At 42.6% G+C, this 144,179-nt stretch overlaps 2 protein-coding genes across 7 annotated transcripts; both read left to right on the top strand.

Moving 5' to 3' along the window:
• Window positions 1-38,440: 38,440 nt before the first annotated feature.
• On the top strand, window positions 38,441-72,679 carry LOC110531884 (uncharacterized protein KIAA0232). 3 transcript variants are annotated; one of them, XR_005053222.1, is made up of 9 exons: window positions 38,441-38,659; window positions 43,735-44,286; window positions 55,014-55,154; window positions 64,950-65,019; window positions 65,113-65,194; window positions 65,350-68,728; window positions 68,841-68,949; window positions 69,440-69,633; window positions 72,515-72,679. XR_005053222.1 is itself a non-coding variant. In XM_036987788.1 (8 exons), exons 2-8 carry the CDS (start codon window positions 44,068-44,070, stop codon window positions 69,454-69,456), a joined length of 4,017 nt encoding a protein of 1,338 aa, XP_036843683.1. In that variant the 5' UTR covers window positions 38,441-38,659; window positions 43,735-44,067; the 3' UTR covers window positions 69,457-72,679. The 3 variants fall into 3 exon arrangements, 2 of the variants coding, with proteins under 2 accessions (XP_036843683.1, XP_036843684.1); XM_036987788.1 differs by having other exon boundaries at window positions 69,440-72,679; XM_036987789.1 differs by lacking the exon at window positions 38,441-38,659 and having other exon boundaries at window positions 44,098-44,286; window positions 54,967-55,154; window positions 69,440-72,679.
• Window positions 72,680-73,305: 626 nt separating this feature from the next.
• Window positions 73,306-142,982, top strand: LOC110531883 (TBC1 domain family member 14). Of its 4 annotated transcripts, none has more exons than XM_036987787.1 (14): window positions 73,306-73,367; window positions 73,842-73,995; window positions 79,013-79,805; window positions 103,398-103,521; window positions 126,193-126,320; window positions 130,261-130,343; window positions 132,961-133,185; window positions 134,329-134,412; window positions 134,707-134,801; window positions 136,285-136,356; window positions 138,730-138,858; window positions 139,127-139,236; window positions 139,995-140,253; window positions 140,631-142,982. In XM_036987787.1, exons 2-14 carry the CDS (start codon window positions 73,953-73,955, stop codon window positions 140,676-140,678), a joined length of 2,193 nt encoding a protein of 730 aa, XP_036843682.1. In that variant the 5' UTR covers window positions 73,306-73,367; window positions 73,842-73,952; the 3' UTR covers window positions 140,679-142,982. The 4 variants fall into 4 exon arrangements, with proteins under 4 accessions (XP_036843682.1, XP_021471034.2, XP_021471035.2 ...); XM_021615359.2 differs by having other exon boundaries at window positions 73,355-73,407; XM_021615360.2 differs by lacking the exon at window positions 73,306-73,367 and having other exon boundaries at window positions 73,417-73,999.
• The last annotated feature ends 1,197 nt before the right edge of the window (window positions 142,983-144,179 follow it).

Genomic DNA, 144,179 nt, shown 5'->3' with positions numbered 1-144,179 from the left:
CTGTGATAGACTACATCCAGTTTGCTGAGTAGAGTAGAGAGTAGCCGAAGTCAAGGATCGGTAGGATAGTCAGTTTTATGAGGGTATGTTTGGTCAGAACTGTCCAGAGTTCTAGTTGGGCGGGAGGGTGCGGGCAGCAATCGGTTGAAGAGCATGCACTTAGCTTTACTATCATTTAAAAGCATTTGGAGGCTATGGAAAGAGTGTTGTATGGCGTTGAAGCTTGTTTGGAGGTTTGTTAGCACAGTGTCCAAAGAAGGGCCAGAAGTAAACAGAATGGTGTCGTCTGCGTAGAGGTGGATCAGAGAATCACCAGCAGCAAGAGCGACATCATTGATATATACAGAGAAAAGAGTCGGTCCGAGAATTGAACCCTGTGACACCCCCATAGACTGCCAGAGGTCCGGACAACAGGCCCTCTGATTTGACACACTGATCTCTATCTGAGAAGTAGTTGGTGAACCAGGCGAGGCAGTCATTTGAGAAGCCTAGGCTATTGAGTCTGCCGATAAGAATGAGGGGATTGACAGAGTCGAAAGCCTTGGCCAAGTTGATGATGACGCCTGCACAATACTGTCCTTTATCGATTTATTAAGAGACTGCCCCTTTTTTCAAGGATATGCATATTCTTGATACCATTTGAAAGGAAACACTTTGAAGTTTCTGGAAATATTAAATGAATGCAGGATAATATTATACACATGGTAAAAACATGCGTTTTGTTGTATTTTGTTTTGTACCATCTTTTAAACGCAAGAGAAAGGCTGTAATGTATTATGCCGGGCCAGGTGCAATGTAGATTTTGGCCGCTAGATGGCAGCAGTGTATGTGCACAGTTTTAGGCTGATAGGAGTCTGGTCTGGTCACAACATTTTAAACAGAAACGCTATGGTTCGTTGCAGGCTTATATGCCCTGTGGTTATATGGATGTATACAATATACTGATTTTGTGGGTATTTTGTTAGCAATGAGCCTTGTGGATGCATTACACATTCAAGTTCATGCAGCTGTGTGAGGATGATGGGGCTGCTCAGTGGTGCTGTACAGTTGCACTCCTCTGATCATTCATTAGTGAAGTCACAGCCACGTTGCTAGGTTGTATTGCCCTGTGCAGCAGAACCAATTGTAGCCATATTATTTACACCTCATGTCATTGGTCATTGTAGTAAGCCTATACATGCTGTTTACTATTTCATTTCATTTCCTCCTTTTCAGAACCACACAAACTCTTAGTTAACACAATTGTCAAGCCACACACTGTGCTGTGCCATTACTGCTCAGCGTCATTAAACAACCTCAACTGGAATCCTGCCGGTCTGTCATCTGTGCTCTTGCAAGCACCTGCGAGAGAACACATAGTGCTAAGAAAAACCTAACCCCGAAGAACATACAGTCCACCAAGTCCTCGACCACATCCAGGTAGGTACTGTTAATGTGTATGGCTCCAGTGGTCATGACACCACTGTTTCTCTCACAACTCTTCTCTCTATCTTTTCCAGGGACCATCCCTTACCTCACTTTTCAACCACACCGACATAAACAATTAGACATGTATCCTTTATTTTCTGTCTGCTATTAACATTATTGCATGTCTAATCAAACGTTTAAATGAAATCATTCGATAACTGTATTTTTACATACCTGATAATCCTTTAACCTGTGTGTATGCTTGTTTACGTCTGTCTCCTATCCGGTTCCCTTTTCTCTACTCCTGTTCTCCAGGACCTAGGGGGTTCTGCCCAACACCCAGACATGGATCCACCTGATGTCCATTACCAACTACCTTCCAAATTTTCATTACATCAGCTACTGTTGTTGTCATGTTGTCATTATCTGCTAAGAAAGAGCAAGAAAACTATCATACTGGGCACATAATGTGAGATGCACAGAATAACTTCTACACCTCTCTCCCCACCTCCTCTTTCTTCCTCTTTAAAAAAATAAATAATGCACTCCATATGTGCATTGAAGTACAGATTGAACTTGTATTTCTAATAAAATATTACATGTGTAATATTTATAATGCATGTATTATGCATTTATGACATCTGGATAATGAACTTCTTTCAATAAAGCGTTTCACATTCTCCACTGGTTGAAATGAAGTATCTAATTGAAATACTATACCTACTGTATCCTGTGTCCTCAGATGAATGCAGATGAAGGGAGTTAAATATGCATAGGAAGTGTAATGTACTGTTTTTTGTCTGTGTATATGAATTACAAATCAGCCTTTACTTAAATCATGTTTCTTGTCTATTGCATAGTTACAATGTGTAATCATTAATGTCCCAGGAGCAGGAGTGGTAAACACTGTTGAAGAGTATAATTGTAATACATACATGCAGATACAGCATCATTCAAAGAACGGAGTTTGATACACCTGGTATTGGATATGACTGAAAAATAAATTCTCACAGATTCATACCTGAACCGCACCTTTATTTGCCAAGGAAGAGTACATGATCAGTGAATATATTCAATGTACATGCTTCAATGTGGGGGGGGGGGGGGGGGGGGGGGGGGGGGTCTCATGTGTGGTAATAACTACATGTATATAGGACTTGCATCCTTGGCACAATAAAGTTATTATATTCTACTATCCATAGGCTTCAATAATGCCATTCAGACTTGAAGTCGATAACAGCAACTATGATAGCTAAGGTTCATAGATACAGTTGAAGTCGGAAGTTTACATACACTTAGCTTGGAGTCATTAAAACTCATTTTTCAACCACTCCACAAATTTCCTGATAACAAACAATAGTTTTGGAAAGTCGGTTAGGACATCTACTTTGTGCATGACACAAGTAATTTTTCCAACAATTGTTTACAGACCGATTATTTCACTGTATCACAATTCCAGTGGGTTAGAAGTTTACATACGCTAAGTTGACTGTGCCATTAAACAGCTTGGAAAATGTCAGAAAATGATATCATGGCTTTAGAAGCTTCTGATAGGCTAATTGACATCATATGAGTCAATTGGGGGTGTACAAGTGAATGTATCTCAAGGCCCACCTTCAAACTCAGTGCCTCTTTGCTTGACATCATTGAAAAATCAAAAGAAATCAGCCAAGACCTCAGAAAAAGAATTGTAGACCTCCACAAGACTGGTTCATACTTGGGAGCAATTTCAAAATGCCTGAAGGTACCACATTCATCTGTACGAACAATAGTATGCAAGTATAAACACCACGGGACCACGCAGCCATAATACCACTCAGGAAGGAGACGCGTTCTGTCTCCTAGAGATGAACTTACTTTGGTGCGAAAAGTGCAAATCAATCCCAGAACAACAGCAAACGACCTTGTGAAGATGCTGGAGGAAACAGGTACAAAAGTATCTATATCCACAGTAAAACAAGTCCGATATCGACATAACCTGAAAGGCCGCTCAGCAAGGAAAAAACCACTGCTCAAAAACCGCCATAAAAATACTACGGTTTTCAACTGCACATGGGGACAAAGATCGTACCTTTTGGAGAAATGTCCTCTGGTCTGATGAAACGAAAATAGAACTGTTTGGCCATAATGACCATCATTATGTTTGGAGGAAAAAGGGGGAGGCTTACAAGCCGAAGAACACCATCCCAACATTGAAGCACAGGGGTGGCAGCATCATGTTGTGGGGGTGCTTTGCTGCAGGAGGGACTGGTGCATTTCACAAAATAGATGGCATCATGAGGTAGGAAAATTACGTGGATATATTGAAGAAACATCTCAAGACATCAGTCAGGAAGTTAAAGCTTGGTTGGAAATGGGTCTTCCAAATGGACAATGACCCCAAGCAAACTTCCAAAATTGTGGCAAACTGGCTTAAGGACACCGAAGTCAAGGTATTGGAGTGGCCATCACAAAGTCCTGACCTCAATCCTATTGAAAATAGGATATGGTCAGAATGGAAAAATTGTGTGCGGGCAAGGGGGCCTACAAACCTGACTCAGTTACACAAGCTCTGTCAGGAGGAATGGGCCAAAATTCACCCAATTTATTGTGGAAAATTTCTGTAAGGCTACCCAAAACATTTGAACCAAGTTAAACCATTTAAAGGCAATGCTACCAAATATGAATTGAGTGTATGTAAACTTCTGACCCACTGGGAATGTGATGAAATAAATAAATGCTGAAATAAATAATTCTCTACTATTATTTTGACATTTCACATTCTTCAAATAAAGTGGTGATCCTAACTGACCTAAGACAGGGAATTTTACAAGGATTAAATGTTGGGAATTGTGAAAAACTGACTTTAAATCTATTTGGCTAAAGTGTATGTAAACTTTTTACTTCAGCTGTAGTTATTTTTGGCCACCTGTGAGAGTAAATGTCATTCCTGTTAATCTTTTCTGTTGTATTGTTATCACATGGTACAGTTGAACAATTTTCGGTTGAACACTGACAATTGTGTAGCTTTTTAATGACGTGTGTTTAAGTATGTTTAAATTCCCTAAGAGCCCATGCTGAGATAGTAACCACTGTTGCAATATGTAAATAATAATAATGTTAGGCATATATTATATTACGTCATGAAAAAAATCCAGTGTGTATTCACCCAGTGTTGCTTTACCAAATAACCCAAATTGGTTTGTTTTTAACCCATCATTTTTTAGAGCAGTGGTCACCAACCTTTTTTGAGTCAAGATCACTTTGAGTCAAAATGTAAGCCGAGATATACTGCTCAGATTATTTTTTAAACATGACTTGTAAGTATATACAACATGAACCTTTCACTGCATTGGGCTAAATCAGGGTCAAGCAGTAGAACATTTGAGGTGCCAGTACTCCGCTCTGGTGAGCTCCTGCCCAAGTCAAGCACTGCTAATAATAAAAAAACACAGGCCTATCAATGCACTTGACTGCTCATTCATAGCTACAGTGCTGGTTGTAGCGTGAGTGGAAGTTGGGAGAAGCGTGTTTTATGTTTTGTAAAAGTGTTGAATAAAAACAATGTTGACAGTGCTGAATAAATACTCATAAAAACAGCAGCTCTTTGTTGTATTCTTTGACAGTCTCTCTCTCGTCATGTTTTTAAAGGTTATGAAATCTCACGTAGGCCAGTTTCAAACTTTGCAGTGGGGTAGTGGAAGCTGTTGGCAAGGTGATTTGAGCTATCCGATTGGCCAGCAGCAGTAGGCACACTTGATTTAGCTCTCCGGTTTGCCCCTTCAGTTGAAATGGTTTTGCCAAACCCAGCGCACTCGGCAGCTGAATCAAGTGCACCTACTGCCAACGGCGCAAGAGCAAGGCGAATATATATATTTTTTGCTCCAGGCTTTATTGTTGGCTTTGCTACACAAATGTTTGGCGAAAGACTAGGAATGCCTTGAAGATCGACCAGTCGATTGCAGTCGACTGGTTGGTGACCACGGTTTTACAGTAACAAGGATTTCTAGAAGAAATGCCATAGCATCAGTCATTACATACTGGAATCGAATACAAATTAATTCTAAATATACATACAGAAAATATATTGACACAGAACATTTGATAGAAAAATGTACTCAAACAACAAAAAATGAACAGAACAGGTCCGTATCCCCTGCCTTGGTTTGGCATAGCCAAGTAGTCAAGTGATTCATACACCTGGACTTGACACTGAGAGATTGAGGGTGGGAGAGAGAAAGAGAGGGAGAATCAGCAATACACATAGAATACCATAGACTTCAGAAACTCTCATCTCTAATGTGAGATCACCATACCTATGGCCTGAAGAACTTCACCAAATCAAGACAGGATTATTCACCTGTGAGTACGGTGGACTCTTAGAAAAAAGGGTTTCAAAAGGGTTCTTTGGCTGTATCCAAACAAAAAGGGTTCCCCTATGGGGACAGCCAAAGGAACCTTTTAGATCCTACATAGCAACTATTTTCTAAGAGTGTGTGGGTGTATCGTAGCAGTAGGTGGTGTGGTGTATACTGAGTATGAGACTCGCCCATTGGGTGAAACCTCTGGAGGAGATGAAGCTCTGGTCGGCTGTCTCTCGGAGCTCCTCCATCTTCTGCTCCTCCATCTTCAGCTCCTCATCCTCATGGTGGGGGTCCGTGTAGATCACCCTGGCTGGTCCCTCTGAGGCACCACCAGTATACACAGAAAAACAACCAAATAACAGGATGTGAACTCACCGTCTTCCATGATAACAGGGTAAAACACCCCAGAATATACTGTATCTCTGATCTGTTGCGAAATGGGCTCAAAACGAATGTGGTTAACAAAACTACTGACTGTTGCAAGTTAACTTTTAAATCGCTTCTAAGAGAAGAGGTTGCCTAATGGGTGCTCTCTGGAAATTAAAATGTACTCTATGTCCTCAGATGGAAGTTCTATTCTTATGAATGTACACATTTTTAAAGGCTATTTGACAAAATACAAATTCTTTCACAACCACGAGTGTACTATGTCTTATATATATGTAAAGATGTAAAATAAGTATAATATCGGAATGGGTGTCTGACCTTGGTGTCTTTTCCGCACCCTGTTCAGGCCGATGAGGGGGATGTGGAACAGTAGAGGAAGAAGAGGAACAATGGTAGACAGCGGCGGAGGCAGCTCTGACGATGAGACTTTTGTATCGGTACAGAGAGACATTGTTAAAAAAAACAATTGCAGTATGTTAAGTCCCCTATATGGGCGGTTCTGGGCCGGTTCCACTTACATGTTGGTGTATAAAGCGCTCTGTGAACGTTGCAGAGTCCCGTGCCTAATAGCCAGAAAGCACCATCTGTCTGCTCTCCGCTTCCACTCTCTGTGTCAGGTTTCAAACCCCAAATTTCCATAGCCTATCCAGAAAATGAATCGATTTGCTCTTCCTTCCAATGACGGAGTATGTGGACACCCCTTCAAATTAGTGGATTCACCTATTTCTACCACACCCGTTACTAACAGGTGCATACAATCGAGCACGCAGCCATGCAGTCTCCATAGACAAACGTTTGCAGTAGAATGGACTTACTGAAGAGCTCAGTGACTTTCAACATGGCACCGTCATAGCACGCCACCTTTCCAACAAGTAATTTCATCAAATTTCTGCCTTGCTTGAGCTGCCCCGGTCAACTGTAAGTGTTGTTATTGTGAAGTGGAAGTGTCTAGGAGCAACAATGTCTCAGCTGCAAAATGGTAGGCCACACAAGCTCACAGAACGGGACTGCCGAGTGCTGAACGTGGGTGGAGCGTAAAAATTGCCTGTCCTCAGTTGCAACACTCACTACCAGTTCCAAACTGCCTCTGGAAGCCAACGTCAGCACAATAACTATTCGTCGGGAGCTTCACGAAATGGCTTTCCATGGCTGAGCAGCTGCACACAAACCTAAGATCACCATGTGCAATGCCAAGCGTCAACTGGAGTGGTGTAAAGCTCCCCGCCATTGGACTCTGGACCAGTGGAAACGTCTTCTCTGGAGTAGTGTTGACAATGCCCCCGTGCACAAAGCGAGGTCCATACAGTAATGGTTTGTCAAATTCAGTGTGGGAGAACTTGACTGGCCTGCACAGAACCCTGACCTCAACCCCATCGAACACCTTTAGGATGAATTGGAATGCCAATTGCAAGCCAGGCCTAAATGCCCAACATCAGTGCACAAACCCACTAATGCTTTTGTTGCTGAATGGAAGCAAGTCCCAGCAGCAATGTTCCAACTTTTAGTGGAGAGCCTTCCCAGAAGAGTGGAGGGACCAACTCCATATTAATGACCATGATTTTGGAATGAGATGTTCGACGAGCAGGTGTCCACGTAGTGTAATTTCAGGGAATTTAAACGAGACCACTTTCTCTCGGTCACAGATGGATGAAATCCCTTCATGCTTAAAACTGAAGTTGTGACTCTGCACACCTTCGAATGGTGTCCTTGGTCGCTTAGTGGACATTTAGAAGAAAATGATATGTCGTCAGTTATATGAAATAGTGCCAATATTGTCACTAGGTATGATCATATTTCTCGAAGTATGACCACCTGGACAAAAGGAATACTTTTACGGAAAAAAAGATAATGTAACAATGCTGTTCATTGACTATACCTCAAAATTCAACACCATAGACCCCTCCAGTTCATCACCAAGCTCAAGATCCTCGGACTGAACAACTCCCTCTGCAATTGGATCCTGGACTTCCTGATGGGCCACCCCCAGGCGGTGAGGGTAGGAAACAACACATCCGCCACTCTGACCACCAACACAGGGGCCTCTCAGGGGTGTGTGCTTAGTCCCTTCCTGTACTCCCTGTTCACCCACAACTCTGTGGTCGTGCACGACTTCAACACTATCATCAAGTTTGCGACAATGATGAAGTAAACTATAGGGAGGAGGTCAGGGACTTGACGGTGTGGTGCCAGGACAACAACCTCTCCCTCAATGTCAGCAAGATAAAGGAGCTGATCGTGGACGACAGGAAACAAAAGGGCAAGCACGGCTCCATCCACATCGATGGGGCTATAGTGGAGCGGGTCGAAAGCTTTGTTCCTCAGTGTCCACAACACTAAGGAATTAACATGGTCCACACACACCCACACAGTTGTGAAGAGGGCACAGTGCCTCTTCCCCCTCAGAAGGTTGAAAAGATGTGTCATGGGCCCTCAAATCCTCAAAAGTTCTACAGCTGCACCATTGAGAGCATATTGACTGGCTGCATCACCCCTTAGTACGCTAACTGCAAGGCACCCGATCACAATGCGCTGCAGAGAGGGGTGAGTACGGCCCAATACATCACTTAGATCGACATCCCTGCCATCCAGGACCTCTATACCAGGTGATGTCAGAGGAAGGCTTCCCCCCCCCAAAATAAGTACATTTTAAAGTTGTTTACAGTGTAGGAATTGTAAGTGTCTCAAATTGGTACTCACCATTGCTTGTGTCATTTTTGGATGTCACTGTCAGATGGGTCCCATTCCCAACTGACTGAAAAAGCTGTGGTATCTCTATCGTTACTTTAAAAATGCATGTGCCTGAATCCTTTCTAGTGATGTTTGAGATGATCGTATTTGAGCAATTGCAAGCTGCAGTCTGTTTCGATATCCCAATCAAGCATGGGCTGTTATGGACTATTATACCATTATAGCTGGAATCTTCTTCTATTTGTGTGCTCTCTTTCAGCCAATTAACTTTCCCTTTCGTCATGTTTAGATTCCAGCAGCATTGGATGTGAACCGTGTCCCCCTCAGTGACTGTCACACTAGGAGGAGACTGGGTCACCACTGACGTGCCACTTATACCTGTGGAGAGAAATAGAAATGCACATATTACTGAACTATCAAATGAAAAGGCTCAACAGTATGATTTGCAGACAAGTGGAATGTCTCTGTATCCTATACCCAAATCGCAGTCAGCACTACAACTGCGACAGGCTTTCAGGCCCCCTTTAGGGAATAATGAAAAGGGGATGGGCATGGTCATTTGAATATCCGAACGGACTTTGCTATTCTATTACTTCAACTGGCCAGCATCCCGGAGTCGCCTCTTCACTGTTGGCGTTGAGACTGGTGTTTTGCGGGTACTATTTAATGAAGCTGCCAGTTGAGAACGTGTACACACAAAATCCATTATCATTTTCCACTAACCCGATCGACCACCCCTCCCCTAATTGGTGTAAACTTATGAACAACACGTAGGCTTCTACTTCCAGCTGATACATAATATATACATTTTACGGACACAATCTAGTTTTCAATAGTTACCCTCAACCTCTCCCAACTATATCTGTCACGCCCTGACCTTAGACAGCCTTTTTTATGCTCTATTTGGTTAGGTCAGGGTGTGACTTGGGTGGGCAGATCTATGTTTCTATTTCTTTGTTGACCTAGTATGGTTCCCAATCAGAGGCCGCTGTCTCTGATTGGGGATCATACTTAGGCAGCCCTTTTTCCCACCTTAGATTGTGGGATCTTGTTTTTGCATAGTTGCTGTCTAGCCCTGCAGAACTTTACGTTCGGTTTTGTATTTTGTTGTTTTGTCGGAGTTCAGTATGAATAATCATGAACACTTTCCACGCTGCGCCTTGGTCTACTCATTCCAACAACAAACGTAACGATATCTGATGTCCATCCAGTTTGATTTCTATTTGCCATCTATTTTTAACTGTGCTGTTTCACAAAAGTTCTGAATCTATTTACAGACACAGTATATTTTACATTATTTTGTTGTTATTAGTCCCACCCTTCAGCTCCATTCAACCCCTCCCATCTATCTCTTAACACCATCCATATTGGATTTCTGTTTGACATATATTTTTCAACTGTGCTGTGATGTCTCACAAACGTTTTGAACCTTTCTATTTTCATAGTTTCTACATATTGTAAATTAAATTAAATAAAAATCTTAAACGTTCTATTATTGATCGATTGACAATGACTTTTCAAATCCCCCAGTAATGCTATCTGCAGTGTTAGCTCCAGGTAAATGTTGCAATTCTTCAGCCATTCCTGGACCTGTGACCAAAAACAAGCTACATATGGACAGTACCAAAAAAATGATCTAATGACTTGTTCTCGTCGCGGCAAAATCTGCAGAGCTGGGAAGTTTGTGTCCCCCATATATAACATTCTATTGGTTGCAAGAATTTTGTATAATAATATAAATTGAAAAATTTTAAGTTTTGAATCCGGTGTTTTGCGTATCAGTTCATAAACCATTTGCCATGGAATTGATACATCGAAAATCTCTTCCCAGCAATTCTGCAATCTATATGGCACAGATGTACATTTTATGGCCCTTAAATGAAACTGGTATACTTTTTTAAATCACAATTTTAGTCTTTAATACAGGGCCAACAGAGAAGTTCCTTACTTTTTCCCCCTTCCACTTGCCTCTTCCATTTTTGCGGTAATGCTGAAATTAGCAGACGGCCTAGTATGGTTCTCAATCAGAGGCAGGTGTCATTAGTTGTCTCTGATCGAGAATCATACTTAGGTAGCCTGGGTTTCACTGTTTGTTTGTGGGTGATTGTCTCTGTTAGTTGCTTGTGTCAGCACAGTTCTCGTTATAGCTTCACGGTCGTTATTCGCTTATTGTTTTTGTATAGTTTGTATTCAGTGTTCAGTGCTTTCTTTCATTTTAAAAATCATCATGAACACATACCACGCTGCATTTTGGTCCGCTTCATATGACGAGCGTGACACCTAGTTATATAAAAGGTTAAATAAAATACATGTGTATTTACAACTTGGATCCCATTTCAGTAATAACGAAGTCAGGCATTCTTGGTGAGTGTCTGATAATCTACCATTTATATAGGAGTGGTTAAAACATACTAATAACGGTCCTCTGAGTATATCAACAAAAGTTTGGTATACCATCCAGTCCTGGAGTTTTCCCAGACTTAAAGGCTTTAATTGCATCAAGAAGCTCCTCCTCTGTAATTTGGTCTTCACATGAGTCTTCCTGCTCTACCTTCTTAACAACAAGGAATGTCCTACAGGCCCTATTTTTGCTGCACCTGGACTACTGTTCAGTCGTGTGGTCAGGTGCCACAAAGACTGAGTTAGGAAAATGACAATTGGCTCCGAACAGGGCAGCACGGCAGGACCTTAAAAGTACACAGGGAGCTAACAGTAATGATATGCATGTCAATCTCTCATGGCTGAAAGTGAAGGAGAGATTGACTTCGTCACGTTGTTTTTGTAAGAAGTGTTGACAAGCTGAATGCACCGAGCTGCCGTTTAAACTACTAGCACACAGCTCAGACACCCATGCAAGACATGCCATCACAGGTCTCTTCACAATCCCCAAGTCCAGAACAGACTATGGGAGGCGCACAGTACTACATAGAGGCATGACTACATGGAACTCTATTCCACATCAGGTAATTGATGCAAGCAGTAGAAAGTGACTTAAAAAAAAACAGATAAAAATATACACCTTATGGAACAGACACACAAAAGGTACAGACACACATACGCGCTAGCACACACACGTACATTGGCGGCAGCTAATCGGGATCCCTAATAAATACAAATACAAACTGTGGGAAGCATTGGAGTCAATATGGGTCAGCATGCCTGTGGAATGCTTTCAACACCTTGTACAGTCCATGCCCCAATTAATTTAGGCTGTTCTGAAGGCAAAAGGGGGTGCAACTCAATATTAGGAAAGTGTTCTTAATGTTGTTTTACACTCAGTGTATATCACATTGCAAATAGTATCCCCATGCATACTGCTGTTTAGGAGTTTGACTGTAAGGGTGGGGTGGGGGTGGGGGTGGGGGGTTCTTATATCTATTCAGCTTACACTGCCTGTGGGGAGAAGCTGAAACTCTGGGTGAAGTACATGGGAGGGGTCTGACATTTTCTTGGCCTGTCTCATGATTGTTTGTTCAAAGACATTCTGCAGTGACGGGTGCTACCTCACCCCCATCACCTTCATGTCTGTCTGGACCAGTCGATTGATTTGAGATTTTAAATGTCAGGAATTGTGAAAAACTGAGTTTAAATGTATTTGGGTGAGGTACAACAGGTCCTTACAGTGAAATGCTTACTTACAGGCTCTAACCAATAGTGCGGAGAAAAATGTGTGTGTGTAGGTAAGTAAAGAAATAAAACAACAGTAAAAAGACATTTGAAAATAAGAGTAGCAAGGCTATATACAGACACCTGTTAGTCAGGCTTATTGAGGTAGTATGTACATGTGGGTATGGTTAAAGTGACTATGCGTATATGATGAACAGAGAGGTAGCAGTAGCGTAAAAGAGGGGTTGGGGGGGCACACAATGCAGATAGTCCGGGTAACCATTTGGTTACCTGTTCAGGAGTCTTATGGCTTGGGGGTAAAAACTGTTGAAGCCTTTTTGTCCTAGACTTGGCACTCCGGTACCACTTGCCATGCGATAGTAGAGAGAACAGACTATGACTGGGGTGGGCTGGGGTCTTTGACAATTTTCAGGGCCTTCCTCTGACACCGCCTGGTGTAGAGTTCCTGGATGGCAGGCAGCTTTGCCCCAGTGATATACTGGGCCGTAAGCACTACCCTCTGAAGTGTCTTGCGGTCGGAGGCCGAGCAATTGCAATACCGGTCAGGATGCTCTCGATGTTGCAGATGTAGAACCTTTTGAGGAGAAGAGGGCCCATGCCAAATCTTTTTAGTTTCCTGAGGGGGAATAGGCTTTGTCGTGCCCTCTTCACGACTGTCTTGGTGTGTTTGGACCATTCTAGTTTGTTGTTGATGTGGACACCAAGGAATTTGAAGATATCCACTCTATGCTAATATACCAGATGCTTAGTCTACATAGTTGAACAGTATTTAGTTGTATTTGATTGTTACTCTAAATATAAAAATTGAGAATCTAAAGAAGACTTGTTTGTCCTGTCTTACATGCCATTATCATAAACAATGGCCGTGTTCGAGAGGATAAAAAAAAACTGCAATGTATCATGGGTAAATTGTGACTGACTGACTGATCTACAAATAATAATAAGTAATTATTTATCATGAGGGTGATTTGTACATCAGTCAGTCGTCAGTCGTCTGCAGTCATTTTCAGGCTCTCGAACACAGCCAGCGACTATTAAAGGCTCAATACCAAATCGACCCCTAGCTCTTTATGCATTTGTGGAGATCTGGGAGTATACTCTTTGAAAGTGATGCAGCATTTTCCAGGAAAAAGCCTTGTCGTTTATGGAACTTTTTGAATGGTCTTCAATGGGCAAAAACATAGCACAATCGTCTTCAGCTCAACAACCTCATAAAAGGCCATTGGCAGAAGTAAATATTATTTTATACACAGTACTGGTACTGTATATCTTAATGTCTGCTTTTCCCCCAAATTTGATGATATAATCTTCAAGCCCATTTCACATCGTATTGTATGTGTAGCAATTGTATAGTGAACAATCTATCACTGGGAAGATGGATCTATTTCAATATTCCATATCGTACCCATTGATCATTATACTTATTGGCAAACAGGTGACATACTTCTAGACCAGTGTTTCCCAAACCTATCTCGAGAACCCCCAGCCAGTCCACTTCTTCGATGTAGTCCAGAACTAGCACATCTAATACAAAAGGTCACCTAATCATCAACCTTAGTTGAATCCGCAGTGCTACTTCTGAATACATCAAATAAGTGGGATGGCTGGTTACTCAAGGAGAGGTTTCTGGAACACTAGACAGTTGTGCAAAGAATTCACACACAGACCATGCAAGTGCTTCCCTGTTATGGTCACACTGCCCTCTTGTGTTCACACTGTGCTAGGCATGCACAATGTAGAACGTCTTTCAACTAAAATTGAATTGGCACATACTAATGCAAAGTAATTGTAATTGAGAATCAAATTCTCTTCGCAAATAATGCCTCACTAGATTCATGATTGAGAGGGCAAGATAAGCAAACTCCTCCCATTCATTTAAGGGGTTACCTGGTGGACAATGGGGGAGGGTCATGCTTTTCCAATTTCAGTCCAGGGGAAGCTTTAGTATTTTTAAAATCTAGTCCAGGGGAGGAGCAAAGTCATATTTCTAAGATGGCTGCTGGCATGGTCTAAATATAACTAGGCTGCATTAGACATTGCAATGGGTATTCCAACCCTGAGCCCCAGCCTGCTCTGCTCTTGCTGATCAAAAACCTTTGTGCTGTGTAGGCCTATGATGGCAGTTCAGGTAAGGCCTAGTCCAAAAAAATGCTTGTGGGATGACTAGCCTGTAGCCTATGTTCAGTTTGAGAAGAAGAGCACAAAGACGAGAAAGAGGACCAGAGGTCAACTTTGATAGTGTGCTACTACTATGATTGATTTTATGAAAAACAATATGTTTCTTGCCCATGATGTATTTATCAAAGTTATTGACAGGGTTGGGGAGTAATGGATTACATGTAATCCGTTACATGTAAAGGATTACAAAAAACGGTAACTGTAATCCGTTACGTTACCAGCAAAAGACTACAGCTACTTTTGAAAAACGAGATGATTACTTCGATGATTACTTCTAACTTAAGAAAGGATGTTTGCGATAAAAAAATATGACCCTTCTTTGTTTTCACAATGACATTCAAATCAACATTGAAAAAAAGGTGCAACATTTTTTTTTTTAAGTATTCACCCCCTTTGATAAGGCAAGCCTAATTTAAGTCAGAGACCACTATGATGACACATCAAATGTATTTGATGGATCGCGGGAAAAGAGCAGGAATAGGCTTTTGTTGGCTACAGTCCAAGCTGTCTTCCATTGGTGCGAACACTGTTGGCATCCAAAGATTATCCGTCTTGAATAAACTCTTGGAGGTAAGGACGACAGCAGTGGTGTTGTCTACAGCGATACGGATATCACATTAAGATCTACATAGCGCATTGATGTGAATCACACTGCTGCTCTCTCATTTAGCTATTTGCGCCTTGTGAATTGTGGTTGTTGTGGATGGCTGTTCACAAATCTAAATGTGTAATTGTACCTAACAATGGTTGTATTCAATAAGTTTAAGCTGCCTATCGATCAATGTTTTTGAAACCAGTGGACAGCCAATGAAAAATGCGCTCTTGCAACAGCTGCATAGTGGGGATCCCAGCCTAGGGAATAAAAGTGGGGCTTTTATTGCTCAATCTAATTCATGCTGATATATAAAAAAAAAAAATCCATAGGCTTAATGGACACATGCTCAAACTCACATACTTTTGATAGACTTAAAATGGCCAATCTGTAGTTGCTATATCCATTTTTGGACTTATAAATTAACAGTTGAACTAAACTCATGAGGCATTGAGTTATATTCTTCAAGAGTCAATGGATATATGCATATCCATATATATATATATATATATCCATTGACTCTTGAAGAATATCATTTATCAATGCCTCATGAGTTTAGTTCAACTGTCACACTCCATCAGAACCCAAAGATAAGCTTGTTTTACTCCAATGTTTGTAAACATTGTAAATGTAAACAAACACTGTATAGCCTCATAACATGGTTACAACAATCATATTGCATCAACACTACTGTCTATTAATCTGAGAGTGGTTACATTTCCCCGGGTCCATCCCTCAGCTTTTTACCAAAACAGAGGCGGGGCGGCCGTTTGGTTATTGTTTCATCTGTGGATTTGCCCTTTAGACAGCTGCATATTATCAAGATACCAAAGTGTCACCAACAGTGACAATAGGCCAATAGCAAATGCAGCATATGGCATTAATTTTTCACATGTAAATAGCACTTTTCAGTAGTACTCAAAGCATGCCATTCCAATAGCGCAGAATTTATTTTTCAACTCGAATCAATGAGCCCAATCAGTCCTCCATGACAACAAAATCATAAACAACAGAGTAGGGCTGGCTCATCAATCCTTCGTTTTTGGGTCTATACTTCCATATTTCCAAGTCCTATTCTTGAAGATCAAGGGGTATAACATTTATTGGCATGACTGAAATTCTGATAGACTGTGGTTTTTAATGTAAATATATAACTTATAACTTAATTGTATTAGTATATGTAGTAGAAGGCGATGGGTTAGAAGAAGCCTACAAAACCAACCCATAAAGTAAAATTGAACATCCATGTATGGTCAGCTATGTAAACTTTAACATTGATTTATCCTGCAATAGATGTCGTTCAATTGGTAACATACATTTTTGTCTTCTTCTAATGCCTCTTAAAGGGAAAGTAATTTAAAAGTAACTGAACGTAATCAGATTACGTTACTGAGTTTGGGTAATCCAAATTTGGGCAGGTAATTAGTAAGTGTAAAATTAGTAAGTGTAACGGATTACATTTAGAAAGTAACCTACCCAACCCTGGATATTGTGGTGCTGAAACTTGAAGCAGCAGCTGCAGCACAATCAATCGGAAATGGACAGCTCATGGTGCTAAAAGCAGGCAAATTCAAGTAGGCATAATTCATTTAAACCATATTCGTTTTGATTAGACTTTACTAACAGCAAGAGGGCTTTGTGTTGGAGCCTATTTCTTATTTTTGAAGAAATAAGAGGTACCTGTTTGACAGAGGAAATGAGTCTATAAGCTGCTATGTCCATAGATTTGTCCGTTAATTCCTCCACCCACCATGCACTCTTTAAATAGCCTACCTCTGTGTCAGTGAAGGGTTGTTACGTTAAAACCAAGTCTCAAATTGAGGGGGATCTATTGAAAAAAAGTGACAATCGCACAGGCTTACCCCTTGTTAGCTTGATTCGCAATGCTTTATGCTACAAACAAACTGTAAAATACCCGGGAAATATGTGATTCCGATGCATATGGGAATATCATTGTTTAATACCTTTGACATTCAAAGGCTGAGCTACAACCTTCTATAGCCGAGGAGAGAAATGTTGATTTTTCTTGAGAAGTAATCTAATTCTGTCACTACCAATTGATTAAGCTATTCACTTTCTGTTTCGTTGCAAACAAGACACACTGATTTGGCACTGGAGAAATATGATAGACTGAACACATAGAACTATCTCTCTGTCCATTCTTAGCCTGTCATTTTGGTAATGTGTGGGGTATTAAAATAGATTCTGCTAATATGTAAAATGATGTAGAATTGCATGGAATGTTTATAAAAGGCTATTATTTCTCAGACCTGCAGCACTTGGAGCTATCAAAAATACAGCGTTCCCATGTGATGCTTAGTTAGGGCAAACGGTTGACATGTTCTCCTCTATCCACTTTGTTTTAATTATTATTTTGGGTAAAGGGGAGGGTCACTTATTTTTTTTCATAAAGTCTGATTTTCTCCATGTAACTCTTATTATAAAGAACGTTCACTCTCTAACTTCTCTGGGACTGGCCTGGACCTTGAATGACTGTTTTGAAACATGCTGAGACTGTAATCGGATTGTAAGGTTCTTAAGCGTGCTCTCTCTCTCTCCCCATCTCTCTCTTCATCTCTCTCTCTCTCTCTCTCTCTCTCTCTCTCTCTCTCACTCTCTCACTCTCTCTCTCTCTCCAGCGGGCATTAGGAGCTTATCTCTGGATTAGGGTCCAGAGGGGAGGAGGAGATAGTTTGGGAGTCAGGAGACACAGGTGGTGGGGGGAGGGAGAGATGGGTAGAGGGAGAGTTGAGAGCAGAGGGAGAGGGGGAGAGAGAGCAGAGAAGGGAGGAAGGGAATGGGGGATAGAGGGAGGAAGAGGGGTGAGGGGTAGAGGGAGAGAAGAGAGGAGGAAAGAATGGAGGGGGGAATTACGGGGAGAGGGAGAAGGGAGCCTTTCCACCACATTATACTGTTCTGTCCCCACTGTATGAGTATACATTTAGATTTTCCTCATTATCATCACGAAATGATAAGGTTCACTGTATTAAATTCATGGTACGAGGTTCATTTGATCAAATGCATAGTGGGTCAAGGTTCCCAAGCCTCATCTTCATCCTCGGTCTACATTCGGCAGAGGGAGAAGTCCATTCATGAAAACCTCTCGTGTGGAGCCACACCACAATTACCTCCTATCATGGGAGCTCTCCTACTGCGTTGACTGGAACATCCCTTGGCCTTGCTCATAAAATGAAATACAAAGTGAACATTAACGTGTATACACATACACATGCAACCATGCGGGCACTCATGCACGTAGGCACAAATGGGCACACACACACACACACACACACACACGGCCCTCCTCTGTCTGCGTCCCCTTGTCTGCCTCTGAGTATGCTTCAGAAGACGTCACAATGCGTCTGCATAGCGAAACCTCTGCGTACTAGCCAGGCCAATGACGGTTTAAACATTCCAATGGGTGTTATTGAGGAGGCAGGTAGCCAAGTGGTTCGAGTGTTGGACTGGTCACCGAAAGGTTGCAAGAGCTAATCCCGGTGCTGACAGGGTAAAAATCTGTCATTCTGTCCTTGAACAGCAGTTAACCCATTGTTCCTAGGCTGTAATTGCAAATAAGAATTTGTTCTTAATGAGGATCGGCGTTCCGAGTCATGCAGCGCCTTATGTCAAGATCGCAGATTTTAGAGAAACAACAAATGTTGGTACATGTAAGTACATGTATGTGTCTGATATTGGCTTAAATTCTTGTTAATATAACTGCACTGTCCAATTTACAGGAGCTATTACTGCGAAAAAATCCTATTGCTATTGCCATGCTATTGTTTGAGGAGAGCTCCTAACAACAAAATACTTTTTTTCATCGCGATAGGTTTGATAAATTCACCTCTGAAGGTGAGATGTGTACTTACATTCTGAAATCCTGCTCTGATTTATCATCCAAAGGGTCCCAGAGATAACATGAAATGTCATTTTGTTAGATAAAATCCTTCTTCATATCCTAAAAAGGTCCATATAACATGCACGATCGATTTTGTACTTCCACTCATTCAATTTGCAAAGGAAGGAATCTGTGAAAATCTCACCCTAACCGTTGTTTCAACGAGTCAAATCACATTCGTATGTATTCCTCAGAGATCCTAGAAGGTAACAAAACTTCACTATAACATTAGGGGTGTAGTATATCCCATAGGACACCATATTTGTTCAGAGAGCGACGCCTTCATGGCACGCCATTGACTCAGGCGGTCATCACTTGAACGACTGTATCTTTATCAAATAAGCACCCATCTGGGTCAAACAAAGCTAGCTAGATAGCCAATGAGCTGGGCTTTACGGGAGTATCCGGAAACCATGTGTATGTTGTAAAATGTAGCTACTAACCTTGTACGACAGCATGCCTTTTCATTTTGGACAAAAATTATAAGGATATTCAGAGTTATGAAGTTATGAAAACTGGTTGTTTTGCAAATGTTGAACTTATAATATGGCTACTAATACTTGGAAAGCTAAATTAAAGTCCAAGTATACTGATTTGACGATATTCTTGCAGAAAAATGTAATATGAATGCAAACGTCTCCTTCACGATTTGCCAAAATGTACTTGGGGACTTCACACTAAAAGTCTCAAAGTTCACTCATACTTCAAGTTATTCATCTGAGACTTTGAACATACACTGTTGCTGTCATGTGGACACCATTGGAATTACAACCAGAGTGATGGCTAGAACTATGACTTTTCTCTTGCATTTCAAAGATTGTGGGAGAAGAAAAACATTTGTTTTTTTTCTTTGTATTTTCTTCCACCAGATCTATTGTGTTATTTTCTCCTGCATTCAATTCACATTTCCACAAACTTCAAAGTGTTTCCTTTCAAATGGTACCAAGAATATACATATTCTTCCTTCAGGGTCTGAGCTACAGGCAGTTAGATTTGGGTATGTCATTTAGGTGAACATTTAAAAAAAGGGGGCTATCCCTGAATTAACTGACTTGCCGACTATTGCACTATTGCCGACTAGTATGACTATTGCAGGCCACAAGGGGAAGACAATAAAAAGTAGCATACAGGTACATACAGGTGCATTAACTAAACAAAAGATATAATCAAATAGGCTAGCCATTTATTAGTGGATGCTCAAAGGCTTTATCTCTTTACCTTGCCTCCCAGGACTGACCAGTTTGTGCATCTCCGTAGTGGAGTTGTAGTAGTACTACAGTAGCAGCAGTAGTACATTTTTACAGCACTCAGAACCATGCTTAGATTTTTGTTTTATGATAATAGGACAAAAAAAGGTACAGTACCCTGTAAATATCTGTACTGCAATGTGGCTTTGATTGAATTGAGTCTTACTACTGGAGTGGAATGTATGGCAGCGGTGTGGTGGCTATTGCCTGTTACAGTGTCTGTAGCCCTCTCCCTCTTCACTTCAGACTACACAACTTGTAACAGGCAATAGCCACCACACCCCTGCCATACATTCCATTACATACTGTCTCACACTGTCCTCTATTTTGCGTCACTGACTGTTTCGGGTGAGGCTTTGCATCAAGATATCAGCTATATTCTGTGTTTGGACTGATAGTGGCAGACCGTTCTGAAAGTACACACACAAACACACACACACATCTCTGGTCAGATAACCACAGAGGAAAACAAACAAAAGAGAAGCCCTTTCATTCATCCCAGCCTTCCAGCTGCTCACCATTATCTATCTTGAACTTTGACCTGCACAATGTAAACATGCTCGTCAACAACACTGGTTTGCATGCGTGAGGTGGGGTGAGACAAAGAGGATCGAAACATTCTGTGTCTTTCTGAACCAAACAGAAGAACAGCACAGTTCAACACCAACAGAGCCTATAGATCGCTTTCTGACTGAGTAGGGGTGTGCACGTTGTCAACCAATTAATCAAATAATCTATCGCTTTGATCTTCTAGCAGAGAGAAAACAACACAGTAGTTGTCACACAGACCAGAAGAGTAGCTATTTTTATTGTTCGTGCATTCATTCCCGTGACTTGTTGACGACAGTCTGTCTGGTGACACAGTGAAGGGACTGTGAGCAGAGTGATGTAATCCAACTCCCTTCCTTGATCTTACTGTTCTGTGATGTGACGTAATCAACAGTGCCACTGTCTGCAACCGCATGAAGAGAAATAACACGGGACACAACTGAACAGCTTTGGCCTCCTTTATCACCACTAGCCAGTCCTCAGACGGCCATTTACGGCCAGACTACATTTACATGTCCAAGATAACACAACCATCATGACATCATTAATACATCTGGGTTCTATTTTTAAAAAGCGGGAGGTGTAACCTAGATGCGAAAAGCCCTCCATTCCAAACCAAGGAATACCATAATCATTGGGGAATGTAAAATACTTTTAGCGTGTGGCGGCGAACAGCTTGTCGAAACAGTCTTGCTTCATAATGACGTCGATAGTTGATGGCTGTGACAGGCCAAAGAGGTTGTATATAATGACTGAGTAAGAGGTTTCGTTATTTGGGACATGGCTGCGGTATGCTAGAGTCTCAGGGGTGAGGGGTGCAGGTTCACACAGTTATCCGAGGACATGGCTGTCTTTCCATCAGATGGCCATCCTCGAAAGGACATAAATGTTGTGCAAATGCATATAATTTGTGCTTAGTTTAGGTTTAAATTTAAGGTTAAAGGTTAGCGTTAGGGTTAGTATGTTTGAAATCGCATGTGTTTAGAAAGTGCCACATTGCCCGAGGCAAGGGAGATAACAGTACTGTGTGAAGAGGAGAGGGTATACCATGAACAATCAGCTGAAACATTAGAATGTGCGAGCAGCATTGATTATCTATCTGTTCTAGATAGAACTATCTGTTCTAGACATCCAAATGGCGACTCGTGGGGATGGACGGATCGCTGTGGATCATTCTTATAAGAGGGGCACATGATGAGGGACGATGGATGGAGCGCAGTGGTACCCCTTCCAGCACACAGTGGGATTGCCTACTTTTCTACTTTTTCATTGAGGACATGTAAAGACAAATAGAGCAATGAATTCCTTTCAAGGCAGGGCCGAATTACCGAACGGGAACGCAAGACACGTGCCCAGGGGCCACGGCCTGATTTTTGGGCCCCCCAGACAGCATACAGTTGAAGTCGGACGTTTACATACACCTTAGCCAAATACAGTTAACCTCAGTTATTCACAATTCCTGACACTTAATCCTAGTAAACATTCCATGTTTTAGGACAGTTAGGATTACCACTTTATTTTAAGAATGTGAAATATCAGAATAATAGTCAAATGATTTATTTCAGCTTTTATTTCTTTCATCACATTCTTAGTGGGTCAGAAGTTTACAAACACTCGATTAGTATTTGGTAGCATTGCCTTTAAATTGTTTAACTTGGGGCAAACTTTTCGGGTAGCCGACGTGCCAAAACTATAGTTTGTTAACAAGAAATGTGTGGAATGGTTGAAACGAGTTTTAATGACTCCAACCTAAGCGTATGTAACATTCTGACTTCAGCTGTATGATAGCAACATTTGTAAAATTACAGGAAATTAGATTTAAAACTGCAAATTGTTCTTTCAGTGTAATTCGTCTGTGTGTAGCTGGTGAGATGAGTCAGGCGCAGGACAGCAGATATGATGAATGAAAGCAATTTTTCTCAATAATATAACAATACACGTCGTATAAATACAAGGCCACAAATACGGACCGCAATACAAATAAACAATTACTCACAAACAAACATGGGGGAACAGAATGTTAAATAATGAACAAGTAATTGGGGAATTGAAACCAGGTGTGTAAGACAAAGACAAAACAAATGGAAAATGAAAAGTGGATCGGCGATGGCTAGAAGGCCGGTGACGTCCGAACAAGGAGAGGGACCGACTTCGGCGGAAGTCGTGACATTCAGCCTCTTAGTAAAATGTGAACAAAAGCACAAGATGAGCTATAAAACAGCAAAAATAATTCCCTGCCCATGGCAAAAAGTGTAGAATTGCATGAAATTAGCTTTAGAACTGCAACATATTCTCTCAGCCACATGGCAAAATGTGTTGAAATGCAGGAAGTTAGCTGATTTCCCAAAAGATACAATAATTCCTAAACAAATATATACTAAAATACTACCCCAAATGGCGGTAGTCTGGCCCTTTATCAAAGAGGTCAGATGAAGTACAACTACTCTAGCGAGGGGCTTGGGACTGTTGTGAATGCATACACTAAACGGGTGCATGCATGGAGATATCAAGCAAATGTATTTGAATTGGGCCTGGTGAACTGCATTGTACTGAAACAGAGTTTGCACTCAACTGATTTGCGCTCATCAGGTGCCCACTGGATTTATAAATGCAGTGCAGTTGTAACAACTGTTACATTTCATGTTGCGTAATTACACAAAATCTGAATAGTTCCATGCCTGATATTTCTGTACATTCCTTTAGTTGTCAACAGTACCCTTTTTAATGCTGCACACTTCCTTCTCCTCCTGTATTCCCCTTCATAAACATCCCCTGCCCCTCTTACTTCTTCCCTGTCTACTGTCTGTGGAAGAGGGATGTTACTGTAAAATTGTCCCATGAAAATCATAATCATTCCTATGTGTAAAATCACAGATATTTAGTTTATATAGTAACTTAGTACATTATGTCAGAATGGTCTCCCACTAATATATTGTGATATTTATGCATTTCAGTAATTCATGCAGTGGTGGAGGAAGTACACAATTGTCATACTTGAGTAACAGTAAAGATACCTCAATAGAAAATGACTCAAGTGAAAGTCACCCAGTAAAATACTACTTGAGAAAAAGTCTAAAACTCTTTGGGTTTAAATAGACTTAAGTATCAAAAATAAATGTAATAGCTAAAATATAGTCGAAAGTAAAAGTGTAAATAATGTAAAATTCCTTATATTAAGAAAACCAGACGGCACAGTTTTTTATTTTTTATTTACGGATAGCCATGGGCACACTCCAACTCTCAGACATCATTTAGAAACAAAGCATGTGTGTTTAAAGAGTCCGCCAGATCCGAGGCAGTCAGGATGACCAGGGAAAAGTGTGTGAATTGGACCATTTTCCTTTCCTGCTAAGCATTCAAAATGTAACATGTGCTTTTGAGTGTCAGGGAAAATGTAGGGAGCAAAAAGTCAGTTATTTTCTTCAGGAATGTAGTGAAGTTAAAGTAGTCAAGATACCTCAAAACACTACTTAAGTAGTACTTTACAGAATTTTTACTTAAGTACTTTACACCACTGCATTTATGAAAATCTGTGGATTTTTTTATACTGTACATGCTAGCTAGCTAGTTACTGTACATGTTGTCATTGGGCTAGAATTGTTATTAATGTCCCCTTTTGTTGTTAATTTGTACTTTATAGATGGGTTGGTGTATAAGGGCAGCGCAACATTTAATTAATGGATGTTGTTCATTTCTTTATCAGAAAATAAAACATCATCAGACCAACCTTGATCCTCTGGTCATCTGTTCACCAATCAAAACACAACACAGAGGCAATCTACATCTGTCACACACTTGGGTTTTCTACCCTCCTGTGTGTTATGTATCCTTTCAAATCAAATCAAATTTGATTTGTCACGTGCCAAATACAACAGACCTTACCGTGAAATGCTAAACCAACAATGCAGTTAAGCAAGTATTTATTAAATAAACTAAAATAATAATAAGAAACAATAAAATAACACCAAGGAGGCTATATACAGGAGGTACCAGTACAGAGTGAATGTGCGGGGGTACAGGTTAAATCGAGGTAATTGAGGTAATATGTACAGTACATTTAGGTAGGGGTAGCCCCCCTCCTGTCTCAGCCTCCAGTATTTATGCTGTAGTAGTTTATGTGTCGGGGGGCTAGGGTCAGTCTGTTATATCTTGAGTATGTCTTCTGTCTTATCCGGTGTCCTGTGTGAATTTAAGTATGCTCTCTCTAATTCTCTCTTTCTTTCTCTCTCTCGGAGGACCTGAGCCCTACGACCATGCCTCAGGACTACCTGGCATGATAACTCCTTGTTGTCCCCAGTCCACCTGGCCGTGCTGCTGTTCCAGTATGGAACCCCGACTTGTTCACCGGACGTGCTACCTGTCCCAGACCTGCTGTTTTCAACTCTCTAGAGACAGCAGGAGCGGTAGAGATACTCTTAATGATCGGCTATGAAAAGCCAACTGACATTTACTCCTGGGGTGTTGACTTGCTGCACCCTCGACAACTACTGTGATATTTATTATTTGAACATGCTGGTCATTTATGAACATTTGAAAATCTTGGCCATGTTCTGTTATAATCTCCACCCGGCACAGCCAGGAGAGGACTGGCCACTCCTCATAGCCTGGTTCCTCTCTAGGTTTCTTCCTAGGTTTTGGCCTTTCTAGGGAGTTTTTCCTAGCCACTGTGCTTCTACACCTGCATTTCTTGCTGTTTGGGATTTTAGGCTGGGTTTCTGTACAGCACTTTGAGATATCAGCTGATGTAAGAAGAGCTATATAAATACATTTGACTTGATTTGATGATTTGATTTAAAGTGACTATGAATACATAATAAACCGCGAGTAGCAGTAGCAGTAGCGTAAAACAAAATGGGTGGATGTCATTGCAAATAGTCTGTGTAGCCATTTGATTAGTTGTTCAGCAGTCTTATGGCTTGGGGGTAGAAGCTGTAAAGAATCCTCCAGTACCGCTTGCCGTGTGGTAGCAGAGAGAACAATCCATGACTAGGGTGGCAATTTTTATGGCCTTCCTCTGACACCGCCTGGTATAGAGGTCCTGGATGTCAGGAAGCTTGGCCCAGTGATGTATTGGGCCGTACCGCACTAACCTCTGTAGTGCCGTGAGGTCGGAGGCTAAGCAGTTGCCATACCAGGCGGTGATGCAACAAGTCAGGATACTCTCTGGTGCAGCTGTATCATTTTTTGAGGAGAAGAGGACCCATCGCCAAATCTTTTCAGTCTCCTGAGGGGGAATAGGCATTGTTGTGTCCTTTTCACGAGTGTCTTGTTGTGTTTGGACCAAGATAGTTTGTTGGTGAAGTGGACACCAAGAAATTTGAAGCTCTCAACCTGCCCCACTACAGCCCCGTCGATGAGAATGGGGGCGTGCACGGCCCTCCTTTTCCCGTAGTCCACGATCATCTCCTTTGTCTTGATCACATTGAGGGAGAGGTTGTCAGGTTGTTGTCTCATCACTGTCAGGGATCAGGCGTACCACCTGTGTCGTCGGAAAACGTAATGATATCGTCAAGTAATTGAAAATACCTCAGCAAGATGTAACTTGCATACATTTTGTTTTTGCAGAAGGTAAAATACATGCAATTACTACATTCAAAACAATCTTTTCTGTGTTTGCATTTTTCATAATGCCCTGAGGAAAAGTTTTAAAATACAGGCTGTGTGCCAGGTAAGTGATGTGTTACGCAAGTCCATGTGCAACAATAACATATGAAGTGTATAGGACTAGTTATATACATCACTGGTTAGGCTATATCAGTGTTATACTGCATGGTTTGTGGACACCTACTCGAACATCTCATTACAAAATCATGGACATTAATATGGAGTTGGTCCTGCCTTTGCTGCTATTACAGCCTCCACTCTTCTGAGAAGGCTTTCAACTAGATGTTGGAACATTGCTGCAGGGACTTGCTTCTATTCAGCCTCAAGAGCATTAGTGAGGTTGGGCAAAGATGTTGGGCGATTAGGCCTGGTTCGCAGTCGAAGTTCCAACTCATCCCAAAGGTGTTTGATGGGGTTGAGGTCAGGGCTCTGTACAGGCCAGTCAAGTTCTTCCACACCGATCTCGACAAACCATTGCTGTATGGACCTCGCTTTGCGCAAGGGGCATTGTTATGCTAAATCAGGAAAGGGCCTTCCCAAAACTGTTGCCACAAAGTTGGAATCACAGAATCATCAAGAATGTCATTGTATGCTGTAGAGTTAAGATTTCCCTTTACTGGAAATAAGGGGCCTAGCCCGAACCATGAAAAACAGCCCCAGGCCATTTTTCATCCTCCACCAAACTTTACAGTAAGGATTTGGGCAGGTAGCGTTCTCCTGGCATCCACCAAACTCAGATTCGTCCGTCGGACTGCCAGATGGTGAAGCGTGATTCATCACTCCAGAGAACATTTCCACTGCTCCACAGTTCAAAAAGCGGAGAGTTTTACACCACTCCAGCCGACACTTCGCATTGTACATGGTGATCTCAGGCTTGTTTGCTGCTGCTCGGCCATGGAAACCCATTTCATGAAGCTCCCGACGAACAGTTATTGTGCTGACGTTGCTTCCAGGGGCAGTTTGAAACTCGGTCTTGAGTGTTGCAACCGAGGACAGATTATTTTTTTACGCTACGCACTTCAGCACTCAGCAGTCCCGTTCTGTGAGTTTTTGGCTGAGCAGTTGTTGCTCCTAGACGTATTCACTTTACAATAACATCACTTACAGTTGGCCGTGGCAGCTCTAGCAGCGCAGAAATTTGACGAGATGACTTATTGAAAAGGTGGCATCCTATGATGGTGCCACGTTGAATGTCACTGAGCTCTTCAGTACAGGCCATTCTACTGCCAATGTTTGTCTATGGAGATTGTATGGCTGTGTGCTCGATTTTATACACCTGTCAGAAACAAATTCACTAATTTGAAGGCGTGTCCACATACTTTTGTAGTATATGTTGAAATGTTCTGGTTTGAACAAAATCATGCCATTGGGTGAGGTACTAAATAGGGAGTTATCACATAATCTAACTCTACACTTAAATAATAGTTAATTACATAATAATGCCTATGTCACGGCTGGCTGAAGGACTGAACCAAGGTGCAGCATGGTAAGCCTACATTTTCTTTTTATTAAAAATGACGCCGACAACACAAAGAACAAAACCAAACAGTGAAGCTTTGGGCTATGTGCCCTGAACAAAGTCAAAGTTAACTTCCCAGGTGGGGGAAAAGGGTACCTAAGTATGGTTCTCAATAGTCAGCTGTCCCTGATTGAGGCCCATACCAGGCCAAGACATAGAAATACAAAACATAGAAAAAAGGACATAGAATGCCCACCCTAGTCACACCCTGGCCTATCCAAAATAGAGAATAAAAAGCCTCTCTATGGCCAGGGCGTGACAGTACCCCCCCCCCCCCCCCTCCCCCAAAGGTGCGGACTCTGGCCGCAAAACCTGACTCTAAAGGGAGGGTCCGGGTGGGCCTTCTTACGGCGGCGGCTCGGGTGCGGGACGTGGACCCTGCTCCACTTCAGTCTTGGCCCACTTAGGTGGCACCTCTGGAGTGGGGACCCTCGCAGCGGGCCCCGGACTGAAGACCCTCGTAGAGCGCGCCACTGGACTGAGGGGCGCCTCTGGACTGAGGGGCTGCAGCTCCGGACAGGAGGGAGACTCCGGCAGCTCCGGACAGGAGGGAGACTCCGGCAGCTCCGGACAGGAGGGAGACTCCGGCAGCTCCGGACAGGAGGGAGACTCCGGCAGCTCCGGATAGGAGGGAGACTCCGGCAGCTCCGGACAGGAGGGCGGCTCCGGCAGCTCCGGACAGGAGGGCGGCTCCGGCAGCTCCGGACAGGAGGGCGGCTCTGGCAGCTCCGGACAGGAGGGCGCACTGGGGACCAGATGCGCTGAGCCGGCTTCATGGCACCTGGCTTGATGCCCACCAATGTACCGCACCGGGCTATGCACGCGCACCGGGGACACCGTGCACTCCACCGCATAACACTGTACCTGCCCGGTCCCTCTCGCTCTCCGGTAAGCACAGGAAGTTGGCACAGGTCTCCTACCTGACTTCGCCACACTCCCTGTGTGCCTCCCCGAATACATTTTTGGGGCTGCCTCTCGGGCTTCCAACCGTGCCGCCATGCTGCCTCCTCATTCCACCACCTCTCGGCTTTCGCTGCCTCCAGCTCAGCCTTGGGGCGGCGATATTCCCCAGCCTGTGCCCAGGGTCCCTTGCCTTCCAAAATCTCCTCCCATGTCCAGGAGTCTTGCGATTCCGGCCGCTTGCTGCTGCCCGTTACCACGCTGCTTGGTCCTTTCTTGGTTGGTGGTTCTGTAACGGCTGCCGTGGGAAGAAGGTGAGGACCAAAGCGCAGCGTGGTAAGTGTTCATCTTATTTAATGAAAAAACTGAACACTGAATAACAAACAACAAAGAAACAACCGAAACAGTTCTGTCTGGTGCAGACACACTAAGACTGAAAATAACCACCCACAAAACACAATGGAAAACAGGCTACCTAAATATGGTTCATAATCAGGGACAACGATTGACAGCTGCCTCTGATTGAGAACCATACCAAGGCCAAACACAGAAATAGAAAATCATAGACAAACTAACATAGACAACCCACCCAACTCACACCCTGACCATACTAAAACAAAAGACAAAACAAAGGAACTAAGGTCAGAACATGACAGCCTACATAGAATTTTATTTATTGTTAATAAAGGCTGGGGTACTAAAGGAGAGACAGGAGACAATACAACAGCGAGAAATGTCAACATGTTAACAGCAAAAGATGACAGAGAGCAAGGAACAGGGGGGGATAAGTAATACAGGAGGTGAAAATGGTCACACACAGAGACAGAGACACACACACACATACACACAAAAACTGGTAAACAAACAGAACCACTACACCCACAGCAGTCAGGACAGCAGCACAACATATGGATGTGTTGGGAGGCAGGATCTTTTCTCCAGAGACCCTTCAAGGGGACGCTGGAATTGGTCGACTGTAGACATCAGGACGAGAAGCTCGGGTCTACCATTGGTCACTTAAGAGCGGCAGTCATTTTGAGTACTGTGGAAGAATTAGTGTCACTTAAGTGTGTCACACAAACAAGTGCATGGATACAAGCTACCTGCAGCTTGCCTGCCGGTGCCAACGCTTACTGTAAGTAGGCTAAGACATATGATGTCAGATATAAACACAGCTATGGTGACATAATGGCAACGATGGCGCTATATTGAGGGTGACACGTTTGATTAATGGCCTTCACAGAACATTAATTAAAATCCCCTACATAATAAAGTGAGTGTTGTAGAAATCAGAGTCATTGCCACAGACATTACAATATATTAGGAACAATACCATGACCGTTCAGAGTGTGGTAATAAATCCAATCAAATTTGATTTGTCACATACACATGGTTAGCAGATGTTAATGCAAGCGTAGCGAAATGCTTGTGCTTCTAGTTCCGACTATGCAGTAATATCTAACAAGTAATCGAACCTAACAATTTCACAACAACTACCTTATACACACACACAAGTGTAAAGGAATTAATAATTAATAATAAAAATATATGAATGAGCGATGGCTGAATGGCATAGGCAAGATGCAGTAGATGGTATAGAGCACAGTAGAAACATATGAGATGAGTAATGTAGGGTATGTAAACATTATATAAAGTGACATTGTTTAAAGTGGCTAGAGATGAGTCAGTATGTTGGCAGCAGCCACTCACTGTTAGTGATGGCTGTTTAACAGTCTGATGGCCTTGAGATAGAAGCTGTTATTCAGTCTCTCGGTCCCCACTTTGATGCACCTGTACTGACATCGCCTTCTGGATGATAGCGGGATGAACAGGAAGTGGCTCGGGTGATTGTTGTCCTTGATGATCTTTTTGTCCTTCCTGTGACATCGGGTGGTGTAGGTGTCCTGGAGGGCAGGTAGTTTGCCCCCGGTGATGCGTTGTGCAGATCTCACCACCCTCTGGAGAGCCTTACTCTTGTGGGCGGAGCAGTTGCAATAGCAGGCGGTGATACAGCCCGACAGGATGCTCTCGATTGTGCATCTGTAAAAGTTTGTGAGTGTTTTTGGTGAAAAGCAAAATTTCTTCAGCCTCCTGAGGTTGAAGAGGCGCTGCTGCGCCTTCTTCACGATGCTGTCTGTGTGGGTGGACCATTTCAGTTTGTCCGTGATGTATAAGCCAAGGATCTTAAAACTTTCCACCTTCTCCGCTACTGTCCCGTCTATGTGGATAGGGGGCTGCTCCCTCTGCTGTTTCCTGAAGTCCACTATCATCTCCTTTGTTTTGTTGACATTGAGTGTGAGGTTATTTTCCTGACACCACACTCCGAGGGCCCTCACCTACTCCCTGTAGGCCGTCTCATCGTTGTTGGTAATCCAGTCTCGACCCCGCCCTGTCGAGACCCAGGGTCTCGAGCTTAATGACGAGTTTGGAGGGCACTATGGTGTTAAATGCTGAGCTGTAGTCGATGAACAGCATTCTTACATAGGTATTCCTCTTGTCCAGATGGGTTAGGGCAGTGTGCAGTGTGCTTGCGATTTTGTCATCTGTGGACCTATTGGGGCCGTAAGCAAATTGGAGTGGGTCTAGGGTGTCAGGTAGGGTGAAGGTGATAGGTTCCTTTACTAGTCTCTCAAAGCACTTCATGATGACGGAAGTGAGTGCTACGGGGCAATAGTCATTTAGCACAGATACCTTAGCTTTCTTGGGAACAGGAACAATGGTGGCCCTCTTGAAGCATGTGGGAACCCGCAGACTGGGATAAGGATTGATTGAATATGTCCGTAAACACACCACCAGCATGCTGGACACGGCTGGGGATGCCATCTGGGCCGGCAGCCTTGCGAGGGTTAACATGTTTAAATGTTTTACTCACGTTGGCTGCAGTGAAGGAGAGCACTCAGATTTTGGTAGTGGGCCGTGTCAGTGGCACTGTGTTTTCCTCAAAGCGAGCAAAGAAGTTGTTTAGTTTGTCTGGGAGCAAGACATCGTGGTCCGCGATGGGTTTGGTTTTCCTTTTGTAGTCCGTGATTGACTGTAGACCCTGCCACATACCTCTCGTGTCTGAGCCATTGAATTGCGACTCTACTTTGTTTCTATACTGACGCTTAGCTTGTTTGATTGCCTTGCGGAGGGAATATTCGGTCATGTTTCCGGTCACCTTGCCCTGATTAAAAGCAGTGGTTCGCGCTTTCAGTTTTGTGCGAATGCTGCCATCAATCCACGGTTTCTGGTTGGGGAATGTTTTAATAGACGCTGTGGGTACAACATCACCGATGCACTTGCTAATAAACTTGCTCACTGAATCAGCGTATTCATCAATGTTATTGTCTGACGCTATGAGGAACAATTCCCAATCCACATGATCGAAGCAATCTTGAAGCGGGGTATCCGATTGGTCAGACCAGCGTTGAACGGACCTGAGCACGGGCGCTTCCTGTTGTAGTTTCTGTCTATAGGCTGGGAGCAACAAAATTGAGTCTTGGTCAGATTTTCCAAAAGGCGGGGGAGGGCTTAATATGCGTAGCGGAAGTTAGAATAACAATGATCCAGGGTTTTACCAGCCCGGGACGCGCATTCGATATGCTGATAAAATTTAGGGAGCCTTGTTTTTAGATTATCCTTGTTAAAATCCCCAGCTACAATAAATGCAGCCTCAGGATATGTAGTTTCCAATTTACATAGAGTCAAATTAAGTTATTTCAGGGCCGTCGATGTGTCTGCTTGGGGGTGGGGGATATACACAGCTGTGATTATAATCTAAGAGAATTATCTTGGTAGATGATGCGGTCAGCATTTGATTTTAATTTTAAGGAATTCTAGGTCAGGTGAACAAAAGGACTTGAGTTCCTGTATGTTGTTATGATCACACCACGATTTGTTAATCATAAGGCATACACCCCCGCCCTTCTTCTTACCAGAGAGATGTTTGTTTCTGTCAGCGCGATGCGTGAAGAAACCAGGTGGCTGTACCAAGTCTGACGTATCCCGAGTGAGCCATGTTTCCGTGAAACAAAGAACGTTACAATCTCTGATGTCTCTCTGGAAGGCAACCCTTGCTCAGATTTCGTCTATCTTGTTGTCAAGAGACTGGACATTGCCGAGTAGTATGCTCGGTAGCGGTGGGCGATGTGCCCATCTACAGAGCCTGACCAGAAGACCGCTACGTCTGCCCCTTCTGCGGCGCCGTTGTTTTGGGTCGCCGGCTGGCATCCGAGCCATTGTCCTGGATGGTGGACCAAACAGGGGATCCGCTTCGGGAAAGTTGTTTTCCTGGTCGTAATGTTGGTGAGTTGACGTTGCTCTTATATCCAATAGTTCCTCCCGACTGTATGTAATAAAACCTAATATTTCCTGGGGTAACAATGTAAGAAATAACACATAAAAAACTAAATACTGCATAGTTTCCTAGGAACGCGAAGCGAGGAAGTTAAGATGTTTTTCTATCCTAATTGAATTGACTAACTAACAAATAATGCTAAGGAATGACCTTCCAGGTGTTGTTACACGTGGTCTGCAACTGCGAGGACGATCAGCTGTCCGTCCTGTCTCCCTGTAGCGCTGTCTTAGGCGTCTCACAGATACGGACATTGCAATTTATTGCCACATCTGCAGTCCTCATGCCTCCTTGCAGCATGCCTAAGTCACTTTCACGCAGATGAGTAGGGACCCTGGGCATCTTTCTTTTGGTGTTTTTCAGAGTCAGTAGAAAGGCCTCTTTAGTGTCCTACGTTTTCATAACTGTGACCTGCCGTCTGTAAGATTGTCTACCGTCTGTAAGCTGTTAGTGTCTTAAGGACCGTTCCACAGGTGCATGTTCATTAATTGTTTATAATTCATTGAACAAGCATGGGAAACAGTGTTAAACCCTTTACAATTATGATCTGTGAAGTTATTTGGATTTTTATGAATTATCTTTGAAAGACAGGGCCCTGAAAAAGGGAGGTTTCTTTTTTTGCTTTGTTTATGTCTAGGAAAGAGACAATAAATACAACACTATTGCTTAACTGCAGGGCCAGCAGAGCGAGAGAGAATAATTTGCTCATCCATGCAGAAAAGCCACAACTTCCTTGTCGATTACCCTCAGTGACCCCTGGTAGAGTCAATATCTACTGGGTTGTGTTGCTGGAGCTACACCATCCTTGTAAGGCTGGTAGTAATTCAGTATTTCATTGGTTTTGAATGGGTTTCCTCTTGATGTGTTTCAGACCCTGAGTCTGACAATGACAACAACACCCTCACACTTAAGACCCTTGGTATCTCTAAGATAATGAAGCAGATGAAGTGTGCCACAGAATGGATGCAACATCCCAAGCATGAAACAATGATCAGCAAAGAGAGGGGAGGTGTGTGTTCGGGGAAGGGGTTACATATCTTACACCTGCCAGCTGCCTAATCCTCCATTTCCTTAGGCATTAATCATGCAAACACATGGATTTTTTATCGTGACACAGCATCAGTGAAATTCAAACCAAGAATATTCTGTTATCTATCCATGGAATTAGTCAGTCCACTGCACCGCGAGGATGCCATGTGTTTTTATGAATACAAAGTTGTTCATTTTTGTTTATTCAGACATCATTTCACAGGAAACAAGCAGTCATTAAGATCACACATTCAACAAGATTGAGGATAGATGGAGTTTTTTGATGTTGAGAACGGAATGTACAGTATATGCTTTTAAATAACATTATTAGAACGTTCTCTAAATGTTACTAAAGTTATCTTGTGGTTTTTATGGGAAGTTTTCTTAACCTTCTTGAAACAATTTGAGCTTATGACTTTAAATAGAATCACGAGGAAACCTGTAGGAAATATTATGCTGAAGTAACGAAATTCCAAAAGAGTAATGTTGAGAAATCCCGCTATGCCCTCAGACGACCCATCCAACAGGCAAAGCGTCAATACAGGACTAAGAATGAATCCTACTACACCGGCTCTGATGCTCGTCGAATGTGGCAGGGCTTGAAAACTATTACAGACTACAAAGGGAAACCCAGCTGCAAGCTGCCCAGGGACATGAGCCTACCAGATGAGCTAAATGCCTGTTATGCTCGCTTCGAGGCAAGCAACACTGAAGCATGCATGAGAGCACCAGCTGTTCCAGACGACTGTGTGATCACACTCTCCATAGCCGATGTGAGCAAGACCTTTAATTAAACAAGTCAACATTCCCAAGACGGATTAACAGGACTTGTGCTCAGAGCATGGCCGGCCCAACTAGCAAGTGTCTTCACTGACATTTTCAACCTCTCCCTGACCGAGTATGTAATACCTACATGTTTCAAGCAGACCACCATAGTCCCTGTGCCCAAGAAAGCGAAGGTAATCTACCTAAATGACTACCGCCCCGTAGCACTCATGTCGATAGCCATGAAGTCCTTTGAAAGGCTGGTCATGGCTCACATCAACACCATCATCCCAGAAACCCTAGACCCACTCCAATTCGCATACCGCCCAACAGATCCACAGATCCGCAATCTCAATCACACTCCACACTGCCCTTTCCCATTTGGACAAAAATAACACCTATGTGAGAATGCTGTTCATTGACTACAGCTCAGCGTTCAACACCATAGTGCCTTCAAATATCACCACTAAGCTAAGGACCCTGGGACTAAACACCTCCCTCTGCAACGGGATCCTGGACTTCCTGACAGGCCACCCCCAGGTGGTAAGAGTATGCAACAACACATCTGCCACGCTGATCCTCAACACTGAGGCCCCTTGGGTGCGTGCTTAGTCTCCTCCTGTACTCCCTGTTAACCCATGACTGCATGGCCAAGCACGACTCCAACACCATCATTAAGTTAGCTGATGACACAACAGTGTCACCAACAACGATGAGACAGCCTATAGGGAGGCGGTCAGAGACCTGGCAGCGTGGTTTCAGGACAACAACCTCTCCCTCAATGTGAGCAAGACCAAGGAGCTGATCGTGGACTATAGGAAAAGGAAGGCCAAACAGGCCCCCATTAATATCGAAGGGGCTGAAGTGGAGCGGGTTGAGAGTTTCAAGTTCCTTGGTGTCCACATCACTAACAAACGATCATGGTCCAAACACACCAAGACAGTCGTGAAGAGGGCACAACAACACTGTTTCACCCTCAGTAGACTGTAAAGATTTGGCATTGGTCCCCAGATCATCAAAAAGTTATATAGCTGCACAATCAAGAGCATCCTGATCGGTTGCATCACCACCTGGTATGGCAACTGCTCGGCATCCGACCATAAGGCGCTAAAGAGGGTAGTGCATATGGCCCAGTACATCACTGGGGCCATTCTTCCTGCCATCCAGGACCTATATACTAGGCGTATCAGAAGAAGTCCCAAAGAATTGTCAAAGACTCTAATCACCCAAGTCATAGACGGTTCTCTCTGCTACCGTTCCTTAACAGCCTCTACCCCCAAGTCATAAGACTGCTGAACAATTAATCAAATGGCCACCCGGACTATTTACATTGACCCCCCCCGCCCCCCACACACACACACACACACACACTTTGTTTTTACACTGCTGATACTCACTGTTTATTATCTATGCATAGTCACTTTACCCCTACCGACATATACAAATATTACCTCATCTAACCTGTACCCCCTCACATTGACTCAGTACCGGTACCCCCTGTATATTGTATATTACTGTTATTTTATTGTGTTACTTTTTTTTGTTTATTTAGTTAAATATTTTCTTAACTGTTGGTTGTCAGCATTTCATGGTAAGGTTGTATTCGGAGTGTAACCGATGTGAAATGGCTAGCTAGTTAGCGGTGTGCTCGCTAATAGCATTTCAATTGGTGACTTCACTCACACTGAGACCTTGAAGTAGTTGTTCCCCTTGCTCTGCAAGGGCCGTGGCTTTTGTGGAGCGATGGGTAACGATGCTTTGAGGGTTGCTGTTGTCGATGTGTGCAGAGAGTCCCTGGTTCGAGCCCAGGTAGGGGAAGCTATACTGTTACAGGAGTATGTGACAAATAGATTTGATTTGTTTCAGAGTACTTCTAATCTGTTTTAAAACACTTTCTGTGTATCATAACACTTACATTGGGGTTTCCATTCAAACATCATCCAAACACCAGATCTCAGCTTTTGGTGCACTACTTTTCATGGTTTCACTACACAGTCATGGTGTTTTGAGTCTTTATATTTGTACAGTGAAGCCATGATTGGCTGAGATAATGGATGGGCTGGACATGCCTAGAGATGAGTTTGGATTGGTCTGCCATGTACTGTAGAACGCTTCTGTCTATAACATGAGCTGCTCAGTATGTGTAGATAATCCATTTCACGGTAAGGTCTACTACACCTGTTTGTATTCGGCACATGTGACAATAAAATTGGATTGTTTCTGAAGACAAATTTGAGAACATAAATGTAAATGGAACCATGAGGAAACCTGTAGGAAACATTATGCTGAAGTACTGAAATTCCCACAGATGAATGTTGTTTCTTAACATTCTCTGAACTATTTGAGATTGTTGGAGAACATTCCTAGAACATTGCCAAAATGTAATTGAAATGTAACCCTGTTCTAACTTTTAGGAAATGTTCTGTTAAAGTAATAACGTTTTTTTTGTAAAGTTCCTTAAATGTGCTGAGAAGGTTCCAAAGCCTAGCAACTATCCTGCACCATTCCCTGAAAATTGTGGGGAAGTTATACGCAAAATAAATAACCATAGGACAACCCCTCTCTCACAAAGTTCTAAGAAACATTGGGTTCTCAGAACGTTATGTGCTGGCAGGGTAGAGTGAACAGTATACTATGGCTTGGGTGGCTGAAGTCTTTGAAAAAATGTATCTTCCCAGTGGTGGAAAAATTACCCAATTGTCGTACTTGAGTAAAAGTAAAGATACCTTAATAGAAAATGACTCAAGTAAATGTGAAAGTCACCCAGTAAAATACTACTTGGGTAAAAATCTAAAAGTATTGATTTTAAATATAAGATGTTTCAAAGGTAAAAGTATAAACCATTTAAACATTCTCATAGTAAGCAAAACAGACTGCACTATTTTTAAAAAAAAGTTGGATAGCCAGGGAGCACACTCCAACACACAACAAAGCATTTGTGTCTAGTGAGTCCGCCACATCATGACCGGGGATGTTCTCTTGATACATGCGTGAATTGGACCATTTTCCTGTCAAAATGTAACGAGTACTTTTGGGTGTCAGGGAGAATGTATGGAGTAAATAGAACATTATTTGCTTTAGGAATGTAGTGAAGTAAAAGTAAAGTTGTAAAAAATATAAATAGTAAAGTACAGATATCCCCCAAAACTACTTAAATAGTACATCAAAATGTTTTTACTTAAGCACTTTACACCACTGCTTATAAAACTCACATTTTGAGAGACGTACTATTTGCCATTCTGATGCAATCGTGAGTGGATGAATAAATCCTACTGGTTGTAGTAGAGGTTCGCCTTGTTGCCTGGAGACTGATGGGGCGGAAGCTTTCGGTATGAAACTGTCCCTATATGCACGACATGTTGGATCAAAAGGAGCCATTGCTCAGAGGGGGAGGGCCTTCGCGTCAGAGCCGTAATGTCGTCAGATTCATGTAATGTCGAAATATCGGCATTGAAAACAGCGCTGTCGCGGTTGCCGTTTGGCGTCCATGATAAGTGATGCTACTGCAGAGGATTCCGGAGCGCGAGCTCGGAACGCAGCGGGAGAGAAGTAACCACTCCCCCTCTTCTCCTCTTTACTTCAAGTAACGGCAGGTAAGGAAACAATATCTTAATAATAATGTTTACTAAAAAGCGCAATATATTTCAAGTTACGTTACATAGTGAGAATTCGTGGCGCATGTATTTTTTTTTTTTAAACGTCTCAGGTCCGGGTTAGGTCAGTCAGCCGCTCCTCCTCTGTCGTTTCACAACAGTTTTTTTTTTTTTTTTGTCGGAATGTTGTACTGTTACTTTGCAGTGTTTTGATGGGACTACTCAGTTCCAATGTTGGCCCCTTCCCCACACTAAATTCCCGAAATGGTATGGATTACTAATGTTGTCATATCGTTTAACTTTAGGGAAGTGACTTGAGCCAGTGTGTACAATGGCGTTAAATGGGAAACCGCGTTCTGTAATTCCACCATCATAGCAGCAGTCAACGGTCATCTGCCCACACGCCTACTGTTAGCGAGAACTGCGTCAAGTTTACAGTGACATTCAAATACAATTCTAAATACTACCGTTACCCCAATGAATTCCCTAAGCAGTAGATCAATCATCTATAGGCGTTTATTACTGGATGTGGAAAGCTAACTAGCTACCTTCGCTAACGTTACTGTAGCTAAGTATCCTAGGTTAGTTCCGTTAACTAGCTAGCTAGCGGTCGCCATTTGAGCGAATGGACGGCCACTGGCTGTCAAACATTGGATAAGTTAACATTTGCTCCTTTCAAGGAAACGTGTTACCGTAATTTTCTGCTAGCTACAAACTTTGTGGCTATCTAATGCTAGGGGAATTTTGAACGTTTGCTATAGCCCTGGTTAGTCGAATGTGTATGGTGCGTCTAGCTAGGGTTGGCTAGCTTTGATAGTGTCTAATGAAATGGCTACCTCGTAAGAAAAGTCCTATATCGCTAGCTAGTTTTATGCTTATCAGCTGACTTACTATCCCCCATTGGTTAATGTGAACATTGGCTAACTAAGCTAGCTAGCTATCATGCAGAATAATCCATGGCTACCGTTAGTTAGCTAGCCAGGCACCTTTAGTGTCAAGGAAGTTTGCTGAAGCCAGCCAGCCAGACACTAATGTGTCTCCTGTCATTTGTTCGCTAGCGAACAATCAACAAACCATAGGATAACAGTGACGTAGAATCTATAATGCATGCCCAACGTTAGATCGGCTGTGCTGTTCAGAGCAAGATGTTTTATTTTTTTCATTTTATTATTATGAACAAAACAAATACAAAAACAGAAATATACAAACAAGAGTACATAAACCTAACAGACATTACATATCTGGGGTATTACATATCAAGATGCATTTTAAATGTCAGTTTTATGGTGCGTATTGCTTTTTTTGTTTTTACATTTACTGATAATTTCAAAGTAGAATTTTAAAATGTATCTTAATTAATGTGAAGAAGGGTTTGTTCTCCTCCCACTTCGTTTTATGGAAAATCCTCAACATTTTCACTTGGAGTATTGTTATATTATCCTAAAAGAAGAATATCACCTTTAGGGGCAGCTCTACGATTTGAAACTCATCAGGAGTGAATGTAACATTGTGTGTTCTCATGAATTCTGGATAATCATATACTTGTCCATCATTATTCAATTTTTTAAAATATTTTTAATATTTTTTTTACCTTTATTTAACTAGGCAAGAACAAATTCTTATTTTCAATGACTGCCTAGGAACAGTCTGTTCAGGGGCAGAACAACATATTTGTACCTTATCAGTTTGGGGTTTTGAACTTGCAACCTTCTGGTTACTAGTCCAACTCTCTAACCGCTAGGCTACCCTGCCACCCCTTTAACCCAGATAATGCTGTTGTCAAACCAGTTCTGGGAAAACAAAGACTTGTTTTTGTATTTTATGTTTTTATTTTTCCAGATAGTATATCAATGTGGCGGAAAATTATGGTTTGTACATGAGGTTTCAAGTTAGAAGTACTTGTTTATGAAAGTTAGCAAGCTTAATAGGGATCTTACCCACAACAAAGTTGCATTTGAGTGAGAATTCTAGACCACCAATTTGTTGGAATATTAAATTAGGGATTATATTCCAAATGTAAAACTTATTTCTTAAATAGTTTTGTATCCATTTGATCTGAAAGATTATATTAAGACGTTTTAAAATCCAGAGCATTCAACCCTCTCTCATTTTGGGTACTACATATTACCGCTTTTCTTAAATAATTTGTTTTTTTTCCTCCATATGAAGTTAAATAATTTAGTTTCAACCATTTTAGTTACTGACAGAGGAACATCCAAGGCAAGGGAGGTATAAACTAATCTGGACTGACCTTCAGATTTTGACAGAAGTACATGTCCAGATTAAGAAATATCTCTTAATAACGAGGAGTTCAATTTCTTTCCAATTGTCTCTACAATAGGAGAGAAATTTCAGTTGGCCCTTTTCTATCTGATATTTGTTAACTTTAATACCAAAAAATGTGTTAATCTTTTACAGGGATATTACATACTGAGTTTAAGTTACATCTTTTCAACGCAAATAATTCACGTCCTAATATTCAGAGATAAATCAGGTACATGTGAGAAGGCATTAATACACTCAATAACTTTATGATCTTTTAAAAAAAATGGTGTCGTCAGCCAATTGTGAACATTTTATCTTGTATCTGAATACCCCTAAAACTATCCTTATTGATATGAAGTGTCATAACTTGTGTGAGCAATAAGAAAGGAGAAATTGGGCGTCCTTGTTTAATTCCGCGTCTAATGTCAAATCTCTGAAGTTCCATGGGATAATTTAACAGCGCTGTTACAATTCTTGTAAAGTGTCTTAATTACAATTTGAAAATATTGACTAAAAACAAAAAAAAATTGAGGTTTCAAAAAGAAAATGTTAAACTGTATCAAAAGCCTTGTAAGTCTACAAATAAAATAAAGCTATCTTCCATAATGTGCTCATTGTCATCTATTAAGTCCAATACTAGTCAAATATTATTACATATACAGTGCTGTGAAAAAGTATTTGCCCCCTTTGTGATTTCATTTTTTTTGCAAATTTTTCACACAATGTTTCAGATCAAACACGTTTTAATATTACACCAAGATAAACTGCATTTTGTGTTTACTTGGGTTAAGTGATAGCTTTTTCCCCTTAATAAATAAAATTATCCGAACCTTCCATGGCCCTATGTGACAAAGTAATTGCCCCCCTTGTTAAGGGGGGCAATAAATTGTGAATTTACTGTGGTTAATCACATTTTTTGGAAAGCTGAGTTGAATTTCACTAGCCACGCCCAGGCCTGATTACTGCCAGACCTGTTGAATCAAGACATCACTTTTATTTAACCAGGTAAGCTAGTTGAGAACAACTGCGACCTGGCCAGGATAAAGCAAAGCAGTGCGACACAAACAATCACATTTATTTGTCACATACACATAATTAGCAGATGTTAATGCAAGTGTAGCGAAATGCTTGTGCTTCTAGTTCTGACCATGCAGTAATATAACCTAACAATTTCACAACTACCTTATACACACAAGTGTAAAGGAATGAATATGTACATAAAAATATATGAATGAGTGATGCCCGAACGGCATAGGCAAGATGCAGTAGATGGTATAGAGTACAGTATATACAGTGGGAAGAACAAGTATTTGATACACTGCCGATTTTGCAGGTTTTCATACTTACAAAGCATGTAGAGGTCTGTAATTTTTTTATCATAGGTACACTTCAACTGTGAGAGACGGAATCTAAAACAAAATCCAGAAAATCACATTGTATGATTAAGTATTTAAATTAGCATTTTATTGCATGACATAAGTATTTGATCACCTACCAACCAGTAAGAATTCCGGCTCTCACAGACCTGTTAGTTTTTCTTTAATAAGCCCCCTGTTCTCCACTCATTACCTGTATTAACTGCACCTGTTTGAACTCGTTACCTGTATAAAAGACACCTATCTTAATTTTGACTCTGTTAATGTTGTCATTACAAAAATATGACAAATCTTCTCCAACATGGCGTTTGTTAAATATTTACTTAATACCTTGAATAATAATGAAGTGCCTTGATAATAACGAAGTGTAATGGCTTGTTTCAAATAGGTTTTTATTAAGAATCATATCCATGTAAACAAGTGTACAAACAGAATTGTGATCTCCCTTTTTATGACCCCCGTGTACATTGGCCTGGCCAATTACCGTAACCTCAAATTTTGTGTAACCGGTTGTTCAGCCGGAAGCTGGCGCTAGTGTAACACATTGTAAAGGGTGTCTGAACTTCTTGATTGGGACTTGTTTTATATTTGGTTCATTTAATAAATGCTAGCTGCCATGACTGAATTCAAACGCAAGTTGATTTATTTGTGTGTTTGTGTGTGTTCGCAGCTGGGAAGACTTTAACCAATTAGTGGGGCAAGATGGGGGCTGTCAAAATGTTGCAGACTTTTATTTTTTTTATTTTTTAGGCCACTCATTACGTGCTTTCACAATTTTTTTTAATATGCATTTCTAAAATGTTATAGTTGGTTTGAAGTTAAGCCACTGAAATTTGGAGCTATTGGAGTTAACATATTGTCCCATGTACATTGTGTAATTTACTGATGGTCTCTATCTAGCCCCATAGGGCATTATGATCAGGTTGAGTGCAGTTGCACAAATGAATGATTTCTTGTGTGCTGTTGTCATGTGGGCAGGATTGAAACCAAACCCACCCTTCATTTACGTTGTGATGACGTCACGACCATAAGTCTCACAACTCAGTTAAGGACAAGACTGACTTTATGACCAAAATGATCCGTTTTACACTGTAGTCAATTTTGACAGTATAACAAATGTTGCAGACTCGTATTGATGCCACAGACTATTTTCTAAATGACAAGTTTGTTTTTAGGAGCAGTTGCTCTTTTAAAAACCATCTGTGGGGACAGACTGCTTGTAAATATGCACTTGGGCAGGGTGGGAGATGAGGCCTGTAGTAACCAATAATTGGTCAACAAGCCATTTTATTTTGAAGTATGTTGTGAGCAACTGCTTTGTGTTTTTTGTAAGTCTTCTAAGTCTAGGGCCTATATCATAGTTTAACAGAACACACCTTGTGAAACATTTAAATGCAACCCAGAGAAGTGACGCAAGTCTGTTTCCTCTTTCAGGTTGTGCCGGTGGAGTAAGCCGCAGCCCAACATGATCCCCTCCGATTGATGCGCAAACACGTCAAGTGTTTTGCCAAGCAGCTGATCGCTTTCATCAGTTAAAGCCATGCCTGACGAGTAAATATCCCTACTTGCTCAAGGCAATAAAAAATAAAAAAACAGCCCCCTACATGTCTCTGCAAGTAGACTCCCTCTTGTTCGTCCTGCTGGAGTAAATCCCCCCTTCCAGATAGGCTCCACTGCCCTCTCTCCGCACCGCCCCACTACTGCCTCTCCACATCCACCTGTCACAATGCCGCTCCACCTCAGAATGGTCAACACCTAAAGATTCCCATGCGTCCAGTGAGCGACGGTCCTGCTCCTGTAAGCTTCTCACGCCCCCACCCCCCAGTTGGCCCCCTGCCCACCTCTGAGATGTCCCTGCTCCACTCGCTGGGCCCAGTGCAGAGCTGGCTGGGCCAGGAGCTGGAGAAGTGCGGGATTGATGCCATGATCTACACCCGCTACGTCCTCAGCCTGCTCCTGCACGACAGTTACGACCTGCAGGATCAGGTGGGTTTCCAGCAGTAACAATGTCTTGTTAAACATGATGGTCTCTAGTTCCCCCACTTGGTTAAAGCAATTTAAGTTCTCGTGATCATAACATTTGGAAAATAAGGGAAAAGGGATACCTAGTCAGTTGCACAACTGAATCCATTCAACCAAAATGTCTTCCACATTTAACCCAACCCCTCTGAATCAGAGATGATAACAACATTTTTGTTACAGCCTGAATTCAAAATGGATTAAATATAATTATTTATTTTGCCCAACTACACACGGTACACCATAATGACAAAGTGAAATCATGTTTTTAGAAATGTATTAAATTAAATAGATACACCTACAGTGCCTTGCGAAAGTATTCGGCCCCCTTGAACTTTGCAACCTTTTGCCACATTTTAGGCTTCAAACATAAAGATATAAAACTGTATTTTTTTGTGAAGAATCAACAACAAGTGGGACACAATCATGAAGTGGAATGACATTTATTGGATATTTCAAACTTTTTTAACAAATCAAAAACTGAAAAATTGGGCGTGCAAAATTATTCAGCCCCCTTAAGTTAATACTTTGTAGCGCCACCTTTTGCTGCGATTACAGCTGTAAGTCGCTTGGGGTATGTATCTATCAGTTTTGCACATCGAGAGACTGACATTTTTTCCCATTCCTCCTTGCAAAACAGCTCGAGCTCAGTGAGGTTGGATGGAGAGCATTTGAACAGCAGTTTTCAGTTCTTTTCACAGATTCTCGATTGGATTCAGGTCTGGACTTTGACTTGGCCATTCTAACACCTGGATATGTTTATTTTTGAACCATTCCATTGTAGATTTTGCTTTATGTTTTGGATCATTGTCTTGTTGGAAGACAAATCTCTGTCCCAGTCTCAGGTCTTTTGCAGACTCCATCAGGTTTTCTTCCAGAATGGTCCTGTATTTGGCTCCATCCATCTTCCCATCAATTTTAACCATCTTCCCTGTCCCTGTTGAACAAAAGCAGGCCCAAACCATGATGCTGCCACCACCATGTTTGACAGTGGGGATGGTGTGTTCAGCTGTGTTGCTTTTACGCCAAACATGACGTTTTGCATTGTTGCCAAAAAGTTCAATTTTGGTTTCATCTGACCAGAGCACCTTCTTCCACATGTTTGGTGTGTCTCCCAGGTGGCTTGTGGCAAACTTTAAACAACACTTTTTATGGATATCTTTAAGAAATGGCTTTCTTCTTGCCACTCTTCCATAAAGGCCAGATTTGTGCAATATACGACTGATTGTTGTCCTATGGACAGAGTCTCCCACCTCAGCTGTAGATCTCTGCAGTTCATCCAGAGTGATCATGGGCCTCTTGGCTGCATCTCTGATCAGTCTTCTCCTTGTATGAGCTGAAATTTTAGAGGGACGGCCAGGTCTTGGTAGATTTGCAGTGGTCTGATACTCCTTCCATTTCAATATTATCGCTTGCACAGTGCTCCTTGGGATGTTTAAAGCTTGGGAAATCTTTTTGTATCCAAATCCGGCTTTAAACTTCTTCACAACAGTATCTCGGACCTGCCTGGTGTGTTCCTTGTTCTTCGTGATGCTCTTTGCGCTTTTAACGGACCTCTGAGACTATCACAGTGCAGGTGCATTTATACGGAGACTTGATTACACACAGGTGGATTGTATTTATCATCATTAGTCATTTAGGTCAACATTGGATCATTCAGAGATCCTCACTGAACTTCTGGAGAGAGTTTGCTGCACTGAAAGTAAAGGGGCTGAATAATTTTGCACGCCCAATTTTTCCGTTTTTGATTTGTTAAAAAAGTTTGGATATTTCAATAAATGTCGTTCCACTTCATGATTGTGTCCCACTAGTTGTTGATTCTTCACAAAAAAATACAGTTTTATATCTTTATGTTTGAAGCCTGAAATGTGGCAAAAGGTTGCAAAGTTCAAGGGGGCCGAATACTTTCGCAAGGCACTGTATATATATATATATATATAAAATATATATACAAACGTTTGGAGACCCTTTCAAATGAGTGGATTTGGCTATTTCCGCCATACCCGTTTCTGACAGGTGTATAAATTAAGCACACAGCCATTGCAATCTCCATAGACAAACATTGGCAGTAGAATGGCCTTTACTGAAGAGCTCAGTGACTTTCAACGTGGCACTATAATAGGATGCCAATTTCCAACAAGTAAGGTCAAACTTCTGCCCTGCTAGAGCTACCCCTGTCAACTGTAAGTGCTGTTATTGTGAAGTGGAAACGTCTAGGAGCAACAATGGCTCAGCCGCAAAGTGGTATGCCACACAAGCTGCGAATGGGACCGCCGAGTGCTGAAGTGTTTGTCCTCGGATGCAACACTGCCTCTGGAAGCAACGTCAGCACAACAACTGTTTGTCGGGAGCTCAATGAAATGGCTTTCCATGGCTGAATAGCTGCACACAAGCCTAAGATCACCTTACCCAATGCCAAGCGTCGGCTGGAGTGGTGTAAAGCTCGCTGCCATTGGACTCTGGAGCAGTGGAAACGCATTCTCTGGAGTGATTAATCACGCATCATCATCTGGCAGTCTGATGGACGAATCTGGGTTTGGTAGATGCCAGGAGAGCGCTACCTACCCGAATGCATGGTGCCAACTGTAAAGATTGGTGGAGGAGGAATAATGGTCTGGGGCTGTTTCTCATGGCCCTTTAGTTCCAGTGATGGGAAATCTTAACACTACAGCATCAATGACATTCTAGACGGTTCTGTGCTTGCAACAGTTTGGGGAAGGCCTTTTCCTGTTTCAGCATGAAAATTCCCCCGTGCACAAAGCAAGGTCCATACAGAAATGGTTTGTCAAGATCTGTGTGGAAGAACGAATGACCTGCACAGAGCTGTGACTTCAACCCCATCGAACACCTTTGGGATGAATTGGAATGCCAACTGCGAGCCAGGCCTAATCTCAAACAGTTGGTAATGTTGTGTATCTAATTTATACCCCTGGGTCAATACTCTGTAGAAGCACCTTTTGACAGCGATTACAGCTATGAGTCTTTCTGGATAATTCCTATAAGCGCTTTGCACATTTGGATTGTACAACATAAGCACTTTATTTTATTCTTCAAGCTCTGTCAAGTTGTTTGTTGATCATTGCTAGACAGCCCATTCAAACCTTGACGTAGATTTTCAAGCCGATTTCAGAAAAAACTGTAACTAGACCACTCCGGAACATTAACTATTTTGGTAAGAAACTCCAGTGTAGATTTGGCCATGTTTTAGGTTATTGTCCTGCTGAAAGGTTAATTTGCTCCCAGTGTCTGTTTAGAAAGCAGACTGAACCATGTTTTTCCTCTAGGATTTGTGCAAAACTCCCTAGTCCTTGCCGATGACAAGCATACCCATAAAATGATGCAGCCACCATCATGCTTGAAAATATGAAGTGGTACTCAGTGTTGTTTGATTTGCCCCAAACAATAAACTTTTGATTTAGGACATAAAGTAAATTTCTTTGCCACATTTTTTGCAATTTTACTTTGGTGCCTTATTGCAAACGGTGCATATTCTGTACAGGCTTCCTTAGTTTTACTTTGTCATTTAGGCTTATTGTGAAGTAACTACAATGTTTATCCATCCTCAGTTCTCATATCACAGCCATTAAACTCTTAACTGTTTTAAAATCACTATTGGCCTCATAGTGAAATCCCAGATCGGTTTCCTTCCTCTCCGGAAACTAGACAATTTCAATTACTTTCACTGGTAAAGAGGACAAACTGAGAAGTGAACTCTCATTATTAGATCTTCAATATTCAAATATGATGGAAGGATTGGCGTTTGAATTTGGTCAAGTTTGTGTGTAAAAACTATTGTTATCCATCAACAATAATAAGCCACCAGGTATAGACAACCTAGATAGGTAGGTTGGCAACCTATTGAGAATGGTAGCAGACTGTATTGCCACCCCTATTTGCCGTGTCTTTAACAAAAGCCTAAAGGACTGTGTGTATCCACAGGCATGGAAGGAAGCTATAGTAATTCCACTACCTAAAAATAGTAAAACACTCGTTGCTGGCTCTAACAGCCGCCCAATCTGTTTGCTGCCTGTTCTCAGTAAACTGATGGAGAATTTTTTTTGAACAAATACAATGCTATTTTTCTAATAAGTTAACTACTGACTTTCAACTTGTACTGCAGTGACTCCGATGACTGATTGGCCAAAAGCTGTATTTTTAGATTTCAGTGCAGCCTTTGATATTATTGATCATAATTTTTTTTTGAAAAAAACTCACTTGATATGGCTTTACATCACCTGCCATCACATGGTTGGAGATTTAATTATCCAGTAGAACTGAGTATTCTTCAATGGGAGCTTCTCTAACATCGGATACAGTGCATTTGGAAAGTATTCAGACCCCTTCCCTTTTTCTACGTTATGTTACAGCCTTATTCTAAGATTGATGAGGGGGAAAAACTATTTGATCAATCTACACACAATACCCCATATTGATCTAGGGAAGGGTACCAAAAAATGTCTGCAGCATTGAAGGTCCCCAAGAACAGTGGCCTCCATCATTCTTAAATGGAAGACATTTGTAACCACTAAGACTCTTTCTAGAGCTGGCTGCCCGGCCAAACTGAGCAATCGGGGGAGAAGAGCCTTGGTCAGGGAGGTGACCAAGAACCCTATGGTCATTCTGACAGAGTTCGTCTGTGAGATGGCAGAACCTTCCAAAAAGACAACCATCTCTGCAGCACTCCACCAATCAGGCCTTTTTATAGTAGAGTGGCCAGGCGGAAGCCACTCCTCAGTAAAAGACACATGACAGCCCGCTTGGAGTTTGCCAAAAGGCACCTAAAGGACTCTCAGACCATGAGACAAGATTCTCTGGTCTGATGAAACCAAGATTGAACTCTTTGGCCTAAATGCCAAGCATCACGTCTGGAGGAAACCTGGTACCATCCATATGGTGAAGCGTGGTTACAGCATCATGCTGTGGGGATGTTTTTCAGCGGCAGGGACTGGATAACAACCCTAAGCACACAGCCAAGAACACACAGGAGTGACTTCGGGACAAGTCTCTGAATGTCCTTGAGTGGTCCAGCCAGAGCCTGGACTTGAACCCGATCTAACAACTTTGGAGAGACTTGAAAATAGCTGTGCAGCAACGCTCCCCATCCAACCTGACACAGCTTGAGAGGATCTGCAGAGAAGAATGGGAGAAACTCACAAATACAGGTGTGCCAAGCTTGTGGTGTCAGACCCTAGGAGACTCGAGGCTGTAATTGCTGCCGAAGGTACTTCAACAAAGTCCTGAGTAAAGGGTCTGAATACTTATTTCAATTGGATAATTCCATTTTATAAATTTGTAATAAATTGTCAATGTCAACCTGGTTTTGCTTTGTCATTATGTGGTATTGTGTGTAGATTGAGGGTGGAAAATACTATTTAATCCATTTTAGAATAAGGCTAACTTAACAAAATGTGGAAAAAGTCAAGTTAATCTTCTCTGTTTTTACAAATGATTTGTCACTTGTCTTAGAAGAAGCTAAAATGACTATGTGTAGTGTGCAATCATCAGCATACATCAGCACCTACAGCCAGTGAGCGCACAGACTCTTGGCAAGGAGTTAGTGTAAACTGTTCTGAAATACAAAAACAATTGTATTTGGTTCAAAGCATTCTCTTAACCCTAAACCGTTGAAGAAGTTGAACTCCTAGCATTGGATAGTCAGTTATCATGGTCAAGTCATATTGACAAATTTGTTGTGAAGATTGGGAGAGGTAGCCTGTCTTATTTTTTTGTATGCGGTTTTGACACAGATCAACTGTACCATATTGACGTCTGGTAATAATTAAACTGTTAAGAACAAATTTATTTACAATGACTCCCTACCAAGAGGCAATAGGATGCCTGAGGGGAGGGGGGCTGGGATTAAGAATGCAGGACAAAACACACATCATGACAAGAGACACCACAACACTACATAAAGAGAGACCAAAGACACACAGCACAGTAGCATCACATGACAACAACACGGTAGCGACACATGGTAGCTGCACAAACATGGCACAAATATTGTTAGGCACAGACAATGGCACAAACGGCAAAAAAATATAGACAACAATGCATCACGCGAAACAGCCACAACTGTCAGTGTCCATGTTTGAGTCTTTGAATGAAGATAACGGTCCAGTTTGAGTTATCTTCATTCAAAGACTCAAACATGGACGTTTTTTTTTTTCTTTTTGCAGCTCGTTCTACTCGCTAGCTGCAGTGAACTGAAAAGAGGAGTGACTCCGTGATGGGTGTGCTTTGGGGACCTTTAACACAATGTGACTGGCAGAACGGGTGTTGGATGGGGGTTGCAATAGATATCTCAGATAGGGGGGAGTGAGGCATAAGAGGGTTTTTATAAATGAGCATCAACCAGTGGGTCTTGTGACAACCAGTTTACAGAGTAGTATAGAGTGCAGTGATGTGTCCTATAAGGAGCATTGGTGGCAAATCTGATGGCCGAATGTTAAAGAACATCTAGCCCCTTGAGAGCACCCTTACCTGCCGATATATAAATTACGTCTCTGTAGTCTAGCATGGGTAGATTGGTCATCTGAATCAGGGTTAGTTTGGCAGCTGGGGTGAAAGAGTGATTTACTACAGAGGAGACCAAGTCTATATTTAACTTTTAGCCTGCAGCTTTGATATGCGCTGAGAGAAGGACAGGGTACTGTCTAGCCATATTTATTTATATAGGAGGTTAATAAGTGTGTGGCAAAGCTGGGACTTTGGGAGTTTTGAAAAGTTATCCTCTGTGACCACTGATGAGTGCCCAAACTTGACAGGAAAAAACGTTGGCCTTTTGAAAAGGACACAAGATCAAGTAGCTGAGCTGAACCCAGATCAGAAAATTATTTTCCTGCATTGCATTATTCATCAGGTGCTCTGTAAATGTGTCCTGAAAATGAGCCATGTTGTGGATACAGCCAATAAAATGGTAAACCTCATAAGAGCGAAATCTTTAAACCACAGACAGTTTGTCTCACTGTTGGAAGAGACAGTCATGCAGATCTCCCCTACCACACAAACGTGAGATGGCTGAGTTTGGGGAAGGTGCTTAAAAGGGTGTGGGACCTGAAGTCGGAGATTGATGAGTTTTTGCAAATGAAAGTAAAATGTGGATTTCTCTCAACTGCAAGAAAGAATGGTTGGATGATTTTGCCTTCACCGTGGACATCATGGCCCTCCATGAATGAACTGAATTCCAAACTACAAGGGAAGGGCCTTTTGCACATCAGATGTACAGCCTTGTCAAAGCCTTTAAGGGAAAATTACTCCCCCTGACCCGCCAAGTAGAAGCCAACAATCTCACCCACCTTCCACAACTAGGCTGTTCCCTATCAGATGACCAGTGGGAGAAGTATACATCGCTGCTGTATGCTTTGAACAAGGAGTTTTCTCATCGTTTTGAGGATTTCAAAGTGTTGGAAAATGACATGCTGTTGCTTCTCTCCTTTCACCTTCAATGTGGATAACGCTCCCACTGACCTGCAATTTAAGCTTATTGATCTTCAGTCTGATGCAGTGATTGGAAAACAATCAAAACAATGTAACTGATGAGGTTCTATGCATCTCTCGATGAACAAAACTTTCCAAAGATTAGGAGTCATGCTCAGAAGATGTTTGTACTGTTTGGGTCAACCCATGTATGTGAAGACATTTTCAGTGATGAAATATAACAAGTCAAGACAAAGATTCTCTTACTGACTCTCAGCAATCCTGCGCATAGCAATGTCAGAAACTATACCTGACTTCACTGCTCTAGTCAATGCCCATCAGAGACTTCACTCCTCACACTGATTGAGTAGTTGAAATGTAATGTTGAGCTCACTCTTTCCTATGTTTTTGTGCATACCCGTTAACAAGAGTTTTGTCCGTGGTGCTGAATGCAGTGTACTTTTCCGTCCGTGTAGTTCATTGCATGTTTAATAATGAAAATACCTACCAAAAGGAGAACATGGATATGGTTTATTTCTGTGGATGTTAATAAAGTAAAATAAATTGCATATCTGGATGTGATTTACAGTAGATATCTGTCAAGTCATACACATGATATATAATCCTGTAATATGATTCTTACCGCGATGGCAATAATATATTCTAATGTGGCTCTCCATGGAAAATAATTGCCCAGGCCTGCTCTAAACCTTTGGCGGTAGTAATGACACCGGTGGGGAGAGGGGCATTCTTCTTACCAAACCAAATTACCTTTGTTTTGGAGGTGTTCAGAACAAGGTTAAGAGTAGAGAGGGCTTGTTGTAGAGATATTTAACAAAGTATAAGACGATCATCTGCATATAAATGGATGAGAGCTTCCTACTGCCTGAGCTATGTTGTTGATGTAAATTGAGAACAGTGTGGGGCCTAGGATCGAGCCTTGGTGTACTCCCTTTGTGACAGGCAGTGGCAGAGACAGCAGATGTTCTGACTTTATACACTGCACTCTTTGAGAGAGGTAGTTAGCACACCAGACCAAAGACCCCTCCTTAGCCAGCTCACAAGAATGGAATGGCCTACCGTATCAAAAGCTTTGGCCAAGTCAATAAAAATAGCATCACAACATTGCTTAGAATCAAGGACAATGGTGACATCATTGAGGACCTTTTAAGATTGCAGTGACACATCCATAACCTGAGTGGAAAACCAAATTGCATACCAGAGAGAATACTATAGACATCAAGAAAGCCAGTAAGCTGATTTATTGACAAGTTTTTCCAACACTTTTGATAAACAGGGCAAAATAGAAATATGCCTATAACAGTTCGGATCAGCTTGATCTCCCCCTTTTTAAATAAAGAATGCACTGTGGCTGCCTTCCCAGAAAGGAGAGACCAGTTAAAAAGGTCTGAAAGGCTTGGCAATGATAGGGGCAGCAACCTTAAAGAAGGAAGGGTCTAAACCATCTGACCCAGATGTTTTTTGGGGGTCAATTTTCAGGAGCTCTTTTAGTACCTCGGACTCAGTGACCGCCTGCAGGGAGAAACTTTGTAGCACGGCAGGGGAAAAAGAGGGGATAGTCACAATGGAATGGGTTGGAGATGAGGAAATGTTGGACGGGCAAGGAGGCATGGCTGAGTCAAATAGGAATCCTGACATAATGAAGTGGTGATTAAAGAGCTCAGCCATGTTCTTCTTGTCAGTAACAACCACATCATCAACATTAAGGAACATGGGCAGCTGTGAGGAAGAGGGTTTATTCTCCAGGTCTTTAACCGTTTTCCAGAATATCTTGGGGTTCGACCCACAGAGAGAGAACTGCTCCTTAAAGTAACCAACTTTGGCCTTCTGGATAACCTGAGTGCACTTATTTTTCATTTGCCTGAATGAGAGCCAGTCAGCCTGAGTATGTGTGTGCCAAGCCTTTCGCCAAATGCAGATCTTGAGGTGGAGTAACTCTGCAAGATCACCTGTTTTTAATTCTCATTTTCTTTATGGGTGCGTGTTTGTTACCACTGAAAATATCAAAAAAAGAAGGTCCAAGCGTCTTCGACAGAGGGCATCAAGCTGATTCTATACCAATTTACAAGGCTTGTTTATTAACGTTTTTTTAGCAAGCATCTATGACAAATCAGGACAAGTCGTTTCACTGAGCAGCCGTTACAGGCTGTAAAACAGTGATTACTAAGATCATTACAGAAAACACCAGACTAAAACCGATCAGGATTACTTGTGAGGATAACACTGAGGTGAGTAGCCTTTTCTGGGTGTTTGGAGTTATATCTTTTGGAAATGGTAACAATCTGAGAAAGATTTAGGGAGTCCCATTGCTTTAGGACTTGGTCAGGTGGTTTAAGCATGTCCCAGTTTAGGTCACCTAGCAGGACAAATTCAGACTTAGTGTATGGGGCCAGGAGAGAGCTTAGGGCAGGTAGGGTACAGGCCGGTGCTGATGGAAGACTATAGCACCCAGCAACAGACAACAAAGAGCTATTGGAAAGTTTTTGTATTTTTATGCTTAAAACCAGCAAATCAAATTGTTTGGGGACAGACTAGGTGGAAACAACTGAGCACTGAAGGTGATCCTTGGTAAAGATTGCCACTCCCCCACCTTTGGAAGAGCTGTCTTGCCAAAAACAAAGGTATAACCAGAAAGGTTAACATTAGTATTCAAAACACTCTTCCTTAACCACGTCTCAGTAATGACAAACACATCTGGATTGGAGCTGTAAACCCACACTTTCAATTGATCCATTTTATAGGTAATAAGCTTCTAGTGTTAACGTGCAGAAAACCCAGGCTTTTACGAGAGCAGCAATCAGTGAAGCAGATATCAGAGCAAGTCCGAATTGGGGCTAGCAACAGTAGATGGGCCATATTCATATATACTGTATATATGAATATGTATATATGAAGTGTGTAAATAGTATTTTTGTTGTCTCTGGGTGTCTTTCCAATATATAACTATTTTTTTATTTAATGCAGTATGTTCTGTACTTTGTCATGTATTTTAAATTTTATGTGGAGCCCAGGAAGAGTGGCTGCTGCATGTGCAGTAGCTAATGGGGATTCTACTAAACTAAACATACACATAGCCAATGAAGGAGAGGGTTCTGTTTCGTATTCATTATGAGTCAGGTGATTGTAAGTGAACCTATTGATTTAAAGCCGTCTTGTATTTCTTACATTTACAATGTTCTAAAACTTGCATTTCCTTTTCCTATTTAGACGAGCTGTCCCATTAAATGACTGATGTGGAGGAATTGTGTGTGCAGGAAAATGACATCTTGGGCTGGGAGAAGGGAACTGGGAAGAAATGGGGCAAGAGTAAGAAGAAAGGAGGAGGGACGGACCTAAGTCTGGAGGAGATAAAGAAGCAAGCCGCTGTGCAATGTCTGCGTTCAGCATCTGATGAAGTAAGTGCCGTTCACTCCAGTGTCGCCACATCTCTTCACCCCATGTTTTTGTATGCGTAGTCTACTCACAGCATTGCTCATGCACTCCTGAGAAATTGAAATGATATATTTCACTTTGACTCTTTGAAGCTTGAATATTCAGGAGCAGTTGCATATAATGATAATTAGTACAGCAGTTCTGTGGTTATTTTGGCACACACCAGCTTGTAAGCTACAAAGCTGAATATGTTGAACCATTGAAGAATAGCAGAAGCATGTACAGTGCCTTCAGAAAGTATTCATACCCCTTGACTTATTCCACTTTTTGTTATGTCGTGCCTTTTTCTCAGGAGTGGCTTCCATCTGGCCACTCTCCCATAAAGCCCAGATTGGTGAAGTGCTATAAACTGTCCTTCTGGCAGGTTCTACCATCTCAGCCAACAAACTCTGTAGTTCTGTCAGAGTGATCATTGGGTTCTTGGTCACTTCCCTGACCAAGATCCTTCTCGGCTGTTCGCTCAGTTTGGTTGGATGGCCAGCTCTGGGTAGTTTCAATTTCCAAATGCTTGAGACCACTGTACCCTTGGAACCTTCCAACACTCTAGAAATTGTTTTATAAGTCCGGGCTCTGGCTGGGCCACTCAAGGACATTCAGAGACTTGTCCCAAAGCGACACCTGCTTTGTCTTGGCTGTGTGCTTATGGTTGTTCTTTTGGAAGGTGAACCTACACCCCAGTCTGAGGTCCTGAGTGCTCTGGACCAGCTTTTCATCAAGGATCTCTGTACGTTGCTCTGTTCATCTTTCCCTCTCCTGACTAGTCTCCCAGTCCCTGCCGCTGAAAAACATCCCCACAGCGTGATGCTGCCACCATGCTTCACTGTAGGGATGGTGCCAGGTTTCTTCTAGACGTTATGCTTGGCATTCAGGCCAAAGAGTTTAATCTTGGTTTCATCAGACCAGAGAATCTTGTTTCATGGTCTGAGTCTTTTTAGGTGCCTTTTGGCAAACTCACAGCAGACTGTTGTCTTTTTTTACTGAGGAGTAGCTTCCTTCTGGCCACTCTACGATAAAGGCCTGATTGGTGGAGTGCTGCAGCGATGGTTGTCCTTCTGGAAGGTTCCCCATCTCCATAGAGGAACTCTGGAGCTCCTTCAGAGTGACTATCGGTTCCAAACTTCTTCCATTTAAGAATGATGTAGGCCACTGTGTTCTTGGGGACCTTCAATACTGCAGAAATGTTTTGGTACCCTTCCCCAGATCTGTGCCTCGACAATCCTGTCTCGGAGCTCTACAGACAATTCCTTCCACCTCATGGCTTGGTTTTTGCTCTGACATGCACTGTCAACTGTGGGACCTTATATAGACAGGTGTGTGCCATTCCAAATCATGTCAAATCAATTGAATTTAACACAAGTACAACTTGATTGGAGTCCAGAAACATCTCAAGGATGATCAATGGAAACAACATTGTGGTATTATGTGTAGATTGAAGATATTTTTTAAAATCCATTTTAGAATAAGACTGACCAGCCTTATTTTGTGATTGCTCTCCAGGATTTTCACAGCCAGTGTGATGTAATGAGTGTTTACTGGCAATGTTGGATTGAGGTCAGCAAAGTGAAGAACTGTGAACCAGTGAAAGACTCCCATGTGCACTTACACTGTTACACTCAGTATTGAGATAATGTTATGTGTGACGTTGCAGAGGTGTCAATGCATGTAAGCGAGTGCACAGTTTAATAAACCTGCAATATATTCTGTCTGTGCCCTTTTCCCAAGCAAAATCCCCCCAAAAATGTCTGACATTTTCCTTAGTGGTTGGTTGGCAGTAGTATAGTATCAAAAGCAGCCCGTAGTAGATAGAGCTGGAGGGCGTATAGGGGGAAGGGTCTGCAAGGTAGAGGAGGAGTGTGCTGCTCTCTTGGGACTGGACTCTGCAGTCTTTTAAAAAACATTTTACCAGCACATGCTGCACAGGATTGCAGCACAGAGAGCAGAGTGTGTGCGTGTTGCCCGTCAGCTGACCGGCATTAACACAATGATGCAAGAGGAAACACAGGACCAGGGGAGAAACGTAGCTTTTTTTTTTACTGGGCGTCATGGTAAGGAATGTCACTTTCTGTCAGAAAGAGTGCGAGAAGGAGGAGTGTGTAAATGTAAAACATTTTTGACTAATCCGGCCCTCAATATATAGCACTCCTCACCGAATGCAGTTGCTTTTATGATGGTGTCTATTGTCTACTGTTCTGTTGAGGCATTTTGACATGGCTTTCTTTTTATAGACCTGATCGTTGCAATATTTTTTTTTTTTTTTTTTTTTTTTTTACAGCAAAACAGATCACTTGTTCAGCAAATCAATAGGTACAAGGAAGAAGTAGGTGTCAGAACTTTGTCTAATGCCTGATATTTTGTAAGTGTTTTGATGGAAAGACAGGTGGTTGTTTGGGCTATGCTTAGTCATTCTCTCACAATATTTTCTTACATCCTGGAATTAAAAAGGATTGTTGGTGTTTGTATCATTTGATTTACACAACATGCCTACCACTTTGAAGATCAAGATAGTTTTAATTGTGAAACAAACAAGAAATAAGACGACAACTGAACTTGTGTGCATAACTAATACTTTGACCCCTTTTTCAGCAATTACAGCTGCAAGTTTCTTGGGGAATGTCTCTCTTTGGCACAACTATCCACTGGGATTTTTGCCAATTCTTCAAGGCAAAACTGCTCCAGCTCCTTCAAGTTCTATGGGTTCTGCTGGTGTACAGCAATCTTTAAGTCATACCACAGATTCTCAATTGGATTGAGGTCTGGGCTTTGACTAGGCCATTCCAAGATATTTAAATGTTTCTCCTTAAACCACTCGAGTGTTGCTTTAGCAGTATGCTTAAGGTCATTGTCCTGCTGTAAGGTGAACCTCCGTCCCAGTCTCAAATCTCTGGAAGACTGAAACAGGTTTCCCTCAAGAATTTCCCTGTATTTAGCGCCATCCATCATTCCTTCAATTCTGACCAGTTTCCCACTCCCTGCTGATGAAAACATTGTCACAGCATGATGCTTGCACCACCATGCTTCACTGTGGGGGATGATGTTCTTGGGGTGATGCGAGGTGTTGGGTTTGCGTCAGACTTAGCGTTTTCCTTGATGGCCAAAAAGCTCAATTTTAGTCTCATCTGAGTACCTTCTTCCATATGTTTGGGGAGTCTCCCACACACCTTTTGGCGAACACAAAGTATTTGCTTATTTTTTCCCGTTAAGCAATGGCTTTTATTGGCCACTCTTCCATAAAGCCCAGCTCTGTGGAATGTACAGCTTAAAGTGGTCCTATGGACAGATACTCCAAATTCCGCTGTGGAGCTTTGCAGCTACTTCAGGGTTATCTTTGGTCTCTTTGTTGCCTCTGATTAATGCCCTCCTTGCCTGGTCTGTGAATTTTGGAAGGTGGCCCTCTTTTGGCAGGTTTGTTGTGGTGCCAAATTCTTTCCATTTTTTAAATAATGGATTTAAATGGTGCTCTATGGGATGTTCAAAGGTTTGGATATTTTTTTGTAATTCTCCACAAATTTGTGACTTGTTTGGCGAGCTCCTTGGTCTTCATGGTGCTGCTTGCTTAGTGGTGTTGCAGACTTGGGGCCTTTCAGAACAGGGGTGTGTGTGTGTGTATAGTGGGGCAAAAAAGTATTTAGTCAGCCACCAATTGTGCAAGTTCTCCCACTTAAAGATGAGAGGCCTGTAATTTTCATCATAGGTACACTTCAACTATGACAGACAAAATTAGAAAACAAAATCCAGAAAATCACATTGTAGGATTTTTTATGAATTTATTTGCAAATTATGGTGGAAAATAAGTATTTGGTCACCTACAAACAAGCAAGATTTCTGGCTCTCACAGACCTGTAACTTCTTCTTTAAGAGGCTCCTCTGTCCTCCACTCGTTACCTGTATTAATGGCACCTGTTTGAACTTGTTATCAGTATAAAAGACACCTGTCCACAACCTCAAACAGTCACACTCCAAACTCCACTATGGCCAAGACCAAAGAGCTGTCAAAGGACACCAGAAACAAAATTGTAGACCTGCACCAGGCTGGGAAGACTGAATCTGCAATAGGTAAGCAGCTTGGTTTGAAGAGATCAACTGTGGGAGCAATTATTAGGAAATGGAAGACACAAGACCACTGATAATCTCCCTCTATCTGGGGCTCCACGCAAGATCTCACCCCGTGGAGTCAAAATGATCACAAGAACGGTGAGCAAAATTCCCAGAACCACACGGGGGGGGGGACCTAGTGAACGACCTGCATAGAGCTGGGACCAAAGTAACAAAGCCTACCATCAGTAACACACTACGCCGCCAGGGACTCGAATCCTGCAGTGCCAGACGTGTCCCCCTGCTTAAGCCAGTACATGTCCAGGCCCATCTGAAGTTTGCTAGAGAGCATTTGGATGATCCAGAAGAAGATTGGGAGAATGTCATATGGTCAGATGAAACCAAAATATAACTTTTTGGTAAACTCAACTCGTCGTGTTTGGAGGACAAAGAAAGCTGAGTTGCATCCAAAGAACACCATACCTACTGTGAAGCATGGGGGTGGAAACATCATGCTTTGGGGCTGTTTTTCTGCAAAGGGACCAGGATGACTGATCCGTGTAAAGGAAAGAATGAATGGGGCCATGTATCGTGAAATTTGTGTGAAAACCTCCTTCCATCAGCAAGGGTATTGAAGATGAAACATGTCTGGGTCTTTCAGCATGACAATGATCCCAAACACACCGCCCGGGCAACGAAGGAGTGGCTTCGTAAGAAGCATTTGAAGGTCCTGGAGTGGCCTAGCCAGTCTCCAGATCTCAACCCCATAGAAAATCTTTGGAGGGAGTTGAAAGTCTGTGTTGCCCAGCAACAGCCCCAAAACATCACTGCTCTAGAGGAGATCTGCATGGAGGAATGGGCCAAAATACCAGCAACAGTGTGTGGAAACCTTGTGAAGACTTACAGAAAATGTTTGACCTCTGTCATTGCCAACAAAGGGTATAGAACAAAGTATTGAGAAACTTTTGTTATTGACCAAATACTTATTTTCCACCATAATTTGCAAATAAATTCATAAGAAATCCTACAATGTGATTTTCTGGATATATTTTCCTCATTTTGTCTGTCATAGTTGAAGTTTACCTATGATGAAAATTACAGGCCTCTCATCTTTTTAAGCGGGAGTACTTGCACAGTTGGTGGCTGACTAAATACTTTTTTGCCCCACTGTATACAACTTTAAATGACTGAAAATGTATGAATTCACTCTGTTAGTTTTGGATATTGTCTAGGCCGATATGATCAGGACTATTTTCTAAGTAAGAGAACATTACACTTTAAACTAAAACACACGTGTTACTCGTAAGAAGTAATGGTGCATATTGCTCAATTTAATTTGTGACCTGTCTTTTAACTGTGTTAAATTAAATAATTTGAAACCATAGTAAACAGAAACTGTTGTACAACTAAACATCAAGGAATCAACAGTGCGTCCCGGGTGGCGCAGTGGTCGAGGGCACTGCATCGCAGTGTCTGTCAGAGATGATATTCAGGTGTTTAATTTCCCACCCTGTAGACCATGTTTGAGGTCTGGGGAAAATCTGGAAAATTGTGACTTAAAAAAAAAAAAAAAAATGTAGTTACCCTTTAATTCAAGCGCACACCTAGCAATAGGCTGTTTAACCAAAAATATTGTATTTTAAGCTTTTTGAAGCTGGTATACAAAACCGAAAATAAGATGCAAAAACTAAATTTAAGAATGGTAAGCATAGAAATAAAACGGATCTACCGCTTCTTATAGACTTGCTTTCAATGAGTGACAGATCTGTAACTCACATTTCCATCTGAATTTGGTCAGATCACCCAAAAAGTTACATATTGCAGCTTTAATTGAAAAGGTTTTTGGGAAAGCCTTCCCATCTACCAGAAGACTTTTCATTAGCATCATTGCTAACTGCTTCACAAAGTGGCAGACTTGAGTACTGCACACAGAGGTTGCAAGAAATACGAATCACTAACGCATTTTGTTCATGTCGTATGATAAACTTGTGCAAATTAATACATTTAGTTGATTCCCTATTAAAGTTAATGCACTTTTGAATATTGTTGAATTCTGTTTTAATGCCTGGTTTCTGTGAGGGCCCTGATTATAAAATATAGGGATATAGGAGAATGACCTTATTCAGTCAGTTTGACACCTTTTTATAAACTAGTCAACACTTGCTGTTCAGTTGTCAATCAACAAACAATAAATTGCCTACTTGGCACCACGACTCCGCGTGGCTGGCTATTTGAAAGAAAATGAATAAAATGTTAGAACAATAATTAGGCTTTTGGATTTTGACTCCTCGTTACCACTTACATTACATGGGACATGCCAATTCACGAGCATCATGCTTTCTCTCCCTCCTCCGCGTAAAGAAATTCGACTGCAACCAGATATCTGTACAAAATGACGAGATGCTCATGTCTCCGCTTTAAAAATGGGAGTTGTTGTCCCAAAGCGGGAGGCGACATGCTTAGATCCAAAATAAGCCCATAGAAACACATTGGGCTTATTTTGGCGAGAGTGAAACCTCTCGCTTTGTCTCTGCTGCGTTTCCCAGTCATCGATCGCTTTGTGACTGACAGGCACCTATCCTATCAATAGATTTCTAGAATATGAAAATCGTTCATTCTAGTTGGAGAGGGCTCAACAAACCTATCGAATTGAAACTTTTAAATGGGGCGCAGGGTAGCCTAGTGGTTAGAGCATTGGACTAGTAACCGAACGGTTGCAAGTTCAAACCCCCGAGCTGACAAGGTACAAAATCTGTCGTTCTGCCCCTATGCAGTTAACCCACTGTTCCTAGGCCATCATTGAAAATAAGAATTTGTTCTTAACTGACTTGCCTAGTTAAATAAAGGTAAAAAAATACAGTGCCTTGCGAAAGTATTCGGCCCCCTTGAACTTTGCGACCTTTTGCCACATTTCAGGCTTCAAACATAAAGACATAAAACTGTATTTTTTTGTGAAGAATCAACAACAAGTGGGACACAATCATGAAGTGGAACGACATTTATTGGATATTTCAAACTTTTTTAACAAATCAAAAACTGAAAAATTGGGCGTGCAAAATTATTCAGCCCCCTTAAGTTAATACTTTGTAGCGCCACATTTTGCTGCGATTACAGCTGTAAGTCGCTTGTCTCTATAGGTTTTGCACATCGAGAGACTGAAATGTTTTCCCATTCCTCCTTGCAAAACAGCTCGAGCTCAGTGAGGTTGGATGGAGAGCATTTGTGAACAGCAGTTTTCAGTTCTTTCCACAGATTCGGGTCTGGACTTTGACTTGGCCATTCTAACACCTGGATATGTTTATTTTTGAACCATTCCATTGTAGATTTTGCTTTATGTTTTGGATCATTGTCTTGTTGGAAGACAAATCTCCGTCCCAGTCTCAGGTCTTTTGCAGACTCCATCAGGTTTTCTTCCCGAATGGTCCTGTATTTGGCTCCATCCATCTTCCCATCAATTTTAACCATCTTCCTTGTCCCTGCTGAAGAAAAGCAGGCCCAAACCATGATGCTGCCACCACCATGTTTGACAGTGGGGATGGTGTGTTCAGCTGTGTTGCTTTTACGCCAAACATAACGTTTTGCATTGTTGCCAAAAAGTTCAATTTTGGTTTCATCTGACCAGAGCACCTTCTTCCACATGTTTGGTGTGTCTCCCAGGTGGCTTGTGGCAAACTTTAAACGACACTTTTTATGGATATCTTTAAGAAATGGCTTTCTTCTTGCCACTCTTTCATAAAGGCCAGATTTGTGCAATATACGACTGAGTGTTGTCCTATGGACAGAGTCTCCCACCTCAGCTGTAGATCTCTGCAGTTCATCCAGAGTGATCATGGGCCTCTTGGCTGCATCTCTGATCAGTCTTCTCCTTGTATGAGCTGAAAGTTTAGAGGGACGGCCAGGTCTTGGTAGATTTGCAGTGGTCTGATACTCCTTCCATTTCAATATTATCGCTTGCACAGTGCTCCTTGGGATGTTTAAAGCTTGGGAAATCTTTTTGTATCCAAATCCGGCTTTAAACTTCTTCACAACAGTATCTCGGACCTGCCTGGTGTGTTCCTTGTTCTTCATGATGCTCTCTGTGCTTTTAACGGAACTCTGAGACTATCACAGTGCAGGTGCATTTATACGGAGACTTGATTACACACAGGTGGATTGTATTTATCATCATTAGTCATTTAGGTCAACATTTGATCATTCAGAGATCCTCACTGAACTTCTGGAGAGAGTTTGCTGCACTGAAAGTAAAGGGGCTGAATAATTTTGCACGCCCAATTTTTCAGTTTTTGATTTGTTAAAAAAGTTTGAAATATCCAATAAATGTCTTTCCACTTCATGATTGTGTCCCACTTGTTGTTTATTCTTCACAAAAAAATACAGTTTTATATCTTTATGTTTGAAGCCTGAAATGTGGCAAAAGGTCGCAAAGTTCAAGGGGGCCGAAAACTTTCGCAAGGCACTGTAAATACAAAAAAAGTAGTCTAGTTAATCTGAAAAATGTAGCCGGTTGAAAATCTGTGTGTGTAACCGTGATTAGCCGTCAGCCGCTAATGGAAACACTGATTTAACACGGTCATGGTAGAGCATGCCCGTGCCGACAGTCAGCTGGTTAGACTTCTGTCAGCCCTATGTTAATACCCTCTAGTCAGTGTTACAATGGGGGTCATGTTTGGCGTAAAAGCAACACAGCTGAACACACCATCCCCACTGTCAAACATGGTGGTGGCAGCATCATGGTTTGGGCCTGCTTTTGTTCAACAGGGACAGGGAAGATGGTTAAAATTGATGGGAAGATGGATGGAGCCAAATACAGGACCATTCTGGAAGAACCTGATGGAGTCTGCAAAAGACCTGAGACTGGGACAGAGATTTGTCTTCCAACAAGACAATGATCCAAAACATAAAGCAAAATCTACAATGGAATGGTTCAAAAATAAACATATCCAGGTGTTAGAATGGCCAAGTCAAAGTCCAGACCCGAATCTGTGGAAAGAACTGAAAACTGCTGTTCACAAATGCTCTCCATCCAACCTCACTGAGCTCGAGCTGTTTTGCAAGGAGGAATGGGAAAACATTTCAGTCTCTCGATGTGCAAAACCTATAGAGACAAGCGACTTACAGCTGTAATCGCAGCAAAATGTGGCGCTACAAAGTATTAACTTAAGGGGGCTGAATAATTTTGCACGCCCAATTTTTCAGTTTTTGATTTGTTAAAAAAGTTTGAAATATCCAATAAATGTCTTTCCACTTCATGATTGTGTCCCACTTGTTGTTTATTCTTCACAAAAAAATACAGTTTTATATCTTTATGTTTGAAGCCTGAAATGTGGCAAAAGGTCGCAAAGTTCAAGGGGGCCGAAAACTTTCGCAAGGCACTGTAAATACAAAAAAAGTAGTCTAGTTAATCTGAAAAATGTAGCCGGTTGAAAATCTGTGTGTGTAACCGTGATTAGCCGTCAGCCGCTAATGGAAACACTGATTTAACACGGTCATGGTAGAGCATGCCCGTGCCGACAGTCAGCTGGTTAGACTTCTGTCAGCCCTATGTTAATACCCTCTAGTCAGTGTTACAATGGGGGTCAAAGTTTGCCTTTGAAAAAAGCATATGTTCAAACCCCTAAGTGTTATTGATGGATACATCCCATCACTTTATGAATGGTCTGATCCATTCTCTTCAATGGATTGATTATTTGCTAGATGTTACATTCTCCCTAATTATTTCCCCACAGAACTCTGGAATTGAGAGCCTGGTCGAGGAGCTTTGCTCCAAACTCAAGGACATCCAAAACAAACAGAAAGGTTTGTATCTTGGGTTTATACATTTGTATGCCCTAGTAAATATAAAAACACTTCAATGATGACACTTATCATATTGCTTATAATTCTTCACAGAAGAAAAACCGCTCAACAAATCTTATGGATCTCAGTCTCCTGAACAAGTTGAGTCCTCTTCCTCAAAGGACCAGGTGGAAATGTATGGTTTTTTTTAAAATTTTTTTTTTTTACCCATAACCACAATACTGTCCTGAGTAGCTGGCAGAACTAGTTGATTTAGTTTTCTGCCCATTAAACATGTGCTCATTCATTTTATTATTTCTTCATTGACAACATTTTCTCTCGTTGTTGCAGGTATTATGAAGCCTTTCCTCCTTTGTCAGAGGGATCTGTTTGTCTCCAAGAGATCATGACGGTGTGGAACAAAGCTAAAGCCAGCGCTTACTCTGGCTCATCATCCTCTGCAGCCCCGCAGACCAGCACTGACACCTCCTCCCCAAAAGATTGCAACAGCGATGGTGAAGCTGCTAATGAGAGAACCCCTGAGGCATGCAGCACTACCACTAACCCAACCAGCGAGAGAGCCCAACAGCGACGCAGCAAGAAGGAGAAAGAGAACCGATACCATGGTGGCGCAACTGCGGAGGACCGAGCTGCCGTTCACAGCAAGAGGCAGGCGAGGCACAGGTCAGAGTGCAAGTATCGGCCTCGCTCCTGGTCCTCTGGCTCTAGCGAGGCTGGCTCGAGCTCCAGCGGGAACCCAGGCGATTCCAAAATCTCCAGCAGGAAAGCAGTCAGAATCAGGCACAAGTCCAAGGAGGCGGGCAGCAGGAGTAAGCGGGGGCGCAACAGAGGACAAGTGAAACTGGCTCTGCAGGCCATTGACAAAGAGGGGCGCAGGAACGCTGGAGGCGGCAGCAGCAGCAGCACCACTGGAGGCTCTGCAAGGCAAACTCAGCTCTACAAAAAGGGGAACAGGCCGCTGAAGGAGATTCGAAAATATCCAGGTTGGGGGGACGCAAAGGAGTCCGGAGCTGAGGCCAGCAACAAAAAGGAGTACATGGAAGAGCCCCTGTGGTACACAGAGCCCATCACAGAGTATTTTGTACCTTTCAGTAGCAGAAAGAGCAAACTGGAAACAAAGTACCGGAGTAAGGTGGACTCTCCAGACGACTCGACTATGTCCGCTAACTTTGAAAGGCTGTCTGAGAGAATGCAAGGCATCTACATTGCCAACGCAAGCTTCCAGAGGGCGTATCTGGCAGCGGGAACCTTTGTGGATGGGCACTTTGTTGAGGTGCCAGGCGACTCAAATGAGGAGGCTAACGACCTCAATGGGACCTCAAGCTTCCCTCCGCCTGAGGATAGTAGAGATTTAGATGATGACCATCTGTCTGAATTCACTCACTTCTATGAAGTCGATATTTATCAATCCATATTGGATCCTAGTGCCTCAGACTCAGTAAAAGAGAGTCGGATCTTGAGCATGATTCGACAGAATAGCGAAGAACAAAGAGACTTTGAGACAGAATGTTGTTTAGTGTTAGATGGCCTTGAGCTGCAAGGGGAAAGTGCAATAAGGGTGGACTGTCAGGAAACTTTGGCAGCTGATGGGTTCTTCATGCAGGATTTGGAAAACATGGCTCAGATCTGGGGATGTTATTCATCCTCTAGCTCTGAAGATAAGGATGGAGAAAGCTTTGTAGGGGACTCACCTGTTCAGCTCTCCCCCGCTTTGGATGGTGTTACATTCACCATCAGCACTGGAAACCTGGAGGAGCCTCATCTCCCAGAAGCCACGAGCGAAGCGTCTGGTCTGAACAACTCCTGCTTCTCTCTTTTTGAGCTCCAGTACGATAGCCCCACTCTTTCTTTTCCCTGCGACTCACTCACCGTTGGTCAAGAAAACAACACAGATTCAAGTAGCTGTCTAGAACCACATTGTAACAAGCAGTCTCGTTTGCTAATTTGGACCAAAAATAGTGCCTTCGATGAAACTGAACATTGTTCAAACCTTTCAACCCGAACCTGCAGTCCATGGTCACATTCGGAAGAGACGCGTTCAGACAATGAGCAAATAAATGTTCATACAGAGGAGTCCGCTCTAATTGGCAATGAAGAGATGAATTGTATAATCCTCCCCATCTCTGGTACATACCTAGAGGAAGAAATCCTGGACTTTTTACAAGAAGACACCGGTCGTCAGTGCGATGAGGCCAATGTTGGCACAGTGTCCAATCCGACCTTTGCAAAGAAATCTAAATTGGAGTCCATTTGTGGGATAGCGTTAGAACAGTATGATGCTGGCATGTTTTCGCATGACACAAACCAACAGTGTGACAACTACAGCTCAGGGATAATAAAGGATATTTGGACAGCTATCGGAGATGAAGATCCTGAACTATCACTAGGAGGAGAGAAGCCAGGCGAGGGCTTGTTCTCCAAAGAGTCGAGCAGCTACCACTGCGGTTGTCTTGACGTGCAGGTAAAGGAAGTTGGTCCCATCCAGGGGCCTCTGAAGAAGGCAGTGCAGCACTCTGAGTACCACCTGTGGGAAGGCAAGAATGAAGAGCAGGCCCTCCTGGCCAAAAACAAACTCTCGAAGATTAATGCTTCCGGGGATTACATGACGCCGTCCAAGCCCTGGGACGTGAACCCTGAGAAAGACAACACATCGTTCATCCTGGGAGGAGTGTACGGAGAGCTGAAGACATTCAGTGGTGATCAGGACTGGGCTGTGGTGCCGCCTGGCGACGCGAGAGGCAGCCTGCTACAGTGTGCCGCTGCTGCCTCTGCCTCAGATGTGGTCACCATTGCTGGTACAGACGTGTTCATGAATACGGGCAGCTGCTTTGCCCCTGGCCATAAGCCCTTCTGGAGGCCCCTGGTCTCCTTCGGGCAGAGCGACCAGGCTACTAAAGGAAGTGGGGAAGGTTTGAATAAGGGATTTTCTTTAATCTTCCATGAAGATTTACTCGGATCCTGTGCAGGCTTCCAAGGAGAGGAGCCAGGACTCGACAACCCGTTTGCGTCCTTCGATCTGAACAATCAGTTCTCTCAAGTCCTCCATGTAGAATGCTCCTTCGAGCCTGAGGACATGGCTTCGTTCAGCCCGGGGTTCAAGCCCAAGTCTATATTGTGCTCGGACTCTGAGAACGACGCTTTCCACCCACGGCTATACGGCATCAACCAGACCACCCAATACAGAGCTATCCGCATCTCCCCCAGGACTCACTTCCGACCCATATCCGCCTCAGAGCTGTCGCCCGGTGGAGGGAGTGAGTCGGAGGCTGATTCTGAGAAAGAAGAGGAGAAGAGTGTTCCATTCCTGGCCCTGCCAGATGTCTTCGATGACCCTCAGGCAGACCTCAAACCGCTAGAGGAGGACGCAGAAAACGAGGGCCCCTGCTACGGGAAGTCAGAACTGGAATCTGGTAAGTTCCTGCCCAGATTGAAGAAGTCTGGCATGGAGAAGAGTGCCCAGACCTCACTGGATTCTCAGGAGGGCTCTAGCACCCTTCTGCCAATCGCTGAGCAAGAGATTTGCTTAGACTGCGAAATGGCAGCCGCAGCAGGAGCAGCAACATTGATGGCAAGTGGACGGATGGACGTCCCAGTCAATCAGATTCAGAAGGAAGAATCTTGCAGAGAGAAGGAAGCCTGCAAATGTGCAGCGGCTGGTCAGTGTCCCACATATGGGAAAACCTATGACTTCATTGAAGATTTGCATGAGGTAAGAATCTTATAAGAATGTCTACGTGGGTTGGATCAGAAGAGACTTTAAATTTTTACAATGAAACAGTTTCCCCTGCGTTAGACTAATACCTTGCCTTTCTTCTTTTTAGTTCCCTCTATTAAATATTAGTGGACAGGGAGGAACTGGCAGCCAGCAAGATGAGTGCTGGTGGCAGAACAAACTCTGTTCCCCCCTTTTCCCCGGATCTCAGTGTACAGGTATGATCAATCAGAGTTAGGGTAAATATATCTTGGGCCTATGGCTGGGATTACTTCATTTTTATTGCTTTAAATTTGGAAGCTTTAGATTTTTTTTTTTTGTCCTGACAGATGCAGATGGGTCATGAATTGGTCATTTTATATGCAACTACTTAGTTTAAACTGAATTACAAATATTAAAATTTGTATTTTAGTTGCAAGTCATCAGCATTCACAGCCAGCATATTCATTCCTATAGGTGTCAGCTATTCAGAGTGCTTTAGAATAGACATACCTGTCAGCCAGGCCAACACCAGCGCTCTCTACCCCCCCCCCCCCCCCCCCCAGTGACACAATCTTCAAACATGTTCCAGTTAACACATTTTAATCCAGTGATCAAATACAAAATGTTCTGTTTTGCTTTAAGCTGAGGCTAAATTAACAAATACCCTGTGCACAAGCTCACTGTACTGGAGGCCATCTTTCTCACCCAATGTCTTTATTCCTGCAGGGAGCAGCAACATCTGATAACTAGCTCTGTGGAGTGTAAGCCTATTGTCGAGAGGATATAACCTCTTCTCGTTTGACTGCACCTCTACTAGCAGATATAGGGGAGACCTCAGGACCGGGAAACCAAAGGCTTCTGGACAGAGGAACCCCTCACCACATCCCAACCCTGCTGATTTTCATTTACTAACTTGAATCGTATGTAATCAACAACCACAACAAAAGAGTGAAAATATGAAAAAAAAAAAAAAGTTCTACATGTCTTTGTGATGCAATATCTGAATACATGCATACATAGATTTGCTTTAGTTGATTTTTCCAGACATTAATAATCTTCATTAGTCACAGTTAGATATAAGGGACTCTTGTTTTTCCTTCCATTGGTTTTTCCAGCTTTCTTTTTGCTTTTAAACTAGGATACTGGTAGTTGTGGTGTCCAAATGGTTGTGCCTGTCCTACTAGTCTCATTCCTTCTTTACTAGTGTAACTGCTACAATTTCCATGAATTGACTGTGATGTCGCTCTTCATAACGTTGTATGAAAGCACCGCGATAGCATCCTCTTTTTCTTTCTCCACCCCTATCATTCAGAAAGTGAAGGAAGAATGTGGCGATTTTTGAGTTGTGCAATAATAGTTTATTTTGGTAGCATGGGTGCCTTTCTGAATGTGGAAAGAGAAAGAATGTGTGCATCTTTCCTCTGAAAAATCTGTATCAAAGATTCTCCCCCCCCCCCCCCCCCCCCCCCCAGAAGTGTGCAACGTTGCTCTAAATTAGTATGATTTAGAAGGGTGGTCGTCAATTTTTCAGAACCTTAGTAGTAGACGTAGGTAGTATGGTTTGTGGCAAAAAAAAGTACAAAACTTCCAAAAAAAGAAAAATATTTCAAAACTGATGTTCAATGCAACAAGAAAAAAAAGCACGTTTGAGTTCAATTTGGGGAGTAATGGCTCTTTGCAAAAATATTTAATTACAGTCATCCTCTACAGAGGCACCGATTTGGTGCAATCAAAATCAACTCCATAGTACAAACAATTGGTGCTATGAATTACTGTTGCAATATCGATATTGTGGCCGTGATCTGTAGATCCTGTAGTTTTGTTTGTTGAGGCAGAGTGGAAGGATATTTTGGAGAGAAAAAAAGAAAAGCAAAATAATTGACTGCCGATGGTTCTCACTTTATGTGGGCTTGGTTTTTATTTTAAGAATTAGTAAGTTAACTGGCCTGTAATAACAATTCAAGTAAATAGTTACAGGTATTTGATTTAAATATTGTTATCAGGTGGCAACAAATTCAGACTGTATTACAAGAATCTAGTATCACTATGCTCATTGGACTGTAAGGTCTACAGCAGAAGCAGGATATTAAAGGCAATAAATAAAAAATGTATGCTGACACTACTTAACTGAAAAGTGTAATATAAAACAGAGGAAAAGGTGATCAACCAAAAATTACATAATTCCACCGAAGTACAAAAATATTACATTTTTATTTAGAGGGGTGTTTTACTTTCATTTTTGGTATACAGTAGCCAGTATACAAAAATGTCTCACTTTTTTACGTGTGTGTCTGCATTGAACACGTACAGACATTGGTTCAAAATGACATTGTGTGCTAGATCTTTACCAAGAGAAATGCTAAATATATTTGTGCCCCAAACCCTCTAAGTGCAAGTGCACAAACTACGTTTAATTTGAGGCCCTAAGATGTTGGATTGATTGTTTTTGTGGCCTGTGCATTGACTATTAAATCACATCTTTAGACTAAATGCGTTGTGCATATCTTTATATCCCTGCAGGGGGATATTTCAGGTTGTTGTTTCCCTCCTTCCCTTTCAAAATATTAGTCCATATACCATTTTTGGGGGGGGCAAGAACTGGTTAAATATTTTCGCCCTCAGAAGACTTAGGAATTGAAGCACAGGCAACAAATGTTTGTTACCATGCCCCCATGTACTCTTGTGATGCATTCGTTGCGCAGTCCAAAATATGTCTGCCAACAACATGTGCACAAACGGGTTTAAATGCACTGTCACAAGGCACAGTGTGAGCACTGTCATTGATCCTAGGTTTTTACTATTCATAGACCTCTTAATGGACAGTGGTATCTTGAGTTGGTTTGGCAAAGTCAATAGCAAACTGTTTCAATTTGCCAGGGCCTCAGTGTCTGCCCCATACTTTATTGTATGTTCTTCACTTGTGTTAAACCGATCGAAACGTGAATGAAAGACTGCTCAGAAAATTTCTGGCTGCTTTCAATTCTTTATTTTATTTAGACAGTTGTCAGTCACTCAGGAATACTTAAATACTAAACATTTGTTTTTAAAGTAGGTGGAAAACAAGTATGTGGCAGTGCATCAGTACTTTCATTCAAGCATTCATTTAGTACTGAAACTTTATTTGAGCAAAAAATTGACATGTGTTTATTAATCCCAAGATTTGTACAGTTAATTGTACAGCACTTAGTTTTAGAGCTAACTTTTGAAGCTGGCCGAGCAATTTGAGATTGCATAAGTAATGTGAGGATGACCTTTTCATGGCCCTCGGTCATATGCAATATCTTGGCGCATGTAAACTTAAACATTTAAGCGTATGTCGGGGAAATTCACTTAATTTAGCATGAAAAGTTATTTTTGAGTGAGGGAGAGCTGAAAAAATAAAGACCCAACTGTTATGGAGTGTCTTTCAAATAAAATCAGCATGCCAACATCACACCATCTCTTTAAGTTGAATAAATAAAACAGGTTCTAATTATATAAAATAAGTACAGGTGAGGTTAAAGAAGTGATAATAAAAATAAAAAAATGGTGAGTGTGGATATGAGACTGAGTCACAAAGCACTTAAATAGATGCATTTCCTTCAAACTCCCATGTATTTTCCTTTTTATGTTCTTCCATGGTAAGGTTTTGTTTATATATTGAGAAGAAAAAAGTTTGGCGAGAAAATGCATCAAGTGAGAGTATGCATTTGAAACTACATTGAAAAGGTTTAACAAATAGAGTTTTGATTGTACTGTGGTCTGAAGAACAGCATATCCAGCACTGAAAACCAGTTTTCCTTGTCTCTTCATTTCCACTAGATGACACCCTCCCATCCCAGCTCATCCCATACCTTACTCCCTCATCCTTCTCCCAACTGTGTCAAGTGGTTGTATTGTTTTAATTTCATGTACACCCCGAGTAAATTATTTTTTTCATTGGAGTTTTTTTAAAAATCTAATAAAGGTATAAACCAAATCACCTCAGGTTCTGTTCATGTCTTATTTGCACAATGTTCACTGTACTTAAGGATGCTTTGCCATTAGTTCAGTGTTATAATTAATGGGCACAATAGTTGTAGAGAATATCAATATAAAGAATTTGATATCTTGAGAAAGTGTATCTTTACACTTAAGGCAGTATTCTGCAGAAATTAGTCTCCTTCCTGGCTCCACATTGAAACCAGAGGGCAGATACGATCTGCTACATACAGATACAATAGTCCTAATAAATGGTACAGCCTTGTCATCTGTCTATGGTCAAATATATTGCAACTACTTTTATTTGCTCTTGAATTGCTGGACTGAAATATACACTTTATACATTATGTGGTCATAGGAAAGTGATTGACTTTAAATTCTGCATATGTGGAGACTGAGTGAAAATAATCGAAAACCCCACATTGCATTACGTCCAATACAGAATAGCAGCTAAGTGTCACAATATAAATGCATAGAACACCATCTGTTTTCATTGTCATCTGGCGTCCTAATATAACATTCTAACAATGACTCAATTTACCATAATGTTCAACTTACCAGAAGTTGACCACTTTTGAGAAACTTGTCCTGTTAGTGATGGAGACAATGAGACGATTATTCACGCCTTGGCGGCTGACAGGTGAAGTCATCGACGCAGTCGTTTTCTTGGCTCGATTACATTGCGCTCAATTCGGTAAGTTTATTTTAAAATGGCTGCGGAAGCACCGAGACAGGTATGTTATTACAAAGACCGGATAAACTTACCTATTGTCTTTTCATAGAATTTAAACCAATCCAGATTGTGTAGTTATTTAATGCTCTGTTGTAACGTTTGAGCAACACTATCGGCTTTAATAATGGAAAACGGAAGCGTATAGAACTGACGCAGCGTATCATTTGAGACGTTGGTAATCGCGTGAACGAGTCGTTTGCCAAGTTGACATGATTGGCATTTGTGGCACTTTTTAAGCCACCAAAATGACACATTCGTACGGCTCGTACTTTTACCTATCACGGCTGAATGACGTGTGTGTGTGTGTGTGTGTGTGTGTGTGTGTGTGTGTGTGTGTGTGTGTGTGTGTGTGTGTGTGTGTGTGTGTGTGTGTGTCTGTCAATGAGTCCTAAAAGCGTACTTAACAGACACTTTCCTCTGTAAACAAACATCAAGCTATGCTTAGAGCGGAGGTGAGGTTAAGTAAGTTGCAGCAACGTATCATCATGGTCCGATCGAGGAGCCGACAGCAACCTGCCCAGTCGACAGCCCACCTGTAGCATCAACATGGCACATTCCACGGAGGGGACCAACAACCGGAGAGGAAGTGGTAGGTAAACTGTCGTTTTTGGCATTTTGATTTAGGCTAGTAGTGGAGCTGGAGCAACAGGTGGGGTGATATGCAAATCAGTAGCCTATTTATTAATAATGACATAATTGCCTATGGCACAATGCACTGGCAATGAAAGTGCAGTTGCAAATGATTAGAAATTCATAGTGATTGCCACTCAATGGTGATGTATTGAACTTAATACATTGTGGTTGGAAGAACCTAATTGTGTTTTCCTCTAGTGACAGTCTAACTCAACAGTAGTGGTGCGTGGGTAAAATCACTGAGGAAGCCAAGCCAGTAAAGAATCCATACTTCAACCGATGTTATGATAATTGCGTTGTTGGCTCTATAACCCATTCGTTCATATGCCAGTGTGATATCCAATAAGGCCGTGACAACAAAAATAAGTCACACTATGGCGGAATAAATTCAACTACACATGTTTGTTTCATCACAACTGGAGACCAACATCTGTCCGGTGAACTCCACAAAAAACATATTTCATGTAAGGAAGAGTTTATATGACCTGCAACATGGTCAAGCAAGTTCATGTTTTCAACAGTTTATTAACAAGAACCACAGAGTTATCACAAGTCAGCACAAAGACAACAGGAGTACTGCACTTTCAGCACCATTTCAACTTAAACATTTTAAACATAATCAAATCAAGTCTACACTTAGTTTAATACACTGAAAACAAACTTAAAGATACTGAAAACAATTTAGCCCAATCAATGTTGCTAAATATCGTGTCGCTGTACATGGTACTGATTTCTGTGTGTGTGCGCGCATGCGTGCAGAGGTGATTTTTGTGTTGTTTTTTTACTTTCCCGACTTGTAGACTAGTTGAATGCTAATGCCATCCTCTTTTGTGTTGGCCAACTGTCTATGGCTCTGTCATACTGTACGTTTTTAGTTTTTGTTGTCGTAAGCTAGCAAGCATTTTAGCTCAGTAGCCTAACTTCATCGCATGGGCAACAATGAACCAGCTAAGTTAGCTAGCTAGTTAATGTGAGCCTAAAAGGGCTAGGCTATGTATTGAACTTCAATCGTCTCAGGCCAATGGCACAACATTCATTAATGGTTAGATCAGAACTGGTGTCATAATCATTGGCCTGTACAGAGAATTAAGTCAAAACCATGAGCTAAATCCCCATCTCCATCCATGGCTTAGGAAAGGCCTGATTTAGCATGCAACCCAAAGTTGAGCTCAGTTCAATGCTGATTGGCAATTTCTTTATAATTGTTTTATCAAGGGAGGCCAAATGCTTGCTGACATCAATCAATCAAATGCTATGGCAGCAGCATGTCATACTATTTCAGTCCAGACAGCATATGATACATAGGCTACACATATTGCGACGGAGGGGCGCTGTTTCCCTCACTCTGATTATTTATCCACTGAGATTCAGCCACTGGCGAATTTACTGAAAAATATAAAAACACAGAGACAGAAGATACATTATTTTATATATACATTACCAGTCAAAAGTTTGGACACACCTACTCATTCCAGGATTTTTATTTTATTTGTACTATTTTATACATTGTAGAATAATAGTGAAGACATCAGAACTATGAAATAACACATGGAATCATGTAGAAACCCAAGAAAGTAGCCACACTTTGCCTTGAAGACAGCTTTGCACACTTTTGGTATTCTCTTAACCAGCTTTGAGGAAGTCACCTGGAATGCAGTTGTGCCTTGTTAAAAGTTAATTTGTGGAATTTATTTACATCTAAATGCGTTTGAGCCAATCAGTTCTGTTGTGAGAAGTTAGGGGTGGTATACAGAAAATGGCCCTATTTGGCAAAGGACCAAGTCCAAATTATGACAAGAACAGCTCAAATAAGCAAAAAGACACAACAGTCCATCTTTACTTTAAGACATGAAGGGCAGTCGCTATGGAACATTTCAAGAACTTTGAGAGTTTCTTCAAGTGCAGTCTCAAAAACCATCAAGCGCTATGATGAAACTGGCTCTCATGAGGAAAGAAGACCCAGAGTTACCTCTGCTGCAGAGGATAAGTTCATTAGTTACCAGCCTCAGAAATTGCAGCCCAAATAAATGCTTCCCAGAGTTCAAGTAACAGACACATCTCATCTCAGAGGAGACTGTGTGAATCAGGCCTTCATGGTCAAATTGCTGCAAAAAAACCACTACTAAAGCTCACCAATAACAAGAGACTTGCTTGGGCCAAGAAACACGAGTAATGGACATTAGACCGGTGTAAATCTGTCCTTTGGTCTGAATTTGAGATTTTTGGTTCCAACCACTGTATCTTTGTGAGACGCAGAGTAGGTGAACAGATGATCTACGCATGTGTGGTTCCCACCGTGAAGCATGGAGTAGAAGGTGTGGGGGTACTTTGCTAGTGACACTGTCAATTATTTATTCAGAATTAAATAATACTACAGCATTCTTCAGTGATACGCCATCCCTTCTGGTTTGCGCTTAGTGGGACTATCATTTGTTTTTCAACAGGACAATAACCAAACACATCTCCAAGCTGTGTAAGGGCTATTTGACCAAGAGGGAGAGTGATGGAGTGCTGCGTCAGATGACCTGGCTTCCACAATCACCCGAACGCAACCCAATTGAGATGGTTTGGGATGAGTTGGTCTGCAGAGTGAAGGAAAAACAGCCAACAAGTGCTCAGCAAATGTGGGAACTCCTTCAAGACTGTTGGAAAAGCATTCCTGGTGAAGCTGGTTGAGAGAATGCCAAGTGTGTAAAGCTGTCATCAAGGCAAAGGGTGGCTACTTTGAAGCATCTCAAATGTAAAACATATTTTGATTTGATTACCACTTTTGGTTACTACATGATTCCATGTGTGTTATTTCATAGTTTTGATGTCTTCACTATTCTACAATGTAGAAAATGGTAAAAATAAAGAAAACCCCCCTTGAATGAGTAGGTGTTTACAATCTTTTGACTGGTACTGTATATATTGTTTTATTGGTCAAATATATCCACTGGCATCCATGAATACACACCACTGTAACGCAACACGAGTTTCTAGTCTCTATTCATTACATCTCCAGCAATAATGAGAACAATGCAATTTTGCACTAGCTATGTGTGTTCAGGGTGTGTTGAGTGGTGTGATGCAGGATTCACACTTGTCAAAGTGAGCAGGCCTAGACTCATTCAGCTCCACTCAGTCTTCAGTCTGTGTCCAGCATTGTCACCTTCAGTTCAGTCGCGATGTCTGTATTTATGCGTACACGGAATCCCTTTTACGTTGGTACGTTTTATTACACCATTTTGTTCTCTCTCTTTCTCTCTAGTAGAGGTGCTTAATATATCACAGAGAGGAAGTGTAGCATCTAGTCTTTATTATCTTAAGCATTGTTGTTTGTGTAGCCTAGTCGCTGATAGTGTTCTTCTCTATGCAATGTGGAATGTGTCCATGCCTTCCCGCGACACTAAACCAAACACAGGAAACAGACTAGGCTTGTACTACTTTCAGGAACTATGGCAATCATTCACATACCGGCCAGGAGTAGAAATTGCCATATGCATGACATCTTAACAAAAATACTACTGTGAGGAGATGAAGACAAAATGCAGTGTCATTTCAGCTTCTTACCAAATACAGATTACGCTTAACATGTTATTTTAATTCCTATAAAAATGATTTACCACTCATCCGACTCTGAATTCCAGGCTGGGAGACGAACCATTATCATTTTAAGTGATAACATCCCTTGCCATGACAACATTGATTAATTTTCTTTCTGCCAGGTGTGAGGTTTAGATATTAAAAGAAGCATGTGCTTCATTAGCTCAGTGACAACCTGTCTGTCTATCTCGCTCTGCTTTCTTCTGTCTCTCCCCGCTCCTTGTTTCCAGCCTGTCTTGGGGCCAAGTCCAACTGAGACTCACATGACAAACTCTTGATCAGGTTAAAGCTGACCGGGGCTTTAGGTCAGTTTAGTCAGTGGGAAACTGCTATTATTAAGGAATTTTATTTAGTTCTCTATCATATGTACAGCAGGTAGCCTATTGTTTTTGCCAGATAATCTTTATTTTCTCATACTATGTTTTACCCTTTTTCTTGTAGCACTTGGTGACAAGTATTGTGCCAGGGGTAGTATATCTATTCCCCCCCCCCCCCCCCCACACACACACACACACACACGCACACACACACCCGGCGGCAGCATAGTGTCTCTTCCAGTTCTGCTCAGGAGACGTTAAACTTGTGGGAACTGAGATCTTTTGTCACAGTTTCCTTCAGATCCACACAATGACACTGATGGTATCCTGTCGCTTTACACTGTACTTTAAGTTTTACTGTGGTAGAAAATAGGTTTTTAGAAGCCTGTCAATCCAATAAAAAAAAATGTAAAGCACTTTCAAAGCTATTTCTCCCAATTAATGTAATTTCCCTCATCTTCTAATTCCGATTCCCCTGAATTATGAAATGGGGGGGAGTGTCTGACACCTCTCTCCGAGGGGTCTTCTCTCCTGGACCTCAACAGTAAGACCCCTTGTAGCCTGGACTCCGATGTACAGTCTTCGCTTATTTATTGCAGTCCAGGCAGGAACACAGTACAGGAGGTCTGTTTTGGGTTTCAGTTTCAGCCTGGTTGCTGTCCGGATCCTCTTTCACTTCCCTGTATGTTTCTGCTCCATTGTTACTGCTATTTGATGGCCTGGCTAATGGGGAGGTGGGTTCTGAGTCAGTGATTTGTCAGCAGAGAACCTAATCTCTGTCCTAGCCCTACTTTTCCTCAGTAGTTAGGTTACGGAGCATGACTTTCTTGCTCTGCTGACCTGTCAAACCAAAGTTGGTCCAATGAATTAAACTGTATGCTAATGTTGTTTGAAAAACGTCACGCCGAAGGACAATATGAACATTTTTAAATGTCTTTTTGCAAAAACATTTGTACCTGGCCATTTAGAGGCCATCCAGACAACCATCACTCTACTATATGACATTATCACTAGTAGGAGACTCTCGTCCCTATAACAGCTATGTTTCAATTAATTCCTTGTTCGTTCCAGATGCTGCTGGAGGAACCATAATGAAGAATGGCATGGTCAGCATAGACCCCATTTCCACAGCACAACCAAGCCCAGACCTCCACAACCACCATGAGCACAACAAGCCCCCCCTCACCCAGCACTCCCTGCCCAGTTATAAGGCCTCTGCCGAGCACTACGGCAGCCCCCAGCGGGGCCATGATGACCAGGACTGCAACAGCCTGGCCTCCCAGGACTCTGGCATCCCCACCCTGGAGATCAATCACCCTGAGCACATCCACGCCCACCCACACCCAGGAGAGAGTGGCTTTACCCTGGGGTCGAACCACCACGACCAGGGCCCCGCTACTCTCTCTCTGGACCAGTCTGGAGACAGCGCTTGCCTCCGCAAGTCCTCCACCTTCCCCCGCAGCAGCTACGACTTGGTGCGCCTCTTCAGCCCCGCCCCCAGGTCCAGCGCTGGTGTGGGAGTCATCGCAATGGGGATGAGTGGTGTGGGAGGCAGAGCCCTGAACCGCAGCGACGACATCTCGGTGTGCAGCGTGTCGAGTCTGAGCACGGAGCTCTCTGCCACGCTGTCGGCGTCCAACGAGGACATCCTGGACTTCATGGTCACCTCCGACTCCAGCGCCATCGTCACCATGGAGACTGACGATGGCGGCAGCGCCCACTTCTCAGACGTGGCGCTGTCGTTGTCGCCAGGCGGTGATATCGGCGGGGGTCTGCGGAGTCCGCGGCGGAGACACATGGGTCTGGGGGCAGAGGATGAGGGCAAGCCCAAGATGCTGGGGCCACTGGCTAGCTTCTTCAACCGGTAAGATTAAATCTGCCTACACAGTGAAGGTTATCACTATGTGATCTTGACAGTGTGTGTAAACCAATTTTCTATGCAAATCCCCCATTGACATAGTGCACTGTTTTTATAAGAAATGTGAGTTACACATAGCAGATATGCGTAAGATTCAGTGCTTACAGTAAACACATGCCCCATATTTTCTGTACAGCTATACCACATTATTGAAAAACATTGCTCAAACTTGCTGTGCTAACTTCAAAAAGCTCACTCACACCTCTCGACACACGCAGAGTCGGGTTCCGTCAACTTGCCTGCCCTGTGTACAGTATAGTCTAGGCCGGGGGTGTTTCACATGTAGCTCCCTGGCTAGCCTATATCCCCAGTATCCTTATTGGTACCCTTGCACAATCTCGGTAATCAAACAGTCACCAGTTATGTTTGAGTGGGTGTAGTTGCTTGTGTGTGCAGTCCATCTGTCCACAAACACTCATCAGGGCTTGGATGAACAAAGTGTGCAGACTTGCCAACATGCACGCATTTTGCGTACCAACTACGCAATTCTCTGTCCATGTACTAGATTTGACTTAAAAGTACGCAGAAATAAATAGGGCCTGATTTTTATTTTTAATGTGTATGTTTTTACAACATTTTACGAGGATCATGCATCTTGATAGACTGCAACAGTAATTATGATCCACGTTACACAAAGCATTATTTATTTATATATACAGTGCCTTGCGAAAGTATTCGGCCCCCTTGAACTTTGCGACCTTTTGCCACATTTCAGGCTTCAAACATAAAGATATAAAACTGTATTTTTTTGTGAAGAATCAACAACAAGTGGGACACAATCATGAAGTGGAACGATATTTATTGGATATTTCAAACTTTTTTTAACAAATCAAAAACTGAAAAATTGGGCGTGCAAAATTATTCAGCCCCTTTACTTTCAGTGCAGCAAACTCTCTCCAGAAGTTCAGTGAGGATCTCTGAATGATCCAATGTTGACCTAAATTACTAATGATGACAAATACAATCCACCTGTGTGTAATCAAGTCTCCGTATAAATGCACCTGCACTGTGATAGTCTCAGAGGTCCGTTAAAAGCGCAGAGAGCATCATGAAGAACAAGGAACACACCAGGCAGGTCCGAGATACTGTTGTGAAGAAGTTTAAAGCCGGATTTGGATACAAAAAGATTTCCCAAGCTTTAAACATCCCAAGGAGCACTGTGCAAGCGATAATATTGAAATGGAAGGAGTATCAGACCACTGCAAATCTACCAAGACCTGGCCGTCCCTCTAAAATTTCAGCTCATACAAGGAGAAGACTGATCAGAGATGCAGCCAAGAGGCCCATGATCACTCTGGATGAACTGCAGAGATCTACAGCTGAGGTGGGAGACTCTGTCCATAGGACAACAATCAGTCGTATATTGCACAAATCTGGCCTTTATGGAAGAGTGGCAAGAAGAAAGCCATTTCTTAAAGATATCCATAAAAAGTGTTGTTTAAAGTTTGCCACAAGCCAACCTGATGGAGTCTGCAAAAGACCTGAGACTGGGACGGAGATTTGTCTTCCAACAAGACAATGATCCAAAACATAAAGCAAAATCTACAATGGAATGGTTTAAAAATAAACATATCCAGGTGTTAGAATGGCCAAGTCAAAGTCCAGACCTGAATCCAATCAAGAATCTGTGGAAAGAACTGAAAACTGCTGTTCACAAATGCTCTCCATCCAACCTCACTGAGCTCGAGCTGTTTTGCAAGGAGGAATGGGAAAAAATTTCAGTCTCTCGATGTGCAAAACTGATAGAGACATACCCCAAGCGACTTACAGCTGTAATCGCAGCAAAAGGTGGCGCTACAAAGTATTAACTTAAGGGGGCTGAATAATTTTGCACGCCCAATTTTTCAGTTTTTGATTTGTTAAAAAAGTTTGAAATATCCAATAAATGTCGTTCCACTTCATGATTGTGTCCCACTTGTTGTTGATTCTTCACAAAAAAATACAGTTTTATATCTTTATGATTGAAGCCTGAAATGTGGCAAAAGGTCGCAAAGTTCAAGGGGGCCGAATACTTTCGCAAGGCACTGTGTATATATATATATATATATCTATATATATCAAAAATAAATATAAACATCTTGGCATCAAACGGAGTCGGGGTTTTAGAAGACTGCGTGATGAAGAATGAATAAGTGTCCAGTGTTGGCTATAGAGGCACTGCTTCTAAAATGTCTTTGCACTAGATTTCAAAGAAATACAATAGGCACCTTTCACATAGACTGAAACACCGGACTCTTCTAGCGAACAGCGTTCAGATTCCCTTTGTGGTAGCCTGCTTAAGCTTTATTTGTTTTCGTGTTGATTAGGAACCGTGTCAATAAACCAATACTTGTGAGCTGGCCCAAGTGATTGGCCCTGTTTGAGAGGTGACAAGCGTTCCTTTACTATAGAGACTTGGGGGCATTTGCTAAGAAAAACGTTATAGATAATTATCTCTGTGCTAATTCCACAAAACATTTATTTGATATGTTCTGTACTTATCAGTATGACTATTTTATTTGTTTTGTAAATACCTTTTTAGAGGATTGAACTGAACCAGGTGTGATTCATAATGGTTGTCTAAGCACATGTGGTCATGAAAAAAAGTAAGCAAACAATAGGTCCCATGCAATAAGAATATTAGCAGGTAATTTTGCAACTCATTGTTATTGCAGCTAGTCAGTAAAGCTATGTCAGATGATGAGTGAGGAGACTGCGGGAAACAGACAGAGCAGCAGTACCCGAACCCCAAAAAATGCAGAGTACACGTGCCTCAAAGTTCCATTCCTGAATGGAACGCTGTCAATAAAGTATTCCAACCTTTTATAGACTTGATTTGGTACAATTCTATAATTGTGATCAGACTCAAACAGTGCGGGGGAACCCCACTTCGGCACGTGCTATGCAAACAAGTTGAAGCTCCAATTTGCCTCGTGCGTCTGGTACTCTAAAAAGTTGGACAGGGTTGGCAGGTCTGAGTGTGTGTGTTTTGGCTTTGTGTATTTCGGGAGCTTAGATGGGAAATTATACACTGCTCAAAAAAATAAAGGGAACACTAAAATAACACATCCTAGATCTGAATGAATGAAATATTCTTATTAAATACTTTTTTTCTTTACATACCGTAGTTGAATGTGCTGACAACAAAATGACACAAATTATCAATGAAAATCAAATTTATCAACCCATGGAAGTCTGGATTTGGAGTCACACTCAAAATTAAAGTGGAAAACCACACTACAGGCTGATCCAACTTTGATGTAATGTCCTTAAAACAAGTCTAAATGAGTTTCAGTAGTGTTTGTGGCCTCCACGTGCCTGTATGACCTCCCTACAACGCCTGGGCATGCTCCTGATGAGGTGGCGGATGGTCTCCTGAGGGATCTCCTCCCAGACCTGGACTAAAGCATCCGCCAACTCCTGGACAGTCTGTGGTGCAACGTGGCGTTGGTGGATGGAGCGAGACATGATGTCCCAGATGTGCTCAATTGGATTCAGGTCTGGGGAACGGGGGGCCCGTCCATAGCATCAATGCCTTCCTCTTGCAGGAACTGCTGACACACTCCAGCCACATAAGGTCTAGCATGGTCTTGCATTAGGAGGAACCCAGGGCCAACCGCACCCTCACAAGGGGTCTGAGGATCTCATCTCGGTACCTAATGGCAGTCAGGCTACCTCTGGCGAGCACATGGAGGGCTGTGCGGCTCCCCAAAGAAATGCCACCCCACACCATGACTGACCCACCGCCAAACCGGTCATGCTGGAGGATGTTGCAGGCAGCAGAACGTTCTCCACAGAGTCTCCAGACTCTGTCACGTCTGTCACATGTGCTCAATGTGAACCTGCTTTCATCTGTGAAGAGCACAGGGCGCCAGTGGCAAATTTGCCAATCTTGGTGTTCTCTGGCAAATGCCAAACGTTCTGCACGGTGTTGGGCTGTAAACACAACCCCCACCTGTGGACGTCGGGCCCTCATACCACCCTCATGGAGTCTGTTTCTGACTGTTTGAGCAGACACATGCACATTTGTGGCCTGCTGGAGGTCATTTTGCAGGGCTCTGGCAGTGCTCCTCCTGCTCCTCCTTGCACAAAGGCGGAGGTAGCGGTCCTGCTGCTGGGTTGTTGCCCTCCTACGGCCTACTCCACGTCTCCTGATGTACTGGCCTGTCTCCTGGTAGCGCCTCCATGCTCTGGACACTACGCTGACAGACACAGCAAACCTTCTTGCCACAGCTCGCATTGATGTTCCATCCTGGATGACCTGCACTACCTGAGCCACTTGTGTGGGTTGTAGACTCCGTCTCATGCTACCACTAGAGTGAAAGCACCGCCAGCATTCAAAAGTGACCAAAACATCAGCCAGGAAGCATAGGAACTGAGAAGTGGTCTGTGGTCACCACCTGCAGAACCACTCCTTTATTGGGGGTGTCTTCCTAATTGCCTATAATTTCCACCTGTTGTCTATTCCATTTGCACAACAGCATGTGACATTTATTGTCAATCAGTGTTGCTTCCTAAGTGGACAATTTGATTTCACAGAAGTGTGATTGACTTGGAGTTACATTGTGTTGTTTTAAGTGTTCCCTTTATTTTTTTGAGCAGTGTAGTTTCCTCTGTAGTAAAACGCAAACCTTCTCACACCTCATCCTGTGATACCATCTTTTGACACAGAGACACACAAGTGCATATACACACCAGGGTTTCTGAGATTTTAATTGGATATTTGAGGAATGTACTGGTCATCCATATGCATTTGGGTGCGTAACCCATTAGGGCGTCCGCCCACGCAGCCAGCGCCATCAATTAACAAGGGTTATCGGCCAAATGAGCCACATTTACAGGTCTTTAACAGCCTATAGTGAAATACACTATTCCTGTTTCGAATAGGGTTGAATATTTTGCTGGTGTTTTACAAATGTTCCATCCTGAGATTTAATCACTTTTCTGCCAGGTAACACAGTATTTCTCGGCAAAACTGGAAGTGTCATTCAAAGCATTATAAAGCATATAAATAGGCCTATGTCTGGATACTAAATGAGCCTGATGAGCCTGAAAGACATTTGAATGATTCCAAGCCCAAATGATTGTGCCTTTATCCAGTACATATACGCTACAAAAGTATGTGGACAACTGCTCATCAAACATCTCATTCCAAAATCATGGTCATTAATATGGAGTAGGCCACCTCCCCTTTGCTGTTATAACAGCCTGCACTCTTCTGGGAAGGCTTTCCACTAGATGTTAGAACATTGCTGCGGGGACTTCCATTCAGCCTCGAGCATTAGTGCGGTCCGGCACTGATGTTGGGCGTTTAGGCCTGGCTCGCAGTCGGTGTTCCAATTCATCCCAAAAGTGTTCGATGGGGTTGAGGTCAGGGCTCTGTCCAGTCAAGTTCTTCCACACCGATCTCGACAAACCATTTCTGTATGGACACAATAACAGCACTTACAGTTGACCGAGGCATCTCTAGCAGGGCAGATATTTGACGAACTGACTTGTTGTAAAGGTTGCATCCTATGACAGTACCATGTTGAAAATCACTGAGTTCTTCAGTATTGCATGGCTGTGTGCTTGATTTTATAGACCTTTCAGCAACTGGTGTGGCTGAAAAAGCCAAATTCACTACCTTGAATGGGTGTCCACATACTATTGGCCATGTAGTGTATGATATCGGCTACAGCACATTACAGTTGGTAAAACAGAAAAGCCTGTTGATGAAGCTCGCTATATGCTCTCTTGGGTAAATTAATTCAACTAGCTTCAGTAGGCTAATCTTTTTGAGTGTGGACCGTATTACTGTATTGTGCATAATTCCAGTCCATATAATAATACATCATTCAACCCATAAAACCGGGCGATATACCGTATTTTACGATATACCGGTATTTATACGCTGACTGGTTTGGGTTTTTACTTTACCTTCTAAACCGGTATTTAAATGTTCGTTTTGTTAAATGTAATACCTCCATTTTTATAGTTTACTTCGCTACTTCAGTCTGCTTTCTCTCCCTCTCTCTCTCTCTCTCTCAATGCCCCTTTCCACACATGCCTAGCCCCATCCCATGTCAATCAGTCAAGGAGCGCATTTGTTGTTCCTTGACCAAAAGACACTTGCGTTCAGTCTGCATGGTCAATGCAGCACATGCAACAACGTTGTTTTCACTTGGCTTCTTAGTATAAATCCACTAGTGGTCTATAATTACACTATTAGTTTGTGTTTCTTACATCTGCAAACAGCTAGTTTGTCTTTTCTCAGCAAGTTTGGCCTAAATCTTGCTCGCCTTTTAATGCTAATCACTAGTTAGCTAACTAGCTAATGAATGTACTGAGTCAGAGCAAACGTTATTAGCTATATAGCGTGATAATACCAGTGGTGGTGTAGACCTAAATCGGCATGTTTGTGCAACAGTATCTTCTAAATCAAAGAGGAATGCGCTAAGCAAAAATGTTAGCTATGTGAAGTAGCTAAGAGAACATTACATGTAGCCAAAGATTATAGGGCCCCCTAGGAAACACTGACCAACACTTTGGTTCCTACCCTGTCACAATAACTCCTCCCTGGCATTTTCATTTGTTGTCATGTCAAACAACACTGTATTCAAAATGGCCGCTATTATATTCTAACTAAAGAATTTGAATAATTATTATATTTCCATGATTCCAACAGTTCACCCAAATGTTTTACTCTAAATCGCAAGTCAAATCACAGTTGTAACATTTGGTGAAAAATAAGGCCTAGATTGTTTGCCCATAACGTGCCGCTCTACGTGGCAGTCTGGAAAGGATTGCAAATGAGAAATTTACCAATTCAACCAAAAATTATTTAACAGTATTTAACAATCAGAATGGAGAAAGACCCATTAAAATTACTTAATGTTTGTGTTGCCAGCCTAGGGTCACGCACTACTCATACACACCTGGTGCCGACAGAGATCCATCAAATGTATTTATAAAGCCCTTTTTACATCAGCCTATGTCAACGTGCTATACAGAAACCCAGCCTAAAACCCCAAACAGCAAGCGATGCAGATGTAGAAGCACGGTGACTAGGAAAAACTCCCTAGAAAGTCAGAAACCCAGAGAGGAGGAACCAGGCTATGAGGGGTGGCGGCCTCTTCTGGTTGTGCCGGGTGGCGATTATAACAGTACATGGCCAAGATGTTCAAACGTTCACAGATGACCAGCAGTGTCAAATAGTAATAATCACAGTGGTTGTAGAGGGTGCAAAAGGTCAGCACCTCAGGAGTAAATGCCAGTTGGCTTTTCATTGCGGATCATTCAGAGTTCGAAACAGCAGGTGCGGTAGAGAGTCGAGAACAGCAGGTACGGGACAAGGTAGCACGTCCGGTGAACAGGTCAGGGTTCCATAGCCGCAGGCAGAACTGGAGAAGCTAGTTCTAGGTCCCAAGAAACAATCATCTCTGTTTTGTCCGAGTTTAAAAGTAAAACATTTGCCGCCATCCACTTCCTTATGTTTTCCAGGGAGGGCAATTTTGTGGCTTCACCATGTTTCATCGAAATGTACAGCTGTGTATCGTCCGCGTAGCAGTGAAAGTTAACATTATATTTTGATTAATATATAGTGAAAACAATAGAGGTCTGAAAACAGAACTTTAAGGAACACCGAAACTTACAGTTGATTTGTCAGAGGACAAACCATCCACCGAGACAAACTGATATTTTTCTGACAGATAAGATCTAAACCAGGCCAGAACTTGTCCGTGTAGACCAATTTGGGTTTCCAATCTCTCCAAAAGAATGCGGTGATCGATGGTATCAAGCAGCACTAAGGTCTAGGAGCACGAAGGCCAGATGCAGTGCCTTGATCTGACACAATTTAAAAGGTAATTTACCACCTTCACAAGTGAGGTCTAAAACCAGACCGAAGCATTTTGTATACGTTGTTTGACTTCAGGAAGGCAGTGAGTTGCTTTTTCAATTTCTTTGAGAGGAATGGGAGATTTGATATATATGTATTTAAAAAAAAAAAACTTTCTCTGTCAAGGTTTGGCTTTATCAAGAGGCTTTATTGCTGCCACTTTTAGTGAGTTTGGTACACATCCGGAGGATAGGGAGGCATTTATTATGTTCAACATAGGAGGGCCAAGCACAGGAAGCAGCTCTTTCAGTAGTTTAGTTGGAATAGGGTCCAGTATGCAGCTCGGAGGTTTAGAGGCCATTACTATTTTCATCAATGTGTCGAGATATAGTATACAAAAATAAAATAAATGATTGCCTCGCTTCGAGTCCTTAGGAAAGTATGCCGTGTATTTTTTTTAATGTATTATTTCTTACAAGCATTTCACTACACTCGCATTAACATCTGCTAACTATGTGTATGTGACCAATAAAATGTTGATTTGAAGCTAATTTAGTACTTTTATGATTCAAAAACATAAAATACTGTCAAATAACATCATACCATCTCAAAACATTTTTTATACTGTGATATGATTTTTGGGGCCATATTGCCCAGCCCTAACATGCGGCCTACAAAGTTACGAGTATAGCCGAGCGAGTTTGATATTCATTTTGAAATATAACAAGGCCTATTGTATCATTAGGAGGCTGACGCATCCCCTAATGTTTTTAGCCTGCCTCATTTCTCTCTGTTGTTGCTTCATTCCTTCCTCGCTTTCAACAGATAAATGAATTAAGTTTCGTTGTCCTTAGCTTCATCATTCTAATGACCTCTTTGAATGATATAGGACTAGAATTAGATGCTGAAGGCTTTCACTTCTCTTCAGGAAGATTGAATGCTTTTGGGTCTGCATAAATAACTTCATTAGCCTACCGCAATCACACGTTTGCTCCACTTTCAAACTACCCGTGAGTTATCAGCAAACAAGACCTTGCGTCCCTCTTTGAATAGTGTATTGGTATAATAAATGCTAAAAAAAATAACATCCAGCAAGCTTTTGTAGTATAGCTTGTCTTACATGGGACTCCAAGAGCTAAGGAGCGTTTTTAAGGAGGCCAGCGGAGCACAGGTGTGTGCGTATTGCGCAAGATGCAGAGGCTGTAAGTTAGACGCTTATTATGCATAACCAATCATTAAATGGCTAAGTATAAGTCTAATACTGCATTGAATTTATTATCTGAAAGGGGTAGGGTAGGACATCTATCTCATGAATTCAAAAAATGAGTATTCAGAAACCTTCACTTTTTCCACATTTTGTTGCATCACAGCCTTATTCTAAAATGGATTAAATCATTTTTTTGTCAGGTCGTTGTTGATTTGTTTCCCGCTCTCTCTTTTCAACAGCTTTGGGCCACTTCACACTCGGTCTGTGCCCTTTGATCTTTTCCTCTTTTTAGAGGTCTCTGTGGTTGGGTGAGTTCATCCCCCGGCATTTCTGTGCTTGTGTTATCCTCCTCCGTTACAGGGGTGCTGATGCTCTGCGAACTTTGGTTTGCGTCCCGTCGCTGTGCTTCATTCGACTGATTTGACTGGCTGCTTCGTAGGAAGTACTGGTCAATGCGAGGTCCCCGTCTCTGCTCTCCCAAGCACCTTTTTCCTCCCTTGATGGATCCTTAACCCCTTTGCAGATGTTACTCTCTCCCAACCACAGCTGCACACCTGAAGTGTGTGTCCTGCTGCTGTTATGGTTGTCTCATGTGCTGTGTTCCTACTCGTAGTCGTTTCCGTTCCTGGGTCCGTAGCCGTGTGATCAGTCATTGAGCCATCTTGCGCCCCAGCTCTCGCAGGCTCTAGGGGTATGTTCCTTTGTTGACTTTCAGTAGCACTTAGCGGGTGTCTCCAAAATACTGAAGCAGCGTCGGAGACTGCCAACATGGGTAGCTAGCCCATGACAGCCCCCGTGGGGGTCTATTCCCTCTGGTCAGCTGTCTCTCCACGCTGTCACACAGACTTTCCCAGTTATCTCTGACACCTGTGGTCACTTCTGTCCTTCAAATGTAACATTTGGTGACTAAGATGGCTGAATTCTCCCTGCCACCACCCTCCGTTCCTCGCTGTGCCTGGTGAGTCCCAGGTTCCACGGACTCGATGGGATTCAATCTTTTCAAACACACTACCGGTCAAAAGTTTTAGAACACCGACTCATTCAAGGGTTTTTCTTTATTCGGACTATTTTCTACATTGTAGAATAATAGTGAAGACATCAAAACTATGAAATTAGACATGGAATCATGTAGTAACCAAAAAAAGTGTTAAACAAATCAAAATATATTTTATATTTAAGATTCTTCAAATAGCCACCCTTTGCCTTGATGACAACTTTTCACACTCTTGGTATTCTCTCAACCAGCTTCACCTTGAATGCTTTTCCAACAGTCTTGAACGAGTTCCCACATTTGCTGAGCACTTGTTGGCTGCTTTACCTTCACTCTGTGGCCTGACTCATCCCAAACCATTTCAATTTAACACTTTTTTTTTTTGTTGTTGCTCACAACATGATTTGAACTCAAAAGTTTTGACCTTTTTGACCAGGTCCAATGTCACCAACCTGATTAAAGTGTCCTTCCTGTTCCATTTATAGGAATGCTCACAGCGAGGGTATGTCTGCGTGATGAATGCTGCCTTGCTGGGCTTCTCTATGGTGCATGTTTGGCTGCAAAGTGGACATCTCTCGAACAACTGCAGCAGGCAACCCTCAAACAATATACTTCCTCATCTTATGAGGTGGTGTTGACTGGAATGGCCTGTGAAAGGGTGATATAATAGACAGCCAAGTGGTAAATTGCATTTTGTTATAAAGAAAGGGCAAAGCTTTTTTTGATAATACTCTGCACAACCATATTGACTCTACTACTTGTATGTGCTTGGTTTGGTAATTAACCTACTAGTTTATCAAACTGGGTGTTTTTTAATGCAACTTCTCATCACACACATTACTGTTGATGAAGCCATTTGTGTCATCAGGGCAGTAACTCTGAATCTAATTTTAGGTTGTCACTAGTTACCAAGGCATCAACCTGCCTATTTCTGCAATGTATTTTCCTAAAATGTGATTTTAAACCTAACTGTTAACTTTACCTAACCCTAACCTTAAATTAAGACCAAAAAGCACATTTTTGTTTTCGTGAATGTTTATGATATAGCCAGACTTTGTGGAAACCCTAAGTCTACATCTGTAGAGCATAGAATAACTTTTGCTCCAGATTGGATTAGATTGGCTTGCTAGCATTATCAAATGATAGTTACATAACCAACAGTATCTAGACCAGTGGTCACCAACCTTTTTCCAAATCAAAATCACTTCTGCAGTCAAGAATCAAGCTGAGACCTACCGTTCAGATTCTTTTTTAAACATGAGCTCTAAAAAAAAATGTAACATTGACCTAATAAAAACAGTTTGGTTGGAATTAGGTTTGTGCAGTAAGCATATTGGCTATAGACCTGGCCTGCCAATCTTAGACCATATCATTTTTCCAAACTCAAAATTTGATAACAAAATAGATCAGCTGGTGTAGCACTTGCGAGGCACGGTTTTTACTGGATGAATGGTACCTGCATCTGATGGTCATGGTGGTTTCAAGACAAGTGTGGTCAAATCATGACATCAGTGATCTTCAGCTCGGAGCTCTAGAAAGATGAGACAGTTTCCAACTTTGAATTCCGAGTTGGATGACCGGTCAACAACAAAAAAATTCCCCGTCGGACCACATTTCCCCCCCCCAGAGTTCCTAGTTGTCTTGAATGCACTGAAGTTTGAGATATCCGAGTTCCCAGTTGTTTTGAACATGGCATTAGTCTCAGCGTAGGGACTTAGTCTCACCTTTTCATCCGGTGAGACTGACCAGAGAGAGGGGACAGTCTTCCACCTGATTGCGAAACTTGAGTCGCACCTCATCCGCCTCGTGCACAAATTCATGTTGTTCCTATGACCAGAGGTATTAGAAATATTAAAATAGACCTGATGAGCTGCTAATAATAATAAAAACGCAGGGCTATCGATACACTTTGGTACTCGTTCATTGCAGCTGCAGCGCGAGTGGAAGTAGAGAGAAGCCCTTCCATGTTTTTTTAAATAGTTGAATAAAAACAGTGTTAAACAGTGCTGAATAAGACTTGAACTCACTCATAAAAACAGCTCTTTGCTGTATTCTTTGACAGTTTCTCTCTGGTCATGGTTTTATAGAAGTTATTAAATATCACGTAGGCTAGTATCAAACTTTTTCTGTGGCCGGGGTTGTGGAAGCTATAGGCACGGTGATTGGCGAAAATCCGATTGACCAGCGCAGCAGGCGCACTCAATTGAGCCACAGATCTCCAGGTCCGTCCGGGTAGACGGAGTTTGTATTTTCAGACAAATTAAATGGTTCAAAATGGAAACACTTTCCCTATCCGGTGCGCAGGGCTTCTAAATAAATTGCACCTACCGCTAACAACGCAACATTAATCAAAAAACGCTATATCCCATAATGGACAATATATATATTTTTTTTAAATAGCACACACAATATCCCATAATGATGAAGTGAAAAAAAAAAGTGAAATGTTTGCGAATGTATTAAATACAGAAATCTCATTTACATTAAGTATACACACTGAGTCAATATTTTATCTCTAAGAGATAAAGGTCTGCAAAGGCAGACCTGAATTGTACAATGTCTGCCCATTTTATTGTTTTTTTGTAATTCTTCAAGCTCTGTCAAGTTGGTTGTTGATCATTGCTAGATAACCATTTTCAAGTCTTGCCATAGATTTTCAAGCCGATTTCAGTCAAAAGTGTAACTAGGCCACTCGGGTACATTCAACGTCATCTTGGGAAGCAACTCCAGTATAGATTTGGTCTTGTGTTTTAGGTTGTTGTCCTGCTGAAAGGTGAATTTGTCATTTGGAAAGCAGACTGAACCAGGATTTCCTCTAGGATTTTTGCCTGTGCATGTAGCTGTATTCAGTCAATTTTTATCACCAAAAATTCCCTAGTCCTTGCCGATGACAAGCATACCCATAACATGCAGCCACCACAATGCTTGAACATGTGAAGAATGGTACTCCGGGATGTGTTGTGTTGGATTTGCCCCAAACGCTTTTTATTTAGGACATAAAGTTACTTTCTTTTGACACATCTTTTGCAGTGTTACTTTAGTGCCTTGTTGCAAACACGATGCATGTTTTGGAATATTTTTTATTCTGTACGGACTTCCTCCTTTTCACTCTGTCATTTAGGATTGTGGACTATCTACAATGTTGTTGATCCATCCTCCGTTTTCTCATATCACAACCATTAAACTCTTAACTGTTTTAAAATCACCAATAGCCCCATGGTGAAATCCCTGAGCAAGTTTCCTTCCGTTCCGGCAACTGAGTTAGAAAGGATGCCTGTATCTTTGTAGTGACTGGGTGTATTGATACACCATCCAAATCCTAATTAATAACTTCACCATGCTCAAAGGGATATTCAGCATCAGTGCCCTTCTTTGTGAGGCATTGGAAAAACTTCCCTGGTCTTTGTGGTTGAATCTGTGCTTGAAATTCACTACTCAATTTAGGGACCTTACGATTACAATGTGTGGGGTACAGAGATTGGGTAGTTATGAAAAAAATTATGTTAACCACTATTATTGAACACAGAATTTGATTTGATTATCACACTTTTTAAAAAATATATCCTGAACGCATTTAGGCTTGCCATAACAAAGGGGTTTAATACTTATTGAGTCAAGACATCTCAGCTTTTTATACATTTTTAATCTACACATAAAATTCCACTGAAATTATGGTGTATTGTGTAGTTAAGTGACACAAAATCACAATGTTAATGAATTTTAAAACGTGTGTTACAGTAAAGGGGTGTGAATACTTTCTGAAGGCACTATAATGTTAGCTAATCGGTTAGCATCACCATTTGCCAGTTAGCACAACATGGCTAGCCTGTAGCTGGTTAGCTTGCCTCGCTAGCATTATCAAATGACAATGTTACATAACCAGCAGTATCTAGACAATACACAATACACACGCATGATCTACGACCTAAGTACATTTTAATGAGGTAGCTGCGCTAACGTTAGCTATCCTACCTCACTTTATCAAAAGACTGACTATGATGTCAATCGCCACATTCTTATCGGCAGACTCAACAGCCTTTGTTTCTCAAATGATTGCCTCGCCTAGTTCACCAGCTACTTCTCAGACCGACTTCAGTGTGTCAAATCGGAGGGCCTGTTGTCCGAACCTCTGGTAGTCTCTATGCGGGTGCCACAAGGTTCAATTCTCTGGCCGACTCTCTTCTCTGTATACATCAATGATGTCGCTCTTGCTGCTGGTGACTCTCTGATCCACCTCTACGCAGACGACACCATTCTGTATACTTCTGGCCCTTCTTTGGATACTGTGTTAACAACTCTCCAGATGAGCTTCAATGCCATACAACTCTCCTTCCGTGGCCTCCAACTGCTCTTAAATGCAAGTAAAACTAAATGCATGCTCTTCAACCGATCGCTGCCCGCACATCCAGCTTCACTACTCTGGACGGTTCTGACTTAGAATATGTGGAGAACTACAAATACCTAGGTGTCTGGTTAGACTGAACTCTCCTTCCAGACTCACGTTAAGCATCTCCAATTCAAAATTAAATCTGGAATCGGCTTCCTATTTTGCAACATAGCCGTCACTCATGCTGCCAAACATACCCTCGTAAAACTGACTATCCTGCCAATCCTTGACCTCCAACGCTCTACTCAACAAATTGGATGTGTCGCCAAAGCCCCATACACTACCCACCACTGCGACCTGTACGCTCTCGTTGGTTGGCCTTCGCTTCACACTCGTCGCCAAACCCACTGGCTACAGGTTATCTACAAGTCTCTGCTAAGTAAAGTCCCGCCTTATCTCAGCTCACTGGTCACCATAGCAGCACCCACTCTTGGCACGCGCTCCAGCAGGTATATCTCACTGGGCGCCCCAAGCCAATTCTTCCTTTGGCCGCCTTTCCTTCCAGTTCTCTGCTGCCAATGACTGGAACGAATTGTGGAAATCACTGAAGTTGGAGACTTATGTCTCCTTCACTAACTTTAAGCATCAGCTGTCAGAGCAGCTTACAGATCATTGAACCTGTACATAGCCCATCTGTAAACAGCCCATCCAACTACCTTGTCCCCATACCGTTATTTATTTTGCTCCTTTGCACCCCAGTATCTCTACTTGCACATTCATCTTCCGCACATCTATCACTCCAGTGTTTAAATTGCTATATTGTAATTATTTCGCCACTATGGACTATTTATTGCCTTACCCCCCTTATCTTACCTTATTTGCACACACTGTACATATACTTTTTTCTATTGTGTTATCGACTGTATGTATGTTTATTCCATGTGTCGTTTGTGTTGCACTCCTTTGCTTTATCTTTGCCAGGTCGCAGTTGTATATGAGAACTTGTTCTCAACTGGCTTACCTGGTTAAATAAAGGTGAAATAAAGAAATTATCAGGCTAACTACTCCACTGACTCTTTGGAGCTAAAGAGGCAGCTGTTTCATTCAAAAACAAATCTATTGTGATCTAATTATAATGTTGCTAGCTACGCTAGTTATCTAGTTGTGGCCATCTGGCTAGTGTCAGACGGAAGAGGAAGCGAGACATCGCTCTCCCTAATTTTTTGGGTCAATGAACGAAGCATTACAGTCAATGAACGAAGCAGACTAGACCCAGCTACTAATACATTGGTGCCTATGGGAGAGCCACCCCATATAAGCAGACCGGAACTTATTTTTTATTTTTTTATGGTAAACCGGGACATCTTTGTTTTATTCACCATCTTTTGGTATCAACAAGGGCTTACTACAAATTCTAGCTAGCAACAGTAGCACAGCTTGATAGTTAGCTAACATTGGCTGTCTACAGCAGGCACAAGCCAAACATCGCTTAACTTCTTATGGTATAGGGGACGCGTGCGTCCCACTTGGCCAAAAACCAGGGAAAATGCAGATTCAAATAAATTAAATCACACATGTAAGATACTCAATTAAAGCTACACTCGTTGTAAATCCAGCCAACATGTCAGATTTTAAAAGGCTTTTCGGCGAAAGCATAAGACGCTATTATCTGATGATAGCACAACAGTAGCATATTTCAACCCTGCAGGCGCTACACAAAACACAGAAATAAAATATAAAACATGCCTTACCCTTGAGCTTCTTTTGTTGGCACTCCAATATGTCCCATAAACATAACAATTGGTCCTTTTGCTCGATTAATTCCGTCCATATATATCCAAAATGTCAATTTATTTGACGCGTTTGATCCAGAATAAAACAGCTTCTAAAATGCGCAACTTCACTACAAAATATTTCAAAAGTTGCCTATAAACTTTGCCAAAATATTTCAAACTACTTTTGTAATACGACTTTAGGTATTTTTAAACGTTAATAATCGATCAAATTGAAGACGGGTCTATCTGTTTTCAATAGAGGACGAGAGGAAACTAACGCTACTTTTCAAGTCTTGGCCAACTCTCAACAGCGTTACCCTTCTCCAGGATGGCCCTACTTCTTCATTGCACAAATGAATAACCTCAACCAAATTCCAAAGACTGGTGACATCCAGTGGAAGTGATAGGAACTGAAAACAAGTTCCTAAGAAATATCGTTTGCCAATGAGAATAAGTGAACAGACAGAGACCTAAAAAAAAAAAGAAAAATCTGAACGGTTAGTCCTCGGGGTTTTGCCTGCTACATAAGTTCTGTTATACTCACAGACATGATTCAAACAGTTTTAGAAACTTCTGTGTTTTCTATCCTAATATGCATATCTTATATTCTTGGCATGAGTAGCACGAAGTTGAAATTGGGCACGCTATTTATCCAAAAGTGAAAATGCTGCCCCCTATACCTCCAATTGTGGCCTGTAGTATTTTAATGAGGCTGATCGGCATACGATCTGTGCTATGTGCACATCAAAAAGGTTGAATATTCTTGCCGTGTCTGAGGCTTTAGGCCTATTTTAAAATAGTGAATACATGTATGGGACTATGGCCATTGACGGAATTACCATAACCCACTCTGAAGTTAATGAAGCTGTTTTTAAAAGTTCAACAAAGAGTTTTAACGGCTGGTTTTACATCCCTCTCGATCACAGCTGAGCTGTTTTAGTGCAGGTGGTTTGTTATTTTCACCTTTGCGTACCACAAATTCCCCTACTTGCACTGCCGCTTGTTTTCCTCAGCTCTGAGTTGCCTTCCTATCACGACTATCACTACTTTCAAACTAGCTTGCCAAACCAGTGTTTGACAACAGCACTGTGGCGACAACAGCATGCGCTCTGTGTCAAGGTTTATTCAAGTTTACACACGTGTTGTAGGCACTGGGGCCAGCCACTTTTCTCTGCTGCTCCCTCCAATCAATTACTCTGCTCTCTCGCTCTCTCTCTCTCGTGTGTGTGTGGTTACACATCCTCTTTCTGCACTTAACACACTCACTTTCTCTGTCTACACACATACATTCTCTCTTTCCCCTCCCCTTTTCTCAGTCAAACTCCTTCATTCTTACGGGGAGTTGGTGGTAGAGTGGGCTGTGGTTAGGATCTTTGAATGACACAGAACACGGGGTTACCTCTCAGCTGTGGGTGTCTCTATCCCTTAAAAAATATATAATTTTCTCTTTTATCCTACTGAATACAACTATGGACTTCAGGCTTGACTGAATGAGAGGCTCTACTTCATACTAAGGAGTTTCTCTGGGATTCTGAGAGCGAACAGACTGCTCTTGCTGAGGATCTAAAGAATTTCTCTCTCTGGACAGTGGAGAAAATGTTGTGGTTTTGCACTGGCACACAGACAGGATGGCTGCCCCTTCACTGTCCTCTTCATTGACAGGTCTGTGTGTACGAGAGGGCTATTCTGGCTTTAGAAAAACCAAACCATCACTTCGAAGTTATCTAGGGGCTATATTTCTGTTTTCTACCCATTTTGTTTTCCTAGCCTGGATACGAATCCATTTCTGCTAGCATTCCACTCCTTGTGTGATATGCTAAACATGACACTGGGAGTTGTGTGTGTGGGGGGCATATGACGAGGAATACAAGGACTCGAATGTTAGCCTGGGTACTAGTCAGTAGTTTCCCGCTTGACACAAAAAGAACACTCTGCCATGTGAGTGGTTATGAGGCCTGGAGGGTTTTCCGTTTAGGCAAAGTGTGTGATTGTGTGTACCAGGTGTCATTATGACACATCGCCTGGAAAGGGGAACAAGTACTTGAAGTTCTGAATATTCTCTTACTGCTCTATCTGTTGTGACGGTCATGTGTTTTGTTGTGTTTAAAGCAGTTCTGGTACACACTTTGGGGATTTGTCTGCTTTTTAAAACTTTTCTGAAACTTTTTACATTATTCACTGCTTAGGGCCTGCATTATTCACGTTTGAATACTGAGTACAGAACATCTTGTAGAATCTGCCCCTCCACATCAGACTATTTATTGTAATGTTTACTAAAGCAAATGATTACAACCAACCACGTGTGAATCCGTAGTTTCCTTGTGGTAAGCTAATAGGAAAAGGAAAAATAGGCCTAGGTTATAGTCAAAACTTTGCGTTTTAGCTAATAGGAAAGATTAGCAAACTTTGCTCTGTGGCGGTTTCAGTCAGTGCCCAGCTGTGCCCCCTGCACCCCTGAACTTCCTTTATCACAGCGGAAGTTACTGCTGTTTAAGACTGTGTTTATAGTGCTTAGTTCTCTTCAGTTATTGATTAATTTTCCCTGTAGGTAGGTAGGTAGATAAGTCATTGAGAACCAAATGTTATTTTACAATAACGACCTGTCCGCAGCTCTTCAAGCTACTTTCTAATCTAGATTCAGCATTGCAGGCAATGTTTCTATTTTTGCATTATTCTTGTAAAAAAAATAAAAAAAATATGTGCCTGTCCGGTTGTATATTGTAATATTTATTTTTGACCCAACAATATTCTTCTCTGACAAATCGTTACTTAACAGCGTCATAACAATGTCTGCTGGGCCTGGTGTTGTGTAAGTAAATGTAATATTTACATGCCAGACCTCCGCTACTGATACAGTGCTATAGTGCACACCCACTTCCCTGTGCTTTCATCCCGGTTTGCACTACCTCCAGAGGGATGAAGGGAGAGCCTGGTGGGAGACGGGGACCGAGGTTAAAGAGGGATCGGAGAGGAGTGGGACACAGAGTACGTTTGCATTGAGTTGCACCATACTTTGTCAACGTCACATGAAAAACTGCTTCCTAAAATTCAAGTTGTGTTATCATTTTTTACTCCCATCATCAAAATCACTTTTGAAGAACGCATGTCATTGCTCGTTCACTGCATTGCAATGTTTCAATTGAAATATTTCCATATTTGCCAAATTGACAGGAGGGCCTTCTCAGGTTTGGCTTCTTGTCAGAACCATAACATCGTGGACTTGGCCTCAGAGCCTGAGATTGCTAATTAGAAACACACACAGCTGCAGCCATAAACACACGTACTAACATGATTCATGTTCTGGCCTGGGCACTAGGCTTTTTATTGTCCCTCTGTTTTGAGAACCAGCAGGCATACTGCTCTTTGTTTGACGTGAGAGACCCACCACCAACCAAGTTTTTCCATTTACACAGCCCCTAGTGCACATTACTGTTAGGCGACACATCTTTCATGTTTACCTTCCTGACATTTTAAAGGTAGACGGCGATATGACATAGATGCCGAAATTAAACAGCATAGTCGGTCAATTTCTGCAACAACTTAAAATGTTGATGTGCGGTTCTCGACTCCTCTGCTGTTCTGGTGCCGTGGCTAACACGCTGTGAGCCGCGTGAAACGGACCCGTGCACCGATGCAAGACTTTGCTCTCACACAGTATCCTTGCTCGTCTCATCTCAGCATCTTCGGTGCTGCTCGTGGCAACGTCATTTTGCCGAGTCTTGCTTTTAATGAAGGGTGGAAAGGTTGGAAAAGTCACAAAGGATTAATGGGACCTGGCTACCTAGCTCTGAAACCACCATCTGCGGGGAACACTCAGCCCTAACGCCCACCTCCCCACAGTTCCCAGCCGACCCTTCTCCGGTACGGGTCCTCTATTCATTTTAATGTGTTGACAATTTTAATAGTATGCATACCAATGGTCCAATATTTTCGATCCCTGCTGTGCGTACACTTTTGGTGGTCTGATAGACTCAACACGAAACGTTTCTCGTTTAGGCCCAAGACCATTGGCGCCGATATGTCATATAAGGCAAAATCGGATTTAAGGAACATTTTGTGCGTACTGGTTATACATTTGCCCCTCGCCAGTCTTTCTCTAGATATGCATGTTTTATTCATCTTTAAAGGTTAGCAAAGGTGCAGTGTGAAACTCTGGAACTTGTTTTGATTGTGTAACGCATTTGTCAACATGTTGTGAGCCATTGAAAGGATTAATCTAAGGTCAAGTACCAGAGGCTAGGCTTATATATTCGGCTCAAGTTACTACATCCTTTTTTAGGCCGCAATGATGGGTCTATTAGATGCAGGTTACACAGTGTCATAACATGCCATGTCACCACAGCGTCCAATAGTGCAACTGGGTGGGCTCACTGGACCCAGAAGGGTCATCAGAAAAGGCAGGTCACAGATAACGATCATGGGACCTTTACTGGGACTACCGGAGTTTGACCTATTTCTCGAAGGAGAAGAATGTTCAGATTCAGGCACTGCCCTGGAGCTTCTATATAGCCTGGCTACCTCACTAGACTGTGAGGTCGGACAATGGCGACTGGCAACTGCAGTGGTCAATCTGGTTGGCCAGGCTAGCTTTTATAGACACACTTTCAGATATTTCCCCTTTCTCATTGTAGATTGTTTCTGAGATTTAGCCTAATAGTTTTGAGTTACAGTTTTGAGACTCAAAATGACTGGTGCCAATGGTAATCTCTGTCTTTGCCTCTTTTCCTCTCAGTTTTTCCTCACATCATCCACTTCAATGCTCCCCCCCCCCACTCCTGCCTTCTGAGAAATAGCAGGCCCTTCTTCCACTTATTTTATTTCCCATGAAGGAGATCTGAATGTCATTGTCGGTTACTTTGAACGGGCTTTCAGGCTTTGAGTTCTGTTTGTCTCGTGCAGTATCTCGACAGGGTGCTTTGAAGCAGAGCCCGTAGAAGCCCAGACTAACAACTCATTGGCTAGTTTCTGGTCTTTGTCTTTTTGGTCCAAGCAACCATTAGGCAGGCACAAGTGTACACACCCTTAGACACTTGGATAGACTGTAAAAGTAGGGACACGTTTTTCAATGGGAAGATGCAAGCCTCGGTCCTGTATCTCAGTCAATCTACTATCCTGTGTTTTTTGAAGGCATTCGAGATGGGTTCCATGGGGGGGTGAGTGGGTCAAGGGATATGGGTCATAATGGGTCATGTCAAACAGCAGTCCCTCTCTGACCACTGACTTGTATCCTCCAGAGTCTCTCTGTTGAGATTCTGGTGTGGTTTTAATTCAATAATACGTACACAACAGTTGCCAGCTGTGTGTATGTGTGTGTTGCTCTGCGTGAGTGTCAGGGTTCAGGTATTAGGGAGCTGTTGGTCAGTAGGCAGGCAGTAGACTGTTTTTCACTGTGTGGTCAGTGGGGTTCCAAAAAGGCATATGCTTTGTTAAAATGTACTGTAAGATGGCCTAGCGTTATTTTTCCACAGTCAAGATGCTTCATACTGTATAGGTAGTGGATTTTTAGGATTCTGTAATCCAGTGAGATTGTTACATTTACCCTTTGCGGTGGCCATTTATGCTCATAGTAACTTTCCAAATATTCACACATTTTCCCTTTTTCTTTAAAGGAATTGTGTCAACAACAAAAAGTCATGAGATAAGCCAATATCCTGTGCCGTGGTGTCTTATCCTGAAATTGCTTTGCACTCTGTAAATCCATTGATTCGAAAGGTTCAGCTTCCGTAACCAATAGTAACCTTATGGATTGCGTAGCACTTAGGCTAGTAGTAGAAAAGACAAGCTTACTCCACTGGAAAGCAGGAAATGAGCTGGCTAGCGTCATTAAATGTATCTGCCCGTTTACGTCACCTCTCGTAACGTTGAGGAAGTTGGCTCGTTTATCAGATGTCATGCTTTTTCACTCTCTATTCGAGTTTTGAATGGAAGCCTTACATTGTCTCTTTGTGAATCCTACACCATAGCCTGCCTTGATGGAGAAATGAATGCAGTATCCCTAATCTGAAAGGGATGCAGCCCATGTGAAAGAGATGGCCATGTTCATTATAATGGCCATTTGCATTCAGTTCTAAACATCATCCGCCCTAGCTAAACATACTGTTCTGACTGTCCCTGTGTTAGCCTACATTGTCTAGTTGGTACTACAAACGGTTGTCCAATGGAACATGTGAAAACGTTTCCTCTATTGAATAAGACACGTTTTCAGTAAACGGTTAACCAGTAATGTTGATTCCTGTTTCACGTACAGAGATTAAATCACATTTTATTTGTATCATGTGCCGAGTAATTAACCCACGGAGACTAGATAAGATTAACCAAGTTGACTTCTTCCCAATTGGTCGATACAGCTGTAATTCAGACACAGACACAGTTTCCCCCGTTGTAGTATTTATACCCCGCCTTGGGTGGAGTCTCCTCCTTATCTCTAAACATTGCATCATTATTGCTGGGCAGGGAGCTGAATGGGCCTGAAACGGTTCCTCCCCTTATCAGTACCGCCACATGCGATCGGGTTCCCTGCACTCAGCTCCTCCCAAGCTTCATTATGTCTCCACCCCTCATGTCTCTTTCGGAACTAATGTTCCTATACTTCTGAGTATAGCAATGTTCAAAGTTTACCCCCGGAGTCCAACACTGTGAAATGCTTACTTTACAAGCCCTTAATAACCAACAATGGAGTTAAGAAAATATTTACTAAATACACTAAAGTTAAAACAAATGTAATAACACAATAAAGACAACAATAACCGAGTCAATGGCGGTACAGTTTGCTTTAAAGCTGAACTCAATGGTGAAACTGCCACGTCCATTGGGATATTACAACAACAAATAAGTTACTGCAAACAACAAACACGATACGCACGATAGAACAGCAGAATATACTAGAGGATATAATTTTATATAATTGAATTCTTTGTAACCATGCTGCTTGACGCACCTCACCTCCGTTTAGTCTACAAAATAAAAAGAATAACAAAGGTGCTGGAACGGACAGTGGCGCTGCTTCCCCTAATGCAGATTCTGTCTTTAATGCCAAACCCATTGATTATTAGATTCTTCGCTGTGCTCTTTCTAGCCTACTTTATGTCAAGGTGGTATTTTAAATTGAAGTGTAGCCCAGTGCTCTGTCCCTGGCTTGGACTGCTCCACTTTTCACATTGTTGGGTCTTTAACTGGCTTGTGGTGTGGCTTTGTGTTTAAATCTGTGAATTCCGCTTGTGCGCTTATCTCATGGACACACGCCAGCCAGCCTTTGTATTGCCGCCGTTCTCCGCCTCGGGTGACTTAGTGAAGGGAGCCAGTGTGTGTTCAGCTTTGGCTCTGGGTTTTAATGTCTTAATTTACATGTTCTCACTCTCTCTCTCTCTCGATATTTCTCTGTCCCTCACTATTCTCTCTCTCCCCCTCCGTCTTCCCTCTCTTGCTCCCTCACTCTCTCAGGAGTCTGTTTGTCAAGAAAGTGAAGGACACTTGGCCAGTGGAGCAGAAAGACCCGGGCTGGAAGCTGTTTGGGAAAGTCCTCCCTAGAGAGTGCTCAGTGAAACACCCCCAGAAAATACAGAAGGTACGCAGGAGCCCACACACACACAGATGGAGAAAACAGACCACACTGCTCGACATTAACGCTTGTCCTCTAGTCCGGGACAAGTAAAAAGAATTGGCGGACAAGAAAAAAATAATATATATATATATATATAACACACACAGTGGGGCAAAGAAGTATTTAGTCAGCCACCAATTGTGCAATTTCTCCCACTTAAAAAGATGAGAGATATAGGTACACTTCAACTATGACAGACAAAATGAGAGAAAAAAATCCAGAAAATCACATTGTAGGATTTTTAATGAATTTATTTGCAAATTATGGTGGAAAATAAGTATTTGGTCACCTACAAACAAGCAAGATTTCTGGATCTCACAGACCTGTAACTTCTTTAAGAGGCTCCTCTGTCCTCCACTTGTTACCTGGATTAATGGCACCTGTTTGAACTTGTTATCAGTATAAAAGACACCTGTCCACAACCTCAAACAGTCACACTCCAAACTCCACTATTGCCAAGACCAAAGAGCTGTCAAAGGACACCAGAAACAAAATTGTAGACCTGCACCAGGCTGGGAAGACTGAATCTGCAATAGGCAAGCAGCTTGGTTTGAAGAAATCAACTGTGGGAACAATTATTAGGAAATGGAAGACATACAAGACCACTGATAATCTCCCTCAATCTGGGGCTCCACGCAAGATCTCACCCCGTGAGGTCAAAATGATCACAAGAACGGTGAGCAAAAATCCCAGAACCACATGGGGGGACCTAGTGAATGACCTGCAGAGAGCTGGGACCAAAGTAACAAAGCCTACCATCAGAAACACTACGCCGCCAGGGACTCAAATCCTGCAGTGCCAGACGTGTCCCCCTGCTTAAGCCAGTACATGTCCAGGCCCGTCTGAAGTTTGCTAGAGAGCATTTGGATGATCCAGAAGAAGATTGGGAGAATGTCATATGGTCAGATGAAACCAAAATATAACTTTTTGGTAAAAACTCGACTTGTCGTGTTTGGAGGACAAAGAATGCTGAGTTGCATCCAAAGAACACCATACCTACTGTGAAGCATGGGGGTGGACACATCATGCTTTGGGGCTGTTTTTCTGCAAAGGGACCAGGACGACTGATCTGTGTAAAGGAAAGAATGAATGGGGCCATATATCGTGAGATTTTGAGTGAAAACCTCCTTCCATCAGCAAGGGCATTGAAGATGAAACGTGGCTGGGTCTTTCAGCATGACAATGATCCCAAACACACCGCCCGGGCAACAAAGGAGTGACTTCGTAAGAAGCATTTCAAGGTCCTGGAGTGGCCTAGCCAGTCTCCAGATCTCAACCCCATAGAAAATCTTTGGAGGGAGTTGAAAGTCCGTGTTGCTCAGCAACAGCCCCAAAACATCACTGCTCTAGAGGAGATCTGCATGGAGGAATGGGCCAAAATACCAGCAACAGTGTGTGGAAACCTTGTGAAGACCTACAGAAAAAGTTTGACCTCTGTCATTGCCAACAAAGGGTATATAACAAAGTCTTGAGAAACTTTTGTTGACCAAATACCTATTTTCCACCATAATTTGCAAATAAATTCATTAAAAATCCTACAATGTGATTTTCTGGATTTTTTCTCTTCTCATTTTGTCTGTCATAGTTGAAGTGTACCTATGATGAAAATTACAGGCCTCTCATCTTTTTAAGTGGGAGAACTTGCACAATTGGAGGCTAACTAAATACTTTTTTTGCCCCACTGTAGATTTAAGTTGTCCATATGGACAAGTAAAAAAAATATGTATCACATCACAATTTCAAACAATTACTTTGATCATAATTGGATCAGAGAGGCCAACATCAGTACATCCTTACGAGTTACGAGCTTATGCTGCTACTGTTTGTGGTAGATGGTGGCATTCTGTCATTGCACCACACAATCACAAGGGGGAGTTGATCTATCGGTAGTTGGTAGTCTAAACTGTAGCAATTAATGGAGGCATTTTCAATCTGAGAGTCTCTCCTCTGGCACTATAGTCCTGCATCAGGCATCAACAAACTGTCACCGGGAATTTCACTTGACATGTGGACTGACGATTTTTGAAAAATAGGCACTCTGGGCTTTTGATTTCTGTCACGCTAAAAACAGAAATCAATAATTCTAAATGACAAACTTTCTTAACAAATTAGTAAGAATGTCTCAACCCATGTTCAAGAATGGCCTTTTCCCCTTTCAGATTACAATCGCTCACTTTCGGTTATTTGAAACAAAATAATCTCCAGAATATCGTTCTTTTTTAAAAACTTAAACAAGACATAGAACGTTGGTTGCAATTTCAGTAAAGAAAAAGGAAACAACTTGTCTGTCGGCCCTGCATTAAAGGCCAAAATTAGTTAAAGGAAATTGTGATAAATAAAAATATATACCACTGTCTTTTGCACATGTCATTATCCTTTCATAATGCATCCTTATTTACAAAGTTATTATTATTAACCCTGCGTTATAATTATATAAATGCCCCTTAGGGCAAACCTGATCTGTATGAGTATCTAACGACAAATGCCCCTCAGATATTCATTTAGAGTCCTCCAATCCTCTAAATGTAATTATTGGCGGAGAGTCACGTCATTGGGGAGATTCAGGCGGCATTGGCTGAGTTGAAGAGGGCGAGGAACGAGATGGAGTCACAATCCGTGCCAGGCAAACATGCAGATGTTTATTTGAACTACATTTTAATTGCAACCCAGTTTATTCCCTCATTTGCAATGCAAACCATAACAAATTCCTATGGGAATAAATGGAAGAGACAAGTGGAAGGGGGGAAAAGTAAGGAACTTCTGTCGTCCCTGGAGGCCTTTTGAAAACATGTTTTCACAAGGGCTATTCTCAGGACAATAGACATGATGTGGTCCCAAAAACACCTCTCTGACATAGGGTCCAGCATATCTATTGATGTAATCATTGAATGTCTCGCCAGCTTTGATCCATGCCTGGGCCTGCAGAACGCGTAGTTCATTTTTTCTTTATCTAGCTAACAGTGTTTAGCTAGCTTGAAGTATTTTAGTGTTGTGTGCATTGTATCTGTACCATTCCATAGCCGACATTGCATATGAAGAGTGACTGGCTCATCTGTGGATGTTACTGAGAAAATGCCCTCCTTTAAAAAAAAAAAAAATTGCTGTCTCCCCAACATGGCGGTTCGTGCATTCTGATTGGCCTAAAGTGAAGTTGTTGGCTACTGTTGAGCTTTGCTATTCTACAAGAGAAGGAACGGCCCCCCACTGTGATGGGTACCTTTTTCAGCAGTCTATGGGCAGTGAGATTGTTGGTGTGTTTCACGCTTCAAAGCACTGTGGGGTGAATGGTGAAAATTAACCACATGCTGCTTTTTTTGGTTCTATTCATGCGAGGGTGATAGAGGACTCTGAAATATGACTTGTCATATTACAGTAGTAGCCCGTCTCTTGAACTAATGTCAAAGGTTGTATATCTCTCTCTCTCTATAATCTCTCCTTTGCTTATTCTAGGGTTGAATACTGTATTTGTACGTGTGTCTGTGTGGGGGTGGTTGATGTTTTAAGCATTAAAAATAGATTTTTGTGTTATGATACTAAGTCTGAATATTTGAAATGTATGTGGTCGGCTATTTATTTTTTAAAAAGCCACATTTTATGAACCGTTCATACAGTTGAGCGTTGAATTTGTCCTCCAGTGTGACATGACAATTATTATTCTTAAGATACGTCATTTTTTCATCAAAATGATGTGTCGTCATTTTTTCATCAAAATGATGTGTCATCATTCTTTGTCATTCCTGTCTCACAATAATGTGTTACCTTGTGGAAATTAAGTACAATTCGGCATTATTTTCCTTGATAATGGTGCAAAGTGTCTGATCTCTCATTTTTGAATAATATTTACGTTTAATTTTGACAAACCTTTTCTAAATCTGCAAACCTACTAGTGGGGCATGCGGAGATCACTTGCCACATGTGCCATTATGATTTTTATGTTTTCTCATGGTGAAAAACATGTAATTCTCAAATTTCAATTGTCACACCATAGGATGAAATAATGAAGTAGTCAGTTAAAAATAGATGGCAAATAGGGAAGAAAAAGTGTAATACAAAATCAAAATGTTATATTTGAGGTTCTTCAAAGTAGACACCCTTTGCCTTGATGGCAGCTTTGCACACTCTTGGTCTTCTCTCAACCAGCTTCATGAGGAATGCTATTCCAACAGTCTTGAAGGAGTTCCCACGTATGCTGAGCACTTGTTGGCTGCTTTTTCCTTCACTCTGCGGTCCTACTCATCCCAAACCATCTCAATTGGGTTGAGGTTGGGTGATTGTGGAGGCCAGGTCATCTGATGCAGCATTCATCACTCTCCTTGGTCAAATAACCCTTACACAGCCTGGAGGTGTGTTGGGTCATTGTCCTGTTGAAAAACAAATGATAGTCCCTCTAAGCGCAAACCAGATGGGATGGCGTACCGCTGCAGAATGCTGTCGTAGCCATGCTGGTTAAATGTGCCTTAAATTCTAAATAAATCAGACAGTGTCACCAGAATAGCACCCCCCCCCCCCCCCCCCCCCCCCCACTATCACACCTCCTCCTCCATGCTTCACAGTGGGAACCACACATGCAGAGATTATCCGTTCACCTACTCTGCGTCTCACAAAGACCCGGTGGTTGAAACCAAAAATCTCAAATCCGGACTCACCAGACCAAAGGACATATTTCCACCTGTCTAATGTCCATTGCTCGTGTTTTTTGGTCCAAGCAAGTCAATTCTTATTGGAGTCCTTTAGTAGTGGTTTCTTTGCAGCAATTTGACCATGAAGGCCTGATTCACGCCGTTTCCACTGAACAGTTGATGTTGAGATGTGTCTGTTACTTGAACTCTGACGCATTTATTTGGGCTACAATCTGAGGTGCAGGTAACTCAAATTAGCTTATCCTCTGCAGCAGAGGTAACCTGGTCCTCGTGAGAGCCAGTTTCATCATAGCACTTTTTGCGACTGCGCTTGAAGAAACTTTCAAACGTCTTGAAATTTTCCGGATTGACTGGCCATGTCCTAAAGTAATGATGGACTATTGTTTCTCTTTGCTTATTTGAGCTGTTCTTTCCATAATATTGACTTAGCCCTATTTGTAAAAGACCATCTTCTGTATTTCACCCCTACCTTCTCACAACACAACTGATTGGCTCAAACACATTAAGAAGGAAAGAAAATTCCACAAATGAACTTTTAACAAGGCACACCTGTTAATTGAAATGCATTCCAGGTGACTTCCTCATGAAGCTGGTTGAGAGAATGCCAAGAGTGTGCAAAGCTGTCATCAAAGCCAAGGATGGCTACTTTGAAGAATAAATATTGTTTAACACTTTTTTTGTTACTACAGGACTCCATAGTTTTGATGTCTTCACTGTTATTCTACAATGTAGAAAATAGTGAGTAGGTGTGTCCAAACTTTAGACTGGTACTGTATATTCACTACTGTTCAAAAATGTTGGGTCACTTAGAATTGTCCTTGTTTTTTAAAGAAAAGCACTAATTTTGGCCATTTAAAATAACATCAAATTGATTAGAAATACAGTGTAGATATTGTTAATGTTGTAAATGACTATTGTAGCTTGAAACGGCTGATTTGCAATGGAATATCTACATAGGCGTACAGAGGCACATTATCAGCAACCATCACTCCTGTGTTCCAATGGCACATTGTGTTAGCTAATCCAAGTTTATAATTTTAAAAGGCTAATTGATCATTAGAAATCCCTTTTGCAATTATGTTAGCACAGCTAAAAACTGTTGTGCTCATTAAAGAAGCAATAAAACTGTCCTTTAGACTTGTTGAGTATCTGGAGCATCGGCATTTGTGGGTTCGATTACAGGCTCAAAATGGCCAGAAACAAAGCACTTTCTTCTGAAACTCATCAAATCAAGTCACATTTATTTATATAACCCTTTTTACATCAGCTGATATCTCAAAGTTCTGTACAAAAACCCAGCCTAAAACCCCAAAAAGCAAGCAATGCAGGTGTAGAAGCACGGTGGCTAGGAAAAACTCGCTAGAAAGGCCAAAACCTAGGAAGAAACCTAGGGAGGAACCAGGCTATGAGGGGTGGCCAGTCCTCTTCTGGCTGTGCCGGGTGGAGATTATAACAGAACATGGCCAAGATGATCAAATGTTCATAAATGACCAGCAGGGTCAAATAATAATAATCACAGTAGTTGTCGAGGGTGCAGCAAGTCAGCACCTCAGGAGTAAATGTTAGTTGACTTTTCACAGCCGATCATTGAGTATCTCTACCGCTCCTGCTGTCTCTAGAGCGTTGAAAACAGCAGGTCTGGGACAGGTAGCACGTCCGGTGAACAGGTCAGGGTTCCATAGCCGCAGGCAGAACAGTTGAAACTGGAGCAGCAGCACGGCCAGGTGGACTGGCGACAGCAAGGATCATCATGCCAGGTAGTCCTGAGGCATGGTCCTAGGGCTCAGGTCCTCCGAGAGAGAGAAAGAAAGAGAGAATTAGAGAGAGCATACTTAAATTCACACAGGACACCGGATAAGACAGGAGACATACTCAAGATATAACAGACTGACCCTAGCCCCCCGACACATAAACTACTACAGCATAAATACTGGAGGCTGAGACAGGAGGGGTCAGGAGACATTGTGGCCACATTTGATGATACCCCCGGACAGGGCCAAACAGGCAGGATATAACCCCACCCACTTTGCCAAAACACAGCCCCCACACCACCTAGAGATCTCGTACAATGCTGTGTACTACTCCCTTCACAGAACAGTGCAAACTGGCTCTAACCAGAATAGAAAGAGGAGTGGGAGGCCCCAGTGCACAACTGAGCAAAAGGACAAGTACATATGAGTGTCTAATTTGAGAAACAGAAACTTCTAGGGTTGACTGTTTGCCTTCAGGAACAAAGCTTTACTATTAGCTGGTGGGTCTGAGTTGACCCAGGTTTGAAATTGTACCACTTTCCTGCTTTAAGTTTTACCATAATTTGCCATCATTGTACTCCTGTGATAGTGTCAACTATGAGGTGACATCATTACCTGGGGTCCACCAATTTAAAGAGGCCAAAGAGTCACTTGACTACAACTATAGTCCACTATCCACCATTCGATCCTTTCAGTGGGTGTGGACAGAAACTGGAGTCCTCCTGCTAGCCAGGTGAGCTCTGTATATCTACCCCAGACAGCCTCTCCCCCGTTAACCCAATCTAACCTTAGGCATTCTAATCTCCTGCGGTGGTAACCTTATCCCTCCCTGGTGCCTGGACTCAGATGGCTATATTTTCAGCACCTGCCTGGAAGGCATTGTCTCGCCATGGCAAGCCCTGCCTAGTGGCAGGGGGTGGGCAGAATGTCCCATGGACGAGGACTAATGAGTTTCTGTTTTATTCGTCTACTGCTTTATTGCACTGTCACGCTATAGGCTGTAATTCAACTGTCAAACTCTACTTTTCTAATTCTCAGCGTTCCGGTGTTGTAAGTCAGGATATTTCTCTTGGTAATATGTCTGAGGGGCGGTGAAGCCTACGTGATAATTTTCATCCCCCAGAAACAGTCACTGGTTGCCTACAGGAAATGTTAGTTATTCACAACCAGGAGTGGTTGATTTCAATTAAAACACGCATGAACATTCTTGGTTAATTCAGACTAATATAGTTCACACTGTAAACAATATTCCCAGTGGGAGTGTTCTGTATTGTCCTGGATTTCCTGTATGTTTCATAGCCCTCCTTGTCCCACCGGTATCTAGCTGTCAATCACCTGGGAGTCAGCCAATCCCTGTTCCCCCTTTATCCCTGGGCCGCCCTCCTCTGAGGCTAGACAGAGTTGCTGGACACAGGAGAACTGGCTATAATTTGAGAGGGAGAGAGCGAGGAGGAATTAAATAGAGAGGGGAGAAGAGCGGAGAGAAAAAAAAAAAGCTTCACACAGCTCATGACCCAAGGCATCTCTGTTAGAGCGCAGAGAAGATGGATTGTTATAGCAGAGAGGAGGATTGGATGAGAAATGGATCCTGTATCAATTAATCTGGGATTAATTAGAGAGCCTGGCTGGGCACAGGAGATTTAGTGTGCTCCTTTTCAGCGCAGCGACGGTGAACAATAGAGCACGGCAGTGCTGATTTGCCGATACACACGCACACACCGAAAAGAGAGATCGGCTCCTCTGTGTTCTGCACTGACGCGTGGCCTCTCAGTGTAGCGTCATTGTGCGTGCTGGGAAGGAGAGAAGCAAGGAGGGAGGGGAGTGAGAAAGAGCGGTATCATGCTGCCGCTGATGCATCAGCTCCAGCTCGGGATGTGTCCCATCGGCGGGCCCGCTGTCCCCCTGACCTCTTCATCCTCGTCCTCTGTGTGGGCTGTAGCCGGGCCAACGGGAGCAGCCATGACGGTTTGTGAAGTTTAGCCCCCCCCGGGTTGGTCTGGGTGTCTTTACGGAACTGCAGCGCTCATGGTGAGTGAGCTGACGTGTGTGTGTGTGTGTCAGCTCGAGGATGAGGGGGCGAGCGCAGCAGTCTACCGTCTCTTTCACCCTTCTGACAGTAGGAGAAATTATGGAGTAGAAAGATGAGGAATGATGGAGTGAGCAAGAGACTTCATCTCTCTTAGGTGAAGAAGTATGTGTGTCGTTTCTTTTTAAAGCTTCTGCTGACCGATCTTCCTGTGAAATGCAACAACGTTGTCTTTTTCTGCAAACTCATGTTTCCCCTGTAGAAGTGTCTGGTGTTTTGTCTATTCGCCCTCTCTGTGGTCCGTGGGAAGGCATGACACGTGGAAAGTGCTGAAATATTCAGCTCAGTGCTGCTCAGGGATGCCATGCCTGGGAGACGGTGTGGTCTCTGCGTTCCCTGCTAAGAAGTGTGTCAAGGGGTTTCCTTGTTATTTGTCTCTCCCAACTGAAGAGAAATAAAGCAGATTCATTTCAGAGGAAGGATGGGCGTGTTTTTTTTAGTCGGTGTTTGACGACTCTGCAGTAGCTTTATGATGTTTATAGCTCTCAATTTTAGCTCTCTAACACAATTCTGCATGCAGCTCTGTGGGTTGTAGACAGTGATTGCAGCTCTGTGGGTTGTAGACAGTGATTGCAGCTCTGTGGGTTGTAGACAGTGATTGCAGCTCTGTGGGTTGTAGACAGTGATTGCAGCTCTGTGGGTTGTAGGCAGTGATTGCAGCTCTGTGGGTTGTAGGCAGTGATTGCAGCTCTGTGGGTTGTAGGCAGTGATTGCAGCTCTAGGTTGTAGGCAGTGATTGCAGCTCTGTGGGTTGTAGGCAGTGATTGCAGCTCTGTGGGTTGTAGGCAGTGATTGCAGCTCTGGGTTGTAGGCAGTGATTGCAGCTCTGTGGGTTGTAGGCAGTGATTGCAGCGCTGTGGGTTGTAGGCAGTGATTGCAGCTCTGTGGGTTGTAGAGAGTGATTGCTGGTCAAAATATTGTCCGCCCTTTTGTCAGTCCATTACATCATTGACACAAAGGGTCTTTTGTTGTTTTTCTCTCTTGACTCTGTTTATAAAGAGGGAAGACTGAAATGACAATCTCCTCTTTTATACGGTAGCTGTAGCTCACCGATAGGTGTGATTTGATATTATTATTATTGTCTTGCTGGTAGGCTGTTTACTGTCAGTGTGTTGACTGTCACTGTCTTGGCTCAGACTGGTCCTGCCTACCTCCTGGGTGTCGGTCTGGAGCGATGTTCTGCTCCTTTGGGAGAGGCTGAGTGCTCTTTTCGGTTTTCACAAATGGCAAACAGCCCACAGACAGAGACCACTCTGACACACACACACACACACACACCCTCTGAGTCTCTCTAACCTCTCTCTTCACGGGAGTAGGAAGGAGAATGTAGAGTGCTCAATCCTGACCCATTGCAGTAAATGGCCTGCGTGCGCTCGACCTAGGGGATTCTAGGCATTCTAGTACAGTTAAATAGTTAACACACACACATGGACGCAGTGGTCTAAGGCACGGCATCTCAGTGTAAGAGGCGTCACTACAGTCCCTGGTTCGAATCCAGGCTTTATCACATCCGGCCATGATTGGGAGTCCCATACGGTGGCGCACAATTGGCCCAGTGTCATCCTGGCCTTTATTGTAAATAAGAATTTGTTCTTAACTGACTTGCCTAGTTAAATAAAGGTTACACACACCACACTGACCAAAACGTTATTTTGTCAGCATTTACCTATGTCCCCATTACAAGTAAAACATAATAAAAATATATTTATTTCACTTACTTGCTGTGCTGTTTCGGTGTTCAGTCGTTTCATTCTCAACCAAGAGTTCTATGGAACGTCATTTGGGCCTTTGCTATGGAACGCCGTTTGGATCTTTGCGTGTCATAAAAGAAACAATGACCAGTGGATAACACTATTTGACGTGTGAAATAAGCTTGTTGACCAATCAGGACTTGCACGTCACATAATCATGTAACACGTTCATAAATTTTTTACATAGTGTAATCAGTGTGTAATAACTATCACTTGTATTTCATGTCACAACAATTCATCGATACGTATGCTATGATGCTGGTAAAGTTGTTTCGCGCACCTACAGTGCTGGTCATAAAAATAAAAAATTAGCTAGCTCATGGATGTATGGATGCAATCAATGTTCTTCCCAAAAAACATAGCAAAACGACATCTGTTTCAGTAGCTATAGTTAGCTAGCTAACTAATATATAGCTAGGTGTCATCTAAAATAACCCTCATTTATAAGATCGTTTTTACTTGATTAATGGTGGTCAGACCCATCTATGTGAAGCTAGCCACAATAAGGATTAGCCAAAATAGTGGAATTGCGGTTAGTCTTCAAAATAAAAGTATGGCAGAATTCTACTGTTTGAATTAATTTTCATCACTGTCAATGGCATACTTTTATTTTGAAGGCAAACCGCAAATTCCACTTTTGTGGCTAGCTTCACAACACAACCATGTACGGTTGAGCCACACGAAGCTAGCTGGCTGCTTATAACGTTAGCTTTGGGCAACAGGGTTAAGTAGCTGGCTAGCTATTTATTTTCATGAACTGAAGTTCAATTTCAATTGGCGAACAACAAGTGACAAACTAGCTAATACTTACTCACAAGGATTCCTAAATCATTGCTAAGAATAATGAAAATGACTGCAGTTTCTACTGGTCATCATTTTCAGGCTGGTTGTATTGGTGCTAGCTAGGTACCAAGCTAGAGCTAGCTACCCCAGATGTTGCGGTTGAACAAATGATGCTTTATTACCAATGCGGTATTGTAAACATCGTTCGTGGCCGACGTTTGATTGTTTGCAGACTTTTTTTTGTACAGCTTTGACAGTGCTACTGTATCTTTTTTTTACACACAAAGACCCAAACGGCATTCCATAGTATTTATGTCGTGAAGCTAATAGCATTGAAGCTATTACTGTGTAACACCGGTAGGGCAACATCTGAAAAATAGCTCCCTTTGTAGTGTGTACCAGTGCTCGACCAGTCGGCGAAAGCCAACATCACCCACGACATAGAACAGTTGACTTTCAAGGGTAATGAATTCCATTATTTTTGCTTTAATGGATTTGGCCTTTTTGAGTTGTGTCGCTGAAATGTTCTTACCCTTTCAAATGACTGCTCGACTTGTTGACTGCTTGCTCCACACAGCAGACATTGTGGGATAGGTTAGGGATACTGTGTTCACATGTAGCGCATCATTTTACATGGTGTCATGATGGCCTGTACCTACGTTTATGTAGATATGCACGTCAGTTTTGACATCGGTTTTGCACATTAAACTAGACATCGATGCCGATGTTTGCATTTTTAGCTAATATCGTCCGATTCCGATATGTTCACCGGTATATCGTGCATCCCTACTTATTGCTTAGTTTCTCCTTTTCAAAATGCCATCACTCAGAACACTGAGTCCTTGCCGTGTCGGAATCCTGGCTCAGGAAGGCCACCAAAAATTCTGAGATTTCCATACCCAACTATAACATTTTCCATCAAGATAGAACTGCCAAAGGGGGAGGAGTTGCAATCTACTGCAGAGAGAGCCTGCAAAGTAATGTCATACTTTCCAGGTCCATACCCAAACAGTTCGAACTACTAATTTTAAAAATTACTCTCTCCAGAAATAAGTCTCTCACTGTTGCCGCCTGCTACCGACCCCCCCCAGCTCCCAGCTGTGCCCTGGACACCATTTGTGAATTGATCGCCCCCCATCTAGCTTCAGAGTTTGTTCTGTTAGGTGACCTAAACTGGGATATGCTTAACACCCCGGCAGTCCTACAATCTAAGCTAGATGCCCTCAATCTCACACAAATCATCAAGGAACCCACCAGGTACAACCCTAAATCTGTAAACAAGGGCACCCTCATAGACGTCATCCTGACCAACTGGCCCTCCAAATACACCTCCGCTGTCTTCAACCAGGATCTCAGCGATCACTGCCTCATTGCCTGTATCCGCTACAGATCCGCAGTCAAACAACCACCCCTCATCACTGTCAAACGCTCCCTAAAACACTTCTGTGAGCAGGCCTTTCTAATCGACCTGGCCCGGGTATCCTGGAAGGATATTGACCTCATCCGTCAGTTGAGGATGCCTGGTCATTCTTTAAAAGTAACTTCCTCACCATTTTAGATAAGCATGCTCCGTTCAAAAAATGCAGAACTAAGAACAGATATAGCCCTTGGTTCACTCCATACCTGACTGCCCTCGACCAGCACAAAAACATCCTGTGGCGGACTGCAATAGCATCGAATAGTCCCCGCGATATGCAACTGTTCAGGGAAGTCGGGAACCAATACACGCAGTCAGTCAGGAAAGCAAAGGCCAGCTTCTTCAGGCAGAAATTTGCATCCTGTAGCTCTAACTCCAAAAAGTTCTGGGACACTGGGAAGTCCATGGAGAACAAGAGCACCTCCTCCCAGCTGCCCACTGCACTGAGGCTAGGTAACACGGTCACCACCGATAAATCCATGATTATCGAAAACTTCAACAAGCATTTCTCAACGGCTGGCCATGCCTTCCTCCTGGCTACTCCAACCTCGGCCAACAGCTCCGCCCCCCCCCCCCCCCCTCTCTACCTGTACATGACCATCTGATCATTTATCACTCCAGTGTTAATCTGCAAAAAAAGTATTATTCGCCTACCTCCTCATGCCTTTTGCACACAATGTATATAGACTCTCTTTTTTTTCTACTGTGTTATTGACTTGTTAATTGTTTACTCCATGTGTAACTCTGTGTTGTCTGTTCACACTGCTATGCTTTATCTTGGCCAGGTCGCAGTTGCAAATGAGAACTTGTTCTCAACTAGCCTACCTGGTTAAATAAAGATGAAATAAAATAAAAAATAAATGGAACCAGGCAGAATGGCCAGGCATGCAAACAGACACAGAGAGCCACTTACATAATCAGGAAATGAGAAAAAGTTAATGAAACCATAGATCTGAAACCTTGGCGTAATGATGCATGTTCCCTGGAGACCGGTATCCCTGGGATACCGTTGCCACCTGAGCCTCTAAAAGTGCTAAAGCCAGTCTCCCTATAGGATCTCATGATTACTGTTATGACGTCCTAGCTGTAGGGGTGAAATGCTTTTTAAAAAAAATATTTAACCTTTATTTAACTAGGCAAGTCAGTTATTAAGAGCAAATTCTTATTTACAATGATGGCCTACCCCGGCCAAACCCAGACTACGCTGGGCCAATAGTGCGCAACTCTTCAGGACTCCCAATCACAACAGGATGTGATCTCCCCTCTTTCTCTCACTCACTCACTCACTCACACGGCTTGAATTTCATTTCACCTTGCTAGTGGCACCTGCAATGCCGCTGAAGAGGTGTCAGATTTCAACCACCCTTCTTCCGCTCCCCTCCTCCCATTCTCTCAGTAGTGCAGGCTCACGGCTTCTCCCCCATCCCCTGGCTAGCAGGTAAGGCTTCCTCCCTAGTTGCCGACAGAACTCAGGGAGAGATTTGGGACTCCCTTTTTCTCAGTGGTCCCCCCCCTTTCTGTGTCCTTTCAATCAGTCACCACTGTGTAGTACCAACTGCCTCTTCTGAGCAGCCCTGTGCTCTGAGCAGCCCTGTGCTCTGAGCAAGCCCCGTGCCCTGCTCTGAGCAAGCCCCGTGCGGGTTTGTTGTGGGTAAGGCCCTGTGGTAGACTAGCGTCCAGGGGGTGTACTTGTACATCAAGCTGCCTCACGCTACAGAAACAGGATGACTGGGCTAATCAATGTTATGTCTATAAGCACCAACACAGAGCTAACCGGATCCTGTTGACTCAGGCTGCAGTCTTTTGTGCTATATGGCCACACACACACCAGAGTTTCCATTAGTCATGCTACGACAACAGGCTATCATTAAATGTGAAGACTGTAATATTATCAAATCAATTCTCTGTGTAATTAACTAGGAAGTCGGGGCACCACGGGAAAATTTTGTTTATAGTTGCAATTTCCCGAATTTAACTCTTCAGATATTTTCCTATCGATTAGTCTAATATTAATGGATTATTGCCTCCTCAGTCATTCCTGAATGTTGGAAACCATTGGATATTTGCACTAACCCTAGCATCAAGAATCAGCGATTAAACAAATTGACTTAATTATTTATTTACTAACTAATCAATCCCAGAATTACATAAACACACTGACTTGATACACTCAAAAGTCCCTAGTGGGCTAAGCCGATATGACGGCTTGGTAGACAAAGGAAAGGGGTGGGGCCAGCTCAAGAGCGAGAATCTCAGTGGACCCACGTTGACTACACTACACTAATGGAAATGCTCATACTTTGAACATGAACAACCACTCATTCGAAAAGAAATTGCAATTTACATATTTACGTGTGTATGCCTTTGTTATCCCTCTACGATCGACGGTCCATCTGCTGGATAGTCAATCAACAGAAAGTCTCTGGTTTGTCCACCAGAGCTCAGTCTGTCGTAGTTGTAGTTTGGTACTCTGGACGTATCCATTATAACATTCAGTCATTCGAGAGAATTGATCTTTCTGAGTACCATTGTTCTTAGATCGGATGCGTTTACCAGGCTAAAGTATTTAAACAGCTGCAGTCTGAATAATTGGTTTTTAGTTTGTAGATTTCTTAACCATTTCTGCGTGGAGATGATCTCCACGTTCTTTGGTAGAGTTAATAACCATTTCAACATGTAGCGACAGCTTCCATGTTTTCTGGTCTAATGTACATTTTGTCAGAAGTGGGTTTTATACTGGAGTAGAAAAGGGGGCGTTCCAGGATGCCGTGTAATGTCTGTGCTCACGGGTGCGTGGCCACTGACTGATCCTAAGTTACTATGAAAAAAATTCTCATTTAGAAGACTAAGATCCCATTATCTTTCCAAAATAATTTATTCTCAATCATTTATTTTATACAACATTCAGATGCAAACCCATAATTGAGAAGTGTATACCAACAAAGAAACAGTGTCTCCTGTCCTTCGTGAGGTCACCAAATTAAACAAACTCAACATTGCGGTTCCTTAAGTGTCCACGGACAACTCCAACTGCTTGGAATTCTCCAACTGCTTGTCATTCAAGTGCATAGGCAACTATGCAAGCTTCAGGGCATCACACACCACTTTGCAATGAGCTGGAGGCAGTATGCATTTTGAAAACATATATTTAATTGTTTGAAACCTGAAGGTTTTACCTCATTATATTATGTCTTACCTTTCTTCGAAGTAGCCCAGCCAAAATCTAACCAAACGTGCAGGCAATTATTACCTTTCTTCGAAGTAGCCCAGCCAAAATCTAACCAAACGTGCAGGCAATTATTTTTACCAAGACTTCCATATGCCATTGAAGCCTGTAGCCTTTTTTTTCCAAATCAACTTTCTCATTGTACAGTAGCCAAATGCACAATCTCCTATTCATATTAGCGACTCATGCTAGTTGTTGCATATTTAGAGCTCCCGTTTTTCTCAATTTCTAACAGATATTTGAATCTGTCACAAATTGTGTTTTGCCGCTAATTGCATTATTAACAAACATTTGTGCGCAGGCTACTGCCTCGTGCGCATTGCTGCGCTTATAATGTGAAGACTTAATAGTGTATCAATATTGTATGCTAAATGTTCTGATCTGTTGCATGAGCCTCATTGCTTACCAAAAAAAAAGGGATTTAGCCTAGGCTTACTGGTTGAATGAATTTGGGATCTATTGACCCACAACTGTCCCAGAGTCTGTTTGGAATAGGCTATTACTTTCTCGCACAGAAAGACATGCTGACCAATAGAATAGGTCAGCTTTTCTCCTATGGGGGATAGTAGATTGACATTTTGCTGTTCTGAGGAAAAGTCGATGTGGGCAGTTACTCTAACATAGGCAACACATGGGTTTCAAGTTTCAAGAAGCTAATTTTCACAATTTTCACCATAGAAATGCACCTTTTATAATAAAGCATTCCATCTCTTCTCCAAGATCGCATAGCAGTTCAGACGTCTTTTGTCCTCGTCTTGTCGTGTCCTGTATATATATATATATATATATATATATATATATATATATATATATATATATATATATATATATATATATACATACAACTTTTTTCACATACATTTTATTTTTATTTTCCATCAACTCATCTTCTAAACACTCTCCTGCAACCAGCCTCACCAATTTATATTTATAAAAAATTATTATTTACCTCAGATCTGTAATCCTCCAAGAAGCTAGCCAGAAACTCCAAGAAGCTAGCCAGAAACTAGCCAGAAGCTAGCCAGGAGCTAGCCCAGAAGCTAATCCAGAAGCTAATCAGAAGCTAGTTAGCTTCTTTACTGGCAAATCGTTAGTATTCAGCTAACCACGGTTTGTGGTCATCAGCTATCCTTTAGCTCGAAAATCTATCGCCAGTTTTGTACAGCGCAGCGCGGCTCGGAACGGAACTTACCGGACCAATTTTTCTCTCCATGTCCCTGGATTTCAACTGCTCTCTGGACATTCATACCCGGATCTCACAGCTAGCTAGCTGCTATCCGTGTGACAATCGGCTTTCGTCGATTCCGGAGCAAACATCGATTGTTCCGGTGCTAGCCAGCTCCGTCAATCACTCCTGAGTTCCATCATTCACTCCTGGGCTGCAGTCACCTATCCGGACCCGTTTCACTGCCTACGCGGAGCCCCACCGGGCCTTCACAACTGGACTGCCGACGTTATCTACCTGAAGGAGATCCGGCTGGCTCCTCTGTCGCGACGTTACCTGAACGCCCATCTGCGGCCCGCTAATCGTTAGCTGTCTTACCGGCTGCTATCTGAATAGACAATCGGACAATTTATTTATTTTTATTATTATTATGTTTTCTTCTCGGGCCTCTATAACTATATCTATTGTTCTTATTTTTGTTGTTGTTGTATGATTTGGATTAATCCCCTCTACCTCACGGAACCCCACTAATCTACTGACCGAACGCAAGAGGTGGCTAACAACAGACTCCATCCTATGCTAGCTTGCTACCGGTTGGCTTGGCTAGCTGTCTAAATCGCCGTGACCCTCAACCAACCTCTCCACTCACTGGACCCTTTTGATCACTCGACTAAGCATGCCTCTCCTTAATGTCAATATGTCTTGTCCATTGCTGTTCTGGTTAGTGTTTATTGGCTTATTTCACTGTAGAGCCTCTAGTCCTGCTCACTATACCTTATCCAACCTATTAGTTCCACCACCCACACATGCAATGACATCTCCTGGTTTCAATGATGTTTCTAGAGACAATATCTCTCTCTTCATCACTCAATACCTAGGTTTACCTCCACTGTATTCACATCCTACCTTACCTTTGTCTGTACATTATACCTTGATGCTATTTTATCGCCCCCAGAAACCTCCTTTTACTCTCTGTTCCAGACGTTCTAGACAACCAATTCTTATTGCTTTTAGTCGCACCCTTATTCTACTCCTCCTATGTTCCTCTGGCGATGTAGAGGTGAATCCAGGCCCTGCAGTGCCTAGCTCCACTCCTATTCCCCAGGCGCTCTCTTTTGACGACTTCTGTAACCGTAATAGCCTTGGTTTCATGCATGTTAACATTAGAAGCCTCCTCCCTAAGTTTGTTCTATTCACTGCTTTAGCACACTCTGCCAACCCGGATGTTCTAGCTGTGTCTGAATCCTGGCTTAGGAAGACCACCAAAAATTCAGACATTTTAATTCCAAACTACAACATTTTCAGACAAGATAGAACTGCCAAAGGGGGCGGTGTTGCAATCTACTGCAAAGATAGCCTGCAGAGTTCTGTCCTACTATCCAGGTCTGTACCCAAACAATTTGAACTTCTACTTTTAAAAATCCACCTCTCTAAAAACAAGTCTCTCACCGTTGCCGCCTGCTATAGACCACCCTCTGCCCCCAGCTGTGCTCTGGACACCATATGTGAACTGATTGCCCCCCATCTATCTTCAGAGCTCGTGCTGCTAGGCGACCTAAACTGGAACATGCTTAACACCCCAGCCATCCTACAATCTAAACTTGATGCCCTCAATCTCACACAAATTATCAATGAACCTACCAGGTACCTCCCCAAAGCCTTAAACATGGGCACCCTCATAGATATCATCCTAACCAACTTCCCCTCTAAATACACCTCTGCTGTCTTCAACCAATATCTCAGCGATCACTGCCTCATTGCCTGCATCCGTAATGAGTCAGCGGTCAAACGACCTCCTCTCATCACTGTAAAACGCTCCCTGAAACACTTCAGCGAGCAGGCCTTTCTAATCGACCTGGCCGGGGTATCCTGGAAGGATATTGACCTCATCCCGTCAGTAGAGGATGCCTGGATATTTTTTAAAAATGCCTTCCTAACCATCTTAAATAAACATGCCCCATTCAAGAAATTTAGAACCAGGAACAGATATAGCCCTTGGTTCTCCCCAGACCTGACTGCCCTTAACCAACACAAAAACATCCTATGGCGTTCTGCATTAGCATCGAACAGCCCCCGTGATATGCAGCTGTTCAGGGAAGCTAGAAACCATTATACACAGGCAGTTAGAAAAGCCAAGGCTAGCTTTTTCAAGCAGAAATTTGCTTCTTGCAACACTAACTCAAAAAAGTTCTGGGACACTGTAAAGTCCATGGAGAATAAGAACACCTCCTCCCAGCTGCTCACTGCACTGAAGATAGGAAACACTGTCACCACTGATAAATCCACCATAATTGAAAATTTCAATAAGCATTTTTCTACTGCTGGCCATGCTTTCCACCTGGCTACTCCTACCCCTGTCAACAGCACTGCACCCCCAACAGCAACTCGCCCAAGCCTTCCCCATTTCTCCTTCTCCCAAATCCATTCAGCTGATGTTCTGAAAGAGCTGCAAAATCTGGACCCATACAAATCAGCCGGGCTAGACAATCTGGACCCTTTCTTTCTAAAATTATCTGCCGAAATTGTTGCCACCCCTATTACTAGCCTGTTCAACCTCTCTTTCGTGTCGTCTGAGATTCCCAAAGATTGGAAAGCAGCTGCGGTCATCCCCCTCTTCAAAAGGGGGGACACTCTTGACCCAAACTGCTACAGACCTATATCTATCCTACCATGCCTTTCTAAGGTCTTCGAAAGCCAAGTCAACAAACAGATTACCGACCATTTTGAATCTCACCATACCTTCTCTGCTATGCAATCTGGTTTCAGAGCTGGTCATGGGTGCACCTCAGCCACGCTCAAGGTCCTAAACGATATCTTAACCGCCATCGATAAGAAACATTACTGTGCAGCCGTATTCATTGATCTGGCCAAGGCTTTCGACTCTGTCAATCACCACATCCTCATCGGCAGACTCAACAGCCTTGGTTTCTCAAATGATTGCCTCGCCTGGTTCACCAACTACTTCTCTGATAGATTTCAGTGTGTCAAATCGGAGGGTCTGTTGTCCGGACCTCTGGCAGTCTCTATGGGGGTGCCACAGGGTTCAATTCTTGGACCGACTCTCTTCTCTGTATACATCAATGAGGTCGCTCTTGCTGCTGGTGAGTCTCTGATCCACCTCTACGCAGACGACACCATTCTGTATACTTCCGGCCCTTCTTTGGACACTGTGTTAACAACCCTCCAGGCAAGCTTCAATGCCATACAACTCTCCTTCCGTGGCCTCCAATTGCTCTTAAATACAAGTAAAACTAAATGCATGCTCTTCAACCGATCGCTATCTGCACCTACCCGCCTGTCCAACATCACTACTCTGGACGGCTCTGACTTAGAATACGTGGACAACTACAAATACTTAGGTGTCTGGTTAGACTGTAAACTCTCCTTCCAGACCCATATCAAACATCTCCAATCCAAAGTTAAATCTAGAATTGGCTTCCTATTTCGCAACAAAGCATCCTTCACTCATGCTGCCAAACATACCCTTGTAAAACTGACCATCCTACCAATCCTCGACTTTGGCGATGTAATTTACAAAATAGCCTCCAATACCCTACTCAACAAATTGGATGCAGTCTATCACAGTGCAATCCGTTTTGTCACCAAAGCCCCATATACTACCCACCATTGCGACCTGTACGCTCTCGTTGGCTGGCCCTCGCTTCATACTCGTCGCCAAACCCACTGGCTCCATGTCATCTACAAGACCCTGCTAGGTAAAGTCCCCCCTTATCTCAGCTTGCTGGTCACCATAGCATCTCCCACCTGTAGCACACGCTCCAGCAGGTATATCTCTCTAGTCACCCCCAAAACCAATTCTTTCTTTGGCCGCCTCTCTTTCCAGTTCTCTGCTGCCAATGACTGGAACGAACTACAAAAATCTCTGAAACTGGAAACACTTATCTCCCTCACTAGCTTTAAGCACCAACTGTCAGAGCAGCTCACAGATTACTGCACCTGTACATAGCCCACCTATAATTTAGCCCTATCAACTACCTCTTTCCCAACTGTATTTAATTAAGTTATTTATTTTGCTCCTTTGCACCCCATTATTTTTATTTCTACTTTGCACATTCTTCCATTGCAAAACTACCATTCCAGTGTTTTACTTGCTATATTGTATTTACCTTGCCACCAAGGCCTTTTTTGCCTTTACCTCCCTTCTCACCTCATTTGCTCACATTGTATATAGACTTGTTTATACTTTATTATTGACTGTATGTTTGTTTTACTCCATGTGTAACTCTGTGTTGTTGTATCTGTCGAACTGCTTTGCTTTATCTTGGCCAGGTCGCAATTGTAAATGAGAACTTGTTCTCAACTTGCCTACCTGGTTAAATAAAGGTAAAATAAATAAATAAAATAAAAATCCTTGTATTTGCAGACCTATGTAACATAGCCTTCTATTTCTAAAGTGGTTATTAGATTGGAAAGTCATAATTTAGGCAAAAAAAATAAGACTGTTTGCAAAAAAGTGTTCAGTGCCGCGCGTAGTGGCTTAGTAGGCTATAGGCCTATGTTTCTTCTCCTATGCACAGGAAAATGTTGGCATTTTAAACACACTTCCTTCAATTCTACTACACTTTATATGACTGGAGACATTAGCAGAATCTTTTTTAATATGACAAAAATGACAAGGTAGCCTACTCTGCTGACACTGACAAACAGACCAATAAAAAACGATGTCTGACAAGGCCTGGTATTTCGGGATTTTAGGGGCAGGGCCATTTGGCCTTCAAGAGGTGCCCAATTTGCCAATCTGCTAGTCAAATTGATTTGAAAACTGAAAAACGCTAGCTGTTGTGTTAACGTGTTAAGAAAAACATAAGTGTATGTAAATACATAATTAATTAGCCTACATGTCAAAGTGTAGGTGATACCCTATGCGTATTGGCCACAGTCTGTCATGTCCAGACCAATGCTGACAGGAGGGAGGTGCCAGAGAATGTAGCAGGCTAAACTCATTGTTCATCGGAATTCAATAAGAATGGAGCACGCCGATGTATCCGTGTTGCATTTTCTGTTAAGATGAGTTGCCATAAGCGAAATGTGATTTCTGTCATTCTGTGAACCGTGGGTGGACGCCCTAATCATGTTACACAACCAATGCATATTTGAATATTACCCAAAGGAAAACCCTGTCCGTGTTTAAATGCTCCCATGGCTGGAGGTCTAATGGTCAGGATGTCTCGCGCCCCACTCTGAGCTGCGCAGGAGGCGTGACGGGGACACACTCATTAGATAGGTGCCGCTAAGGACCAAAGGGCTGTAGTCACGCTTCTAGCAGGGGGGTGTGGAAGAAAAATAAGTGTGTGTGTGTGAATGGACCGAGAGACAAAATAAAGGTCTTTAGAGGAAAGTGAATGTCAGACACCTAGCTTTTTTCCTTCACCAGACTCTACTCTCCTCTATATTGGTTTTAATAAGATGCTTCTAGTTTTGAGTTGGTTCTGAGGCCCTCAGGTCTCAGACATGTCATTTTACCAGAGCACGGCTCTGCATACCAATCCCATTGAGGTTGAGCTTGATTATGACTTATAACATGTAATATGAAACAACTGAACAACTACTGAGCCATTAGATTTCAATTAGACTTTCCTGTTTGTTCAATCGGGTGAATAAACCCAAGCGTCTGATTTGATATTTCATTGTACCTTTGAATATTTGCGTTTTTTTTGTCTAAAGGACTATGAAACTAAAAGTGGCAGATACGACCTTGGCAAATGAAACCAGTTTCTCTCGTGACACATGATATTCCACTGTGTGTTAAGTGTGTGTGTGTGTGTGTGTGTGTGTGTGTGTTTTGTCTGTTCTAGGAATATGAAACTAACAGTAGCAGAGATGGACCTGGCCACAGTCCCCCGTCTCCCAGACAGAGTGTGAGGAAGAATCTGGACTTTGAACCCCTCTCCACCACAGCACTTATACTGGAGGACCGCCCTGCGTATGTACCACACACACACACACACACACACACTGGAGGACCACCCTGTGTCCGTACCTCACACCTACACACACACCCACGTGTATGCACAGAAACACACTTATACACTGGAGGACTGCGCTGCGTAAGTAACACACACACACACACACCAAGAACAGAGCAGTCTATCACTGAGGCAGGAAGGAGTTAGCGGCGTTTCTTCTGAGTCATGGATCCGAATGGCTTTTCCCTTTTGTTGTACTGAGTACATATGGGATTGACTGTCTAGCCATGATCAATATGAGACCAGCCCAGCTCTCTCCCTGATCTCTGCCGTGCTGCCCTCAGGGTGGGTGTCTTGGATGGGTCGCTCTCTTTCCTTTTTCTCATACACACAGTATACAAAACCATTGCCCTTTCCATGATATACACTGACCAGGTGAGGCTATGATACCCTATTGATGTAATTTGTTAAGCCCACTTCTATCAGTGTAGATGAGGAGGAGACGGGTTAAAGTAGTATTTTTAAGCATTAAGACAATTGAGACATGTATTGTGTATGTATGCCATTCAGAGGGTGAAAGGGCAAGACAAAATATTTAAGTGCCTTTTGAACGGGGTATGGTAGTAGGTGCAAGGTGCACCGGTTTGTGTCAAGAACTGCATCGCTGCTGGGTTTTTCACGTTCAACAGTTTCCTATGTGTTCGGAGGTTTTTAAACCACCCGATGGTTTAAATCCGTCAATATAATCGACAACTATAATCAGACAGCAAGCGATATGAATCAGAGAGTGGGGTGCCGCCTGACCCACTAGTTGGTCAGAAGGTTCAAATCAACGTTTCATATCGTGGTGTTAGATGTACTGTAGATCGAATTGCAACCAAGAAATGTTTTTCCCTACTATGGGTCATATTAGCGAGCTATCCCAGGGTAAAAACACTTTTTTTTAAAAATCCGTTCCGTACCTTTGGCGAAGGGAAAGGATGTCAGAAGATCTTCTAGTTTCAGTTACAGCACAATGAAAAATGTCATTACCGCCTACTCAGAAATTATGATATGATAGGTTGATTTGAACCTGACCAACTTGTCTGATTCATATCGCTTGATTTCTGGTGAGTGTTCTCGATTATATCGACTGATTTGGTTCTATATGGGGTGATTTAAACAACTAATTGACCTACATTCATTCTATTATTTTAATTCCATTCGTTTCGTTTTTTTTCTCCCTGTGCTCTCAATGTGTACTTTCTCTAGAGAGAAATCAGAGAAAATCAGAGAAATCAAGCCCGAACTGTGCAATGTAGTAGGGAGTTGGAGTTTCCAACAGGCCAATTTTCTACATAGTTTAGTGCAGAAAATGTGGTAAATAACTACAACGACTATAATCTATTGCACGCCTACTTGTCTGTAGAGGGAGAGAAGAGACAAAAGAATGCACGATATAGAGGATATAGAGCAGCTTGTGAAAGTATTCACCCCCCTTGGTATTTTTCCTATTTTGTTGCCTAACAACCTGGAATTAAAATTGATTTTTAGGGGGGGGGTTTATCATTTGATTTACACAACATGCCTACCATTTTGAAGGTGCAAAACATGTTTTATTGTGAAACAAACAGGAAATGAGACCAAAAAATAGAACTTGAGTGTGCATAACTATTACCCCCCCCACCAAAGTCAATACTTTGTAGAGCCTTTTGCAGCAGTTACAGCTGCAAGTCTCTTGGGGTATGTCTCTATTAGCTTGGCAAATCTAGCCACTAGGATCCTTGCCAATTCTTCAAGGCAAAACTGCTCCAGCTCCTTCAAGTGTGATGGATTCTGCTGGTGTACAGCAATATTTAAGTCATACCACAGATTATCAATTGGATTGAGGTCTGGGCTTTGACTAGGCCATTCCAAGACATTTAAATGTTTCCCCTTAAACCACTCGAGTGTTGCTTTAGCAGTATGCTTAGGGTCATTGTCCTTCTGGAAGGTGAACCCTTGTCTCAGTCTCTGGATAGACTGAAACAGGTTTCCCTCACGTTTTCCCTGTATTTAGCACCATCCATCATTCCTTCAATTCTGACCAGTTTGCAAGTCCCTGCCGATGGAAAAACATCCCCACAGCATGATGCTGCCACCACCATACTTCACTGTGGGGATGGTGTTCTCAGGGTGATGAGAGGTGTTGGGTTTGCACCAGACATAGCATTTTCCTTGATGGCCAAAAAGCTCAATTTTAGTCTCATCTGACCAGTGTACCTTCTTCAATATGTTTGGGGAGTCTCCCACATGCCTTTTGGCAAATCAATTTATAACATTTTTGACATGCGTTTTTCTGGATTTTTTTGTTGTTATTCTGTCTCTCACTGTTCAAATAAACCTACCATTGAAATTATAGACTGATCATTTCTTTGTCAGTGGGCAAATGGATAAAATCAGCAGGGGATCAAATACGTTTTTCCCTCACTGTAGGGGGTTTAGGGATGGAAGAACAAAAACCATATAGTGACTATCAAATGTTTTACAGAAAATATTCCGTTCACAATTCAAAACAGTTACAGCCACCGTGTCAGACTCATCAAACTCTGATACTTATATTATGGTCAGTGCTTGCAAGATCCCCTGATCCACTGTTAATGACAGTACAGCATCCGTCTTCAGGATTAGCTTCCTGGCAAGACCCATGGAATGTTCTTCTCAATTGATAAAGTAACTATGCTCAAAATGTGGTGCCGCCTGTCCGTCCGGAATAAAAAGCAGCCACTGTTCTCGGATGTCTTCATTCTTCTGAAAATAGTGTAACGTTAAATTAACACTATGACATCCAGTACCCTGCACAGTGTGCTTTTTCCGGTATGCTGGTAAGTAGCTTGCTTGCTTTAAGTCATAAGACAAATGAAAAAGGGTTAGTTACCAGCCATGTTCTACTCGAGCAATCTTACTGTTTGTAAGCAAAGCCCTGTGATGCGTACATGTGGTGACAGTTTTAAGGCGTTACCACTGCTTGACTTGAGTACCGGCACTTAAAATGTTCTACTGCTTGAACTCCTGTTCCTCTTTATAGAGTATTAGGTCAACAGTATTGTGGAGCTCCTGCACCTAAATATGAACTGTGCCGGCACCCAAAATGAGTACCGGTACCTATTTCAGTCTGAGTAAAGCACTGGGCGTTACATATTTTAATTAGTTAAAATTACATGACGTTACATAATGACGGAAGTAATGCCTGTCTCCTGAATCCAAGCGTTTGACATTGGGGGAGGGGACCAGTAACTTTATGATCAACTTTGTCAATTTACCAGCAACAGTCATTTCTAATACTTGGGTCAATCTATTGTGAATTGGTTTAGTCTAAATATCATCCAATTTGATGAAAAACGTGATTTTCACTCTTCGGGTCCGTTTTAAGAAAAATTATCGGAACTTAAATTGTAAACCGTGATTATTTTGTAATAATCAAACGAAAACCAAACCGACCTCAAGAAGCACTAGTCGCTCAGCACTATTCCTTTACATACCCCCCCCCTCTCTCTCTCTCTCTCTCTCAAACTGCAGTGCAGCAGGACCATGTAGAGAGAACCTATTAGCAGCGCTCTGGCTCTGTCTCTCTCTCACACTCACACATATACCAGCCTAGCCCAAATGGTTTCCTAACTTATATGAGAGGTGGTCTAGGTACAGTTGATAGTAGAGAGAGGCTACTGAAAGTTTAATGCCCCTCTCTTTCTTTACGCCACAGTGAAGACTGTGTTTGTGGCTGTAATCCTGTAGAATATTTAGAGGTGCAAGTGTAAGGTGGTGTCTGTGCCAAAATGGTGGTAGAAGTGTGTGGTCTCTCTCTCCCTTTCCACCCCCTCACTCATTTTCATTGCCTTTCTTCTCCTCTAATACCCCACCATGAATAATGTGAGGGATCATGTTCAAACCTCACACTCACTCACCCACATTCACTCTCTGGGATGTGTTGTGTTGCAGTAACCTGCCAGCCAAGCCTGCAGAGGAGGCACAGAAACACAGACAACAGTATGAGGAGATGGTGGCCCAGGCGAAGAAGAGAGGTGTGTATTTATATGTATTCATCTGGATCATATCCGGCCATTTAAAAAAAAAAAAATGATATTCCCTCACCCTCATTGCTCTTAAAAATCCTTCTTTCTGTCTTGACCACTCATAGTCAAAATAAATGTAATGCGTTTCTAACTTTCCATCTTTTTAGTTTACACAGGCAGCCAATTCTGATATTTTGCCCAATTACTGGTAAAATTAGCTGATTTGTAGAAAATAATCAGAATTGGGCTGCCTGTGTAAACGCAACCTTAAATACTTTTATAATAGCTACTGTCCATCGTGAAAACTGACTTTTTCAACCATGACATCTTTACAGATCAGCATTCTGAGAAGGATACTACAGTATATAATGGTGACAAACGGTGCATTCATAACGTATTCAGACCACTTGACTTTTTCCACATTTTGTTACGTTACAGCCTTAATCTAAAAAGGATGAAAACGTTTTTTCCTTCATCAATCTACACACAATACCCTATAATGACAAGGCAAAAACTGGGCCACTCAAGGACATTCAGAGACTTGTCCACTCCTGCATTGTCTTAGCTGTGTGCCTAGGGTCGTTGTCCTGTTGGAAGGTAATACCTTCGCCCCAGTCTGAGGTCCTGAACGCTCTTGAGCATGTTTTCATCAAGGATCTCTCTGACTAGTCTCCCAGTCCCTGCCTCTGAAAAACATCCCCACAGCATGATGTTGCCACCACCATGCTTCACCATAGGGGTGGTGCCAAATTTCCTCCAGACATAACGCTTGGCATTCAGGCCAAAGAGTTCAATCTTGGTTTCATCAGACCAGAGAATATTTTTTCTCATTGTCAGAGTCCTTTAGGTTCCTTCTGCAAACTTCAAGCGGGCTGTCATGTGCTTTTTACTGAGGAGTGGCTTCCGTCTGGCCACTCTACCATAAAGGCCTGATTGGTGGAGTGCTGAAGAGATGGTTGTCCTTCTGGAAAGTTCTCCCATTTCCACAGAGTGACCATCGGCTTCTTAGTCACCTCCCTGACCAAGGTCCTTCTCCCCCGATTGCTCAGTTTTGCCAGGCGGCCAGCTCTAGGAAGAGTCTTGGTGGTTCCAAACTTCTTCCATTTAAAAATGGAGGCCACTGTGTTCTTGGGGACCTTCAATGCTGCAGAAATGTTTTGGTACCTTTCCCAGAAAATTTTGAAAAAGCTTTTTTGGCTTTGTTATTAAGGGGTATTGTGTGTAGATTGATGAGGGGGGGGTGGGGTCTGAATATGTGGAAAAAAGGAAGGGGTCTGAATACTTTCCGAATGCACTGTAATTCTTACAGTTGAAGTCGGAAGTTTACATATACTTAGGTCATTAAAACTCGCTTTTCAACCACTCCACAAATGTTTATAGAGAGATTATTTAACTTATTATTCACTGTATCACAATTCCAGTGGGTCAGAAGTTTACACACAGTAAGTTCACTGTGCCTTTAAACAGCTTGAAAATTCCCGAAAATTATGTCATGGCTTTAGAAGCTTCTGATAGGCTAATAGACATAATTTGAGTCAATTGGGGGTGTATCTGTGGATGTATTTCAAGGCCTACCTTCAAACTCAGTGCCTCTTTGCTTGACATCATGGGAAAATCAGAAGAAAGCAGCCAAGACCTCAGAAAACAAATTGTAGACCTCCACAAGTCTGGTTCATCCTTGGGAGCAATTTCCAAACACCTGAAGTTACCACGTTCATCTGTACAAACAATAGTATGCAAGTATTAACACCAAGGGAACACGCAGCCGTCATACCGCTCAGGAAGGAGACGCGTTCTGTCTCCTAGAGATGAACGTACTTTGGTGCGAAAAGTGCAAATCAATCCCAGAACAACAACAAAGGACCTTTTGAAGATGCTGGAGGAAACCGGTACAAAAGTATCTATATCGGCAGTAAAACAAGTCCTATATCGACATAACCTGAAAGGCCTCTCAGCAAGGAAGAAGCCACTGCTCAAAAACCGCCGTAAAAAATGCCAGACTACGGTTTGCAACTGCACATGGGGACAAAGATCATACTTTTGGAGAAATATCCTCTGGTCTGATGAAACAAAAATAGAACTGTTTGGGCATGACCATCGTTATGTTTAGAGGAAAAAGGGGGAGGCTTGCAAGCCGAAGAACACCATCCCAACCGTGAAGCACGGGGGTGGCAGCATCATGTTGTGGGGGTGCTTTGCTGCAGGAGGGACTGGTGCACTTCACAAAATAGATGGCATCATGAGGGAGGAAAATGATGTGGATATATTGAAGCAACATCTCAAGACATCAGTCAGTTAAAGCTTGGTCGCAAATGGGTCTTCCAAATGGACAATGACCCCAAGCATACTTCCAAAGTTGTGGCAAAATGGTGTATGTAAACTTCCGACTTCAACTGTATATGGTAATATCTTAATTCGAATGTATAGTATAAAGCTGATGTACTCATCCAATGTGACTTACTGTCTTGCGTGCAATATATTATTATTTTTTACATATGGATGGTCCTGGGAATCAGACCAATTATCCTGGTGTTGCAAGCACCATGTTGTACCAATTGAGCTACAGAGGACCACATATTTCTATTATATGGTTGTCTAACACTGTCTCTCTTCCCTCCCTCTGTAGAGCTCAAGGAGGCCCAGAAGAGGAGGAAGCAACTGGAGGACAGGTGCAAGCTGGAGGAGAGCATCGGCAACGCCGCCCAGACCTGGAACCAGGAGATTCTGCCCAACTGGAGTGCCATGTGTACGTCTCGGCGGGTCAGGGAGCTCTGGTGGCAGGGCGTTCCCCCAAGTGTCAGGGGCAAGGTCTGGAGCCTGGCGGTGGGCAACGAGCTCAACATCACCCACGGTAAGACACACCTCTCACTGTAGACTGCGTTGAATTATACACCTCACATCACATAACACACACCGGGGGGGGGTGTGAAGTAAAGAGAGGACTTATAATACTGTAAATATCTAAGGATGAGATGCAGGTCTCAGTGCTAGAGGCGTCACAACAGACACCCTGGTTCGAATCTAGGCTGTATCATAAGATATTAACTAACAATTAACCAAAATAAAAGGAATTTAGCCGTATTGATTTTGCTGTTTTATGTTTGAGCAAAAAAACACATTGGCCATGCATGGCAAAATGCATAGAATTGCAGGAAATTAACTTTAAAAATGCAAACATTTCCCTACACCGCCAAGATGGGGGGGCACTAAAATGTTTTCTCAAATTCAGCCCAGCGCTGAAACCAAGGGCCATTGATCTACATGTATACCTCAACAGAATATGAATGCGTTCATCTATTGCTCTGGCAAATAATCAGAGGTGTACTACAGATTCAGACACTCTCAGAGGACAGTGGAAGTTGATAGGAACGCTTATTTATTGTATACAAACCGGCAAGTTTAGACTCTTTGGCCTTCCCGCCAGAGTTCTACAGAAAGAAAAAAAAATAATGAGGATTTCAATCGGAAGTGACCATCTGAGTTTCTCGCCGCTGTTCCACAGTCTCGATCTATCCATGGCCGTGTGGGCGACGCATGGCTGGTGCTAGTTAGGGTTCATAATGCAGAGACGATATCGGTCTGTGAAGTCTCCTGTTCTTCCATAAAGAGCCGAATACCAGTATACCAACGTCATCACAATGAGGCCTGGTCTGTGTCCAAAATGGCCATGGTCTATTATGTTGAAATATCTCATTACACAGATTCAATTACTCCTCACTAGAGGGCAACGCCAGGTCTAGGAGAAGGTCAGTAGATAAGCACAGCGCCATTGAGACACTGCACAGGTCTGTGATAATGGAGAGAAGACCTTGAGAATGTATTCAGGCTTGATGTGCTGCAGCAGAAGGCTTTTGATGGGGACTACGCCAATGACAGTAATCCTGTCTGTGATTTACTCCAATGGTAATTGGCTCAAGGGCAGGTTTTATTTTGTGTGTGTGTGTGTATGTGTAATAACAGGCGTAAAGTTGTGATGTATTCTATTTGTCCACAGAGCTGTTTAACATCTGTCTGGCCAGGGCAAGGGAGAAGTGGAAATCTATGCCTACTGCACCACCCACTGAACCAGAGACTGAAGGTAGTGATTGATTTGATTTATTGGGAGTACAAGGTAGAGAGAGGAAAAATATACTACTTTCATTTCTTTATCCGCTTTTTCTAAAGTGCTATTGGAAAAGTTTGACCTGTCTTACAAATGGTGGAGGGTTTCAATCGGACTCACATTGATTCTAAAAATAGCCTACAGAAGGTTACCGAACTTGAGAGTTGGCTAAAAGAAACGTGTGATTGTTGAATCATTCAGTGTGTTTCTAACACGTTCTTCTATCCTTCCTGGCTGTCTGTGTGTCTGTCTGTCTGTGCGCATGTGTAGATGCAAGTTTGTCCCTGGCGGACAGAGAGGCCAGTCTGGAGCTGATTAAACTGGACATCTCCAGAACCTTCCCACACCTCTGTATCTTCCAACAGGTCAGTGGCAGAACAACCACCACAACGGTTTATGTAATAATAATATATGAACTCTATAGATGAGCACTTTATTCAGTGGATGAAATTAAATGAATTGGTGTGCATGTGTTGTCGGTATGCGTGTGTGCATGTGTGTAGTGTAAGTGAATGTGTGTGGGTTTTGTGGGAGTCTGTGCAGATAATCTGGGTAACCATTAATTAACTATTTAGCTCGGGGGTAGAAAGCGGTCTTTAAGCCTGTTGGTCAGAGAGCTGATGCTCATTGTACTGTTTGCCAGACGAAAGCAGATTGAACAGTGTGGGTTGGGTGGCTGGAGTCTGGTCATTTTTTGTCCCTTTCTCTGACACCACCTGATATAGAGGTCCTAGATGGCGGGTAGCTCGGCTCCAGTGATGTACTGGGCTGTCCGCATCACTCTCTGTAGTGCTTTGCGGTCATTGGTGCTGCATTTGCCATACCAAGCGATGACGCAGCCAGTCATGCTGCTCACAAATGGTGCAGCTGACAAATCTTTTCAGCCACCTGAGGGGGAGGAGACACTGTCGTGCCCTCTTTACGACTGTGTGGGTGTGTGTGGACCATGTTAATTCCTTAGTGATGTGGACGCCGAGGAACTTCAAGCTTTCGACCCGCTCCACTACAGCCCAGTCGATGTGGATCGGGGCATGCTCTGCCCTCTTTATCCTGTCTTACGGGTCTTACTGACGTTGAGAGGGAGGTTGTTGTCATGGAACCACACTGCCATATCTCTGACCAACTCCCTGTAGGTTTTCTCATCGCAGTCTGGGATCAGTCCTACCACCGTTGTCGTCAGAACTTGTTGGAGTCGTGCGTGGCCACTCTGTCGTGGGTGAACAGGGAGTACAGGAGGGGACTAAGCACACACCCTTAAGGGGCCCCTGTGTTGATGGTCAGCGTAGCAGAGGTGTTGTTGCCTACCCTCACTACCTTGGGTCGTCCAGTCAGGCGAGTCCATGATCCAGTTAGAGAGGGAGGTGTTCAGTCCCAGGGTCCCCAGCTTAGTGATGAGTTTAGAGGGGACTATGGTGTTGAACGCTGAGCTGTAGTCTATGAACAGCATTCTCAGTTATTTCCCCTCATGTCCAGGTGGGAGAGCGCAGTATGAAGTGCAATTGAACTAGCATCATATGTGGATCTGTTGGGGCTCTATGTGAATTGGTATGAGTCGAGGGTGTCTGGGATGATGGTGTTGATGTGTGTCATGACCAGCCTTCCAAAGCACTTCATAATTACAGATGTGGATGATACAAGGTGATAGTCATTTAGACAGGTTACCTTGGAGCTCTTGGGAACAGGGACAATGGTGGTCCGCTTGAAACATGTTGGGATTACAAACGGGGACAAGGCGAGATTGAAAATGTCAGAGAAGACACCCTAGTATTCATTCTGTTGTTTTCAATGGTAATTAGCAGATAGTCTAAAGGAATTTAAGGTGTTAAAATTCCTCCTGTGTTTGGACAGGGAGGGCCATACTACGACATGCTGCACAGCATCCTGGGAGCATACACCTGCTATAGGCCAGACGTTGGCTATGTAAGTACACACACACACGCACTTTATGAATTCCTGATTGTGCCTTTGTGTGTATGCGAAGTGTCTCAGTATTTAATGCCTTTTCGTCAGACGCACAAGGGCCCCCACACGATAAGGGATTAATCAGAAACCGTTCCTTCTATCTCAGTCCCATTGTGTAAGGTCATAGAAAATCACTATCTTAGGCTATGAACAAAGTGTCAGTGAGTCATACGTTAGCCTAGGGGTTTGTCCCAAATGGTACCTTATTCCCTATATAGTGCAATTCTTTTAACTAGAGCCCTATGCGCCCTGGTTAAAGGTAGTGCACTATACAGGGAAGGGGTTGTTATTTGGGGGACAGCCTCGCTCTGCTCAACGGAACAGCCAGTATATGTAGAGTCTGAGAGACCAGCAGCAGGCCTCCATCGCACCAACAAGATTAGTCCAACCTTTCTGAGATATTTGCCCACCACACCTGGCCCTTTCTCTCTGTGTGTATGTTTATGTGCTTACATCTGTGTATTCTACTGCCGCACTGACCTAACTCTTTCGATCTCGTTTGGTTGAATTCGTCATCATGCTCCCGGGAACCTTCCACACATTAGAACTATCAGATTGCTAAGCCCACTTTTCAGCTCGTTTGTTATTGCCTTTTGAGTCTAATGAAACGAGTTGACAGTATGTGGTCAAAGCCTCTAAGTCAGTATACCCTACTCTAGACATGTTTACTGTGGCTGCACCACACCCATGCTGAGAAACGGCACACAGTGTGTTTACTGAGAAATGTATCTTGACGTCTGGAGGAGTATTATATAATGCAATATCAATGAGTTAGCCTCTGGCCTAAGTATTCTGAAATAACCTTGAAATGGAGATGGTCTAATTGACTCACCAACCAAAAACGTATATATGTTTAGTTTTCTTATTGAACCAGCAAATCAACAGTTATTTCTGGTTCTTTCTGAAAGTTAGCTGGCTAACTCATTGATCCTGCTTTGTACTATACAGCCCTGGACTGACCCCATATGTCAGGCCTTAGGATAGATTGAAGGCCTCTGGAATAGATGGAGAGTTCGGGTTAAGTGTTAGATAATCTCCTTTTCCCCTTCTCATTATGACTACCGTAATTTCCGGACTATAAGCCGCTACTTTATTCCCACGCTTTGAACCTCGTGGTTTATACAATGACACGGCTAATTTGTGGATTTTTCCCGTTTTCACAAGATTCATGCCGCCAAAAAACTGAGCACGGTCACATAATGTGACGTAAATCGAGCGCGCTCAAACTTCCCATCATTCTGATTACGGTAGTAATTTTGTCACCCTCATCATGTCAAAGACACGGAGAAATGCATATGATGCAGCTTTCGAGTTGAAGGCGATCGATCTGGCTGTTGGAAAAGGAAATAGAGCTGCTGCACGGGAGCTTGGCCTTAATGAGTCGATGATAAGACGTTGGAAACAGCAGCGTGAGGAACTGACTCAGTGCAAAAAGACAAAGCTTTCAGAGGGAAGAAAAGCAGATGACCCAAATTATTTGCAGCCACTCGACATCAGTGTAAATCGTGCATTTAAGGTGGCGCTCCGTGTTCAGTGGGAGGCTTGGATGACAAGTGGGGAGAAATCCTTCACTAAAACGGGCCGCATGCAAAGAGCAACTTATGGTCAAGTCTGCCAGTGGGTCTTGACAGCGTGGAGCATTGTCATAAAAACCACTATCATCAACGGGTTTCGAAAGGCTGGACTGCTGCGTGTTGAAGGGGCAGCATGAGCTCGGCGGGGAATTTGCCTCCGGATGAAAGTGACGAGAGCGACAATGAAAACGATCCAACATCGGATGAAGCAATTCTGAGGCTATTCAACTCCGACACCGAAGGAGATGACTTCAGTGGTTTCAGTGCACAGGAGGAGGAAGATAGTGACCAATGACTTTCTTGGTAGGCTACTGTTTAATTTTTGTTACAAGCCGTGTTTCGTTAAAGCCTATTTAATTTTGTTACAAGCCGTGTTTCGTTTAAAGGCTGTGTAAAGTTAATTTGTTTCAATGTACCGGTAGGCACCTGCGGCTTATTTATGTACAAAATACATCTTTTTTTATAATTCAGTGGGTGCGGTTTATATTCAGGTGCGCTTAATAGTCCAGAAATTACGGTAGTCCTCGTAGTAAGGCTCCTAACACCAGTCATGAACACCACCACTAACACTTAACATAAAATGTCACCAACACCACCCCACTACTATAACCGTAAACATCACTAACACACTATCTCATGTGTTCATATTTGAGTACACAGTCCTGAGATACAGTATATCAACATAGCTACAGCAATGTAGCACGACGAACATACACGTAACATAGTCACTAACACCTGTTCCTCCCTGGGGGTTCAGGTGCAGGGCATGTCGTTCATCGCGGCGGTGCTGATCCTCAACCTGGACACGCCGGACGCCTTCATAGCTTTCGCCAACCTGCTGAACAAGCCCTGTCAGATGGCCTTCTTCAGAGTGGACCACAGCCTTGTGAGTACAGTTTAGTTACACACACACACACACACACAGAGAGAGAGAGGCAGTCACACACACGCAGTTAGTTGAATTTGGTGTTTGTGCTGGAACAAAAGCCTGCACACCCTGTTAGCACTGATTTGTACAATACACCACTGCAACCATAGCACTTAGCACCCTGTTGGCAACGGTAGCGACGTTATTACATTTGTCTGAGTCATAGCTCCTAGAGCCGGGCTATGTGGTCTGACTCGGTTGTTTCGTCTTGCTTCTACCTCCTCAGATGTTGAAGTACTTTGCAGCATTTGAAGTGTTCTTTGAAGAAAACCTACCAAAACTGTTTGTACATTTCAAGGAAAACAACTTGACCCCCGATATTTATTTAATTGACTGGTAAGTCAGACCCCCATCTCTTTCTCCCTCTCTTTTTCTCTCTTAGTCCTTTTGGCTCATGTAAAATATGTGTACAATCTGTATTTTTGTGCCACGTAAATGAAATGAAAGATCACCTACCATTTACGAATGTGAAAAAAAATATTGATTAAAAGATTGGCACGTTTTGTAGGTACTTTTTTTTTTTCTCTGTGTAATATTTGCCCTTTAGAATGTGTTATTGTGTACTGAGGAGACCGGACTTGTGAGTGGCTTTACCGGGGGTGTCCTCTCCCACCCCGTGCTCTCGCCACACAGCTGCCACTTTTCACATCAGTTGCTTATACACAGATTAAGAGATGAGGGGGAGGTGGAAGTCAAGAGAGAAGCACTGCACATAAGCTATTGGAACATGTCAATAAATCCCATACAAACCAAAAGCACCCCAGGAAAATGCATTTAATCCGTAGATAGTTTGAGAATTTTCTGATTTACAGAGCCTTATCTGTTCAAATGCCATTGTCCTTATCTGCATTCTCTTTCTCACTCTCTCTTCTTGCTCATTGTTATATTTTTGTGCATTGGACTGTGTGTGGTTTTGTGCTCGTCAGCGTATGCTTGGTGTGTTTGCGTCCATGTCTCGATGGACTACTCACGCCCGTGAATGTGTTTGGGTGTGAAAATAACGTCAGGCCTCTGTCTATATGATACCTTTTGGACCTCAATGCTTCAATATGGAAAGGTGTAACCAAATAAAGTATCTCTCTATCCATCTATAGGATCTTCACCCTGTACAGTAAGTCGCTGCCGTTGGACCTGGCGTGTCGGGTGTGGGATGTGTTCTGTCGCGACGGTGACGAGTTCCTGTTCCGGGTGGCCCTGGGCATCCTGCGCCTATACGAAGACGTGTTGACCCGCATGGACTTCATCCACAACGCCCAGTTCCTCACCCGCCTGCCCGACCACATTTCCCCCGACCAGCTATTCTCACACATCCACGCCGTCCACATGACAAGCAAGAACAGGAAATGGGGGCAGGTGAGATGACACACATAGACATGGACATCTCTGGTTTTCCTCTTTTTTTTTTGATTTTAGGAGGGATGTGCTAAGAAGCCTTCTGAGGCAGCTGACTTGAAAATAGACATTCTTTCAGGTGCGGCGCAACAGAGTTAGGAAGGTGGGGGAAGAGACACTTATGTCAGCTCTAGGTTTGTGCTTTGTTGGTTAGCACCACTGCCTATGTCCAGTATTCTAAAGAATGAGGCTTGATGGAATTTCCTGGAAGCCCTTTCCTATGTGATTTGAATAGATGAGGTCACGCCATGCTTCTTTCTTTTGAGTATGGTATGAACTCCATGCCCCTTGCTTAACATGACTGATATTTCCTTGTTTCCTCCTTTTGGCGTCCTCAGGTTCTTCAGGCCTTGCAGGAGCGGAACAGTCCAGTCCTAAAGCGCTGAGTCCAGTTAACCAGGAGCAAAACGACACAGACACTAGCTCGTTCTCCGATCCAGTACTCCACCTGACCGTATGAAACACTAGACGAGCCCAGGCCAGGCTGTGTGTGAGAGCTGCCCTCTGGGCCCCAGATAGACATGCCCTCCCTGGCATGGACCTACACAGGCTCGGCGTGCTCACGGATGGGGGAAAACCAGCCACTGTGTTCCCCCTGGACCTGGGTCATGGAGCAGAGACACTGGAGGTCTGGAAAGGACTGGGGTAAGGGGGTACGAGGATTTATTATGATACCCCCTCAACACATGTTGTGTCCCTCTTCCCCAAATCGAACCGGGCAGACGAAGGATGCTCTCGACTGTACTGTACACTCCCAAATGTCTATAGCACGGATGCTAGTTCCTCTTTTTCCACTTGATCTCTCATCCCTCTTTCTCTCACTTTTTAACTCCCTGTGTGTCTCCTCTTTCTCACTTTCTCCTCCCTTTCTACCTCTACTCCCAGCCTCCGTTGCCGTTGGTCATTCCTACAAATCAACTGCGATTTTTACTGTTAGCCTTTGTTTTTTTTTTGTGTTTTTGGTTTCAATGTGTTTTTAATTTGTTTGCTGTTTTTAATTTGTTTTTATTTGTTTCCGTACCATTCTATGACGTAAAGACTCCCAAGGAGAAGCCGTGGGTGTTTGATTTGGGGACAACTGTTCATCGGCTTGAAAAGAGGGGGTAGTGAATAGATTTTTATTCTTCTGAAGATTCATCAGAAATACAACAAATAGCCTTTTTTTTTGTATGTAGTATTGTTTGAGGCACCACAATGTTACGGTTCACTTTTTAAAGAAACATTTGACCAAACCTCTTCAAAGAGGAAATAAGCTACGTGGAAAAATAAATGAAGTGATATTTAATGATGTCCTACACATACACTAAAGTGGTTTTAAACTGGAACAGCTAAGGTGGATTATGAGAATCTTCTGTGTCGTTGTGTGTGACACACATACCATATTGGTTGCATTTTTTTTTCTGTTATTTTATTTTTTGCACATTTCATTTGTCAATGAGTTATTCTGTTTTCTTTGTTTCTATTTGAAGTGTCATATCTTAATATATGTAACGGTTTGATTTTGAAGCTGCTTCACCGAATGTGTTTTGCAATGTGTGCAATAGAAGACTCGGAAACGAAAATAGATTGCTGAGGATCTTCTGTGTCCCTACTATTGAAAATGCTGGTATCCCTATTTGGCCTCAGTATGCCCTTCCTCTATTGGAGGTCTTACTCCTTGGTGAGGAGCAGAGTGGCTCAGATCTATTGCACGCTGTATGTTCCCTGTTCCCATAATGCCTTTCGTCATGTAGCTGAAAGACCTGAGTCATGTCAGGAGCTCTGATTTACCCCGTTTCAAACTAACGGAACACACCAGCCTTGGTTTGAAGGTGTGAGCTCAATGGGAGAGAGTTGTTCAACAAGATGCTTTGGTGTGGTGTTCAGTTCACAGATCCTACTACTGCTTTCATGTCTGCCGCCACCACCACCACCTGCCAAAAAGATAACTCCTCTGTAGATGATTCTGAATGTATTGGAGGCTAGGTCCAAATGCAGGTACTGTACAGAACGCTCTGTACTCTAGAGCCCCCAAGCATTTAGTGATCCCCTTTGGCTGTTGGGGATCACTCCTCACCCCCCTGTGCACGTAGACATTCAGATCACTGTTACGAGGACGGATGCACTCCATTCCCCCTGCTCCCTTTTTGCGGTGAACACTGCAGTACTGCAATAAAAAATAACAATCATTCTTGTCACCTCGTGCAGTTTTCACCCCTGTAGTTTCACACTGTCATTTGGGCAATTTATCCCCTGTTTTTACGATTTGTATTTTGTCTTGAGTACTTACTGTTATCAGTGTCCCTCACGCGTGACCATCGAGGATCCTTGTGTGTGTGTTTTGTTGTGTGTATGTGCTTTTGAAGAGCTTCCGGCAACTCCGATAGCATGTGAACACGCCTTATATCACAGAAGTGCAACCTGGTAAGTATAAATGGCCCCCGTTTTAAATGATTGAGTACTTTTTTTTTTTTTTTTTTTTGTAGTAAATCTGCTTTTTATGCTTTGTTTTGATTTGTCAGTTTGACTATGTCCTCTTGTTTTAATGTGTGACATTTCCAATGGACCCTTTTCTGTTGTATTGAACTCGAGTTGGACTTGGGTGGCAGGGTAGCAAGGTCAACTGGAGCTGTATATAACTACTGTTTTATTCAATAAATGATCTATTCATACTGGTTAACTTGACTGACCCATGTTAACTTTTATCTCTACTACTTGTGTGTGTGTTGTCATTGTTTTTCCATAGTTGCAGAGCAAGTGATCGCCAGGAAACCGCTTCATAGCCAAAGGTGGTGTAGAGCAGGGGTATTCAACTCTAACCCAACAAGGTCCGGAGCATGCTGGTTTTCTGTTTTATCTGATAATTAATTGCACCCACCTGGTGTTCCAGGTCTAAAATCGGTCCCCCTGATTAGAGGGGAACATTTTTTTTTTTTAAATGCAGTGGAACTGGTTTATTATTTTTTTATCAAACAGCCATACAGGAACAAAAGACAGACACACACACATTTCAACAAACATCAATGACATCATACCTGCTCAGACAAACGTTCCCACCACAACCATTACATATCACATATGTCTCGACCACACTCATCCTGCATCCCTTGGAACTTTCCAGTGCGTGTTGCGCTCTGCCATATGGCCTCAAATTGCACTGTTCTATTTTTCTCCGTAGCACACACCTTTTCAATATTTAAATAATAGTACATTTGATTCATCTTCTCTCGTCGTGATGGAGAATCATTTGATTTCCAGTTTTTAAGTAGATACTTTTCTTCCTCAATGATTTTGAAAAAAAATATTAGCCGGGGACTTTTATGCAGGGAAACTTAAATCAGTTTCACCAAATTTCTATCAGCATGTTAAATGTGCAACCAGAGGGAAAATAACTCTGGACCACCTATCCTCCACACACAGAGACGCATACAAAGCTCTCCCTTGCCTTCCATTTGGCAAATATTACAAGCAAAAAATTTAAGCAGGAAGCACCACTGACTAGATCAATAAAAAAGTGGTCAGATGAAGCAGATGCTAAGCTACAGGACTGTTTTGCTAGCACAGACTGGAAAATGTTCCGGGATTCCTCCGATGGCATTGAGGAATACACCACATCAGTCATTGGCTTCATCAATAAGTGCATCGATGACGTCGTCCCCACAGTGACCGTACATACATACCCCAACCAGAAGCCATGGATTACAGGCAGCATCGGCACTGAGTTAAAGGCTAGAGCTGCCGCTTTCAAGGAGCGGGACTCTAAGCCGGAAGCTTCTAAGAAGTCCCACTATGCCCTCCGACGAACCATTAAACAGGCAAAGTGCCAATACAGGATTAAGATCGAGTCGTACTACACCAGCTCTGATGCTCGTCGGATGTGGCAGGGCTTTCAAAACCATTACGGACTA

Source organism: Oncorhynchus mykiss, chromosome 9 (genome assembly GCF_013265735.2).
Source record: "Oncorhynchus mykiss isolate Arlee chromosome 9, USDA_OmykA_1.1, whole genome shotgun sequence".
Classification (NCBI taxonomy): domain Eukaryota; kingdom Metazoa; phylum Chordata; class Actinopteri; order Salmoniformes; family Salmonidae; genus Oncorhynchus; species Oncorhynchus mykiss.
The sequence above is the reverse complement of the archived record's forward strand: the minus strand, read 5'-3'. Positions and strand labels throughout refer to the sequence as shown.

Excerpts from the sequence above, each read along its gene's own strand:
- LOC110531884 (XM_036987788.1), top strand. The coding sequence starts at position 44,068 with ATGCGTCCAGTGAGCGACGGTCCTGCTCCTGTAAGCTTCTCACGCCCC. Across the intron at positions 65,195-65,349 it reads TCAAAGGACCAGGTGGAAAT|GTATTATGAAGCCTTTCCTC; the intron begins GTATGGTTTTTT and ends TCGTTGTTGCAG. Across the intron at positions 68,729-68,840 it reads TCATTGAAGATTTGCATGAG|TTCCCTCTATTAAATATTAG; the intron begins GTAAGAATCTTA and ends TCTTCTTTTTAG.
- LOC110531883 (XM_036987787.1), top strand. The coding sequence starts at position 73,953 with ATGGCACATTCCACGGAGGGGACCAACAACCGGAGAGGAAGTG. Across the intron at positions 103,522-126,192 it reads ACCCCCAGAAAATACAGAAG|GAATATGAAACTAACAGTAG; the intron begins GTACGCAGGAGC and ends TGTCTGTTCTAG. Across the intron at positions 133,186-134,328 it reads CGAGCTCAACATCACCCACG|AGCTGTTTAACATCTGTCTG; the intron begins GTAAGACACACC and ends ATTTGTCCACAG.